We start from the raw sequence: 122,921 nt of genomic DNA on the forward strand, positions 1-122,921 counted from the left end.
ACCAGCCTATCCCATTCCCCCACTCCCCTCCCCTCTGAAGCCCTCAGTTTGTTACTCAGAGTCCATAGTCTCTCATGCTTCATTCCCCCTTCTGATTACCCCCCCTTTCTTTATCATATGGTTTCTCTCATCTATGGAATATAAGAACTAGGAAGATCGGTAGGAGAAGAAAGGGATAAAGAAACAACCTATCCTTCTTAAAAGGATTTTAACTTCCTTTGACATCAAGAGACTGATATCATGGCCTTCTTTTCAAAAATAATGTATTTTCTCTCCTTTTTTCATCCAGTCACTCTTTTAATAAAGAGTTTTTCAGTTCCTACTATGTAAGACGCTATGCTAAGCTTTGGGGGAAATGAAATTTTTTTAAAAATTTTATTTATTTATTTGCTAGAGCTCAGCAGGGAGAGCACCAGACAGAGAGAGAAGTAGGCTCCCCACTGAACAAGGAGCCCGATGCGGGAACTCAATCCCAAGACCCTGGGATCATGATCTGACCTGAAGGCAGGCGCTTACCCAAATGAGGCACGCAGGCATTTCAAATTTGTTTTAAAAAAATAATTCAATCAAGTATTATCAGATCAAATACTTAATTTTTCCCCCTTATCTCTACAATGGTTATGAATACCCCAGTGAATAGCTCAATTAATTTGGAGTCTTCTTATTTTGGATAATGACTAGTTGGAAACCGATTATTTGAATTTAACTGCTTCATTTTCAAAATAATGAATCCTATGCTTTCAATGGGCTGTTTTTAAATCTCTTGAAATGCCAGACACAGCTTTAACAAGTCTGAAAAACATTATCCCATCATAACATACGCTCATGTCTGAGACAACACAAAACTAGTTCCTAAATTTAACGCTGTCAACACAATAAAGCTTTCTGGCCATGTTCTTCTGTTTTATGCAGAACTTTATTAGTCTCAATTCAAATAATGGAATTTTCAAGTGTTCTGATACTGGTTCCAAACACCCTTTAGAGAGTAGGTACATGGTGAGGAATACAAAGAACCACTCTAATATGTTACTACCTAGAGACTGCATATGCAATACTTAAGTGTTTCTACTTGAAGGTGTAACAGTGGGCTTCTGTTTATTTGTTTTGGTAAATGTATCACACCAAATGTACCCTTTATGATAACAACCTTGGGTGCTTCGTTGGAGATACAGCAAAATAGCTCTCTCGATTCAGTATATGTGTTAGTCATGACCCAAGTGAAGGAAATGTGGTAGGTTTTGTGTCAGCTGAGTCAGAGAGAACACCACAGCCTAGGAAAATTATACTTTGTCATAATGATATCTGAACTGAGCTTTCCAGGTGTCCATGCTAAGTGGAGTGAGTCATTGCTTGGGCAGTGCATTCACAAGGTCCTAAATACCCTTTTCCTAACTACAGCATAAAACCTACCTCATTTCCAGAAATGCTCAGGTTTTATGTCATTCTATTATCTTCCATTTCTTTCGATCACATGTCAGGTTAATCTCCTCACAGAAGGTGCTCTCCCTCCTGGAATGATTTCATATATTGTTGTTCCAAGGAGAGCAGGAGAAAGAAAAGCATTTGAATGTAAAATTCTGTGTTGGAAATGATTGCAAGGGGGGAAATGGTTTGTAATAGCAGAAAGGAAGCCTTGGCTCAAGCCCCTGAGAGCAGTAGCTCTTTCTGATTCATTTTTCCTGATTGGCCTTTTCTCAAAATGAAATCAAGGGTAGTGCATATCTAAGCTTAGTGTTCCAAGTTCCAGTGTGCTTTACTATGGGACTTCTGGAACAGCTGGTCTTAGCTAATTGTGATACGGCTTTGGTATGGATTCACCTCCCTTCTCTGAGTTTCCTCACCATCATTTCCTCCTAAAATGTCATTTCCTAAAAGTCTTCAAGAGCCAAAAAGAAATCCATTGGTGGATTTTTTGGAAACCATGACTCTGTAGATTATGGGTCTTCCAAGGAGTAGGTACATCATGTAGAAAATAGTCGTGACTATACAAAGGATGGCTACATTTGGAAGAGCTACACATTTCCACACTGCTTTTTCAACTCCTTCCATATTTTTCCTCAATTTATATTTCCTTTATCAATGAATATTTAAGTTGAATATGGCGATCTGACTTTTCTTAGTGAGTGTCTACTATGTGCCAGACACCATGTTTTCTATATCCATTTAGTCTTCCCAACAACCCCAGAAGGGAGTCATTATCATGCCTGTGTTACAGATGAGGAAATTTAAGTACAGAGAGATTAAGTAAATGACACAAGGAGCTGGCAATGTTGGTCTTGACACAACTCAAACCTTTGTGTCTCCAAAGCTACGTCCTTTCCAATATGTCACTTCACCTCTCATGCAGCTCTGGAGATTACTCAGGACAGACAAGAAGGGGTGGCAAGGCCTTGTGTTACTCTGAGCTCCACAGAATTCAGATCATTTTCTCTTCATATTTACTTAAGATACTTATGTACAGATGTACTATTTCTTATACCACACAACTCATTGTAATCTCATCAATGCCTCTTGTGTCCATAAACTGCCATTCTTTCTTCCTTTCAAACTCACTGATTCAGGCCATGTCTCCTCAGATCTTATTTGATTGTAGAGAAAGAATGTTAATAGTGGAAATCAAACCGAATACCCTAATATCCCATTCTGTGGAAAACTTCCACTAAAGTACTCACTATAGACCATAATAGCAAATGTATCCCCCATTATTATAAAATCCCAAAGAAAGAGACTGTGGTTTACTCTGGGGGGGGGGTGAAAGAATGAATAAATACTTGGCTTTGTGTCATACAGATCTGAGTCTATACCCACATTTGTCACCTTCTGACATGGGACCTTAAGCTGATTACTCAAGCTTTCTAAACCACAGCACTATTCAGTCCTCTTCTTACCTGCAAGGTAAGCTTAGAACCCCCTTCATTTATAAGGAAGGCTAAATGAAATAATATATGTTCGGTGTCTAGCTAGCTCGTTAGATAGGCCTCCGATATGTCCCTTCCTCTTCTACTCTTTCTGCCAATCCCTCTCGCCCCAAATTTGCATTCACCCTGCCTGCCAAAGTCTGTCTTCCAAGTAACAATTTCAAATCCTGATGGATTGAAATGCTTCTCTGCTTCTCGTGTCTTCTCTCAGTGAAGAGGTGAAATAGCATCTGTGATGTATGGGAGCAATGTGGTTGAGTTGTTTGGAAATATTTTGCTCCTAGAAGAGACTATCTCAGATGGACAACAAGTACAATATTGGAGCTGAATTTCACCATAAGTCAGAAACCATTAATCTAACACAATTCCTCTCCTCTCTACCTCACTCCTGCTTTACCTATTGATTAAAAGGAAAAAGAAACAGTCTGTTGTACTTGTACAACAAAACAGAATCATGATAAACACGGCCAAGTTAACAAGTTCCCAGTGGCATCACATCAAGCTGGGCATGAAAAATAAGAAACAGGAGACGACTATCAGTTAAAGTCCTGAACTCAACTTCATCTGGGGCACTTCATTGTTTCTGGTCGCCCTGCTGGGTTTTTTTTTTTTTTGAAGGTCTGCAACATGATAACAAATTTGACAACCCTACCAAATTTACCAATATCCTAGCAAAAGACTGGAATAAAAAATCTATCTACGCTGGTAGGTGTGAGATTGTTTGGCATTCCATTTCAGTGAAATAAGATGTGTCTGGGCTTTGAATCATGATGAAAATAAAGACATTTAACGCCTGTGGGCCCTTCCTGTTTTATGAACTCTAAGTTTTGGGGCCTAAAAACTCAGCAACACAGGAAGATTTTGGTTTAGGAGCACACAAAACTTGGAAATGGTCTTAATTCTTTATTTCATGGACTTGACTCACTTGACAGCATTATCATTTCAATTTTTTTTAAATAACATTTGCCATCTTGGCATCAGGAACTCTAACTTCAACCATCTGACCCTTAGAAGTAGTCTGGGGTACAAATTGGTAAATTTCATATTTATATATGAATATATATATAAGTTATATATAATATATAAACGTACATAATATGTAAAATACCGATTTATATATATTTATATATTTCCAACGTTAATTATCTCATCTCCATCTGGCCAGATGACCCTAAAACTTCTCAGATTAAAGTTTGCTGAGAGGCATGCCCTGCTGCATGATTCCTTCACTGAAGAAACACTGGCTGATGTGATGAGCCCACTGGAAGCTCCCCTTTCCTGCATGTTGCTTTACTGGGGTTCGGCTGCTCAGAACCCGCACCGCCTGGTCCTATCCTCCCCCACTGGTGTGATGGAGTCTGGCAGTGATAACTTAAGGTTTCCTGGGGGAGAAAAGAAGCCACTTCCACTCAATGTTAAGCTCAGTCAGGGCCATCTCAGGCCCTGGAACCAGAGTACCTGCTGTTCTAGCTCCATAACCCCTGCTCCTGCAGAGCCCCATGCGGTCTCCTGGGATTTCCTGAAAGAAATCAATCCCATTCCTTCAGCACTCTTTATGCCCAACCAAGGGTGTTCAAACCTTGGGCTTCCCCAGGTCAAGAACTGAAATTCCATTCACACGTTCCTTATTTTTCATGGAGCGCTGCCTTGGCTCCAGGTTGCTGGAAAAAGTACTATAGCCCAGGTGGCTGATGAACAACAGAAATCTGTTTCTCACAGTCCTGGAGGTGGGAAACCCCAGGTTAGAGAGCCAAGCAGGGCTGGATTCTGGGAGGGCTCTCTCCCAGGTTGTTGAGAGCTACCCTCCTCTTATACTCTCATGTGGCTGAGAGGCCAAGAATGCTCTTTGGACACTAATCTCACTCATGAAGACTGCATCTTCATGACCTAATTCCTTCCCAAAGACCTAATTAACTTTTCTAATACATCACATTGGGAGCTAGGATTTCAATATGTGAATCTGGAGGGTCTCAGAGTCATATAAATATGGGGTCAATTGCGAGCATCAGTCATAAGGAAAATTCAGTTTCAGCTGTTGAGGATCCAGTCATGAACTAGGTACCATCATTCTGCCTTTTTTCTGTTGAAGCACACCATTCATCCCAGAATGTCTGATTTGGGAAGGGCATTAATGCTCAGCTGCTTGCTGAGCCAGAACCAGCACCCCACCCCCATCTCCCCCAACAACCTAAGCCCAGGCACAGATTTAAGGCAAAGTTTCTGCACGACGAGCTTCCCCCTGAGGACTGGATGTCTTTTCCTGACAGCAAAACACCATTAGTGAACAGATTACCTGGATTCAGGTCCTAAGTCCTTGCCTACCAGCACTTTGGCTTTGGACAAGTTACTTAAATTCTCTGTGCCTCCATTTCCTCATCTATAAAATGGAGGCGATAGCAGCACCTACCTCACAGAGTTCTTAGAAAGTGCCTATTCCACATAAAGTGTTGCATGAATGTCAATTAAATAACTAAAAAATGAAGCTTTATGTGTTAATCACTATGTAGTTATTATTCTTTTTAAATAGTTCACACATATTAAGTTACTTAATTTTGAAACACCTATGAGGCAAATTTTTATATTAGAGATGAGGAAACAGGCCAAGAAACTTAAAATAACTTGCAAAGGTCATAGAGTTGTTAGGTTCACAGTTGTTAAGTTGTGACCCCAGGCCTTCTGGATCCAAAACCAGAATTTCTCAAAACATGGATTTTTTAGAGCAATGTGTTCAGGACCTTGACATATTATTTTTCCTAAGTTCACTGGGCTCTTATGTAAATTCTCTAGGCAGCCAAGACACAAACACGATCTCTTCTGATGTAACCCACTGGTGACTTCCAATTGGTAGTCTCCATTATGGAACAAGATTTAGGTTCCCTCTACCCACACATTCCTTGAAAGGAAGAATTCTACAATGGTTCCCAAGATTCCTGCATTCTCATGTACACACCTGTACAATTACCTCCATGTGGTTATAAGCAGGACTTGTGAATGCAATGATTTCCACTCACATGATCATATCATGTTATACAGCAGAAAGGATTTTGCAGATGTAATTAAAATCCCTAGTCAGTTGACTTTGAGCTAACCAAAAAAAGAGATTATACTTGGTGGGCTTCACTTTATCATGTAAGCCCTTAAAAGATGTCAGAGTTTGGGACACCTAGCTGGCTCAGTCAGAAAAGCATGTGACTCTTGATCTCTGGGGTCATGAGTTTGAGCCCCACAGTAAGCATAGATATTACTTTAAAAAATAAAATTGAAGCATATCAACAAAAATTAAAAAAAAAAGATGTAAGAGTTATACAAAGTGAGCAATTCTCCTTGTGGCCTTAGAGGAGCAAACTGTCATGTTGCCGAGGGAGTGATGTGGCAGGAAACACAGGTGGCCTCCAGGACCAGAGAGTAGCCCCAGTTGAGAATCAGCCAGAAAATGGAAACCTCATTCCTACAACCACAAGACGTTAAATTCTGCCAGCAAAAGGTAGTTTAGAAGGCGACTCTCAACCCCAGAAGAGAATCCAGTCTGCCTTCTGAGACATTCAGAAGAGAACCCAATAGATCCCTATTCAGACTTCTGACCTAAGAAAGGGACATTGTTTTTGGCAATGATTTACTGGTTATGACACACAAAGTACAAATAGCAAAAGCAAAAATCAACAAAAATGAGACTACATCAAACTTAAAAGCTTCTGCACAGCAAAAGAAATAACCAAATGCAAAGGCAACCTACAGAATGGAAGGACATTTTTGTAAGCCTTATATCAGATAAGGGATTAATATCTAAAATATATAAAGAACTCTTACAATTCGTAACGACAAAAAAATCCAGTTTAAAAATGAGAAGAACTGACTAGCCATTTTTCCAAAGAAGACATCCAAATGGTCAACAGGTCCATGAAAAGATGGTCAACATCACCCATCATCAGGGAAATGCAGATCAAAACCACAATAAGATATCACCTCACCCTGTTAGAATGATTATCATCAAGAAAACAAGAGGTAACAAATGCTGGGTGTGGAGAAAAGCAAAGTCTTGTTCACTGATGGTGGGAATGTAAATTTGTTCAACCGCTATGGAAAAACAATATGGAGTTTCCAGAAAAAATGAAAACTAGATCTACTCTGATTCAGCAATTCTATTTCTGGTTAAATACTCAAAGGAAATGAAGACAGGATAACAAAGAGATAGCTGCACTCCCGTGTTTACTACAGCATTATTCATAACAGCCCTATATGGAAACAACCTAAGTGCTCAACAGATGAATGGATAAAAATGTGATAAATATATACACGATGGAATATTATTTGGCCGTGAGAAAGAAGGACATCCTGCCATCTGCAACAACATGGATGGAGAGCACATTGTGCTAAATGAAACAAGTCGAAGACAAGTACTGTATGATATCACTTATGTGAGGAATCTAAAAAAGCCAAACTCATAAAAACAGAAAATCAAATGGCGGTTATCAGGGAATAAGATTGTGGGGACAGGGCAGATGTTGTTTAAGGGTACAAACTTACAATGAGTAGTAAATAAGCCCTGGAGATCTAATGCACAGTATAGTGAATATTGACAATAACATTTTATTATAATCATCAAACTTGCTAAGAGACTAGAACTTAATGATGTAACACGATAGAGGTGCTAATTATCACTACAATGGGAACATATTACAATATGTAAATGTATCAAATTAATATGTTGTACATCTAAATTTGCACGGTGTTATATGTGAAATATATTTCAATTAACAAAAAGAAAAGAAGTGGACACTGTTATAATCCACTATTTTTGTGCTAATTTGTTCTGCAGCAATAGGAAATGAAGACACACTGCTTTATACCCTGACATAGAAAAGAGTGACTCAGTTGATAATTCAATTGCATAAGAGGATTTTCCAAGACAGAAGCATCTGATCCAGTCTCTTTACTGTTCAAGTGAAGAAATAAAACTAGAGGGGAAAGAGCTCTTCACAAAGTTAACACTAGAATCTAGGTTACTCGAATCCTGTTTCATGCCTAATGTAGAACATGCCGACTGTAGAACTGAGACTTGGAGCCAGGAACTTGCATGTCTCCTCCATCTAGTGTTCTCTTCCATGCAACGTGAATTATTTTCCTGTTGAATTGCTACCAGTGTTGAGAAACATCAATGTGGCCAAGGAAAGATGTGGAAGAACCCATATGGTTATATTATTGGACTGGATGAGTGACTTTCTGTGTAGAAAGCTTCCATGAGTCCAGTGGTAAAGAAGAAATAATTAATTTCTATATGTGAGTTGGATTTAGATTATGCCCTGGAACATATGCAGCTAACATCCCAAGGCCATTTGTAGGATCAATAGAGTGAGAAATGAAAAGTTAGAGTACATAAAATAAGCCTTCCTGGATTAGTTTTCAACTAAAGACCAATATATACACAACCCCCATTTTATATTAAGAGGCTCATGCTGTGGTTGGTTACAGACAGGGGCTCTTAAGCTGGGGACCTGACTCTTTATCCTGGCTTTGAACTTGTATCTAACTTTGAACCACCATCTGGGTGTATAACCTTAAGTCGTATATCTCAATTTTCTCATCTGCATAATTGAGATAATGAATATAAGTATCTCATAGGGTCTTGTCTACATTAACCAAGTTAGTGCATGTCCAAAAACAATGTCTGAGATATGGTCAGCACTCTTAAATGTTAGCCAGGATTTCTTATGTTTCAGTCCCTAAATACTTGGTTTGAAAAACAAGTATCTAGCACAATTTGTCAGGTGGTCCTGATATTAGGATTATGACTCATAAATTCAATCATGGTATGTATTCCTTTCAGTTATATACCATCTTTTTATTTTATTTTATTTTATTTTATTTTATTTTATTTTATTTGAGAGAGAGAGAGAGTGAGCATGAGCGGGGAGGAGCAGAGGGAGAGGCAGGGCTCAATTCCATGACCCTGAGATCATGACCTGACCAAAATCAAGAGTTGGATGCTTAATGGACTGAGCCATGCAGACACACCACCCCGCCTTCTTTTTATTTGAGAGAGAGAGAGTTACACACCATTTTAAATGTCAGAAGAGGTGTGGTGTTTCACAAGTGCCTATTGCTTAATTTAGAAAAAGGACTGTACTTGAATAAAACAAGTCCGTGATTTCAGATGGCACTCAAAGTGGATTAACAGACAATTTCATACCAACATTTTTAACCAGCATCTTCCTTGTTAAAGAACATTAGCGGATTGCACTATGTTTCATTAAGTATTGAGGGAAGGTGATGCCAAGATGATCAACACAAGAATCACTAATCATTTTCCCCAAAACTGTGTGTTCTAAAAATTCTCTAAAATTGGACTGATACGATTCTTAACTTTTTGGAAACACAAAACTTATCTATATGGACAAAGTGAACATGTGATAATCTGTAGGTCACTGATAGTGTGTTCATAGAGCTGCAAGATTACCTAGGGACCTATTCAAAATATTTAACCCCGAAGATCATACATGTTTTTCTGTAAAGACCTACAGTGCCTACTGGTAAAATAGCAGTCCTATCTGCTAAAGCAAAGAACTCTACTCCAATTTGAACTTAACGATTGTGGCTGGGTTTTTGATGGGGACTTTGCGTTGGTTTTATGCTAAATCATGGAAAATCTATAAACACATGCCCTGGGATGCAAGATGAGGGATCAGCATGCATTTCCCGGAAGAAGGGATTTTGACAAGAAATATCACAAGTGGCCATTAGGAGGAAGTTAATTAAATTCTTAATTTGAAGTCTGAGATGGTGATTTTGAATGTTTCTAAATCCTTCTGCATGTTGGGGAGAGCCTATGTGTGTACTTCCAAATAGACATGAGCATTCTGCACCGAGGATGCTAGGAAATATGCAAATCAGACGAAATGAAGGAAGTAGCTCCATACAGAGAATCACTGGCTCTCTGCTATTACAGTGCGTAATTTCTTGCTATGCATGACAGGTGACACAGAGGAAGTGGTAGTATGCTCCTGCCAAAGGAAACAATGTCTATTTGGGACTCTGCCTGCCAATTATCCAACTGCTTTCTTCGGAAATTGTGATGTGTACAGTCTATACAGAATGAGCTCATCAGTGACTTAGGTTTTGGATAATCTCAAGTTATTTGTGAGTTTATGTTAATTGTTATATGTGTGCTAATAGGCAGAACACAAACACAATGTTTCAATCTTAAATCAACTGTTGCTAAATTTCTGCCTGTAATTCAGTGGAAAAAAACTTCCCTGAGTTGGGGAAGTACAGTAGTTAAAAGTAGGTTACAGTTATTATAAAAATACTATAGGAGAACAAGGAAGACACTTAGATCTGGATTTTCAATAACTAGAGGTTATCTCCTTTCACATCCCTTTGTCACAGAGTGGCTTTGCCAATAATGGACCTTCAGCTATTTTTGGCATGACGCAAATTTTATGATACAAAGATTATGTACTCTAAACTTAAGAAATCAGCTCATCCCCACATATTAAAACTAAACTCAAAACTAGACATTTCTAATCTTTAATCTTTGGCCTTGTAGCAAACACATTTGTTTTCTGACATCCATAAAATGGTTCTTACAAAGAAGTTGCTTATTATGAAATCCTAAGTATCAGTTTGTGGGAAGTCATTCCTGAGGGAAAAAACTAAAGCCTTACCCATGGGCTGAAGGAAATATCATCAGGGTTCTGAAAGATCTGGCAAAACCCAGAGGAACACTGAAAGTGTTTGCTGTTCCATTCTGACCCGGCAGCATCAAAATGTGTCCTCATAGTACATCTCAGAGTTTCAGAATCCTAGCATTAATGATTTGTTCACACTAGAACTTCAGGTCCATAGAGATAGAGACTTTGTCTATCTTGGTCATTGGTAATATCTTGGTGCTTAAAATAGGACCTGGTGTATACTACTCAGTTAACACTGAAACTTACTTCCTAATAGGTACTTTTAAAAGTAACTTACATTTATCAATTCATTTAATCCCCTTGACCACCCAATAAATACATGCTAGTCTCTTCTCATTTTATGGACAGGGAAACTGAGGCACAGACCATTTTCATAATGTCTCCAACATAATGCAAGTAGAAAGTAAAGAGGTGGGTGTAGAAATGATGTAAGGAGAAAGTACCAGGGGGGAGGTGGGTGGAGTGATGGGTGAAATAGGTGATGGGATTAAAGAGTACACTTATCATGATGAAAAATAATAATAAAATAAAATAAAATAAAATAAAATAAAATAAAATAAAATAAAATACAAAGTAAAGAAAGCCAGGTTTCCAATATAGCCATGCTGGCCCCAGAACGTCCACTCTGATCACTGCATGCTGATTGAATCAATCAGAGAGTAAGGGTTCACTGGAAAACATGGGCATTTACAAGAATTCTATCTAGGATCCGAACTCACAAATTATCCCCAGCTGCTTCAACCCTCTCTATCCAGCGGAAGAAGCAGGGCACAGAGCACCAAGGTTGGTCTTCAAGAATCAACAAAGTCACCACGGTGCGGTAGCAGCACTACAGTCCTGACAGCGAGCTAAATACTTAATTCCCTCCATCTTGCCTTGCAGGCTGCCAGAGTAGACAAGATACTGAACCCAGGAACCAGGAGATGGTAATAACTACCATTTATTCAACATGCACTTCAAGCCAGCCCTAGGCTGGATGCTGTTCCTACACAATCTTCTTTCACCTTCCCACAACTCTATGGAATATAGATTTTCACCCAATTCAAAGGTGAATGAGGTAAAGGAATGTCATCACATGGTAGAAAAAGGATTTGGCCCTGTCACAGGCCATGGTCTCTTCATGGGTCATGGTCTCTTCACAGTCATGGTCTCTAAGTGGTTTTTGAGTTCAAGCCCCCCTCTGCTTTTCACCTGCAGTGCAGTAGTGTGATTTTGGTGAAGTCCCTTAGCAGCTCTCTGACCTAAGCTTGGTCATCTATGAACATGGTGATGATAAAGAACAATAATAATGGGGCCCCTGGGTGGCTGCCTTCAGTTCAGGTCATGATCCCAGCGTCCTGGGATGGAGACCTCCATCTGGCTCCCTGCTCAGCGGGAAGTCTGCTCCTCCCTCTGCCCCTCCCCCTGCTTGTGCTCTCTCTCTGTCAAATAAATAAAAATAAAATCTTTAAAAATAATAATATTTTATTATTCAGCCTATCCAGCTATTCTCAAGGTTGTTATAAGAAAAATATATGTAAAGTGACTGTTAGTCACTTTGAAACTTTGTGTCAAAAAAAAACAACACCACCACCTTAGAGTGTCTCTCCCACTCGATTACTTCTCATCCTACATGTTCGACAAAACAAAATCGATACAAACCACAAAACCCAAAAGTTAAATAAAATCTGCAATTAAAATAGACAGCATGTTGATTTTCTTAATTGCAAAATTGTGGGTAAATATGCTAAAGCCGGACGCCATGCCCATTCCATCAGACCCCACCTTTGCTGACGCTCCAAGCACAAGCTGGTGGCCTACCTGATACTCGTGCACTTAGACACGGGTTTAGAAAATGTGAAATGCTCTGGAAAGGTAAGAACTCACCTTTTGGTGTGACTGTTAGTTATCATTTTACACCTCGTTGTCTTCCCACCGAGCTCAAGAGCTCGCTACAATGATCTTGATGATCTTTCTAGCTCCATGTAGAGTCAATGCTCAGACATCCCTGCCCAGAGAAGCTTTCCCTGATTGGGCAAGGCTGAATTAGGTGCCTCTCCTCTGTGTTTCCATAGCGGTCTGTCCTTATCCTTGCCATAGCTCATTCTAAGACTTCGGGCATACGAAATAGAGAGCAATAAAAGGGAAGAATGTCCCCCTGCTAAATCACACTAGAGTTTGACTAAAGAACTGGATCAGAGTCAGTATTCCAGAACCTAGAAAAGGAAAGAAATATATGGCCAAAACCCCTGGACACCTTCCCCCACCTCTATCCCAGTAGCCAGCCGAACTGCCATGATAATGACCTGATAATGACCTTCCTGGGAGTTTGCAGCCCTCCCTCCTGGGAGTGCATTTGAAAGAGGAACTCGGTGAGCAGTGTTTGCTTAACAGCCTGGCTCTCCAGAACTCGTGTAGAAATCGATGACAGCCAAGCGCGCCTTAGCACATCCTAATGGGATGAAACCTCGCTAAAAAGGCCAAATGAGCAAAAGGACAATTCAATTTCCAGGGCAGAGCCGAGGCTGTGATAGAACACAGGCAGGAGAAACTCCCCAGGTGCGCTAAGACGGAGGCCGAGTAGACAGGAGGTCTATAGCTTTCAAACCACTACAAAATGGGCAAGAGGAAAAATCATTAGGGAGACCTACCAGTGACCCCAGCCGCCGTCACCGAGTGCCTGCCAGGGGCTGGCGGTGAATGTCTAGGGAGGGAAAAGGAGGGGATAGAAAAAGCCATGTTTATGGGAACCCTTTTCCCCAGAAGCACTCCTGACACAGAGCAGAAGGAGGGGGAGAGGCACCCCGAGAAAAGGAATGATATCCCCAAGTCAGTGGTGGGAACTTGTGGGGTCTCTGCGGACACCAGCAGTGAGAAGGTAGAACACTTCAGGGTCTCCAGGGTGTGAAGGGGAGGGGTGCATAGGGAGGAGGAAGAGCGGGGTGAGGCATTCTAACGTTTATACAATATGAGTCGTGGGAACTTACTTTTCTTATGAATGCATAATTCTTTTTTCTAATTTAATTTTATGATGTTATGTTAATCACCGTACAGTATATCATTGTTTCTGATGTAGTGAATGCATAATTCTAAGAGTCAAAGAGTATGACTAGATTCTAACCAAACCCCCCCTCTTCAAAAAGACAGTCGCCTTCTCCTGTCCCTTCTTACCCTCAATTCCTAACCTCCGGAGTCACCACCTTCCACTCCTTTGTCGTTTCTTCTGACATGTGCCACCTTGTTTCATCATAAGATACCTGTTTTGCTATCTCTTGACTTTGCAGTTGTGGACATTACCTTCATTTCCTCCTCCTAAGGAAGAAGGGTTTTGTTTGCTCGGTGTCCTCTTTGTGAATCAGCTCCACATTCTCAAACTCTGTCAGAGCTGCAAAACACTTCCCACCAATCTCAAACACGTTGATACCTGACCGACTTTTTTCCTTTGGGACACCTCTCCTGGTATCCAAATGGTCTGGTCCCCCCTTGGCCAGCTGCATAGGAGACATAACAGACCTCCTCTTCCTTTGCACTTCTCTCTACTCTCGGGGACCCTCTGTTTCCCGGATGTCATGCTTTGTGGTTTCTTCTCTTACCTGCCCCTAGGCACTGAGTGAAGGGCCATGGCAATGAATCCACTAACATCTTCTTGCACGGCTGAAAATCTGCAATTCCACCCTCCGACTTGATTTATAGGTTTGGTTGAGGATGCAATTCCAGTTAGAACTCATTTCCTCAGGACTTCAAAGCATTTCTCTGTTGTCTTCTAACTGCCAGTGTTGTTACTGAGATGCTTGACACACTTATAATTCCTGATCATAGGTGACCTGCAAGATTTTCCTGTCTGGAAGCTCTTAGAATTCTCTCTTTAGTGCTAATGTTCTGCATTTCTTGAGGCTTCAGTGTGGGTCTTTTTTCTTCATTGTGCTGGGCATGAAGTAGACCTTATTCATCTGGAAATTTATGGCCACCAATTAAGGGAAATTATTTGTTCATGGGCTATTAAAGGGAAAATGTCAAAAATTCTAGATTCCGATTAAAGTCTTTTGGAATCTAATCTCAGAAGTGATATCCCATCAGTTGGCTGCATTCTATTTGTTAGAGGCTGGTCAGAAAATTCAAGGCGGGGGCGGGGGATCACACAAGCATGTGAGTACCAGGAAGAGGATCATTTGGAGCCATGTTGGAGGCTGCCTACCACACCCTACTTAAAAACAGAGAAAATCATAATCTCTTCACTTCATCTGCTTCTCCTGAGAGTGAAACTATATTCCCTGGTGGCAACATAGGGCCTCAGATCTGATGTAGAAGATTTTCCTGAGATCTTCTACAGGGAGGAGAATTTCGTTGGGGAAAATACTCGATTTTCTTTTCCATATATAAAAGTTGACGACACTTTTTGTGTCAGGAAACACAGAGTCAAATACTACCTGAGTAGATATGGTGAAAATTCATAGTTTCTTTTGCTACAGAAGACTTTTTTTCCTAGAATAGCAACTACAATAATTCTCTGAGATGACCTTATCCTACTAAGAGTATCAACAAGAAAAATTACTAATAGGAAAATTAAGGTGAAGATTCAGGTAATTAATCATTCAATTAATTTGAACAAAATATTCATTTGTCTTAATAATTAAGGTGTATAAGGATAAAAGATTACTTCTCCAAAACTGTACAGATCACTGTATCAAAATTTGTTTTCACTTTGCCAACAGAGACATTCATTACAAAAGTGATTACTCAAACTCGAATACGGTTATCTCATTTCTCAAAGAAAAGCCCCCAAAGCCCAGAGAATTAAAATTGGAGTTTTTGAGGCCATTTCCATAACTCCATCACTTCCAGTAGGGAGAAAAATCAGGCATTGAACACAACCTAGTTGGTTAATTGAGTTTTTCTCACTTCTTGAATTGATTGTTGCGACCGCAGCACCCCTAGCTTTCTTTTCCCTATTTGCTGTATGATAGCCTAATTATTAAAACTTCCCAAAGTCTGGGAAAAATGGATTTTGAGGCTTTGGATCCAAATGTATAATTCAACACCTGTTCTCCCCTCTAACTCTGCGTGTGCACGGGCACGTGTGTGCGCATGTGTGTGTATGTGGTATGTCATAAACGTGCTGAACTTTATATTAGTCCTCTCACACACAAAAAAATATTGTACGTTAGCATTGATTGTTCAGTGCAATATCTGAGCTATTTTGAGCTCAAAGGTGAGCAAATGTGACATTTTATTTAAGTGAGTTAGAAATTAGACGGGCATTGTGTGACACCTTCTCTCTCAGTGCCAACAGCTTACTTCCCATTATCAAACTCCACTCAAACTCACATCTGCTGAAATTAACCAGCCCTGGAAGCAGTTATATGGTACAAGAAATGTTGACCATGCTATTAAATTCAACTTTCCTTATGTGCTTTTGGAGCTTATCATTTATTGGTGTATTTTCAAACCAATGCTGAAATATTATTTCAAAATATGTGTTAGTTAAAATAACAAAATTTGCATGTTTTAAAAAACAGGCATTTTTTTAATCTCCTATTACGTGTCTGCCACCAAACTAGGCATAAGAGAAAAGAGAGAAGTAATACAAGTTATAATCCAACAATTCACTGGTAAACCACAGCACATATAAGAGAATTTCACGGTAGAAATTTGATGCTATTTGATATGGTCCCTTCCAAATAGCTATTTGATGTCTATTCCTCACGCACATATCCCTTTGGACTATAAAATCTTGGAAGCACAATTCATGTTCTATTCGATATACCATTGGTATCTAACTCAGTAACTGGAACAAAAAAGATGCTTAAAAGATGGCTAATGAATGGTGAATAAGTGAATCAATAAGTAAATCTGTATATGAACCAGATGCATGATACAGAGTACTATGGGAGCCAAACAGAGGAATATATTCCTATAGGCTAGTGAGATAAGGAAATGATACATGTAAGACATGGGGTACCATAGGTTGAATGTGTCCACCCTAAAATTCATATGTTGAAACCTAACCTCCAGTATGATGGTATTAAGCACAGGGTCTCTGGGCATTGGTTAGACCTTGAGGGCACAGCCATCATGAATAGGATTGGTGCCCATATAAAAGAGACTCCAGAGAATTCTCTTCTCTCTTCTACCATGTATGGGCACAGGGGAAGGACAGATGTCTATGAACCTGAAGTAGGCATTCACCAGATACCAAGTCAGCCAGCACCTTGATCTTGGACTTCTAAACCTTCAGAACTGTGAGAAAGAAATCTGTGTTGTTTATAAGCCATCCAGGCTGTGATATCTTTATTATGTCAGCCCAGATGGACCAAGACATGGGATTTACTCAGCTATTGGAAAACTAGGGATATTTTGGGAGGATAGAAAGAAGGCAGGAGCAATGTTGGAGTTGCTTTCCTGAGTAAGTATCCTTCACCATCTTCTCCAAACACTCAGACACCAAGAGGCAGTCTCATAAAGGTTACATGGGCTGGGTTGAAATCCTGCCTTCTCATTCCTCCATTCTCATTAAATCAGTGTAAACAAATGATCTAACTTCTCTACTCCAATTGTCATCAATATTCTAGGAAAGCTAACCAAACTTAATGAAATGTGATGATTTAATGGTATATGAAATGAAAGTGCTCAGAGCAGTACTCAGCACATAGTGAGGATTAAATAGATGGTAGCTGTTTTGACAGAGACCAGCCAGCTCTCCACCAAAGTCTGTCACCCCTTTCCAATTACACAGTGTTGTGACTAGAAAGAGACTGTGTCATCAGAGACTTTTCCCAGCCTGTCTACATGTAGGTGTGACCAAGTCACTAGTTCTCAGACATAGAATGTGAGCAGAAATGATACTGTCCCTTTAAGAAAAGGACATTAAAAAAAGCACATCTGGTGCCTGGGTGGCGCAGTCAGTTAAGTGTCCAACTCTTGGTTTTGGCTCAGGTTGTGATCTCAGGGTCATGAGACTGAGTCCCACGTTGCAGGTCTGCACTCAGAGTGGAGTCTGCTTAAGACTCTCTCTCCCTCTCCCTCCCCCACTATGTACATGTGTGTGCCCATGCTCTCTCTCTTTAAAATAAAGAAGTAAATCTTTAAAAAAAAAAAAAAGCACATCTCTTCTCTGGGCTCCCTTTTATTCCTTCTTCTCTCAACTGACTGGGCCCTATAACAATTTATTAAAATATTCATTATGTAATGAGGCCTAGAATAATTTATCACTGATAAGAATTAGTGAAAACATACCTTGCCATTCTAATTAGAGACTTTTTTCCTGAGTTTTCATCATGATTACCTTTACCTTCAGTTGGAAACAGCTAGTAGGACAAAGCCTAGGTATCTTTTGGCTTTGCTTTCTTCCAAAGCAAGGAACACAAAAGCCACATGCGTAAGTCTTCAAGTCAACCCAATTACAGAAACATGTTCAGTGATCATGTCAAGACAGCAGGAATTGTAGATCTTTTTCATGAAAAGAAGCCTTGCTTTGAAAAGTCGAACTTTACCAAAATCTGCATTTGCTTTAATCAAAACACCTAATTTTGAAGCATCCTCCAAGAATGCTTGCCACATTGCCAATCAAAGAAAGCCTCACATGATTGGCAAGATATTATAGAATCCATGTGTATTAGTTTGCTGGGGCTGCCATAATAAAGTGCCCCAGACCAGGTGACTTAAACAACAAAAATTTATTTTCTAACAAGTCTGGTGACTAGAAGTCCGAGACCAAGGTGTCAGCAGGGTTGGTTTCGTACTGAAATCTCTCTCCTTGGCTTGTGGATGGCCATCGTCTCCTTGCCTCCGCATGGTCTTCCCTCTGTAAATGTCTGTGTCCTAACTCATCTTCTTATAAGGACACCAGGCATATTGGATTAGGACTCACCCTAATGACCCCACTTTAATTCAATTATACCTTTTAAACATCCTATCTCCAAAGGCGGTCATATTCTGGGGCACTCGGGGTTAGAATTTCAAGATATGAGTTTTGGCAGCACACAATTCAGTCCATAAAACCATATGATTTAGAAATGGCCAAATTCAAAAAACTGAAGTCCTGCCTCTATCAAAAATATTATCCTCCCCAAAACTGCCAGTATCCCTTCTTATATGTTTCAGGTAGTAATGCGCCTTATTTTTCTCCTTTAGCATTAACTGGATGGAACCACCATGGTCCCTCTCAGTGGTTCCAGTACCTAAACTTATTTTCTACTTACTATATCTATGCAAAAATGACTTTTTAATCCCCTTTGAAAACTGTGGATACAAATGATAACTCAAAAGAGTGAAGAGTTTATTTGCCAAGGACAACTCTGGCACACAAATTCTTGGTGTTTTCTACGGATGCATCACCTGTCACACATGACATTAATATATTTTTCTGCTTTAATGAAGAAGGGAGCTGTACACATCATGGGGTTTCTTTACTGCAACCTGAAATCACAGACAACCTATAGTCCCAGGGGTGTTGTCTGCTGCCCTGAAATCGGGCTCTTTCGTCTAAGCTAGGCCTTGAATCACAGCCTCTTCATGTGGTTTTGGCTCAGAGGAGACAGAATACAAAGATATCTTCTACACAGATGTACCCTGGCTTACAAGAGTCTTGAAGGACTTGATTGAAATTTGGGCAGCAGTTACATGTTTTTATGAGAAAAGTAAGTCATATTCCCAGAACAGTTGGAAGGGGTGGAGTTCATTTATGTCTTGGCGCAGCTGACAGCTGTCTGGGCACTTAAGAAGGAATTAAATCATTTCACTGGAAACACTGGAGTCACCTTTATGGACGCTGCTGCCGGACAACTGTGGATTCCATTGGCCAATTTGCCACATTGGAAGAGGAGATGAGAATCACAAATTTGTGAAAACTTTCCAATACTGGAGGAAGAGTTTCATCAGGCTAAAGTTGAAAATGATAAAATCTAGTCAATTTGTCAGAAGTCTGCAGACACTCAAAAATACTACAAAAGTCTGCTGAAAATTACTTCTGTTGAGATTGAAAAAGGACTCGCGACTCTTTTCTAGCAAACATATATAGCGTCAATGATGAAACTTCAGGAAAGATACCCTCATTGATTTGAGGATGAAGGAAATGAAATCATGAATTCAACCTCAAAAGAAAGGGTCTTGGAAATATCTAGTGTTTCATAAGACAAACCTCCCTCATATAACAAAGACCATAATAAAGCATAATGAAAATGAATACTCAGCTTGCCTCTTATTCCTTTATAATTTAGGGTTTTCAGCACTATTCCTGTGAAAATAAAAGTCAAAATCAGGGGCGCCTGGGTGTCTCAGTCAGTTGAGCGTCTGACTCTCCATTTAGGCTCAGGTCATGATCTCAGGGACATGAGATCGAGCCCTGCATTGGGCTCCACACTGGGGCATGGAGAGTGCTTAAGAGCCTCTCTCTCTCTTTCTCCCTCCACCCTTCCCTACACTGTATGCCCGCACTGCACTCTTCTCTCAAAATAAATAAATCTTAAAAAATAATCAAAATCAAATGGATATCAAAGATACCTACACATTGTTACTTCAATATGCTCTCTACAATCTTACCACCTCATTATAACCAAACCAAACCAAACTGATATTAGTATAATTTTGATCTCTGTCAACCTTTTTTTGGAAAGCAGAGATAATTTTTGCATGAAAAAAGAACAAAAAATCTTAATTCTTAAAAAAGATTATTTCTATTCTTCATCATTAAATAAATTTCCAATCAACTGCTTTCATTGCACTAATAGAAGCTTTGCTTTAGGAAGCAGAACCAGGCCCTAATTAAACTGGAGGCTTGCATCCCTCTGGATTTCAGAGCTACCAGGGACCCATGACTTGCTACGTGTCTCTTACCTCGAAACCAGAGTTTTTTGCACTTGTCCTATCTGTACCAGCAGCACTGTATCATGGGTGTGTCAGGGGCACACGGCTTGCCCTTAGTGCCAAGATTTTTAGCTTAAAAGAACCTACAGCCAAGAAACCAAATCTGTGGAGCCTCATCTACACATACACCTGACTTAAAGGATAATATGCTCCTTAACCTGGAGCCTGAACCTCAGGCCCAGTGGATGGACTCTTGGAGGGGTTTGGGGAGAAGTGAGCATATTTTACAAGTGGAAGGATCAAAATACTTTGTGGCCAAAGGGCAGAATAGGGTGGTTTCCAAACATGCCAACATTTGTTCACCTTTTTCCCATGGGAGGAACCATGCCTGGTTCTCTGGGGACATTCACTCCGAGGGAAGCCAGCTACCATGCTAGAAGTCCAGTATCCTGGGACTGAATGTCAAGGTGAAAGGTAGGCAATCTGGAGGGCAACCTCGCTGGACTCTCTGCCAACAGCCAGCAACAATGACCAGTCACATAAGGAAGTCCTCTTGGAAGTCCAACTCTCTTAGGCATTCCAGTGAATGACTGCAACTACATGAAAGGCTCCGAGTCAAAATGACCCATCTGAGCCACCCTCAAATTCCTGATGCCCCCAAATCAGGAATTAAATAATTATTTTAAGGCACTTAGTTTGGAGTAACTTTGAACAAAGCAGTAGAAACTAGAACAACAAACAGAAAATGGGCTAATTTCAAAGAAAAATAAGTTTATTGAAATAATAAATGTGGCTCATAGAGTCAAATGGGCAGAAGCCAAGGCATATTCTTGGAGGCAGGTATCAGCAACTACTTAACAATCTCATCTGGGTCCTTCAGCCAGAATGAATGTGTTTGGCTCAGGCTGCTATAACAAAATAGCCTAGACTGGGTGGTTCAGACAATACACATTCATTTCTCACAGTTCTGGAGGCTAGAAGTTCAAAGTCAGTGTGCTAACACAGCCAGTCCAATAAGGGACTGCTGCTTTTTTTAAAGATGGCTGTCATTTCATTGCATCCTCACAGGAAGGAGAGCAGAGAGAGAAGCAAGTTCTCTAGTGTCTCTTCTACAAAAGGTACTAATCTCATCATGAAGGCTCCACCCTCACCATTCAATTACCTCCCAGAGGCCCCATTTCCAAATGCCATCATTTTGGGGATTAGAGATTCAATACATGAATTTGGGGAGGGGACAAAAATATGCAGTCTGTAACAGAATGATTACAAAAATAATTTTTCTCCCTATTTTTCGTCACCTGACTCAAGATTTAAAGTCCTCCATTGGCCCAGTTTTTGGCCATTGTCAATATCTTGGACAGAACAAGGACGTAGTATGGTATTTGTAATTCCACTGTGTCAGTTACCTATTGCCATTATAACGCTATATAATAATGACAATAAACACTCATGGGTCTCAGTGGCATATGGCAATGGGTGTTTATTACACAAGCATCTAGGGTTAGCTCAGGGTCAGTTAGGAAGCTCTTCTTATGAACTGAAATTGTTCATATGTCTACCATTAGCCCACTGTTAGGCGAACTCCAGTGGCCTCAGCTTTATATGTCCCTTTTCTATATGTCTCTCATTTTCCATCAGGCTAGCCCAAACATTTCCTCACGTTCACACAGACACAGGAGAAAAGGCAGAAATACTCGAGGTCTCTTTATGAAGGTGGTACGCCTTCACTCCCACCATATTCTGGAGGGAAAACTCATATTGAAGGGATGGGGAACATATACTCCATCTTTTCTGTGACAGGAACTGCTGAGTCACATGTCACATGGCAAACGGCATGGATGGGAGGCGGGGAATACTGGGACCATCAGAGCAACCTCTATCAAGGCTACACATGGTGGGGGAAAAAGAACTCACCAGAAGGAATCCAAACTGCCAAAAGGAGGTTTAGGTTAATTCTGAGAAGCCATTTATAACAATAAATTTCATACAAAATACTGCATGCGTGTGTTTAGATTTCTTTTACTCAGGGTGGCTCAGTCAGTTAAGCATCTGCCTCCAGCTCAGGTCATCCTCCCAAAGTCCTGGGATTGAGCCCTGCATCGGGCTCCCTGCTTAGGGAGCCTGCTTCTCCCTCTCCTGCTCCCCCTGCTTATGTGCACACACTCTCTGTCAAATAAATAAATAAAATATTAAAAAAATAAAAATAGATTTCTTTTATTAAGTGGTCTAAAGTTTTCATCAGACTCTCACATCAGTTTTAGAGTCAAAAGAACAACATACCGGGGTGCCTGGGGGACTCAGTCAGTTAAGCATCCAGCTCTTGGTTTTGGCTCCAGTCATGATCTCAGCGTCCTGAGATGGAGCCCCATCAGGTCCCATGCTCAGGGGGGAGTCTGCCTGAGATTCTCTCTCTCCCTCTCCCCCGCCCCATCATGCTCTAAATAAATAAATAAAATCTTTTAAAAAGAGAGAGAGAACAACACATGCATAATCAGAACACATGGTGGCAGTTCTCCCAATACCTGAGCTGTAAAACTTCCACATAGCTCTGCACCATCGGCCTCCAACTCTTTGTAAGCTGTAGGCATTGCTTCGCTACTTGAGCAGGGTTTCCCATTATTTGTCCATTCTTAGAAGGCCCCGTGGACATATCGTTGACTGAGATATTAGTGTTCAGTCCTCATATATTCAAAAACTCAGAGTAGCCAGATTAAAAGGGCAAACACCAAACCTGAGACCAGGTGATTAAACCCTGCCTTGGCCATTTACTAGTTGTGTGAGTTGGGCAATTCACTTAACCTCTCTGTACTCCAGTTTTCCTTGTCTATAAAATGGGAACACTAATAGCAGTCTGGGCCCCTCCAGTTGTTGAAAGGCAGAAATCACGGCCACTGCTGGAACTTTTCGTCCTAGTAACATATCATGGCTGCCATCCAGAGACAGGTCGCCAGCACCCTAATGCTAGGATCTTGTCATGCCCTTCACCCTCCTCTCGTCACCCCTCCGATGCTGGTGACTCTGTATCAGAACACTGCTGTGTGAAGACCACTATCGTGGCTGCGCTTGATGATGGAACGGAGCAGCTATGGGCAGATGACCTCGGCCACACTTCACCTTCCAAATCTCAGGTGAGTGCATCAGACTGGTGGAAATAAATTATGTTCACAACAGCAGCTGCAAAGGAGCCTATAAAATGCAGAGTTCTTTTTCTGCCTTTACAACCTCTGGGTAGACAAAGGCAGCAACCCCCGGAAGACACCGCGCACATTTGATCAGATTGCCCAAGGAAAGGAGAGGGAGGCAGAAGCTTATTTGGCTAGCGTGCTGATTGGAGAAGCCGTGAAGGCAAGGGGAGGGTGAAATTTCCTCAGAGGAGAGGATGGCTTTCTGAGGCTCCCACACAGAAGCAACCCTACCACCACCACCACCGCTGCCGCCTTGGAAAATAGATGCGTAGACGCCACTCACGTAGACGTCACTCACGTAGACGTCACTCACGTAGACGCCACCTCGTCTCCAAGAGACATTAAGCATATTTAACCTCAGGACAAACCTATTACTAAGATCTTAGTACCATCCTCAAAGACACTGGTGAGAAATTCATGAGATGATGGGTAGGAAGGCAGTTATTGCAATAAATGGCAAAGATACTGAATTCCATGGAGGATTCTTCTAATTGCCAAGGGCAGGGAATGTGCCCTGTTCCCTGTCATTCTCACGCATGGTACCTGACCCAGGATCAGATGTCAACGCTATTTATAGATTGTACCAACCAGAAAGGACAATTTTACTGCGAATGATGATGCCTAGAAGTCTAGGGATTGAGAAAGAGAAGAAAGTAAAGGGGAAAAAAAGGTTCCTTTACCAAAACCAGAGCAGAGAGAACATCTATTCTGCCTCTGTGGAGAACTGGACTTCAATCCTAACTAGAAGGATTTAGCAGTCATTCCAATGAAGAGTGAATTCTAAAGAAACAAGATATTATTGCCTTTTTAGATTCAATCACTATTGAAAACACTTAGGCTTCTTATTCTATGTCTACTTAGGCATTCACTTATTGCATAAATTTCTGAACCCCATCTTCAAAAATGACAACCTTCAGAATTAACAGGACAGGTAAATGGGACTCATTTGCTGCTTTAAAAGCTATTATTTTATCGACTTTGGAAAGATACTAAAGAATATTATTACAGTCAAGGTAATTCCCCTATTTTTATGTGGTTTTTACCCCCCTAGAGTCAGACAATGTGCCAAGTACAGGACAGTAAAGGTAAGAAAGCCAACATTTCCTGAACCTCTACTCCGCTGCTCACTCTGCTGGGCTCTATACACAAGACATCTTTGAAGAGACAGACTCTACATCAATGGACCTGTGTTCATGCCACACTATCACAATGACAGTTGTCACCCATGCTCCTGAACCCTTCCATAGGGCTCTTGTGATAATATATGCAAAAGCAAAATATGAAAAGCATGAAGTGCTTACCACATTGAGAGGTTATTAATACTGAGCAATTTGTAGAGTTTTAATTATTGAAATAGTTGATATTCTAAGACATAAATATTTCTAAAATACAAATTTGAATATCCGAAAATGACTTCCAGTTTGATGAATTTTCAAATATTTAACATGGGAGATATCATTGACACGCCAGAGGACACAAAAGGAAATGAGAATGAAAAAAGTAAAATCAAAAATTAGAAACCTGTCTAGAATTTATACTTGAAGTCCAACAGTCAAGCTACAAATACCTTTTAAAATTAGCAATAGTTTCTAACAGTCTCTTTAAAAGTACAGGATTCTTCACAATAACTTCTATGGAAATTTTCACTTTGCTTAAGCTGATAAAGACTCATATCAGATAGATAAAATATCTCTAGAGAAAGAAAATCAAATTACATGCCTTATAAACTTCAGACTTGCAGACGGCAAATCAAATCTGGCTTGTCTACAACAATTACAAATCGAGGAGTGGAATTTTGAATTACCAAGTTTTGACTTTAGTGTCTCCTGAAAGTATTGCTTAAAAACAAACAAACAAACAAACAAACAAAGAAAAATCCAACAGTTGCTCACAACAAATTATTCTGCCAAGTATAACGTGCCAATCTCTGAATGCCAGACTCCATATTGATTTTATCCAACAAATGTTCCTAGGTTATGATGCTTGCAGAAGAACTAATGTCATTTACATGTCCAGGGTAGGTGTTCTCTTAGACACAAAAGCAATGACTTTATTGTGAAAGAGAAACAGACAAAGAGGTTTGCTTACCATAACTCCAAGAACAACTGGTGATGGAAAAGCAAATGATTATTTTAGTGAGAACTTCTAACCATGGTCTAGAATATCAGAGAGGAAAGCTGAATGTAAGAATTAGTGCCACTGGGGGGTTACTGTTTCACCTCTGTTTTATTTTTATTTTGTCATAATTAATAATTCCACATGACTGCCTAGTTTCTCTCCTCTTAAAATCTTCCTTTATCAGTTCCATCATGTGAGATTTTCCTACCCCAAGAGTGTTGGTGAAACAGAATATAATCTTCCAAGGCCTCCCTTTCTTTCTGTCTCTTTGTTTAAAGCATCTGCCACCGTAAGGGAAATTAAAATACACATGGGGATATGATAAAGCTTTGAAATCCGTGGTCCCAGTTCCCCTTGAGCAGACATGCATGGTTCCCACTTCTTCTGGTGGCCTGGCTCATCCCTCCAACTCTAGGGTTGGCAGCGGCTTCCCACAATTGCAATTTTGAGGTTCCCTTGTCTTCTGGTTGCACTTCCTAATGCTTCCACAAATACATGTAATAGATTCATTTTTTTTTTAATTAGCTAATATTGCTTCTGCTGGGAGGTCAAATCCTCTCTGATAAGGCAGGATATGCTGGTGATTCTTTCTTCATCAAAGGCCTCAAACAAGGTCACTGACCTACATGATAGCAACATTTTTCCATACCTCCGGTTCTGGCGAAAGAACAAATTTCAGAAAAACCCTAAGGATGTCAGTGAGGGGGTTACTTCCAGGAAGACCATTGGAGCTTCAAATTTCCCTCTGCACTGCTGCTATCAAAGAATGGCTTAGTTAACCCAACTCTCCAATAGCCAATTACTCTGTGATGTGTACAGTTTTATTCTCTCAATTTCCTATAGTGTGGTCAGAAAAGTAGTTCCAAGCTTCTCCTCCATCCCTAGAATGGGAGACCATGGTCTCTAAATTCTTCCTGCACAGCAATTCTGGAGAATCCTCCACATTTGGTTGGGGAACGAGGCAACTATGTCACTGTTGGGGGAGCTTTAGAGTTAGCCTTTCCCCAAAACCTGTCTCTTTGGGAGCTTCTCTATTGAAATCCATGGCAATTCAATCCTAGTCTTTCCTCAGTTCTGAATCCCTAGTATCATCCGCAATGCTCTCTTTCTGCCATACCCTACATCTAACCCATCAGCAAATCTTCTTGACAAGATTGCTCACATCCCGCCTGTCCCAGCATAATCCAAACCGCCATCATCTTCTGCCTGGAAGATTGCAATAGACTCCCAAGGGATACTCTGTCCTGTCCAGAATCCTGGTGCTTTATCTCAATCTCTCTAAGTTTCAGCTTCTCCGCTTTCATCCCTCACTCCCACTTAAGTTCGACTCTCTGTCTGAATCTCAACTTGGCCTGTAGACGCTGTCTTTCATAACTCCCTTTGCTCCATAATTTGCTTCCTGAGGGCAGATCACACTGCCACCCTCATGCCCAATTCCAGCCCTATAAATAACAATCTATTTTTTTTAAGATTTGTATTTATTTTTTTGAGAGAGAGTGAGAGTGAGAGAGATCACAGAGGGAGACAGAGAGGGAGAAGCAGACTCGCCGCCGACTGGAGAGCCCAATGCAAGGGCTCGATCCCAGGACCCTGAGATCATGACCCGAGCCGAAGGCAGATGCTTAATCGACTGAGCCACACAGGCACCCCCAATAACAGATTTTAAATAGTAGTCTAAGCCCCCACTTTTTGAACAGAGATGACTAGGCCATTGAAGAGCCAAAAGAAGGAGAACAAAGAAAAATATCAATACAGGCCCATATTGGAAATGATCACAGGATTGTGTTTCCGAATCTCTTCAGCTTGAATTAAGTTCCATGGAGACACAGCATTATATGCCCATGCCCCATGTCTTAAGCACTTTAAAAACTATTTCTGAAGTCATTGGAATGGGGTAACATTTGAGCCCTCTGGGCCAAAAGAAAAAGAAAGCAGGGAAATCATAATGAAATAGACGTATTTATTTCCTGTGTGACACAAGAACTTAATATAAACACAGATAGCATGGAGGTCAATGAAAAAGATGTGTATTTGTGAAATCTGGGTCTCTAGAAAAGAGGCACACAAAAGGCAAGAAGTTCTTTTCACATCCTCCTCTCCTAGCCTGTTAGCAAGGAGGCCAACCTATGAACCGCCGGGATTCCCATCCCCATCGCTCTTGCTCTCCTCCCGACAGAGGCTGTAGTCATGTTAGTTAAATTGGGGAAACAGGATAAAGTCTGGGTTCTTCCCTCTTATTTAACGAGTAAGTACTCCTGAATATAAGGCATGATGTGGTACATTTAACAAAATCTCAGAAAACAGAACTGGGTATAGTCACAAAGGTGGCTCATAGACCAGTTGGGTTCTCCATCCCTCTCAATGATTCGGACTCAAGTAAATAAGCCACAGTGCCCTGTATCTCAGAAGAGAAGGTAAAGAGGGTCAGAAAAGGAAAAACGGAGTCAAGGAGACTTACTTCATTTTTTCTCAGCATAGAAGCCTGGATGGAGTCTCCACATTTAGTATAAGCTGGTAGAGGAGGGAAAAAAACGAAAGGGAGGAAGGAAAATGGAGAGAAAAGAGAAGATGAAAGAAAGAAAAAAGAATAATAACAGAGGGAGAGATGGAGGATGAAACACAGTGAGGAGGTAGGAGACCTATCTTTTTATACCACAGACCCTTTATAAGGCTACAGAGCCTTTCTTAGAAGAATATTTTTAAATGCATGAAATGACATACATAAGGTTGTAAAGCAATCTAATTATATTGTAAATACACTTACCAAATATTAAAGCAACAAATTTATGATACAAAATATATATGCTTCTTTGTTATTCCATTAAATAACAATATACAACAATAGGCATGATAATGATCATAGTTTCAAAGTAGTAAGAGACAGGTCTGCCTGGCTGGCTCAGTTGGCAGAACACGTGACTCTTAATCTCAGGGTTGTGAGTTCAAGCCCCACGCTGGATGTGGAGCCTACTTAAAAAAAAAAAAAAAGCAAAGTAGTGAGAGACAAAGTCTTTCAGAACCTCAACAGCTGTAATGTAACGTGAAAATAGCTGTGATTTCTATTGATGACAAGGTCATATTAATGTTAATATGTGATAATAATGTCATATTAATATTAGATGACAAAGTCAGCTAATATGACTGAAGGATGTTGCCTAAATTTATAATGAAAGACCAGTTTGATTTTAGTCAGAGATCAATGAAATTAAAGGTACAATATTTTCCCCACCCAAGTTCATAGTACCACAGCATTCTGTTCAAGAATCCTTTGGGAGACCATGGACCCCTAATCAGAGCCCCTGTAAGAAATATATAAACCAGGGAACAAAAGAAAATTTCTTTTTTTTTAAAGATTTTATTTATTCATTCGACAGAGAGAGAGACAGCCAGCGAGAGAGGGAACACAAGCAGGGGGAGTGGGAGAGGGATATGCAGGCTTCCCACTGAGCAGGGAGCCTGATGCGGGGTGATCCCAGGACCCTGGGATCACGCCCTGAGCAGAAGGCAGATGCTTAACAACTGAGCCACCCAGGCGCCCCCAAAAGAAAATTTCTTATGTATGTCTCACACTGAAACTAACTGGAAAAAATGTCAGTGAAGCCTTTTGCTTCAGGAGTTTCCTTTATGTTACTAGGCCCAATGTTCAGAAACTCCACTCTTCCCTAGAAAGAAAAGAAACACAGCTGTGCTACTTGATGGACAGCCCAGTTCAGTTACTTTGAGGATCGCCGTTACAAGTCTATGTTCTGGATTTCACTACCCAGCACTTGTCGTTTTGAGTGGTTTGACTTTGGTTCTTATGGGTTTGCTGCAATCTGTGGAATGGGAGCAAGATACCTGCCTCTCAGGGGTGCTTGTTGCTCGTGACACAGAGTAAATGACTACTCACCAAAGCCCCCTTCCCTTCCCTTTTCACACCTTGAACACCAGTGAGATCTCTGGACCAGCCCGGTTTCTAACAAAACTTCTGCACCCTAGTCAGAGGATGAAAATGTGAGAACTGATTGAAAGAGCTCCATCTTCAGTACTTAACAAAAATTAAAGCATGAGGCTCTCGCAATCTCTGATCGCATTGGACATTGAATTCCTAAATTCTGACATTTTATCTTATTGGAGGAGTAAGTTTTTATAGGGTTCATTTTTTTCTGGATAGAAAATTATGTTTGGATTTTTAATATGACTTACTTATATACAAAGAGATCTTTAAAAATGCTGACAAGAGATTCTAGAAACACTTAAATTCCAAGGCTGAACCAGTTCCAGCATGCATTAAAATAATGGTGGAAGGAGATGAACTGAGAGGACCACTTTTTTTCTGTCTGGAATTGTGCACAATCCTTTTAAAGTCAGGAATGGGGGATAAGCTCAGGGGCTTAAGGATAATTCTCAATTTGGCAAGGGAATTTCCTTGAAGCAGGAAACACTAGCCCAAAGTGTATTAATGTATTTATGAAAGTAGTTACATCATCGTGGTTTGGGGAATGATTTTAAAGCTTAGCAAAATGTGGAATTAATTTTTGATGTCTTTGTTCCAGACTCTTCTTCAAATCCCTGCTCTGCTCATTTAACATATATATATTCCTTTTGTTGGAAGCATGTTCTTTTTTCTGAATATTTGTTTGTTGTCCGTATTTAAATTCATTCTTCCAAATATGTATCAAGTCTCTCTCGTGTATCGGACACTGTGCTAGGAACTTGGAATACAAAGTGGAATAAGAGATGGTCATTCCCACCAATGGATTTAATAAGGCAGATGGCTCGCCTCAAAATGAATCGCAATAGCTCCCTAGATGTATCAGAGAGATAACTGTACTCCCATGTTTATTGAAGCATTATTCATAACAGCCAAGACATGGAAACAACCTATGTGTCCGTCAAGAGATAAATGGATAATGATGTGGCATACACACACACACACACACACACACACACAATGGAATGTTAGTCGGTCATGAGAAAGAAAATCCTGTCATTTGCAACATCATAGATGGGCCTTGAGGCCATTATGCTAAGTGAGAAAAGCCAGAGAAAGACAAGCACTGTATTATATCACTTCAAATGTGGAATCTAAAAAAGGGAATTTTATAAAATCAGGGAGTAGAATGGTGGTACCAGAGATTGGGGTTTGGGGGATTGGAGAGTGGTTAGAAATTTGCAAGGGTATCAACTTGCAACTGGTAGATAAGTAAGTCCTGGGGTTAAATTCAAAGAATAGTGATTGTAGTTAACAAGACTGCATTATAAACTTCAAAGCTATGAAGAGACTGGATCTTAATAGTTCTCATCACAGAAAAAGAATAATTATGTGACAGAGGTGTTAGCTAATGCTACAGTGGTAACAAATTGCAATATATAAATGTATCAAACCCACCTACTATACTCCTTAAACTTACATGTTACACATATACCTAAATGTTGTATGTCAATTATATCTCCATAAATGAATGTTAATTATTAACAAAAGTGTTTACCTAAAAAAAATAGATCCATGGACTGGTGAGTGGATAAAGAAAATGTGATATATACATGCAATGAAATATTAAATATTAAATTAATTATTAATATTATAAATTAAATATTAATATTAAAAAGAAGACAATCCTGTCATATGTTACAACATGGGTGACCCTTGAGGACATTATGCTAAGTGAAATAAGCCAGCCACAAAGTGACAAATACTCAAATATTGCATGATACCACTTACACGAAGCATCCAAACCAGGCAAACTCATAGAAACAGAAAAGGGAATGGTGGCTGCAGGGGCTGTGGGAAGGGGAGGTGGGGAGTTGTCGGTCAATGGGTGGAGAGTTTCACTTATACAGGACGGGAGGGTCTGTGTGTCTGTTGCACAACAACGTGCATGGGATTGATCTTGTACTGCACACTTGGGTAGTGTTGGGTGATTTTGTGTCGTGTTTTTTTCCTGCTACAATAAAAAATAAGAAGCCCTTGCAATAGAGCAGGTAGCACCACCAGAGAAATCTTGAAGATGTAGACTGAAGTGTCAGCCCAGTGGAGGGAGCAGGAGGGGCCACCCGGAAGTCAATCAGGGACAGCTCCCCGGAGGATGAAAACTTAGGATGACTGATTAGTAGGTGACTGATTAGGATGACTGATTAGTAGAAGCTTGCCAGGCACGCAGATGGGAGGGGAAAGGGCCCAGGGAAAGTCAAAGAAGCATGAGGCAGTGAGGACCTTGAGGACCCTACAAGGAGCTCTAGGGGGCTGGTGTGGGGTACGGTGCTGCTAAAGAGGGGGTCTGCTGTGTTGGAGAGGAGGCGGGTGTGGGGCCAGGTGTACTGAGCGTAGACATTCTCACTGGAAACATTATGCATGAGAGAGCTCAAACCTTGGTGTCTTAGCTCAGGCTGCTGTCACAAAATACCACAGACCAGGAGACTGACACAATAGACATTTGTTGTTCGTAGTTCTGGAGGCTAGGAAGTCTAAGATCAAGATGTCTGCAGAGTGAGGGCCCCCTTCCTGGCTTGTTGGGGGAAGGCCCCCTTCTCCCTGTGTGCTCACATGGCAGAGAGAACAGGATTCTGTTTCTCTCCTCCTCTTCTTCTAAGGACACTCATCCCATCATGGGGGCCCCATCCTCATAACCTCTTCGGAAGCTAACTAACTCCCAAAGGCCGCACCTCCAAATGCATCACATTGAGGGTTAGGCCTTCAACATATGAATTTGTGGGGCAGAGGGACACAAACATTCAGTCTGTGATCCTTGGCTTCATAGACAGCAAGCAGCCGATGCAGTAAATCTACAAGAAAGGCCACAAACCACACACTTCAGAAGAGCAGCAGAACGTTACTCCCAGATCTGTGTGACACAGAGTGCAGGACTAGAAGGCTACCTGAGATACTAGTTAGGAGTTTGGGCTCTAGATTCTGACTGAGGCAGGGTCAACTCCTGGCTCTCTGACTCCTGGCAGTTGTGTGGCCTTAAGCACTTCACGTCATGCCTCTGACCCTCGGGATCCTCATCAGCGAAATGGGGATGAAAGTCACAGTACCTACCTCATAAAAATTTTGGAAGACCTAAATAAGGAATGCTCAGCCCAGCACCTGGTGGAACATAAACACTCAATAATCATCACTATGGTTGTTTTTATTATTATCTGACCCAGGAATTGCAAGCCACTCACGGAAAACCACCAAAGAAGGTTAGGTCCCAAACTGACCTTGTAAGTAGGATAGATACTTGGTACCAATCACGTTTCTGAAGCTATCGATGAAGAAAACCCAGACAAGGCATCTGAACACACCCAAACACCCCAAAACAAACTTCTGAGTAGAAAAATGAAGTAAATCCACCCTAGGGTGAACTGCCTTAATAAAGTGCTTATTTGCATAGATTTTCACAGTTATGCTAACAGCTGTACTGAAGAAGATACCCAACAAAATGTTAAGACAACACACAAAATAAGTGTCATCATTGTTTAGACCTTTTAAATATTTAGTAGTTCATCAAGTTCATTTTGGTTTGTTTTTTAACTGGCACAGTTTTATTTCCCCCTTGTTACATAAAACCTATCCAAGAAATGCATTACCCAAAGTAATTTCATTACTGGAAGAATAGTCATTAAAATGTTTGTGAAGTCCCATGGTTTTATATAATTTGCAGTTGGTTCAAAACCTTTCAGGACTAAAGCATCTCCAATTTGAGAGTGGTAAACACCCTAAAACCCGTCCCCATCTGCGCTTCTTTCGGATGAGGAATGCTTCTCGATGGGCAAGAAGTCTATCATCCCAGCCCGGTTTTAGATCCAGTCAAGCTGGGCTCCCCCAAACTGATCAAAAGCCGACCCCATGCTTCAGAGCCAAAGTATAACGTGAAGACGGAGTTTGGGATAAAGAGGAGCAAGAGCTTTATTGCTTTGCTGGGCAAGAAGGCTCAGAAGGCTCTGGCCTTTGAAAACTGCAAAAGCCCTCCCCTCCCCCCCCCCCTCCCGCCACCACCCTCCCCCAGGAAGGGACGGGGCTGTTACAGGGACATACAGGATCCAGCTGGTTTTGACAGGGATTCTGTACATGCTGCCGGCTTCCTTGTCTTGTCTTCAGGGTAGTACTAAGCTCCTGGTAAAAACGCTAAGAAGGGAGGACGGGAGGCTTGCAGAAGAGAGAAAAGAGTTACTTTAAAATCTAACTTCACTGATGCATTAGTGCAGCCATTTTGATTTTTGTTTAACTCTGTTTTAAGTGGTTTCAGTCTCCCCGCTTTCATGCCTGCACATCTATGAAAAGGAGGGTGTTGTACTCTTCTGGCTGCTTCCTGCTGGTGGGGGGCGAAGTCAAGGGATTGTTACTATGGAAGGCTTATTCTTGATTTTCCCAGATGATGCTTTCTGGCTCTTAAGGTGGATAGAGTGTGTTTCCAGACATAATGTACACAACAAAAGATGACCTTTAGCAGTACATACACTACCGGGACCAGTAACAAAAGGGCTGGAAGAAAACAACAAAATGCCCAAGAAGATGGGTTTAAGTCCATCTGGGATCCATGAGAAGAGCTGAGAACCTGTCCCTGAGACCTGTGTGCATTCCCTCCAAAATAGAAGTTTGATGACATAGAGATTGTTGCAACCGGGTACCCTGTGGTCTAATTTTTTTCCACACTAGTCTCAAATTGGCAAGAAATATTTATATATGCACAGTAGGATGTATTTGCAATGGCACAGACAGCCCCTTGCTGGGCCAATATATAATCTAAGGCCATGCAATTCCGAATCCCTTTATGAGGATAATGGATTATTCTGACCCTACACCTCACCACTTGGGATTGGGGAAACCTCAGTAGCAGCATCCATTAGGGACTTGGGAAAAATTCTTTACTGGATGTATGACTGGGTCACGGTGATCTAGCATAGACTTTGCTCTTGGAAGGCAAACCCAACACTCAACGGCCTGTGTGGATGAGGCCAAGGTCTGAGCAATGTGAACTAGGAAATTATCTCTCCATCCTACAGAGAAGGCAGGTAGAAGGCAAAGTGTAAATAATACTGCACACTCATTTTTCTTTTTTCTTAAATAAGTATCTCAAATCTCCCAACGGTTGACTTTCCCACTGGGACTGGTTATCTGACTTAATATTTGGTGTAGGACACTGTCAATTTGAGGGACAGTGTGGGTCATCAGAAGAACATTGTAGGGTCCTTTCTACCTCTTTTTTAGCTGGTAACAAATCATTTGACACTGTTTCTATCAACAGGTGGAGTCTATGTTCCCTCCCTTGGAGGCTGGGAAGGCTGAGGTCTGCTTCCATCACTAGAGTCCCATGGAAGGGACACCATATGTTTTTCCAGACCATTTCATAAAAGGCTATATAGTTTCTACCTCCTTCCCTGATCACTGAGTGCCATATGAGAAGGCATCATGTGGGAGAGGCTTTGTAGAAACACTCTGGATGACAGCCTTAGCTGTGCCAAACCTTCAAGCCAACCATCCATCCCTGTCAAGAAGCCAAATATATGAATGAAGAGACCATCTTAAAAACAGATCTCCAGTTTCAGCCCTTTCAGCCCCCAGATATTTGAGTCTTAGCTGATGCTCCAGACATTGCAGGTGGAGAAAAGTCATGCGCACTGTGACGTGTCTGAGTTCTTGACTCCCACAACCTATGAGCATAATAAAACGGTTGTTAGTTTACACCACTAAAATTGGGGAAGGTTTGTTAGGTAACATTAGTAAGAGGGACAAATAGCACCTACTATTATCAGTGGATTAAAGGTGTTAAAATTGGTGAAACACTCAGAATAGTGCCTGGAATATCGCAACCCCTCAATAACATAAAATTATAGTAAGATTGATACTTCGTCTTTTTCTCTCAGCTCTCCTTTTTTGCCTTTTCCTCCTTGCCCTGGGTCTCATGGTTCCTTGCCTCCGATTTAACATTGCTACCACCAGCATCTGTTGGGTTTCTTTTCCCTCAAAATTGGCTGTAGAGTTGGATATAATCCCTTTACTTTGCTGTCACCCCAATTTCCTTCTCAAAGCAAGGACATGTGTCTTTATGATTATTTTTATTGCTAATCACTATGAGGAATATACAAAGGAAAAACAAAACAACAAATATGTAGAAAGGTACAATGTTTTCTGAATTTCACAAAGATTTGAAAGCTATTGTCTCATCAAGAGACTTGGACCTCTTTCTGAGATCATCGGTGGGAGTTTGGTCTACTTTGTGCTCTCTGTCCTTATTCCTAAAGTAAATTCATCACATCCTCATCCGCATCTGCAGTTGTCAGGAGGAGAACATGGTGACCCACTCCTCCTTGAAGGTCGTTGAGTCAGAACTACACCTGAAGGATATTTGGTGGAATTGGAAGAAAGATGGACAATCAAATCAGCCTCTGAGAATTTTTAGAGAAGTATGCTGGTAACCTCAAAGGGTTTCTAGATTGGAATGGTCACATTCCAGCATTTCCGTAAGCAAACATTAATTCTTCACTTAATTTCCTTTACTCACTATTTCTCCTTTAAGCAGTGTAATTCCTCCTCAGACTTCCGTCTTCTCTCCCTCTTTTTCTCCTTAGCATGAGCTCAGTCCGACCTCTCCTGCTCTGGGGGTGAATCACTTAATCTCATTTCCTCCATCAAAAGCCAACTCTGAACACAAGCAAAATCAAAGGCCTTGGTTTGCCTTTTTTTAGCCAGGGGTCTTATCCAGACAGAATGGAGTAGGTGGAAGTCTGCTGAAGGTCAGATGGCCTCTGGTCATATGAAAGCATTTCTGAGAAAGAGAAGTACCCAACCAAGTTAAGGAAAGAGAAGAGAAGAACCCAACCCAGGCCAGAGGAGAGTAGGAGTCACCTCAGGCCAGTTGCTGGGAAGCATTTTTGTTCCACTTTGTCAAGTGTTTGTACATGAAGGTAAGGAAAGGAAGTGGAACTCTCTGCTGCATTTGACAACATAGATGATTCCACCCTTGAAACTCCATTTCTCATCTTCCAGGGTCTTCTCTCCCTGTTCTTCCCCTGCCCCACACCCTCCCTTCTCTTCCTGATTTGCAGTTCTCCTTCTATCCACCCTCAAAATATTGAGGCTTTGGAGTTTTACTCTCGCCCTGCTCTTCGTATCACATATCCCCTCTGGTTGATACCATTCATTCCATGGTTTTAAATTCCTATTCCAGAAGACTGCCAAATGTCTGTACCATGTCCACATCTGGCACAACTGACCTGTGGTGGATGGTTTATTGCCAAGCAATAAGCTACCTCTATCCTTGTATTTACACAACAGCATGCGTACCTATAGAAAATGGTCTTTAAATAATGAACCTCCACCAAAAAACTATTAGGAGAAATGAAGTCAATAAAATTTCAGGTTACAAAACCAACATACAGAAATCTGTTCTGTTTCTATACACTAATAATGAACTATCAGAATTATAAAATGAATTGTAGAAAATACACACACACACACACACACACACACACACACATATATATATATATATATGACAATACATACTTACAAAGCATACTACTAAGAACACAGGGACGCCTGGGTGGCACAGTCAGTTAAGCCTCTGATTCTTAGTTTCCACTCAGGTCATGATCTCAGGGCTGTGAGATCAAGCCCCACACTGGGCTCTGTGCTCAGTGCAGAGTCTGCTTGAGATTTTCTCTCCCTCTCCCTCTGACCCTCTCACTCATGCATGCTCTCTTTCTCTCTCTCTCGAAAATAAATAAATACATCTTAAAAAAAAAAACCCAAAAACACAAACTCTAGAGCCAGAGCGCTGGTGTCTGCCCAGCTCTTCTACTGACCTTGAGGCCACAAACACATCTGTGAAACTCTCCACATCCAGTTTTCTCATAAAATGGCATTGCAAATTATAGTTTTCTCACAGAACTTTTGTGAGTATTAAATGAGTGAATATATACAAAGTTCTGAGAAGAGTCTCTTAAGCATTTACTAGCTTACTTAAGCATTGTTACTATTATCATTATTATTTTTACAATAATTATTCTTTACAATTTATAATTTTACAATAATTATTCCTCATTTTTTGCTTTTGCTTCCCCCAACTACTATAAATATCTTTTATTCTCCAGCAACTAGGACAGAAATAGGCTTTATCATAGATACTCTGTGATATTTAATGAGTGAAAGAGCAAATGGATGTAAAAAACAAAATAAAAGAACTGGAAGGTTAAGGTGGATGACTGAAAAGAGGAGGAAGGGGAGAGGAAGAAAGAACAAGATTTGGATTAAGAAAAATGAGTTTTATAGGCCAGCAAATTCTGACAGGAAGATAATCTGAATGAAAAATTACTAGAAGGGAATCATTCTTCAGAATTATTGTGTCCTCTGGCATTGCATTTGATGAGAAATTCCGTTTTGCACTTTCATCCCCAAAGAAATTTCATCTGGCCCTCATGAATCAGTTTCAAAGATGGGCTGAAGCATGGGTTTGGCTGTTGCCAAAGAGCAGAGCCTGTCTCTCTCCCACCAACTGGAGAACACATGGCATTTTTCTCATAAGGTTGTCCTCTTGGCCTCTAAGAACCAAGAACGCCTCAGCATCCTGCTTGTCAGAGAAGCCCTTGGGATCCCTGCCTGAGGGTAGAATGAGCAACAGCAAGAGATGAAGCTTTTGACACATGATAACTTCACCCTCTCAACCGGAAAGCAGGGAGTGATCTCAGGGCAAAGGCAACAATTCCTGTGAAAATGTGCGGAGATCTTCTTAAAGAGGGAGCTCTCTCTTTGTGAAATCTTGTTTTTTGTTTCTTGTTAAGGAGTCTCCTTTCCAAAGTTCTTTTCTGCTTCTTTAGGATTAAAATTAGCATGGACTAATGAGAAAGAACATAAAATAAACCCTTCCTCAAAAGAATATGAAAGAAACTAAAAACTAAATTGAAAAACTTGTGTCTAAAAAGGACCCATTTATATCTCCTCTCTTCAAGTTATGGTTTTCTTTACCCAACCCCCATTTCATCAACTGTATGTTAGAGCCAGAGCATTGTGCTTTTTCTGAAATTGGAAACCTGAGCATGTCACTTCTGTATTTCAAACTCTTCACCCACTGTCTCTTGGACTTGATCCTGACAGTACAAAGCAATCTTGGCCCAACCTACGTGGTCTAAACTACCTCTCTCTCAACACTCTCGTGTCCAACTCTGGACTCCATGCTTACCCAAACTTGCAATTCCCCTACAGAGCATCCTCCACGTTTGCTAGATTTAGGATGTAAAAAACATCGGATACCCAGTTAGATCTGAGTTAGATCTTGTTTATATAAGATTTAAATTTAACTGGGCATCCTGTATTTTATCTGGCAGACTTGGCTCCATTCTACCCTACAGCCCACCCCTTAGTGAACACACCTTCCTCTTCCCCATCCACCTAAGGCTGAGCTGTATGGCTTCCCTGACGGGCTTTAGCATCCCCCCCCCCGCCCCCACTGACCCAGGTTCACCCTTTTTGTAGAACTTACTACACTATTTACAATTGCTTGTTTACTTCTAAAGCTCAGTTATTAGATTATAAATTCTATAAGGATAGGGCTTATGTCACATTGATCACTGCATCCCCAAAGCCTAAAAAGGTAGCCACAGTATAACAGTTGTTCGATATTTACTTATTAAATGAATAGAAATTCACTGTTTACAAAGCACCTTCACAACTCAGCAAATTATCTATTTCTATAGTTTATGAATGGAAATTTGCTTTCTGTCCCAGAGTAATCCAGGAGGACCATTTTAAGCATTGGCCATCAGAGCACTTTTTGCTCTTGATGAAATCTTCCAATGGCTTGCCACCATCCTTAGGAAAAAAAAAAAAAAACCCAAGTCCTCTATGGCTCACAAGTCCCTGCACCATCCAACACCTGGCTGTTACCTCCAGCTCATCTGGTATCAGTCTTATCCTTGCTCGTTTTTCACCAAGCACGTGCATCCTTTATATCCTTGTCTTTGATGCTTCCACCCAAGGCTCAACCACAGGGCCTTTGTACTTGCACTTCCCTCTGCCTGAAATCATTTCCGCAGGTATATGTAGGGTTCCCTGCCTCACTTCCTTCAGGCCAGACAGTCTACTCATAGGAAAAGCTTCCCCGACCACCCTTTCTAAAATAGGCCCCTTGCCACTCTCCAGGCCTTCACTCCACCTAAGTCTTCTTCAAAGCACTCATCACTATATGATACCTTATTGTGTATTTTTTTATTGGTTTGCAAGCTGGTTTTCCCACTACAGTGTAAGTTCTGATGGCAGGGACATCATCTGTCCTCTCCCTTGTATTCTTATACTTCGAACAAAGCCTGGAATGTAGAGATGCTTAATAACTATCTGTGGAGGGGAGGAAGGGAGGGAAGGAAGAACAAAAGAAAAAAGACTTCTACATGTTCTTTGGAGCCTATTCCCATCTAAGATGAAGGTTTATTTTTTTTAAGATTTTATTTATTTATTCATGAGAGGAAGAGAGAGACAGAGACAGAGGGAGAAGCAGGCTCCCCACGGAACAGGGACCCCGAAGCGGTACTCAATCCCAGGACCCTGGGATCATGACCTAAGCTGAAGCAGATGCTCAACTGACTGAGCCACCCAGGTGCCCTAAGATGAATATTTAAATATATATGTTCCATGGAAAAGTATATACTGCCTTAAACTTACTGTAAGGTACACATGAGTAAAATTAGAGCCATTTCAGAAGTAAAATATTTAAGGATGATGGAAGAGGTGCTTTTTACCCAAGGGCTAGGTTAGGGAGAAATACAGGAATAAGAGCCATGAATGGAAGAGAATGTTGAAGAAGTAGGTGACCACAAATGTTGGAGAGGATGTGGAGAATGGAGAACCCTCTTATACTGCTGTGGGAATGCAAGCTGGTACAGCCACTCTGGAAAGCAGTATGGAGAATTCTCAAGACATTAAAAATAGAGCTATCCTATGATCCAGCAATTGCATTACTGGGTATTTACCCCAAAGATACAGATGTAGTGATCCGAAGGGGCACATGCACCCCAATGTTTATAGCAGCAATGTCCACAATAGCCAAACAGTGGGAAGAGCTGTGATGTCTATTGACAGATGAATCGATAAAGAAGATGTAGTTCATATATACAATAGAATATTACTTAGCCATCAGAAAAGATGAATACTTGTCATTTACATCGATGTGGATAGAACTGGAGGGTATTATGCTGAGCAAAATAAGTCAATCAGAGAAAGACAATTATCATATGGTTTCACTCATATGTGGAATGTAAGAAACAGCACAGAGGATCATAAGGGAAGGGACAGAAAATTGAATGGGAAGAAATCAGAGAGGGAGACAAACCATGAGAGACTTTAAACCAAAGAAAACAAACTGAGGGCTGCTGGAGGGGGCAGGGAGGATAGGGTAACTGGGTGATGGATATTAAGGAGGGCATTTGATGTAACGAGCACTAGGTGCTATAAGCAACTGATGAACTGCTGAACCCTACGTCTGAAACTAACAATACACTATGTGTTGGCTAATTGAATTTAAAAAAATGAAAGAAAAAAAAAGAAGTAGGTGATGATTAAGAGAGATACCATGCTTCTGCAAAGTTTAGTTCACTTTCAACCTTGTCGTCTTTTTTTTTTAAAGATTTTATTTATTTATTTGACAGAGAGAGAGAGAGCACAAGCAGGAGAACAGCAGAGGGAGAGGGAGAGGGAGGAGCAGGCTCCCTGCTCAGCCTGACACAGGGCTCCATCCCAGGATGCTGGGATCATGACTTGAGCCAAAGGCAGACACTTAACCAACTGAGCCACCCAGGTGCCTCTCAACCTGTCGTCTTTATCCCTGCATCACCTCCAACCTCCATCACCAACATTGTGACAGTCATTTTTAATTTCCTATCCAACATCCATTCCCGCTTTCTCTCTTGCCAACAAAACCCATTTTTGTTTGCAACAATAATGATTCCATGGGGTGCCTGCGTGGCTCAGCCATTGGGCTTCTGCCTTCGGCTCGGGTCATGATCCCAGGGTTGGGATTGAGCCCCGCATGGGGCTCCCTGCTCCATGGGAAGCCTGCTTTTCCCTCTCACACTCCCCTTGCTTGTGTTCCCTCTCTCTCTGTCTCTCTCTGTCAAATAAATAGATAAAATCTTTAAAAAAAAAAAAAAACAGAAAAACAAAACAAAAAAAGCCCAATGATTCCAGCCTTAGTCTATGAATCATTATTCGATCTAAACCAGGGATTGGTAAACTTTTTTTCTGAAGGACCCGATGATAAATATATTAGGATTTGCAGATCGTAGGGTTGCCATCACAACTACTCAGCTCTGCTGCTATAGTGTGAATGCAGCCATAGAAAATAGGTTAGTGCATGGTTGTAGTTCTGTTCAACAAAACTTTGCTTACAAAAACAGGCAATGGGCAGATCAGCCTAGGAACCATAGTTTGCCAATCCCTGATCTAAGCTATCCTGATCCCCATATTCACCATTTCACACACGACTAAAATCAGGTGACTCTATACCAAAAATGAGACTGTGAATCTAACGGCTAGTTGTGGGGGAGAGACACAGGATCGTTGCATGAATAGCTTTTGCTTTTATAACAAAGAGAAGGGACAACACCTCTCTATCTTTTTTCACCATTAATATGGCTAGAGCTCCAGTGCCATTGCAGAACCATAATGGAAAGGACAAGAGAATTGCTGAGTCTTAGTCCTGGCACCACTGGATCCTTGAACCAACAACAGCCTACCCAGAGTCCCTGAAATGTGAGAAAAGTGAACACTGACTTACTAAACTCTACCCTAGCTTGGTTTTCTTTTACTAACAGCCAGACGTATTCGCAATTGACACAAAATACACACGCACGTGCATACACATACACAGAGACACACACCGGAACACAACAGGTACAGGAGTGTGCTCGCCCAAGCGATAACACTAATAACTTCTTGCCCCAGTATCTGGAGGACTTCTCTTTTACTTTTCTGTTCTGCATTATTGTTATAATCATAAAAAACTATGAGCATTTTTTTCATCTTAGGAAAAACAAATTTTTTTTTTTTTAAGATTTTATTTATTTGTCAGAGAGAGAAAGAGCATGCACACAAGCACGGGGGGTGGAAGACAGGGAGAAGCAGGCTCCCTGCTTGGGAAGCTGCTCACTCGGACCTTGGAAGAGCAACAGTCAGAACCCCCCTACACTTCGTCCATCTCCATCCCTATTCCTTCTCCAGAAGACATTTGGGGCTTGTTTCAAGGGCCGATTTTTGCATATTAGCATCTGTTATGGTTTGACTTGTGCTTCCCACTTTCCCACTGTGTCCACAAAAGATATGTTGAAGTACTGCTCTCCAGCACCTCACAATGTAAACTTCTTTGGAAATAAGGTTATTGCAGATTATTTAAGTTGAGATCAGAGTAGAGCAACTAGGCCTCCAATCCAATAGGTCTGGTATCCGTATAAGAAGACAGCCGTAGGAAGACACAGAGACACACGAGGAAATGCCACGTTACCAATGTAGGCAGAGATTGCAGAGTGATGTCAGAGGAGGCCCTGCATTGCCCATAAAGCACCAGAAGCTAAGAGAAGCCAAGAAGAAGGATTCCCCTATGGGTTTCAAAGGGAGCATGGCCTTGCCGATGCCTTGATTTCAGAGTTCTGGCCTCCAGAACCATGAGACAAGAATTTTCTGTCTTTTAAAGCCACCCAGGCTGTGGTACTTGCTCGAAGAAACTAATAGAGCATCTTTGTTTTTGTTTCTTTCCTCAAAGATAAAAACAATTGCTAAGGAACTTTTGAAAACACTCATGAACTTACTTCATTTTCCAAACAACCTGTGGAATACGCGAAACGGGGTGTGTGGGTGTGTGTGTCTGCATATATTGTTTTAATGAGAAAATTAAAGACAAAAGGGTTCTCGACAACCTCAGCCCCTTCTATGTCACAACACTCCTGGGACGTGTCTTTATCGGTTTACAAAATTCTGTCTCATGAGGAAAAGGGTGTATTGGTCTAGTTACTGCTGATCTTTACTTCCTGCTACTGGGCCTACCGCACGGTTCCCAACACACATTTATTCAGTGAACAACTGAAATGATTTGTCCAAGAAAGAAGGGAAGAAAGCAAGCTCACATCTACTGAACATATTCTCTGCATCAAGTCTTTACCTTTTGAACGTCTTACATTTTACCCCCCTCCTGTCTGAGAAAGGAACTCATAATTTACATGTAGAGAATCAGCGCCCAAAGGGTATCCCTGGTTTGGCAAGAATTACACAGCCAGGAAATGGCAAAGCAAAACAAAACAGAAAACAAGTCAGTCCTCATCAAGAGCTGGTGTGCTCTCAAAAATTGCTCATGGAATTGCAAGATGTACAACCTTCACAGAGAAGAATTTGGAAAAATCTACCAAAATTACTTGTACATTTACCTTTGACCCAGCAGCCTCATATCCTAAATGTACACAAGCAAGTAAGAGGAAGGCACAGGACCCACTGCATTTATAATATATTCGTAATAACAAAAGATTGGAAATTACCCCAGCATCCAACAAAAGGGGACAGGTTGAATAAATCTAGTATAAATAAATTACGGAATATCATGTAGCTATAAAAAGGGATGAGAGGATCTCTATATACTGCCATGGGATGATCTCCAGGGCAATTTAAGCTAAAAAAGGGAGGATGAATGGTGTGCTAAATGGCTAATTTTTATTTAGGTAAGGAAAACTATAAATATATGTATATATATTTATATATATACGTGAGTGTATATATATATATATGTATGTATACACACACACATTTGTATTTTCTGAATTAAAAATTGAATAACCTGGGGACACCTGGGTGGTTCAGTCAGTTAAGGGTCCAACTCTTGATTTTGGCTCAGGTCATGGTCTCAGGGTCATGAGACCGAGTTGGCTCCCTGCTCTGTGGGGACTCTGTTTGAGATTCTCTTTCCCTCCCTCCCTCGCTCCCTCACATACTCTCTCTTTCTTAAAAAAAAAAAAAAATAGAAGGACCTGGAACTAAGAAGTAATAAAAAGGTTACCTATGGAGGAAAGGCAGTGAAGATCAGGAAAGTAAATAGGAAGGTAGAACTCTCAGAATGCCCCTTGTTTTATTTATACTTTTTACTCTGAAATTATACAAATATTTACACATTTAAAAACAAAATTTTAAAACAACAAAAAACCCTCCAAAAGTAAAAAGAAAACAACAATAAAAATAAATGCATTTAACTATAAGAAATCAGTGATATAACCCCTTAGTGAAGAATACTTTGACACTTCGAAATACAATATGTTTACTGTACTTCCCTAAAGGAATAAATTCTAAGAACAACAACTACTACAAACAGCAAAGACCTCTTAAAGCAAATTCAGCAATCTTAAAGCAAATTCAGCAATCTTAAACCAAAGTCAGTAATATTTGCATTGTTAGATAATAGAGAAAACAATAAATTACATTAGTACCATTAGAAAACAAGATGTTTAACAGAGATTCAAGTACAAAAATCAACGCATGAATCATGTACTGCAATCTTTGAATTAGAAATTTAATATAAACTCGTGATTTTTTTTTTTATTTCTAAGAAACAAATACTACATCCTAGCTCTGTCTACTGAGTTGGCCTTAGAGCAATGACAAGAACACCCCAAGCACCCAGATTGCGGTCCTTAAAAGTTCCACCCCCAAAACACAAAGGATTCTTGGGGAAATGTACAATGCAATGCCTGGGGCATAAAATATACGAGATGAACACCAGGTAATTTGTAATGCCAGAAAGAATGCCATCATAAATAATGAGGCCTTAACAAAAAGACAGGAGGATTGAACTTGAAAGGCTTTCCAAGGGCCACAAATGGGACTGTTCAAGCACCAAAAAGAAATTAATGACAGCAATGTGGTCAAAACACACAGATAAATAACACTTCATGAATTCATAGTAATACCAACAACAACAACCAAGAAAAGCCTAATGGGTCACCTTCAATTGTAGCAAAACCGCCCTCTTCTTATTCTGAAACCTAATGACGAGAGAAGACTCTGGCATTTATCCTGCTTTTCATATACCAAATTTCTTCAGCGAAACGAAATTATTGATGAAGTTCTTCCTTAGAGAAGAATTCCAGCTAATGAATGCAGAAGGAATGCTAGAAAAATCAGCGTTTTGTAACCACGAATGACAACAGATCAGAACAACAATCGTCAACAGCTGCTGAGGCCGCTGGGCGAGAGTCCCCGAGAAGGTTCTGGGTCCCACTCACAACACCTGCAACCACTTGTATTAGTTTTCTATTGCTGTCCTAACAAACACCGTCTAGCAGCTTAAAACAACACACATTGTGTACCTCACCGTTCTGCAGGGAAAAGTGGGCTCGGCTGGTCCCGCGGCTGCAGATCTTAGAAGGCCAGAGGCGAGGTGTCAGCCAGCCTGGGCTCTAATCGGAAGGCTCTGGGAAGACTTGGTTTCCTGGTTCCTTCAAGCTGTTGGCCAAATAAGCTTTGGATCTGGTGCTGCTCTTGGCTCCAGAGGCCTTGCTCAGGACCCCATGTGCCACGGCCAGCGAGGGCACACACGCCTCTCCTGCCGGCTGTCTCTGCCGCTTCCCTCCTACCTCCTTCTGCATCTTCCTCTTGCTTCTTCTGACTTCTGCTGGGAAGAGTTCCTGCCTTTAAGGCTCATGTGACGCAACTGAACCCACCTGGGCAATCCCCCTCCTTCTATTGGAAGGCCTGTTACCTTAATTACATCTACAAAGTCCCCTTTGCTGGGGAGCATAGCCGATTGCCACGTTCCAGGATCAGGGCGCGGACGTGTTTGGAAAGTGGGGGTATATTTGGCCTACGACACCACTGACCAAGTTTAACCTCACTAGAGTGAGAACTGTTCAACCTCCCTCAAGTGGCCATCATATATTCGCCCATGCTGTGAGAGGCTTTCATTCAAAAATGGAACTGGAGGATAGGAAATGGAGGATTTCTTGCACGCGCCCTCAGGAAAATGAAATTTAACAGACTGACAGACTGGTTTCCCCCTCATTCCTGATTTGTAGAAAATGGAAACATTCCTCAGCCAATGATTGCTACCAGGAACTTTCCCTCTCCCCAAGCCAATGAACTTGCTGCTTGAGCTCTAGCTAAACTCCCCTCTCTTTGCACTCCTGCCCATAAAAATAGCTTACCCCAAACCCTCCGAGACTCCCCTGTAGCTTGCCACAGTTTGTGTGACCTGAAATGCAATTCTTCTGCTATCCCTGAATAAATTCAACTTCTGGTCATTCGAACCTGCCTCAGTTTACCTCTTTATTTAGGTTGGCAATGCAATGATAGAGACAGTACATGGCATCATCTATGACTTATTCTGGTGTCTAGATCTAGCTAACAGTTTTACATAAATTGGGAGGATAAAGAAACATTTTTCAAATGCCACGTGGTTCAGTCAGCCAAACAGAGTATAGGGGAAATTCTACAGAGCAAATGACTCAGGATTCTCCACAACAACAAAATGGCAGAGAAAAATAAAAGGATGGCTAAATTCAGAACGCTGACAACACCAAATACCCACGAGAATGTGAACAACAGGAATTCTTATTTCTTGCTAGCGGGAATTCAAAATGGTACAGCCACTTTGGAAGATGGTTTGGCAATTTCTCAAAAGTAGATATACTCTTACCATATGGTGAGCAATCATACTCTTTGGTATTCACCCAAAGGAGTTGCAAACTTCTGTCCATAAAAAACCCCTAAATATGGGCATTTATAGCTGCTTTATTCATAAATGCCAAAACTTGGAAGCAACCAGGATGTCCTTCAGTAGGTGAATGAACTAAATAAACTGTGGCACATCCACGATTTAGTTAACAGAATATTTTTCAGCCCTAAAAAGATACGATCTATCAAGCCATGAAACGGCATGGACGAACCTTGTGAACACATTGCTAAATGAAAGAAGCCAATTTGAAAAGGCTTCCTACTATATGACTCTGACTATATGACATTCTGGAAAAGGCCAAACTATGGAGATGGTAAAAAAGATCTGTGGTTGCCAGAGATTGGGGTAGTGGAGAAGGTTGAATATACAGAACAAAGATGATTTTTAAGGCAGTGAAAATACTCTCTATGAAACCATAATGATGGATACATGCCATTATACATTTGACCAAGCTAACAGACAGTACAACACCAAGAGTGAACCCTAAGGTAAACATGTTCTTTGAGTGACTACGATGTGTCAACGTAGGTTCATTCACTATGACAAATGTACCATCTTACTAGGGGTGGAGATAATGGGGGAGGCCATGCCTGTGTGGGGCCCAGGGGGTATATGAGAAATCTCTGTACCACCTTCTCAGTTTTCCTATAAAACTGCCCCCCCAAAAATTCAGTCTCAGTCTTATCATAAAAGCATAAAATAAAATAAAACCAAAAAAATTCTAAACATAAATAAATAAAAGGGTGGGAGGAGGTAGGTGGTTATAGATTAAGGAGATTTATGTGACAAATTAACCAAATGCAATGGGTGGACCTTCTCTGGATCCTGATTTGATCAAACTAACTGTAAAATTACATTTTTGAAAAATATTAAACTTGAAGGCACATTGATTTGAGATGGTAATAAACAATATTTTTTACTTTGGTTAATATTGTGGGGTTTTTGTGTGTGTGATATTGTGGGTTTTGGTGAGGTTTTTGTTTTGTTTTGTTTTGTTGTTTAAGTTCTGGTTTGTTGAAGACACATACAAAAGTATTGATGGGTGAAATGATGTGATGTCTAGGGTTTGTCTGAATGCCCAGAACGAGAAAAAAAGAGTTGTAGGAAGACATAAGCAAAACACAATTGGTGAAATCTTTTTTATTATTAATATTGAGGTATAATTAACATATAAAATTAATTTCAGGTATACAACTTAATGATTTGATATTTATACACTGTGAAATGATCACCACTGAAAGTCTAGGTACCAAATGTCACCATACAAAGTTACAAAAAAAATTTTTTTTTCTTGTGATGAGAACTTTCAGGATATACTCTCTTGGCAACTTCCAAGTATGCACTACAGTATTATTGACTATAGTCACCATTACATCCGCTGACTTATTTATTTTATAATTTTTACCTTTTGTCCTCCTTCACCCATCGCATCCACAACAAAATCTTCATACTTGTTCAATCTGAGTGGTGGGTACACAGTTCACTTTACTATTCACTTTACCTTTATGTATGTTTGCAGATCTTCTAAATAAATTGTCCACTATATTTTGTCATTCCCAAAGGCACACATATGACTCGAGTTCTACAGCAGAAAAGCCATATCAAATTCTTTGGTTCTACTTAATACGACATCTCAAAGAAAACCATTTCTCACCACAACCATGTACTTCCTAAATTACTGTAATACTCACCTGCTAATATTTCCTTTACTCTTCACTGTTTCCATAGAACAGCTGGAATGATCTTTCTTTTTTTTTTTTTTTAAGATTTTATTTATTTGAGAGAGAGAGAGAGCATGAATGGGGGGAGGAGCAGAAGGAGAGGGACAAGCAGACTCCATGCTGAGTGTGGAGCCCAATGGGGGGCTCAATCCCATGACCCTGAGATCATGGCCTGAGCCAAAATCAAGAGTCAAACACTTAACCAACTGAGCCATCCAAGCAGCCCTGGAGTGATCTTTCTAAGACATAAATCACATCATGTCATTCCTCTGCTCAAGCTCTCCAATGGCTTTCTACTACACATCAATAAAAGGGAAAGTCTTACCATGGCCTATAAGGCCCCATGTAATGTAGCCCTCTAGCTTTCTCCGAAATTTATTTATCTATCATCCCTGCTTTCTTGGCTTAATCCTCTTTAGCTACCTGCCCTCCTTATTTGTTCCTCAAATAAATCAAGTTCACTCCTGCCTCAGGATCCTTGCACATACTATTCTCTCTTCCAGGAGCATTCTTCCCCCAAATTCATGTCTTGTTCTCTCACTTCTTTCAAGACTTATTTCAAATATTAACCCCTCAGGGAGTTCTTCTTTGACCACTCTCTCTCTCTCTTTTTTTTTTTTTTTAAGATTTTATTTGTTTTTTTGACAGAGAGAGAGACAGCCAGCGAGAGAGGGAACACAGGCAGGGGGAGTGGGAGAGGAAGAAGCAGACTCCCAGCGGAGGAGCCCGATGTGGGGCTCAATCCCAGGACTCCGGGATCATGCCCTGAGCCGAAGGCAGACACTTAACAACTGAGCCACCCAGGTGCCCCTGACCACTCTCTCTAAAAGAAAACTCAACACCCTTTTTAATTCCCCTGCCTTACTTGATTTTTCATCATAGCAATCACTATGTGATGCTATTTTTTTTATGAGTCTCCCTTACATGATAAATATAAGCTTCCTGAAGGCAAGAACAATATTTGGTTCAAAATTCTGTCCCTGGAACCTAGGATGGAGCCCAATGCTCAAATATTAACTCTTTGAATGAATATTGACCGAATGAGAATTAGAATATAGGTCCTTTTATTCACAGCTACAGTGCCCAGTCATTTTTCTTCTTCCTGTCTTTAGTCTTTCATTTACTAATATTCAAGGAACCTAGCAAATTCTCAGTGCCTAAAAGCAATGACTACAATGTTAAGACACATACAACTTCCTAAATGAACTTAATATCTTTCTAGAGTTATAGAACCAGAGAGGAAATAACTCATTGCCTGGAAAATTCTCAAAAGATGGTTTTCTTGTAGATATGACTTCAAATTCTTTGGCAAGAGCATGAAGCTGCAGAAAGTCAAGCTTTCCTTCTTATTGTGAGCCCAAGCACCCAAGGTTTACTTAACTGGACTATTATAGTCCAATGCAATATTAAGGCTTAATTGCTCGGAGAAGGAAGCACCTCTTTCTCCCCTTGGCTCACAACCTTAGGCCGAGTCCCAATTTACCTTAAAATGAACAAACAGCCCATGGTTCACTTTTCACCTACCTGTCCCTGAGCTTTGTGTTCTCACTTTGTACTTTCCCTTTGTAAAAACCCTCTGCTTATTTTTATCCACAGGCTTGTTACCGGCTTTTAGCTTTTAGCAGAGACATTTTAAGGTAAACCTGAAATTAAGCTGTACATTGGCATTGAATTTGGCAGACTTGAGATCTAAAGAATTGTATTCCAGATTCGTTAATGCCTTCATTTTTACTGCTCTGCAAGCTACCCAGTGTGAGCATACAAATTCTAATGCAAATGCATGTATTTTCATTAGTTTAGTATTCTCCATGACTTGTGATCGCTGAATGTCAAGGAAGCACCTACAGTAAGTCCTATGCTAAAGCAAAGGTTGCTAGAGAAACTGCAGGTTTTCAGAGATACTACTCTGGAGTAGGGTTGCCACCTGTAAAGTTTACAAAATATTTTCCTTCTAGTCTATTATTTCTTTTGTCCCTCACCTCCACCTTCCAAGGAAAATTATTACACAGATGAAGACCAAGTTCAGAGAGGAATGACCTAATTAATATTAGAGGGGGTCATTGAGAAAATGTGGCCACTGGTTGACCCACAAGCTGGACCTGGGCAATGGGAGGCACCTCACCCCCTCTCCTGTCCTTGGAATTACCTTCTGCCCACAGTTCCCACAGTAGTAGCTGTTTTCAAGGATGCAGCCTTGAGAGAGTAAGATGTTCTTGAGAACATCTGGACTGTGTACATGCAGTTAAGGTCTCTATAAACTTTAGAGATTTAGGTGGGTGGGTGTGGCGATCTATACATCTTGCAGCCATCCAAGACAAGACTTTTATGTAAGTTCTCTTGCTTATTAAGCCTACCGCCTACAATGTTCCGTTCCCAGGTATTTTCAATGGGATTTACCCTACCCTCCTTTTTACCCAATCCCAAGGGTTAGAGGAACATGACGTTGGCCAAGCCACTGACAACTTTCCATTCTCCTGACCAAAGTGATTACTTTGGGGACCCAAATTTGGTGGATCTTATGGAAACATGGTCTCTTTCTCCGAGATCAAAAGCTTTAGGGAAAACAATGCCAAAGTTTTCTTTGGTGAATCTCCTGGGTCAAATTTGGATGAGATCTTTCAACATGAGAAAGCCGCCAACAGAACCAGAGTCAGAGGGAGAATGAGATTGCATTTATTTGCTGATGCAAACTTGAGCTGAATTTCTGGCCAAAGTTTCTGGCCAGAGTATCATTAGACTAGACTCAAATCCAGGTCCTCCAAGAACCAATTCTCCCCTGTTACTCCAGCCAAGCAATCCTAGCCTTGTTGGATCATAAGAGTCCATGTTTCAGGCTTTTTTGTCACTCAGAGGTTTTACCTCTAGACTTTGGTGTCACAAACAGCTGGTTTCAAGGGCTGCTGCATCACTGACCAGGCCTATGCTCTGGGACAATTTACTTGACCCAAGACTCAAAAGCATCATCACTGTAATGAGAATATACATAATGGGAGAACCTATCTCATAAAGTTGTTACTGTCTGTCCAACATTTAATTGGCACATGGTAAACACCCAGGAAATTGTAGCTTCCATAATTATTATTCACTATGGAATGAGAGCCCTTTAATGAGATAAGGCAGAGAAACATGAACTTTTCAGACACTAATCTACCAATATATAAAAATAATTCAGTAGAATGCACAAATGACCTTTAGCAGTGTATGTCGCATGGATTTGCAGGAAAGGGGATGGAGAGGGGAAGGAGAAGACCAGGAATTCTGGGTTTTATTGGAAAACCTATTCAGTGCTTCTGATACTAACAACTTGTACTGAAGAAAAGTGATGTAATGAGGGATAATGAAAGAAAATTAATATTTACTGAGCATTAGCCAGATGTCAAGCTTGTCCTAAGCACTATCATAAACAATACATCATTTAATCCCTACAGATAGGCTACAAGGAAGTAGGCATTATTATACCAATTTTATGGACCCAAAAACTAAAGTTCTGAATGTAATGAATGGAAACATACTGCTAGTAAGTAGAACTAGGATTTACAAGCAGTAATATCCCGTCTCAGATCTGTGTTCTTTTTCCATAGTGTCCCACTCACAATGGACCAATATAGCGACCCCTATGTATTTGGAAAACACTTAAGTTCTCCTATAGATGTGGAGAGGTAAACATTCTTCCCAGATCGCAAACTCCTAAAGGTATGCCTAGTGTTTCACCTCTAAGAGAAGGGGACCCAGCACCTTAAGTCATGGAACCAAGAGAAATCTTATGCCTATTGTATCCCCCATTCCAGATGCCCCACCCTCTCCCCTTCAATTCCTACTTGACTCTTCACTCTGAACCCCCAGTGAATTGAATCATTGTCTACTAGAGCCAGAATAGAGTCACCATCAAAATGTCTGGACTGTTTCCAAATTTTTCACTTATCAGCTGTGTGATTATGAATTTTCTCCACCTCTCTATGAAATAGGAATAATAATACTTGCATATTCACATTTATCGAGGTAGTGTTTGTAAAAAAGCCCCAGAGAGAACCAACCATACAACAAAATAAAAACTGTATACATGGTTACTTGCGTTGCTCCATTGTGTTCATTGCCTTTTCCTTCATCCTCTCAACATAAATTCCTAGGGAAGCAAGCTGTATCTCTCCTTTTTCAATTCCACTCCCTGGCCCCCTGCTGTATGCACGATCGGAATCTATTGATTTATGAACCTTTCACTAAATCCTAGAATACCACTTCTTTCCAGCTCCTTGGGCTCCAACACCAACCTCTTAAGATTGGGGAAGCAGTTATAAATGAGGCTTTGTAACAACCTAAAAATAACTTCACAGCATCCACAGAGACTCTTCATTGGTTACCACATTTTCTGCCACCCTTTCACTGTGCAGAAATGACCATATCAAAAATCTCTATCGTGAAAGGCTGTGGGTGTGATGAAGCTCACAGTATTTTCAGCACACGCCCTGTTCCAACTGCAAAATATCTTCGAATGTTCGTGGAATTCGTAGCTGTCTTGGACTGGACTGCATCAAGTAGAGTTCACTGTCATTCTTACTATAGTCCCCCTCCAAACCTTCAGCTTCTTCACCATGCAAGGGAGTCTTGGCCTTAGCTATTCGCAAACACTGTAAAATAAAAACAGCTGCTTTCTCTGTTTATTAAATTCTCCGGGGCATTGTTTTCTGGGGCTATGTCCCAAGAAATAAAAATAAAAGCAAAATCGAAAACACGTTTGGTGGTCAAATAAATTTTGGAAATGTTGCACTTTTAAGAACCTTCTTGGAAAGTCACTATGTGTTCATTTGCATATTTAAAATTCATAATAGACCTGCTCTAAAAGGAGACTTTTAATTTAACTTAACATAATTCTTCCCTTGATGGACCTTGTGCAGGTAATACTAGATAACAGTAAAGAATTACTGTTCATTTTGTGAAGCATAACAATGTCTGTAGTGGGTGCTACGATGAGCCACCCTGATTCCCCCTTCAGAAGTTCAAGATTATTCCCTATGCCGCCCAGGTTATACCCACTTCTTGCGAATAACCTGGTCAATATGCAAGCGTGACAGGAGCATGAACGCCCAACTTTCTCCCCAAGACTCCGGACAACTGAGAAACGCTCAGCTCTGTAGCTTTCCATGGGGGCCATGGGATCCTTTACAGAGCCTGTCTATCAGCTCGTTCGGCTCCCTTTCTGTTCCTCCTACAGATGCTAATCCTGAAAAACTAGTAAGCTTTCTGCTGGCTACTCCTCATCTCAGTTTGCTTTCCAGGGAACCCAACCCGCAACAATGGCACGGGCGAAATTTTGTACCCATCGGAGATAAACCCGGAGGAATTTAAGAAGGAGATGATATGATGCCTCACAATGGCAAAGGGAAAAAAATGTGTGGAAATCGATGGCAAAAGATTGGCAAAATGTTAATAATTGTTGAGACTGAGAGCAACGAGCACATACAGGTTCTTTGTAACAACTGTTTTTTGTATGTGTTTGAAATTCTCTATTATACTGTGTTTCTACGATATTATTACTGAAGCTTCCAGCGAATCCTCTTTTCAAATAACACTGCTATCATCTTGAGACAGATATGATGCTCTTTGGTCTTAACTAGGACCTACGTAAGCCCGGGAAGTTTCTCGATTACTTCCTACGGCATGGAATAATTCCACTGGCTCCGGGTCTGAGTTCTTCGGAACGGCCTCATTAATGCTCATGGAAAGGTCACAGATGCTAATGAACTGCCAGCTCCCTGCAACCAACTGCAGTAGCCAGAGAGAAATCAATTGTTCCTGATGATAGACCCACCCTTCAAGGTTACCTAAACGTGCAGAGCGGGCTGGACTCGAAATGCCCTCAGAGGTAGGAAGGGAGTGGAATGATGTAGAAAGCCTCAGGACACCAGCCCAAGATAGCAGAACCAATTAAGCATCTGAGCTGCCACTTGGACAGTTGGAAACCCAGAGTGTAATTACTTCTCATCTGGAACATTAGCCTTTCCTTGAAATCCTGGGAAATGATCTGGGGGCAGCTCCAGGGGACTTTGTACATAAGAAGTAGAACGCGGAGCTTTGCCTCTCGGACCTGAATAACCCAGGACGGATGTGCTAGCATCTCGTAAACGGAAGAATAATACTATTAATGATGGAAGGCAAACCAGGCGGCTATTAGGGTTTTTTTTCATCTCCTTAATTAAGACTCCCTTTCTTGGAGTAGCCTAAAGTGTTCAGCTCCTGTTCACCAAGCCATCTGCTCTGCCTGCAGTTTCTCTCCCCTCGTTTCCTCCCAGAGGAATCTTTGGAGCTTCAAGACGCGAGGAGACCTGCCCGGAGCTGGATTTGCATCTCTAACTGAATCTATTTTAAGGTTTCTTTTGTGAACCTAATGGCTACCTCCTGTCATTTCCTACTTTCAGGGACTGACTGTGTCTCCTCTGAAGACGGAGGAGGGCCCAATTCTCCCCCAGGGTTTCTGTTTGACGTCCACAGACACTCGCCACCATAGAAACCGCCTGGCACGGCAACGTGTGATAAAACCTTCACCTTCATCCTTCAGGGTCAGGAGGAAACACGTTGCTCCAGAGCCTTCTCTGCAACCGTTTCACAGACAAGTCCTTCATTCAAGAGCACCCTTGGGCCAAGAGCTGCGTAGTCCCTGCCTCGTCCACACTGCGCCTCTGCTTTATCAGACCCTCTGTGACCCAGCGCCTCCCTCCTTCCTAAGCCAGCTCCTAAACATGCCAGTCACATCGCCTCCCTTCTCTGCACTTTGCACTTCTGCTCCCTTTCCCTGAAACGTTCTTCTCCGGGTCACTGTTGCATGGTCGGCTCCTTCTTGTCATTTACATCTAGACGGGATGTCACCTCCTCAGAGAAACCTTCCCTGACTGCTCAGACCGAAGTGGCTACCTCATCACTGTCTAGCACATCACCCCATTTTTTAATATATATATATTTTTAAAGATTTTATTTATTTATTTATTTATTTATTTGAGAGAAGAGAGCACAAGCAGGGGGGAGGGGCAGAGGGAGAGGGAGAAGCAGGCTCCCCATGGAGCAGGGAACCCCAGGTGGGGCTCTATCTCAGGACCCCGGGATCATGACCTGAGCCAAAGGCAGACACTTAACTGACTAAGCCACCCAGGCGCCCCACAACACCCCATCTTAATGGTCTACACAGCACTGATATTTTCATTTGTTTCTTTGCTGTCTCCCTCCCTCTCAACCAGTATGGCAGCTTCACAGGACAAGAGACTTTATTCTGCTGGCTGGCTGCTTGTCCACAGTGCCTGCAACTGGGTCTGGCATGTCGTGGGAGCGTCATAAATAATTGCTGGATTAATTAATTATTAATTGATCCTGTTTTTTATTTCATCTTCCTAACAACATTAAAGATGCCCCTGATTATTCCCTTTAACAAAGGAGTAAAGGGAGGTTTAAAAATTAAGTAGAACGGACAAGGTCACTTAGATCTCGGGAGGAACGGGTTCAGGATTCCAGTCCACGGCTGATTCTACCTTCCAGAGCAGTCAGGTCTGTGAGGCCTCCGGTGAGATGTGAGAACAGGTCAAACGTGTGTCTGCCACATCTACGGATATCATTTTGCTTTGCTCCTGGGATGTGTGACCTACAGCGATTGTTAGGGACCAGTTCGTTTTGTGCCACTCATCGTGCTAGGGAATACGCCAACCGACGAAGGGAGAGTGACTGGCCCAAGGCAAACCCACAGCAGCCAGAAGCGAACCCCAAACTGGGTCCCCCTGACTCCTCACTCAATGCCACAAGCCGCCATATATGGCTGCACAGGTCAGACCCGCCCGGAGATGATGAAGGACAGCTGGGCGGAGGCCGGACTCCAGGGGCACTCAGGGTGCCCTGCCAAGAGCCCACATGGGCCTCTATGCACCTTCCCAGAGGGGACGCCATTTTCCATTTTATACACTATTCAACTGCCCACCATCTCTTTGTTTACTCGCCTCCTCAGAGAATTCGGATGTCTAGAAGTCAACTCTTTCCAGCCTCTTGGACACTAGAAGTTCTTGGAAAAGTAGCTGAAGGCCCTGAAGTTATTCATCTCAGAGGGATGAGCCGTTAGTGCTCAATCAGTTGCTGACTCATCACTTCCCTCCCTGATGAATAGATGAATCTAAAGGTGCAGTATTGGAACTAAGCAGCACTCTGGGAGTTCACAACGACGAAACGCTATTATAGAGAGTGTGCCCAGGTTTATGTTTCTTCTGTGTCCAACGTTTTTCTCTCTTTCTCTCTCTTCCCCTTAGGACAGTCTTACCAAACAATAAAATCCCACTTGGGAAGCCACAATATTTGATGAGTAAGGTATAATGAGACTAGGCCAGGAATCTTCCAAGTCTAAAACATGCTTAAAAAAAAAAAAAGAAGTCTACAAGGAGATGTAGCAATATATGTACAATGTTTGTCTTTAGGGGTGGGGCTAGGAAAGAATTCTTTTTCCCTTTGCATCTTTCTATAGCAATTTCCTATAGGAAGCACGTGTAACGTTTATAGTGAAGAAGAAAACACTGTATCTATGAAAAGACCATGAAATAGGAAAGTTAGGCTGTAGCTAACAGCTCCAGGCTAGGATTTGGAGCCACAGGCAGAGCTGGTTTCAGCCAAATGAGCAGCACAAGGTACTACAATGTAACGTTTTTGCCATTTACAGCAGGAATAAAACCATGTGTCCTTCCCTGGTGACAGCAGAAAGGTAGCAAAACCTGGAGCTGGGAGGGGGTAAAAAACCAGACCCCAAAGAGGGAATTATTTTTAAAAGCACCTTTGATTTGGATGGCAGGCACAGCGCTCTGTCTTTAAGGCAGTGTCACTGGGCCCAGCCTCACTACCTTCAGGCAGGTGGCCAAAGCCAGCAGGCTTCTCACAGGCCATTTGGTGCTGTTTGTTTCCTTTGTGCTGACTTCCCCTGCCTCCTATAAAATAGTTAGCAGGGAAGGAGGCCCAGGAAGGGTTCAGAAATGAATCCCGAAGAAAAGAGTGTGACATCAGAAAGCCTAGAAAAAACCAGGCAAGAGAGGAGAGAAAATGTTCTCTGCACTCTTAAAGAAGTGGGAAAAGCAATAGTTGAAAGAAAAGCACTGCAACCCTTTTGCATTTCTATTTGTAAATATTTTCTTCCCCTATGCCCTCCTCCCACCACCCTCCAAGAAAGTCTGGAAACAAAACTTTTATCGAACTGTGTTCCCAAGACCTGCTCCGACTTCTCCTAAGCCTGCACACTGGCTGGGAGTGGATGTAAGAAGCTGTCAGCTAACTTGGGTTTCACGGCCCCCGTAATGAGGTCTTAGACCTGGGGACTTTCCTGGGGCATCCAGCAACAGAGAAAGCACATAGGTTTGTTGATGAAGGCATGCTAAGGGTGTTGGAGAGAAGGAAGCTGGGGGACAGAATTCTAAATAAAAAACACAAGCCCCCAGCCGGAAGTGAGAAGCCAAAGGAAAGAAAGTAGGAAAATCCAGGACTTTTCCTCAGAACAGGATGCAGTTACATGGTTCTGCCTCTACTTGGGTGGTGGCGCTGTGATGTGTGGTTGGCTCTGCCAGGGCTAAAAATTGGTCCAGGGACTAATTCAGGCTCAGCAACTTTGCAGGAGGCTCATGTGTCTTACAGACCTCAGCAAAAGGACCCTATGAGAGGGGAAGACAGCCAGGCCAAAGAGAAGGTAGGCTTTCTGAGACTCATTTATTCATTTCCTTTGACTAATTTGTATTTGTGACTTTGGGACCTTGGGCCAGGTGCTGGGAATACAAGAGGGATCAGAAGCACAGGTGTGCTCACCCCTTAACTCCCCGTGGAACTTCCTAACTAATTGAGAAGACAGATATTAATCATATACACATCATATACAAGAAGACAGAATTAAAACTACAGTTAAGCGATATGAAGCACTGTGGCTTTGGAAGGCAAATCCATTAAAGCTCGATCCTCACTACCTGAATCCTGAACTGTTGAAAAATACAGAGGATTCAGGCAGGTAGAGACTGACAAAAAGCTGGCCTGCAGTGTGGGGTCCGGCGTGAGGCAATATGACTGCCTGGCTACAGCGTGCCTGAGGTTTGAGCTACGGGAAAGACACACTTACCTAGCAGGACTGCACTGAACAGATGTGGAAACGGCCTAGAAAGGCTGCACCGGTTATTATGAGACACCAGCAGGACCACTCACCCCACTGCCTGAGGGGATCAGGGTAAGGCTAGAGGCCAGGACTGTTTAAGGAAAATTCCCCCTCTTGGGTTGCAGGAGTGGGAATAAGTATCCCTCCCCTACATTGCCTGTATTTTGTTCTCTTAAACCATGGTCAGACAGGGTTGTGTGGCCATGGACCTTGGGAGGGCTCAGAAAACTGTACCATCCTGCTCTGACCTTCAGAAGTCTAGAACCCAACACCATCTCTGCTTATTTGAGTATCTTCCTGGGTGCCTTGAGGACACTTTGCCCTCAGAAGATCTTTAGATGGCTTTGAAGAATATAGTAATAAAACTGTACCCATTTACTATTCTATTTTCCATCCAAATTGTATCAGCTATTAACAAATATATGGCCTCTTGAGGGTGATGCCACCGTGTGAGTGTTATTACAGTACAAGACCTTGGCCACAGCTAATGCAGTTGACATAGCCAGAGCCAAACTCAGATCACGTGTTGGGGAGTGACCTCTAAGATCTTGTGGATAAGGCTCATTGTCCATACAGATTATCACAAATCCAACAGTAGTGGTTTCCTAACTTGTTCCTCAATGTTATTCTAAATAACAGCCTCACCTAGGCCATACTCAAATGATTTACAACTAGAAGCTCTCACACCCAAACTCTCTGGAGCATACACGGTGCTTAGTTGTATTTTGAACACCTGACTTACAGATTTGGCAGAAAAACCACATAAATGCTAAAATAACTGCTCTATCCACTAGATTCTTAGACGTATGAACTTAGATGGTGTTGGGAAAACTGGACAGCAACATGCAAAAGAATGAAACTGGACCACTTTCTTACACCAAACACAAAAATAAATTCAAAATGGATTAAAGGCTTAAATGTGATACAGGAAACCATTAAAGTCCTAGAGGAGAACACAGGGAGTAACCTCTTTGATGTTGGCTGTAGCAACTTCTTACTGGATATGTCTCCAGAGGCAAGGGAAACAAAAGCAAAAATAAACCTTTGGGACTTCATCAAAATAGGAAACTTCTGCACAGCAAAGGAAACAATCAACAAAACTAAGAGGCAACCTACTGAATAGGAGAAGATATGTGATAATAGAAGAAGACATATGTGATAAAGTGTTAGTATCCACATATATAAAGAACTTACAAAACTCAACACCCAGAAAATAAATAATACAGTTAAGAAATGGGCAGGAGACACGAATAGACACTTTTCCAGAGAAGGCATACAGATGGCCAACAAACCCATGAAAAGATGTTCAACATCACTCAACATCAGGGAAATACAAATCAAAATCACAATGAGATATCACCTCACACCAGTCAGAATGGCTAAAATTAACAACACAGGAAACAACAGATGTTGTTGGGGATGAGGAGAAAAGGGAGCCCTCTCACACTGTTGGTGGAAATGCAAACTAGGGCAGCCACTCTGGAAAACAGTAAGGAGGATCCTTAATAAAGTTAAAAATAGAACTACCCTATGATCCAATACATTGCACTACTAGGTATTTACTCAAAGGATACAAAAATACTAATTTGAAAGGATATATGCACTCCGATGTTCTAGCAGCATTGTCTACAACAGCCAAATTATGGAAACAGCCCAAGTGCCCATCAACTGATAAATGGGTAAAGAAGATGTGGCATATATATATATATATATATATATATATATATATATATATATACATACACACACAATGAAATAATACACAGCCTTAAGAAAGAATGAATTTGCAACGACATGGATGGAGCTAAAGAGTATTATGCTAAGTGAAATAAGTCAGTCTGAAAAAGACCAATACCATATGATTCACTCATATGTGGAATTTAAGAAACAAAACAAACAAACATGGGTAATGGGGGAAGAGGAAAACCAAGAAACAGACTCTTAACTATAGAGAACAAACTGATGATCACCAGAGGGGAGGTGGGCAGGGGAATGAGTGAAATAGGTGAGGGGGATTAAGGAGGGCACTTGTGATGAGCACTAGATAATGTATGGAAGTGTTGAGTAACTTAATTCAACTAACATACATTGTAGGTTAACTCCCTGAAATTTAAATAAAAACTTGGAGGAAAAAAGAAAGTGTGAACTTGGAAAGATTCTATCTTCTTATTATCAATTTTTTAAAAGAGCTGTGCCCTCCCTTGAGACCTGCACATATAAAAATGCTAAACCCAGCCTCACTAAACTATGTCCCGTGCGGATCACCACACAATGTAATAGTGTAAATTGCACTCGGTGTGAGCTAACACCCAGTGTAGAATTGTGAACCACCTGCAGTGTGAGCTAATATCCAGTAGTGTAATGTGAGGTATACACAGAACTAACACACAACAGAGCAGTGCAAACTGCTAAAGAGTGTGAAGTGATTCAGTGTATAGTGTGAATTAGCACATGGTATATTATAGTCTAGTGTGAACTAGCACACGGTATATTATAGTACAGGGTGAACTATAGTTCACACAGTGTCTAGTGTGAACGAGCACACAGTATATTATGGTATAGGGTGAACTATAGTTCACACAGTGTATAGTGTGAACCAGCACACAGTATATTATAGTATAGGGTGAACTATAGTTCACACAGTGTATAGTGTGAACCAGCACACAGTTAATATTTGACCCTTGAGCAACATGGTGATGAGGGGCACCAACAGCCTGCACAATCAAAAATCCACGTGTAATGTCTGACTCCTCCAAAACTTAACCATTAATAGACCACTGTTGATCAGAATCCTTATTGATAACATAGGCAATTCACACATATTTTGTATATGTATTATTTACTGTATTGATAGAATACAGTAAGCTAGGGAAAATATTATTAAGAAAATCATAAGAAAAAATACATTTAGTAAAAAAAAAAAAGACACATTTACTTAAAAGAAATACATTCACTGTACTGTATTTCACACCAAAAAATCCATGTGTAAGTGGACCCACACAGTTCAAACCTATGTTATTCAAAGGCCAACTATATAGGTGTAAACTGTTAGACAGTGTGCACTAATACACAGAGTAGTAGTAGGAATGGATAAACCCTGTGGACAATGACACAGTGTAATTGTGTGTACCCTACAGTGGGAATGACCATACCAAGTAGTAATAGGAACCATCACACACACACACTAATATTCAGTACCATGGTGTTAACTACCACACAGTATCTTTCTGTGCAGGTGACACGATCTTTGAAACTTTTCCAGAAATCTAGGATGACTCCAAAATAACAGTTTATGCTCAAGAAAGCTTTCACTAAGTTCTACTGTCCTCATAGTTTTCAGACGTCCTCCTCTTCCAGCAGCCTATTACAATAACACGACCTAAAGATTCCAAAGTAATTATTGTAGTTTCACTGGAAATTTAATTGGGAGCATTCTTATGAACAGTAGGATGAAGCAACCTAAATAGTGACAGTAATTCTTTGGAATACATCATGGATAAAAGGAGTGTGCTAGGCTGAGGATATCTCCAACAAGCACATTAAAGAACAATACATAGAGCATGATTCTGGTTACTGAAAGAAACAAACCTGGGAAAAATAAAACAAGATGAAACCAGAGAGGGACACAAATCATAAGAGACTCTTAATCATAGGAAACCAAACTGAGAGCTGCTGGAGGGGAGGGGGATGGGGGAATGGGGCAAGTGGGTGATGAGCATCAAGGAGGGCACGTGATGGAATGAGCACTGGGTGTTATATAAGACTGATGAGTCACTGACCTCTACCTCTGAAACTAATCATACACTATATGTTAATTAATTGACTTTAAATTTTAAAAATGAAACCAAAAAAAAAAAATCGTGAGACAAGCAATTACAAAATTCTTAATATTGGAAGGAATGCAACTTACCAGTTCCTTAGCACAAGCATGAGCTTTTCCCAGAAAAAATCATCTCAAGTGAGACTTTATTAATGGGACACCCAAGTGCTATGGAAGGCAATGTTCTCAGAGGCAAATGCAATGAGAAGTTTCAAAGGGTCTTTGAAGTGACTTTCTATAGATGTTGAAGGTAAAGCTGCACAAGAATTCTAGGAAGGCAATTCCCAAAAGGCTAAATGAGCTAATGCTACGTGTGTGACATTCTGGAGGCACGGCCGACTGATGACAGAATGCAGATTGCCTGGGAGGGAGACAGGATGCATATTCCATACCCCATACCCTACAAGTTCGCCCTCCTTGGGGAAGGCTTCTGTTTAGGGCTGGGAAGCAGAGAGCTCAAGGTTGGCTCTGATGCAGCCTAGGATACAAAGATTCTGAGTAGCTGGCTGGAGACATCTCACTTGAGGTAATGCATAGTGATTAAATGAAGAGACAGGGTTACAGGATTGTATTTAAGAGGGAAATACTTCTTGAGTTTCAAAGTAATTGATAAGACAATGGACAAGTTACTTAGTCTCTTTAAATGGGAACAACAGTAACTGCCTTGCTGTTACTACCACCCAGAAATTCACCTGGCCAATAATAATAACGGATGATAACACTAACAGATAACAACAACAATAGTAACAACCGCTGTCATTTAGAGTCCTTGCATTATGCTTACACATACATACTAAGCCCTATAGACATATCATCTTCCTTAGCCCCTGTAATAACCCAATATTGTCAATATTTCTTCAGAAGAAGAAACAGATCCAGAAAGTTCAAACAACTTACTGAGGGCACAAAGCTGGTACTTGTCACAGCCAAGTCTGAATTCAAATGCCAGCTCCAACACCAACTACCTATGTGACCTTGGGTAGGTTACTCAAATTCCACATGCCTCAGTTTCTATATCTGTGTAATGGGATAATAACAATCCTTCCTTCATGGGGTTGTTGTAGGATTACATGAAATAAAAGACATAACATGTTTAACACACAGTAAATCCTCAATGAATGACAGGTTTTCATATTATGTAAACATCACATGGAAAGCAGTTAAGGCTGACACTCTGTAAAAATGGGAGCAAGCACTTGACCAGAATCTTCACTTGGATCAAAGGCTACCTGAGCTTTCGCTCAGAAGCAAATTTCAGTGAAACTAGACTTTTCCTCAGAAAGCAATATGAAGAAAGAAAGAAAGAAAGAAAGAAAGAAAGAAAGAAAGAAAGAAGCAATATATCTGATGTAACGTATTTAATGCACTTTCTAACGTTTTATGAATCATAATCGCCATTACCAATGTAATTTTTTGGGCCCTAATTGAATAGTACAGCATTCATCAAGGCACATTAGGCCATAGAAGGAAGTCTTATACCAAGGGTCCTCCATTTGCAAGGTTAATGTAAGTGATGAAGGTCCCATTTCTCTCTAAATATTACAAGAATGCTCATGTACCATTTCCATTATCTGCCATATAAGCAGGTAACATGTTTTAATGTTATAAATTTTCTCCAAGTTGAAACACTTTTTTACTAATTCAGGTTCTACTGAACTACTAAAAAGGAGTACCATCCATAATGAATATCCGTCTCTGTGGACCATGACCTTAAGAAAATCAAGATGATACTAAAATGGGGAGTTAAAGAAAAACCAAGCAGCAGGCTTACATTTTAAAGACACCGTTGAACGTTGAACGAGGCATTGAAATGGATTTGGATTCCAAACACTGTTGGAAACCCTTCTATACTTTCCTTCAAGTGATCAGCTTTAACCACTACTGGGACCGAAAAGCCATGACCTCCCAGAGCCAAACATTTTATCTTTGTACTGAAATTCACTATGAGGCCGATAGTGTGTCCGCTCAGTGTAATAGCCTTGTTGTGTCTAACTCAGCGCAATTTTCTTGCCTCATACTTACAAAATCTAAGCTGTTATTATATACACTTATTTCTGAAATGCGACAAAAGTCAGGAAAACATAAATTAAAACCACAATGCAAAATTACTATACACCTAACAGAATGGCTAAATTTTAAGAAGACGGACAATATCAAATGTTGGTAAAATACAGAAAACTATATTGTCGTAACTGCCATAGCAACTAAGTTTGTACATGTGCCCTGTATAGAATATCTGGCAGTATCTATCAAGCTAAACCCATGTCTGTCGTATGACCCAGCAATTCCATTCCTAGTTAAACACCCAACACAACCGGGTTTCTATGCTCACAAAAATGAAAACAACCTAAGTATTCATCAATGGTAGATAACACATGTAATGCATAATTAAACTGTAGTATATTCACCCTGGGAAAGCTACACAACTATGAGAGTGACCGGTCTACATATACTCATAACAGGATACATGCATCTCACAGACATAATATTGGGAGAGAGTGGCCAACACAAGTGGGTTTTACTCTTTTATTCCACTTGTCTAAATTCAATAACAAATTCTATAGATACAAAGAATATCTCTGTTTCTGACATTGCATATTTACCACCTTATTTCAGAAGGTTCTGACCCTAATGATTTTCTATAAATATATTATTTCATTTGCTCATATTGACACACATTGAATCATAATTTAAGTGAATTTAAAGTATGGTATACTGGTTGAAATTGGTAAATAAAACAAACCTTTCTCTAAGTTATATATATATACTTTTTGTTATTGGTATCTCCAGTCTCTCTTTGTTTTTTGTTTTGTTTTGTTTTGTTTTAGAAAGAAGAGAATGGTAGTTGATTTTTTTTTAAGATTTTATTTATTTATTTGACAGAGAGAGAGAGCCAGCGAGAGAGGGAACACAAGCAGAGGGAGTGGGAGAGGAAGAAGCAGGCTCCCAGCAGAAGAGCCTCGTGCGGGGCTCGATCCCAGAACACCAGGATCACACCCTGAGCCGAAGGCAGACGCTTAATACTGAGCCACCCAGGCGCCCCTCCAGTCTCTCTTTGGACAAAATTCCACTGTTCTCAAATCTAAACTATGTTCTGTTATTTAAAAAAAAATAGCTTTACCTGAAATATTTAAGTCTCTATTTTTAAAAAAATAATAATTTAGTGCAGGGATGGCAAATATGTAACACACAGTCCCCACACCCTCCACTGTAATGCTCACAGCTAACACCACAAACCAGCCACAAATTCTACTCCATTGTGTTGTGCTTGACCTCTGTCTTCTCATCAAACAGCACTTCAGGAAGGCACGAGGTATAGAGTAAAGTTAACAGAATAAATGGGAATACCTTCATTTTCCATCCCCCTTTTTAGGACCCAAACCCGTCTTTATGCTACCCATTTGCCCTCCGGTTCTGCTGCCCGTCTGCTCTCGTCCAGTCTGTCAGGGCGGGGTGAGCAATCCAAGCTGCCAAGGGGGCCGATGCACCTTTTCGAGTTCAAGGTCCTTTCCCAGCAGCATTGCCAGAGTGGACCATGCGATCGAACACGGATGTGCCGCTACATGATTTATTTCCTACCCTGGCTTCGATCAGGGTCAGCGAGAGAAGGAAAAGGCCAGCTGCACATGGGGGCTTTCTCCAGAGCTCCGCACCAAAAAGTCCTTTCATACCAACTCAAATTCTTCCCCTTTCTCTGGTTGGGACCAAACTCTTTTCAACTCCTCTCCAGAGCTTCCCTGCAGGACGACTAACAAGACCACATGTGGACCGACCTCTAATGACTCCTCACTTCTCTTGCGGATGTCCTTTCTCGTTATAATGCTCTGATAGTCAGCTGATATCTCTTAAAACCAGGGCCACAGGGGGGCTGTGGCCAAGCCCTTTGACCCACTTTAGTTACAGGCTTTCTGTGCTCTCAGCTACTCTCAACCACACGCTTATAACATGCAAACTATTCCATAGGTCTAACCTGAACGTTTGCTAGTAAACTTTCCAAATTAATCTTGATGCTTTCCCCCCTCTCTACGTGTCAGCATTCCTCCAAGCAAGGCCTCGCATGCACCACAAAGAGCCGGCATGGGAAGAGGCTGCTGGCCTCTTACCCCAGCTTATTGCCCACATTCAACAGCCTTTCACCTTGCGACCCCCTCACTTCCTGCTGCTTCATCTCTTCACTCCTGTGCACCTGCGGGGTTCAGATTCACCCCTCCGATGAGCCAACCTGATTTTGCTCCTGTGGTACCAGTCATGCTGCTCTTCCACGACAACAGCACGCGTTTGCCCACAGGACTGTGCAGACGGGTGGTTCGTCGGCATAATAATTGCAGAAGGAATAATATAGAAAAGGAAATGCTGCGAGCATGAGGCAAAGACGCCTGGCTTTTAAGCAAGAGCCGGCAGACCTCTCCAGCCATCTGGGCCTTCCAATCCCTAAAAGTCCTGCTCATCTAGTAGTTTCGTCCTGGCTCACTCAGCTCCAGCTACAGGAGCCTCTTCATAGCTTCCAGAACATGTCAGCCCCTCTGGGAGTTTGCACTTACAACTTCTTCTACCTCAGGCATCGGCGTGGCTTCCTCCTTCATGTCTTTATTCAAACATCCCCTTCTCAGTAAGGTGGTCTCTGATGACCCCATCTGAGATATGTGATTCCATTCCCCCTGCTTCCCATCCCCTTTTCCTGCTTTACTTGCCTCCCTAGTATTTATTGCTATTTGTAATGATATATATTTTAGTAAGATCTATTGATCTTACTTATCCAACTGTCTCTGCTTTTGGAATGTAAGCCCTATGAGCAGAAGAATTTTGCCCCCTTTCTTCATTGCCATGAAGAGCAGAGCCTGACATGATGGGCACTCAGTACATATTTGTTGGCTGAATGAATAAATGACCTGATAATCAAATGCCAGAACAGGAAGGAAAAACCTATGAGAATGGATCCTGGTCAGCTTGGGCTGCTGTGACAAAATACCTTGAACTGGCTGGCTTCAATAGCAGACCCTTATTTCTCCCAGCTCTGGATGTCTGGAAATCCAAGCTCAAGGTGCTAGCACATTCAGTTCCCCATGAGGGTCTACTTCCTGACGAGTCGGCAGCTCTTCTCTTGCTGTTGCTCCCATTGCCTTTCCTCTGTGAGTATAAGCGAAGAGATCGCTCTCTTTTCTTCTTCTTATAGTGTCGTAACCCCATCATGGGGATGCCACCCTCATGACCTCATCTAATCCTAATTACATCCCAGGGACCCCACCTCAAATACCATTACACTGAGGGGTCTAGGGCTTCAACATAGGAATGGGGGAGGGGGATGCAAACATTCAGTCAGTAACAGAATACAAGCTTGACAGCAGGGATTTTTGAGAAATTGTAATGGAACTGCTGAGCTAAAATACAATGGCCCTCACCAAATCACAGGCGGGACGTTCATATGAAGGATCAGATTTTTATTCTCCAAGCATCATAGGGAGTCTATCAGGACTATCAGTTAGGCTGTTGGGTTTTATGCCGTTAACAGAGGCCCAAGTAAACTGTGGTCTAAACTAGAGGGCCAAACATCACGAAGTAGATAGATGTGTGTTTCTCTCTTGCACAATAATCCAACTTGTAGAGCAGTTCCATTCTGCCAAGTCCTCAGAGGTCAGGACAGTTGCTATTTTGTTGCTCTCTCATCTTTAAGGTGTGGCCTGTGCCTCTCGTCTGAGATGCCTTCCTTTCCTGGTCTGCAACATGGACAAGGGGAAGGGGAAAGGGAAGGAGCTGCTGCTTCCGTCACAGGGCACCCCTGCAAGTTATACCTAGTTATACCCATCGAGGGCACACCTAGAAGTTTTGCTGGTATCCCATTGACTAGAAATGAATCATACACATCTAGCTATAACTTAGGACGGGAAATGTAGTCTCTCTTTTGAGCTATAAATCTGGGCTTTTATTATGATAGAAGTAGAGGTGAATAGATCTGGGGGAGAACTAGCAGTCTATGCCACAGCATACAGTTTAAAATGACTATGTAGAATTAAGATATACTTTGTAGAATTAATTATTAAAGCTAGATCACGCATACAGTTTCACTGCACTATTTTCTCTACCAATGTTTATGTTTGAAAATTTCATAGTCAAGATTTCTAAAAATTAATTGCATCAGCATATATTATGGGATTTGGTTGGAGTTTGAGTTAAGAAGGAGGAATTGTCAAGGTTCAGTAAGAAAACAGTAAGCGAACAGGCTTAAAAGTGCTTGCTTTGGGCGGGGAGGGGCTCAGTTGGTTAAGTATCTGCCTTCGGCTCAGGTCATGATCCCTGGGGTCCTGGGATCGGGCCCCACTTCAGGATCCCTGCTCCTTCTCCCTCTCCCTGCCCCCCACTTGTGCTCTCTCTCTCAAATAAATAAAGAAAATCTTAAAAAAAAAAAAAGTGCTTGCTCATAGGGGCTTTCCCTATCTTGCTGCACTTGCTGTATTTGAACCCCCGGGGGTGTACCTGAGCTAGGCCCCTGCAGGGTGAGAGTCTATACTGCTAACCTTCAAAATAAAACTGTCCGTTATTTTACCAACAAAAATGGGTTTATTCAGGAACAGCAGAGAATTGCAATTCAAGACAAGCAAGCTATGGCAAAACTATAGGCAAGTTCAACGAAAAATGGAGAGGCTGCTTGGCGGGAAGGCTGCTTCTTCCTCTCCTACTCCCCTTGCTTGTGTTCCCTCTCTCGCTGTCTCTCTCTGTCGAATAAATAAAATCTTTAAAAAAAAAATGGAGAGGAACAGTATTTTATGGAGAAGAAGGAGGAAATTGGGAAGGGTATTTGAACAAAAGTCCACTGGAGAAAAGCAAGAGGTTAAGATGATAGTAGTTTCTCATTGGCTGTGTTGCATAGGTAGTCAATTTCCTGTAGAAGGTGCAATGTGCATCTTTTCCCTTTTGGGACCTGTACTTGACAACTCTTCCTTCAGTTGACATCAAGTGGCATGGCTCCCCTTCTAGGCTCCCAACTCCACATCAGTGAGGTTTCCTTCTATTAATTTTCACAGTAAGGAGGCGAATGGAGGTCCCTCAGCTGACAGCTTGTCACCCATCTGATGTGTGAGGGAAGCCATTCTAGATCACCCAGCTGAATCCACAATACTAGCCAATCAGAGACCCATGACAGACATCATCAGAGAGAAGCTGAACTGGCCTGGATGTCATCCAAGGATAGAGAGGGGTTAGGATAGGTTAGGGGTTTTGCAAGATTCCTGAGGAGTTGGAAAACCTGTGTGATACCGACTAAGCTTCATCTGAGCCAGCCGCCAACAAAAAGCAGAAACAAACAAAAAACTGACCTGACCTGATAATTCCTTGAGATATCTTCATCTCTATGTTTTCTGGTGGCTCCCCAGAGGACCAAGTACCTGGAGCGAGGATTCTCTTTCTAAAAGATAGTTTTTGACTCAGGCTCTTGCAAGCAATGTCCATCCCATCCCAATCATGCTCTAGCAGCCTGCCAGGGGCCACCACGCATGCCTGCTGCTCCCACTGGTTCTGCTCCAACCTCCAGAAAAGAAAAGTGGGTGTTTCTGGGCATTTTTTTTCAAGAACATCGTATACAACTTAATAAATCTGGAATTTCATTTTGTAATTATCCCTTTGCTCTTGCAAGTTTTAAACTCATTCCTAACCTGAAGTCTAAAAATGGTATACCTGCCCTCATGCAAATGAGATTTTTGCATTTGGGATCCTACAGGGGGCATGACTTCTCAGAGAACAACTCAGTAGCTCTGAGGGCTAATGCCAACTCTCCCACTCAGAAGCTTTGAAACCTTAGCAACTTGAGGAAACTGAGGCCCATTTCCTTCGTGTAAGCAGTGAAGATAATAACAACACCTCTAAAAGCAGTCCTAGTGAAAAATGCATCAAAACATAAGTGAAAGTGATCTTTAACTCTACGCATAAGTTTTTTTTTCAAGTTCTTATTTCTCCTTAAGCTTAATGTTTGTAGGGATTGAGGGACAATTTTCCTTAAGTTCTAGAAAATTCTTCCTGGCCTCAACATGCTGGTGATAAAATGAGGGTTGCATTTAGAGTTTTACACTGTCTTCTCCTGACTCTGCATCCACCCACGAATGCAAGGCTGCCAGTTCCCCTTATTGAATATTGTATTCTTTTTTTTTTTAAAGATTTTATTTATTTATTTGACAGAGATAGAGACAGCCAGCGAGAGAGGGAACACAAGCAGGGGGAGTGGGAGAGGAAGAAGCAGGTTCATAGCGGAGGAGCCTGATGTGGGGCTCGATCCCACAACACCGGGATCACGCCCTGAGCCGAAGGCAGACGCCCAACCGCTGTGCCACCCAGGCGCCCCTGAATATTGTATTCTTATAAACTCTTGGGAGTTCTCCGAGGTTCTCCCTGAGTGCTTACCATTTTAGTCTTTTCACATACAAGGTGGCTTTTGCCATGGTTATTACAGCTCCTTCCCTAATAATCTACAAGGACTCAGAGGCTCACCAAGCCATCATCACAAGTAGGGACACGTCTCTAAGAGAACAACAATGGCCCAAAACAACATGGAAGATGTTGCTGACTCACAATTTCTGCTCCTGCCCTTTGGTCCTGCTTCCCAATTTTTTTTTCCTCTTAACCTAGTATATATTATTGTCTCAAGACACCCATCTTCGCTGAGAGTGTTGTCAGCTGTCATCTCCATAATGAAGGGCAGACAGGCTCTCACCGCCTCCGCGTTACACGCAACTCTGTCGGTCTTGGCACCAGGCCCCTGGAGCTACCACTTCTTAGTGAGGATTTGATGAGCTTGCCCTTCTGACTCCTTTGTAGCCCTTTCTTCAGAACACTCAAATACGAGTCCCTGACCCTGGGCTGGGAGATAACTTGCGAGAAAGACATTGTACCCCAAATCTCCTTCCTCTCTGATTCTGAGGCATTGTTCTTGAATCAGGCTAGTGTTTCTCACTTCTTCCTCCCCTCATCAAAATTCTGCATAGGGATGTGCTTCTGCCCTTCATGCCCGTGGATTCACTCCATCTCTCCCTGTGCCCAGGCGCTTATGAATTCTAGCAACGACACAGCCCTGGCCGAATCTAAAGCAGCCACCACACTTTTTGGGGTGGCTCCGTCTCACTTGTAGAAAGGGGCTATTCCTTCTCACAACCTTACATGAAAGATGAAATTCCATGGGTTTGTGAACTAGTGAAACCATTTAAGTTAGTCGAGTTTGTCATTTGCCAATACCTACGGATTATTACTAGGTACACAGTGAGCACAATTGGGATTTGGTACAGGTACCATGTAAACTCTGAACTTGAAAAATGTCACCATGTAATCATCTTTCATGGGAGAGAAAATAAGAATATTGTGATTAGCTCTATGTTCTCCTTTCTCATAATATTTCTTGCTTGTTTTCTTCCTGATTCTCTGTCTTATTTCTGGATCTTAATAAACTCAAAATAGACTGTTTACTGCTTAAAATTTCTTTGTTTTATGCCTTGAGCTATACCAAGGAAAAAAACATTGCCAGTCAATCAAACATACCAAGTCTTTGCTATAAAAAGGAGAGGAAAATATTCAGGATGTTCCAGACATAAAACTATTCCATTTTTTAATCCTGTTTTATAGAAATTGGAGACTTGGCTCTAAATTTAGCTGGATCTGACCTGCTTCACCTAGACTCACTTACCATTAACAACGAGAAAGAATTTTAAAACTCCCCAATTCCTGTCAGTTCCTGTTATTAATTTAAAAAGCATTTCCTTAATCCTTCATCCAAGAGCAGTTTCATTATAGTTTCAAAGTTCATGGGGAGAATTCTGCTCAAAATGTTATCATTTTTAAAGAAAATTTGATTTTAAAAGAAGTGGAAATTAAGCAGCTTGATAACACTGTGTTTATGAACTATTCACTTTTTAAAAAGAAAATTCAAAGAAATGGGATGCTCATCTCATGAATTTCTCCTAAAAATTGTAACTGTTTCTTTAAAGTCTTGTGGAGTAATTAAAAAAAAAAAGTCTTGTGGAGTAGCAGGTGGTCAGAAAGTCATCTTTACTAAACTTAAAAGCTTTTGACCTTGAGTCACCAGCCTTTCAATTTTCCTTTGGAGAAGGAAAGAGTTAATTTATATTATTTCCATTTTTTTTTTCCCATGAAGGAGAGACTCTAGGCTCTGAATCTCTGAGCTCAATGCCAAGGCTGCACAAAATAATGAGAACCATATTATAGATCATTTCATCAAAATCTCAAAGGGCTTCATAGCTGTTAAAATACCACTGTATACTTCCTCTGTAGATAAGTATGCGGTTTGGTGTGAGAGCAAGAAATTAAATCTGTCTGCAAATGCCTTTTGCTATTTGTTTAACTCTGTCTTAATTTCTTAGCAAACATTTCAGTACCACAAATTAAGAGGCTGGACCCTCAGGCACTTAGCTGCTCTGGCCATGCCACTCCAAGTAGAGAGAGCTTCCTGACACATTAGCTAAAGAAAGGTATAGCAGAGCCCCCATGAGCAACTTAGGGGACTGTCTCCCATGGGCCTCTTTTGACCAAGAATTTGGTCCTCAGGCAGTATGCACGGCACTCATATCACTTTGATAATAAATCTTCATCCTTTGAGGAGAGGGACTGAGCACAGGGAATGTGGCAAATTCATTGTGAACCAAGAGTTCAGCGTAACCTGATGCAGGGTACTTTTGGTAATGGGACCACATTGGCAAGAGCTGGTTCCCAAGGAGAGATCTGTGTTGGGGAAATATTATTGGAAATAAGTCTAATTCTTACAGTGATCGTAAAAAAGGATAACAGATATTTGGAGATATAAGTTATAATACTTTTTTACATCTTTCTGTTTTATAATCATAACTCCATGTTTGAAACCAGAGTTTTTCAGAGGTCTGTACCTAAGCATCTTAAGGCCAACTTTCATTCTAAACCTGATAATTGTATGAGATCATATGCAGTATGGCTCTTAGCCCTAAATGTATTTCCCTATCTCTGAGTCCACTCATATATTCATTTCAACCTTTACTATTATATTCTTATTTGCCTTGAATTATCTTAGCATGAGAGAAGTTGGCATGTACCTAAAGAAGGAGAACACAGCTGAATAAATAAGCGGAGTCAGATACTACAAAAGGAGTAGGGGCCACAAAGAGCAATGAGACACTGTCCTTGCTCTTGAAGAACTTACAGACTAATGAAAGAAAAACAGTAACAGAGAAACATCGTTTCACTACAATACGGCAAGTGCTATAGAAAGATATGCCCCAGATGCACTGAGGGCTCAACATTGGAGCATTTAGTCCATCCTAGAAGTTCAAGATCGACCTCTTGGAAGAGATAATGTTTAAGCTAAGTCTTAAAATCTCAAGTTGGGGAGAAACACTTTCACTGCAGAGTAAGGACCTCCCAAACTCCATGCTTCTACAAAGGCAATAAGAAAACTGACAAACTATTTTCAAAAGCAAATTTTGTATTTATTTTTATTTTTTTAAAAGATTTTATTTAGTTATTTGGAGAGAGAGAGAGAGAGCACAAGCAGGGGAGTCGCAGACAGGGGAGAAGCAGGCTCCCTGCTGAGCAAGGAGCCCACTGTGGGACTCAACCCCAGGGCCTTAAGATCATGACCTGAGCTGAAGACAGACGCTTAACCGACTGAGCCACCCAGGCGTCCCCAAAAGCAACTTTTTTCAGAATGCTGGAGGTTAACTAAAGGCTTTTAACAACATGAGGAGTGTTTATTAAGTAAAAACAGTTGAATCACAAAAAGAAAAGTGAGATTTCCTGTCCCATACCTCTCTTACAAGCTCTGCAGTTGCCTTGAAAACTGCCATTGTCACATCATGATAGCCGTGACAAACAGCAGTCTAGCAGACACTGGAGGTGACAGAATGGATTTGAAGCAAAATGTCCCACCCCCAGAGAATTGTCACTATTTCACCTCCCTGGTGGTCCCTGTAAATGCCCCAGTCACAGGACTTGTCCTCAGATGACCTGACCCAGCTCTGACTCCATGGGAAAATTCCAATCCCAGGGCATTTGTCGAAAGTAATCAGCAGCAATTGTTTAATATCATAGTTGCCTGAGCTAAGGATACAAAATGGGACGTAAGAGGCTTCCCAAAAAACTTAAACGAAAAGCCTAGGGAATGAAATGTCTATGGAGGGTTTTGAAAATCTCTGGCATATTCCTGGGGATCCAGAAGGCCATGTGCATGCCAACAAAGATCTGAGAAGACCTTAAGCTTCACCCCTGGCTAAGCTTGAGGCCCTTTGCAAGTAGTAAGAGAAAGATAAAGTGGAGTTGTAAATTGCCAAAGCATCGAAGGCATGCCACCACAAAGTATACGGAGTCCCTTGGCAAAGAGTGACAACTTATTGCTCAAGGCATTTAAGGGAATTTCTTTCCAATCATTAGTTGACCAGTAAGCTAATTGAGCAGAGACTTCAGTGACCACACACAACACAGGATACAGACACTACAAAATTAGTTCAGAAAATCATTAAACAAACAACAAACAGCAAAACAACAAACTCTAGGTGGGGGAGAGGATCTGATTTCCAAGGTTGTTGTTAAGATAACTCAAAAAATATATAATAGAAAAATCACAAGGAAATTAAAAGTGGAACACTAGAAAATACCTAACACAACAGAAGACAGTAGTGGAGAAATAGAGAAACAAAACACAAATCATATAGAAAAGTAATAGCAAAATGAGAGATGTAAATTCTATCTTATCAGGAACTACATTAAATGTAAGTAGAATAAACACTCCAATCAAAAAGCAGTTTGGCAGAATGGATACAAAGACATGATCCAGCTCTTGACTGCCTAGAAGAGACACACGTCAGATTCAAAAACACAAATAGGTTGAAAGTAAAAGAACAGCATGTAAACAATAACCAAAAGAGAGTCAAATGACAATACTAGTATCAGACAAAAAAGACTTTAAGATAAAAATTATTTCAGGGCGCCTGGGTGACTCAGTTGGTTAAACACCCGACTTCAGTTCAGGTCGTAATCTCAGGGTCCTGGAATCGAGCCCCACATCAGGCTCTGTGTTCAGCAGGGCGTCTGCTTCTCCCTCTCCTTCTGCCCCTCTCCCTGCTTGTGTGTTCTCTCTCTCAAATACATATATAAAATCTTTTAAAATTTGTTTCCAGAGACAAAGAATAGGTTGTAGTGATAAAAGGATCAGTCCTTCTGGAAGCTAAAATAATTAAAACATAAACCTTTTGTCCCTTTTCATTCAGTTCCACAACAGAAAAAAAAAAAGGTATATAAAGGAAAAAAATATACACATACATCCCAAATGTATACTCAGTGTGGAATAAAATAAAAATATTCACCTAAGGAAAAAATCTAATATAAAGTGTTATTGGTGGGGAGTAGAAGGACTGGCTTACTATACGAGCTTGACTCTCTATACTCTGAAATTCTAAGAGCATAGTCATGCCTTTGGCTAGAGATTTAGTTTATTCACCCTTGAGGGGAGGAGAAAATACACACAAACACGCACACATACAACATATACACACACAGACATGACTAGCTCAGAATTCCAATTTTTACTTTATGCCTATCAAGCGTCCAAAGAGTTAAACGAAACTTCCAACCTTCGGGCAAGCTCAGGCTCTTAACTCCCTGCAGAGGCTGCTCAGCGATGTTGTGCTGACCTTCAGAAGAAAAGCCTAGAAGGAGGTCCACGGAAGGCAACATCAGAAAACCATGTCATTTCACAAATGCTTTTATGTCTGTCTCGAGAAATCCTCACTCATTCAGAAATTCTAGTTAATTCAGTGCATAAATATAATTTTACATGATTTTACAATGAACACAAAGGTGATTTCTTTGTAATTTTGTTTTTCAATAAAATTTGATGCTGTGAAAAAAAGAAAACCGGATGGAATGAAATACTGTCAGGAAAATTGCTGATATGTCTTGTTTTTGCTGTTAATTTTAATTATCCTAATTAATCTGGGCTCTCCTGGACCCGTCTTCTGGTTCTGTCATTAATCAGTGATTTAACCTTATGCAAGTCATTCTTTCTCTTTTCCTCATGATGAAGTTGAACTAGAAAACCTTCAAAGTTTCCTTTCAGCTCCAGTAATATTTGTGTTTCTGAAATATGGATTAAAGTTAAGTTATAATCTACTTACTTGTTAAATTTCCCTTGCTCCACCATAGTAGCCACAGTAACAAAACCACTGATAAGCTCAACATTAGAGAAAATGTTTCAGTTAAGTTCAGGAAGGGAGGTTAGTGGGGAGTTAATATCTTCGTTGATTAAGTATGGGTTTCACCATTGCCTATTTTTCTATTATTGCCAAAAAGTCCAAGGTATAGTGTCTAGTTATAGCCACATTGCCTTCAAGACCACTTTTGGAACTGTAGGAGGTTTAACAAGTACTTAATTCTTCCATTTTTAAACTGCTTGCTTCAGAAAATTTTATAGAATAACTAATAGAAATGGGTTTTCAAAGAAAAGTAGGTGTATTTCTCTAAATCTAAAATGGCTCTGCATATATTTCTTAGGCCTGTGGAAACATGGAGATGTATGCCATGTTGTACAAGGGACTCCTAGATTATATAACCCTGTTTCTGAGCACACCCTCCATACCATAACTATTCTGCAATAGATGTGTGACAAATATTATTATTATCTCCATTAAGTTATTCAGTTGGAGGTTATACTTTCATTGCTATGCAACTATGTTTAAACAATGACCTATTTGCAAATATGTATGTCTATACCTACAAGAGTAGATAATACCAATATTACATTTCCTCTGACTTCAGCCAAGCATAAATGCAACAAATGGGTTTATTGCTCCACTGTGTTCAGCTCAAATCAGATATTTAAATTTGAATAGTCCTAAATAGCTCCCTACCTGGGTAGCACTCCCTTGACCATCTGCCAATATGCACGTTTCCTAATACAGAACACTGTTCCCACGGGCAAATTCATTTCCTCAATTTTCTAGAAGCTACAGAAAAGCTCAGCATAGGCACAGGCTCAGGCTTTCCCTTAAAAATGGTAAATACCTCAAACAATGAAAATCATCCATTTCCTTGAAAAATTAAAAGACAATTTGGCATGCATACTTTCTCTGGGCACAACCTTCCCTTAGTAACACGCTTGGTGGTTGACTAGTTATTTATTTGAATCATTTAGGAGTTACTTGAAGACAGATGAGCTTAAATCACATCTTTAAACAAAGCAAAATAGATTTAGACTTCCACAAACATCTGTTAATTTTTCATACGCACTGAATCCATTAAGATAATTCACCTTATGGAATAACTCACAACAAGGAGCTCCTTCCACAACACTGAAGAAAGGAACATTCAGTTATGCAAATGATTTCCATTTAAACTCAGTGCTCAGTGAACAACAGAAAGGGTGAGTGATTCAAACTGTCTGTTAATCACCTTCACATCTACAGAGCTCTAGGAAAGCCAAGGCCAACAAGATCAAAATTTCAGCAAGAATCTAGAATTACAATATCCAGAGGGTAGAAGACTTCTCAGATCTTCCATGATGGAGAACCAATCCGGGCTACTAGGAGTTTCCTCCACTTGAATCTACTCCATGAATGACTTTTTCCTTTGCTGATATATTAGAATGATTTGGGGTAATGAAATAATACCTGGTGATCTTCCTCAAACTTTTCAACTTGGACCAAATTAAAAAGTGGTTGTAATTACCTTGCAACTGTGGCTAAAGCCACCATTAGTCCTTGGTAACTGAGGGGGAGATACTGGCTGCCACTATTTGTCAGTAGCCCAAAAAAGCTCTGAGTTGAGAGAAATCACTCCTAACTTCTCATGAGATTTGAGAGTCCATTGAGCATGACCAAGAAGAAGATTCTGCAGCTGAAAACTTTGGCCAGGGGTCATACTGTATTTGGGACATCTGCAAGGGTCTGGTGTGCTTAGAGTAGCAAATTCTGGCACAGAAGTCTGTGTCCTTCAGATATCTCAAGGACTGGTTTTAATGCATTACCAAAAAAAAAAAGGTATTTCTACCATTCCTTCTCATTCCCACGGGCTTTCTATTTAGAGTAATTTTTAAGTATTGAAAACTTACTTCTGGGCTAGACACTGTACTAAACAGTGTGTAATTCCACCTAATCCTAAGGACAATATTATAAGATAGGAAATGTTATATTCATTCTACATTTGAGGAATCTTTGGGTCAGGGAGTTTAAGCTATTTATACCAAAAGCAAGGACAGAGCTAGGATTTGGACCCTGGTCTGAATGACTTCCAAAGGCCATGCTGATAACAATATGCTACTCTATGCCTGCATAGCATGAGTTATGATCACCCTGACCTCCAAGGCCAGAGGGTTCCTTCCTCCACTCCTAGGTGTGATTTGAAGTGTCAATCTAGAGTTCAAAACTCACTTGCCCAAATCTTTCCTCAAAAGATTCTAATTCCAAGGGTCTGGGAGCCAGGCAGGTACAGTTTTTAGAAGTTCCCCAGTTGATTCTGAAGCACACTTTCCATCAAGAACCACTGGTCATATGACTTAGTGATTCTATAACATACGAATCCATCTATGCATTCTCAGACATTCTTGGAGATAGACAAGAAAATTTTTAAATTATTCTCAAAATTAATTCTGGATCTGGATAACCAAGCCCTGCCAGCACAATTTATTCCTCTCTGTTTGTTTCAGTTTTGCATTGTAGTCCCTCATTTATTCACTCAACAAATACATATAGGTTCCTAATATGTATTATTCAGTACACTGGTAAATAAGATGATAAACACATTTCCTCATTTACAAAATGGTGTTAAAATAGTGACAACCTCACTGGGTTGCTGTGAAATCCAATGCAATAATATATAAAGTGCTTCAAAGGGGGTCTAGCATTTAGTAAACACTCAGTGAATGCTATGTATGGATGTTGTCACTGCTCTTTTTCATTTTTTCTAGTAAACAAAAAATTTTAATTTCATATAGTACTACATGCTATAAACAAAACTAAAGCAGGGTAAAGTGATAAATAGCAGCAAGTGATGGGTGTAAGATGAAGGTGCTGATCGGTGATCTGGGAGATGTTCTTCATTTCAGTGATATTTCATAAGTGGCCTGAGGGAAGTGATGGAGCCAGCCACATGGCCATGTAGGGAAGAACATTCTAGTCAAGGAAAGGGTCAGTGCAAACATTCTTAGACAGAAATTAACTCAGGTGTTCATATTCATGCACTCATTTAGCTACAGGTGGTCATGTAAGAGACAGAATGTAACTACCAATGGAATGTTTCTCAAAAGGCTAAAGATCTTGTTATGGGATGAATTATAGCCCACACCCTATTCATATGTTGAAGTCCTAACCCCCAGGACCTCAGAATGTGACTGTGTTTAAAGACAGGGTCTTTACATACGTAATTAAGTTATAATGAGATCATTAGGATGGGTCTTAAGGCAATATGACTGGAGATTTGGACACAGATGTGTACAGAAGGAAGACAACATGAAGACACAGGGAGAAGATGGCCATCTATAAGCCAAAGAGAGTGGCCTAGAACGGACTTTCCCCAGGGACCTCAAAAGAAACCAACCCTGCCAACACTTTGATCTTAGACTTTCAGCCTTCAGAACTGTAAGTAAATTAATTTCTGCTGTTTAAGCCACCCGGTCTGTGGTATTTTGGTAGGGTGGTCCTAGCAAATGAATACAGACCTCATTCTCAAGAATAAAAAGGAATTTTTCCCTTCAGATGGGTCTATTTATTATTCAAATTTGAAAGTTCATTCTGAAAAGATTTTGACCTATTCAAAAGGATAATAAGTGTTAATTCAGATTAGGTCTCCCAGGACTTTTGCCAAGTGGGTTGGTCAAACAGGAAGCAGTCCAAAAGCAAACTAGTTCTCTAGGAGGTATCTGGACTGGTTGAAGCTCAGTTGACATCTCCCACAGCATCCTTACCAACATAGGATTGTTAACTTTTCTTATGGATGGATATAATGGCAGGAATTAAGATTCTGGGGAAAGAGTACACAACAGTCATCTGGTAAACTACCAAGCACTTGAATTCCCTTTACCATCATGGGGTCCCAAGCCTTCTGGTTGGGGGCAACATGCTAAAAGTCAGACAATGTCCGAGTCTAACCTCCAGACTGTGTGCTCAGTAGGAATTATCCAGGTATTGTATCCAAGAATAAGAAGTAACAGGGTTGTAAAGGAGAGGAGCTTGGTGACTAGACTGTTCTTTTACCCTTAGAAGTTCCTGGCCAGCCAGAGAGAGCTGGGGCTGAGAAAACTGAGCCATGTTGTGTTCATCAGGATTGGAGGAACATAAGTAGGAAAAGGAGTCAGAGATGAGAATGATTGAGGGGTAGGGATCAGCGGAAGGAAGTGAGGACTGAAGCCAGACCTAAAACCTCCATCACAGAGGTCTGCATGGGTATCCCTTTAAAGGAAGAGAAAGTGCACTCTATTGCATGGAAGATGAGTGCTTAAAGGGGGTGAACTACCCCTGAAAATAGACACATTGGAGGGCAAAGACTTCACTGCAATTGAACGAAAGTGGTGCCAAGCAACTAGGAAGAAAGAAAACACTTTAATCAAGAATAAGATGCGCCAGCAGGCAATGTTGCCATGACATTTCGAAGTGCTGGTTGCACCAGAATCTTGGCTGTAAATTGAAATGGAGCCATAATCAGGTGGCATTCAAACTCAGACATGTTATAATTAAGTAATTTTTTGAACCAATGGTTTTATTAATTTCTCTCCACAAAAGGAAGCACTTCTCTTCAATTTCTGCCGCATTCATGATATTTAGCTCCTACTTGAGATTTCCTAATAGAAAGGCTAAATATCCAGCTTCCTATACTTGTTTACAAATGATAATACAACGATTTAAGCTAAGATATTGGAAGTGTATCCCTTACTAAAATATACTCCAATCTCTTAAAGTGAATTGGTCACATATAAGGAAAAATTATAATTTCAGCACCACATACATGCTATGAAGACAACACAACTGGTTGAAGGGATGGAAAATAACTCAGGGATTATCTACTTGCTTCTCTGAGACAAGAACATTTGAGCAGAGACTAGAATGATAAGAAGAAAGCAGCCATGATAAGATCTGAAAGGAAATCATTCCAACCAGGAGTTGGACGTGCAAAAGCCCTAAGGTAGGAATGAACCTGACATAATTGAGTGACGATAACAAGAGCAGTAAGACTAAAATGTAGTGTGTGAGGGGGCAAATGGGGGAGATGAGATTGGAGAGTCAGGCAGGGGAAAGATTATGTAAGACCCCGTGGGGTAAAGTAAGGAATCTGGATTTTATTCTAGTTGCAATCAGACACTCTTAAAGACCTTTAGCAGAAGAGTGATATTATCTGATTTATCTTTCCCAAAGATCCTAGGGGCTTCTCTGAGGAGGACTGCAAAGGAAACAACAAGATCACCTAAGAGACAATTTCAAACCAAATGATGAAGGTGGCTTATTTATAGTTTGGTTAGTGGTGATGGTAAGGTAAATTGTTGACTGATTAAGGGGTAGGAGAAAAAGAAATTATAGAAGAGTCAAAAAGGGATCCTAGGTGTATGGCCTGAGGACAGTGATGCCATTTATAACGATGGGAAACCTTGGGGAATAATAAATATGATAGGAGGGACTATCAATATTTCTGCTTTGTTTGTGTTAAGTTTGGGATACCAAATGGGCCTTCACATAGAGATATTAAGTAGCAGCTAAATATATAAAACTTGGGCTCAGGTTTGAGTGTTGAAATAAACCTATAGATTTGGGTTCCACTGTCATAAAAATGGCACACTTTAGAGGCATAATGTAGACGAGATCAAGTAGGGTGTGATTTAGGGAGCTGCGAGAAGAAGCTCGGAGTCACTCTTACATGTGGAAATCTGGTGAAGGGTTGAAGTCAGCAAGGACGGCGGAGAAAAAAAATGACCAATATGGTAGGAAGAAAACCAAAGAAAAGGGCATGGTCAACCATTACAAATGCTGCTAGGAATTCAAATTAAATAAGAACAAAGAATTGACCACTGGGTTTGGAATTAACTCCCTCAAATGGAATTAATGGAATTAATGGAATTAAGGAGGTGGAGACTTTGAATGAAGAAGACGACTCATGAAGTTGTTCTTTGAATAGAGAACAACAAGATGGGCTTGAAGAGACTCTGAGGCCAAGAGACAGATTATTTTCTAGTAGGATGATATTTATGAGTATATGGTAAGCCAAATGAGAATAATCCAATGGAGAGAAGTTGATTGATTGTATTAATTATATTAAGCTAAGTTGTTCTGCAATAAGAAATGAAAAACAAAATCTCATTTGAACAGAATAAAATTGAATTGCTCATTTTCAACCATTGTTACTGGTGGAAGGAGTACTGGGGTGGGGGTGCATTTCTCTGTCCTGGTTTCTGTGGTCATTCAAAGGGGCTCCTTCCACCTCAATACGAACCCCCTAAGTTCCTTTAAAAGAGAGAGAGGTTTATGCAGGGGGTGCGGGGATATGGAAAGGTCTAGAAGTGGCATAGTATATGTCACTTTTCACCCACATTTTATTGGCCAGAACTCAGTCATACAGCTCCATTAATACAATGGGAGAATGAGCAATATGATCTTCCAATGTAGTCAGCAAAATATGAATTGGGTTTGATAAATACCTATCATTGTCACTGCAAATGTCCCTACTTAATAGTTTCTAAATATGCATTTCATTCTTTCTCACACACATAGAACATCCTAACCCCTTCTCCAGGGAGGCAACCCAGAGATCCGATCTGCACTGAAACTAGCTCCAAGTCCAGAATTTCTGAGTGATCTCTCCATTTCTGGATGTGGTTTTCATTGTACAATAGTCTATAAGCTAAAAAAAAAAAAGTTACCTTCTTCCGCCTCCACATAAAATTTGCAGTGGTGGGACAGGGACAGAATAACCAGGTAGACACCTCCAGTCAGAAAAAGGAAAATTGGGAGATGCTTAGTAGCCACTGGTCTGTAGCAATTCTAAAATACCACTGGACAGACTTTGTGAAGGCCTACCATGATAGAGGTGAGAACTCCTTGAATAGACCCCAATTCTTCTCTCTGAAAAAGAAACTCATTTGCCCTTTGTTCTTTATAATTCTGGATTTCACTCGAGGATATCCTTTCTGATTTTTTAACCCATGTTGGCCACATCTAATGTGGGTGTTGGAGAGTGTGCCCTTGTCGAGAACTAAACAGTTCACATGGCCCACGTCCTGCACAAGGGCTGTTGTAAAACTCTCTGAACAATTAGGTTTTCTTTTAGGTAAGGCTCAAGAACCCTTTGGCAGCAAACTCCCTCAAATAATCATTATGCTTCTGATTTCCTTGCTTCTAGTAAGATCCATGAGCTGTTAACTATATTCAAGGTTACTTTGTAGATTTAGATCACAGATTTCTCTATTTCTTTACTTCCTTACCTCAGGCCTGCCTCTCTCTCTACCTTGAGGCTGTAAAGCTTGAGTAGACAGGCCATTTCTTTGACTCAAAGCTGATCTCTGACTTAAAGCTTAGTCACTCCATTCAACTAAGAAGTCTCACTGCGTCTTCATCTCTCAAAGCCTTTTAAAATCGCGTCTCTTCCTTTGAGTCTACAGGCAGTTGACTTTTCCAATTCGGTAGGACCCTGACTTTGTAGACCTTATTCCCTTTCATTTTTGCATGTAACTGCCCAATTCTTTCCTGAGCTCATCTTTTTTTTGCACCATATTTTATTGATTATAAGATGCCCGTTCATTTCTCATGTTAATCTCTTTGAGACTGGCTACCTTTCATAACTGATGCAATAAAAAGTCATTACAGGAGAGCTTAATTAAGTTTATTTTTCCCTTTCTGAGTAGTACATAAAATAAAGGTGTAATCTATAACATAACCTACTCTATGAACTAAAGAAATAACTTACAAAATGTAGTTAATAACAACCAACATAAACCTATTAACATTACCTTTCAATCCCGTCCTTAAGAACTGTACACTTAGCATGTAGGTAGCTCTCCGAGGGACCAGAGGTATCAGTTTTACCAGAGTTTTGCCACCACATATATAGATCTCCCCCCATCTGGATTTCTATTCTTGTTTTCTCAACACTTGCCACTCAACTGCTAAGCAAATATCCTGGTATCACTCCCTGGGCGGGCACAGTAGTTTTCTCTGCCACCTCTGTGAAGAAGCTATACACATGCTTGCACAGTTTGTTCTGGCCTTTTGCTCCTCCCTTCCCATGAGAACAGCATGTCTCAAGTAAATCTGACCCTTCAGTCTAAGTCTCAAGATATACAGGGCAGAGATGAGCAGATGAGAAATACCATGAAATCCAAAAGATAATAAGTTTAGGTGATTTTTAGAGATGATTTCTATTAACCATTCAAGGAACAAATAATCCTTGTTTTATACAAACTGCATCGCAGAATATTAAAAAAAAAAGAAAGCTACAGACTCATTTTATGAGGTTAATGTAACATTGATATCAAAACTAGAGAAGAACAGCACAAGAAAAAATATTTAAGCCAATCTCACTTTAAAATATAGAGGCAAAATTTGAAGAGACTGTCTTTTTTCCATTGGATATTTTTTCCTGATTTGTCAAAGATTAGTTGACCATAGAGTCATCAGTCTATGTGTCTGTTTTTGTGCCAATTGGACAGCTACATATAGAAGAATGAAACTGGACCATTCCCTTACATCATACACAAAGATAAACTCAAAATGGATGAAAGACCTCAATGTGAGACAGGAATCCATCAAAATCCTAGAGGAGAAGGTAGACATCATCCACAGTAACTTCTTTCAAGACATGTCTCCAAAGGCAAGGGAAACAAAAGCAAAAATGAACTTTTAGGACTTGATAATGATAAAAAAGCTTCTGCACAGCAAAGGAAACAATCAACAAAACTAAGAGGCAGCCCATGGAATAGGAGAAAATATTTGCAAATGACATTACAGATAAAGGGCTGATATCCAAGACCTATAAAGAACTTCTCAAACTCAACACTCAAAAAACAAATACCCCAGTCAAAAAATGGGCAGAAGACATGAACAGACACTTCTCCAAAGAAGACATGCAAATGGCAAACAGACACATGAAAAAATGCTCAACATCATTAGCCATCAGGGAAATAAAAACCAAAACCACAATGAGATACCACCTTACACCAATTAGAATGGCAAAAATTAACAAAACAGGAAAAAAACAAATGTTGGCAAGGATGTGGAGAAAGGGGAACCCTCTTACACTGTCGGTGGGAATGCAGGCTGGTACAGCCACTCTGGAAAACAGTATGGAGGTTGCTTAAGATGTTAAGAATAGCACTACCCTATGACCCAGCATTATACTAGGTATTTACCCCAAAGATACAGGTGTAGTGAAAAGAAGGGGCACGTGCACCCCAATGTTCATAGCAGCAATGTCCACAATAGAAAAACTGTGGAAGGAGCCAAGATGCCCTTCAAAAGATGAACGGATAAAGAAGATGTGGTACATATATACAATGGAATATTATTCAGCCATCAGAAAGGATGAATACGCACCATTTGTATCAACATGGATGGAACTGGAGGGGATTACACTAGGTGAAGTAAGTCAAGCAGAGAAAGACAATTATCATATGGTTTCACTCATATGTGGACCATAAGCAATAGCACGGAGGACCATAGGGGAAGGGAGGGAAATCTGAAGGGGGAGAACCATGAGAGACTATGGACCCCGGGAAACAAACTGAGGGTTTCAGAGGGGAGGGAGGGGGTAACAGGGTGATGGGTATTAAGGAGGGCACATGTTGTGATGTGCACTGCGTGTTATACATAACTAATGAATCATTGAACACTACATCAAAAACTAATGATGTGCTATACAGTGGCTAACTGAACATAATTATATATACGTATGTATATATAGGCAAAATTTGAAACACAAGTATAATAAATTTAGTAGTCTGTTAAAAGTATAATAATTAAAATGGGTTAATCCCAGGAAAGCAAAAATAATCCTACATTAAAAAATTTATTACTATAATCACCAGAATAACATATTAAGGGAAAAAACATATAATTATCTCAATCAATGAAGAAATCACTAAATCCTACTTCTGAAACCAATATTACCCTATATGTTAACTAGAATGTAAATAAAAACTTGAAAAAAAGGAAAATCACCTGACAAAAACAATTTCATGAAGAAAACCTCTAAACAAAGAAATAAGGAAAATATTTTTCTTAATAAAAATTATATATGAAAAGAACCACACTAAGTCTTTCCTTACAACCAAACATTAAAGGAATTTCTTAGAACAAAGTGCAAAACAAGTATACAACTAAGATCATCTACATTCAGCAATGTACCAAGCCCTAGTCAAAATCAAGAAAAAAGATATAAGAATTGAGAATAGGTCCAGGGGCACCTGGGTGGCTCAGCTGTTAAGCGTCTGCCTTCCACTCAGGTCATGATCCCAGGGTCCTGGGATCCAGCCCTGCATCTGGCTCCCTGCTCTGCAGGGAGTCTGCTTCTCCCTCTCACACTCCCCTTGCTTGTGTTCCCTCTCTCGCTGTCTCTCTCTGTCAAATAAATAAATCAAAACCTTAAAAAAAAAGAAAGAGGGGTGCCTGGGTGGCATAGCGGTTAGGCGTCTGCCTTCGGCTCAGGGCGTGATCCCGGTGTTATGGGATCGAGCCCCACATCAGGCTCCTCCGCTATGAGCCTGCTTCTTCCTCTCCCACTACCCCTGCTTGTGTTCCCTCTCTTGCTAGCTGTCTCTATCTGTCAAATAAATAAATAAAATCTTTAAAAATAAATAAATAAATAAAATGGTAAATTTAAAAAAAAAAAAGAAAGAAATTATGTCCAGATTTGCAAACAACATAATTATAAGAATTCCTGGATGATCTGCCAACAAATTATCAAAACAACTAAGACAATCCAGCAAAGTTTCTAGATGAACTTCACCAAGAAAAATGAGCAGCCTTCCTTCCATGGTTAATAATCAATTAGAAAATGTAATAGAAAAATATATGAAATATTTTGAAATATTTGAAATATATTTGAAACATATGAAATACTACCAACAGAAAATTTAAGGTATGAGGAATAAATTTAACAAAAGATTTTCAAGACCTTGATGAAAAGAATTATAAGCCATTACTAAAAGGAGAAAAATTCAAAGAAGCAGCCGCCCCAAATAAGTGAAGATATATACCATGTCCATGAATAGGAAGAATCGATATCTTAAAATGTTAAGTAACCCCCAAATCATTTATTGACTACAATGTCATTTCAATCAAAATTTAACAGGGCTTTGATTTGTTGCTTTGCAACATTATGCTTTTGTGGAATATGGCCAGCCAACTATAAATTTTGTATGGAAGATAAAAGACTTTGTAAGAAGATAAGAGAGTTGCTCTAACTGATATCAGGAATCATTACTAAGCTATAGTAACTGACACAGTCTGCTATCCACACAGGAATAGATGGAGAGGCCACTAGACAGGACTAAAAAGACAGAAACAAACATTTGTCTATATGACAACCAGACAGGGTATTAGTTTTCTCTCAATACCATACCACCAACTTGATGGCTTAAACAACACAAATGTATTTATGTTACATCTCAATAGTTTAGAAATCCAACCTGGGTCCCATTGGACCAACAGAAATGCATCAGCAGGACTATGTTTCCAGCATCTCTCATCAGCTCCTTTGTCTTTTCCCACTTCTAGAAGCCGCCTACATTCCTTGGCGTGTTGCCCCCACCTTCATCTTCAAAAGCCAGCAATGTTGCATCTCTGACCATTCTCTGGAGTCATACTTCTTCTGCCTTCCTCTTCCTCTTTTGAGGAATATGGAGATTACACTGGGTCTACCTGGGTCATCTAGGATAATCTCCATATCTTAAAGTCAGCTGGTTAGCAACCTTAACTCCATCTGCAACCCAATTCCCTTTGGCCATGTTACCTCACATGTGTACTTGTCCTGCTGATTAGGATGTGGACCTCTTTGTAGGGCTGTTATTCTGCCTACCACAGACAGCATTAAAAAAAAAAAAATCAATGGGCACCCGATGAACTCACGTTTGGTGAAGCCTGAAACTTATTTAGAACAGGTGCTCTCTTTAAGAAAAAGAATACACAAATATTTTTGGAAGATTTATAGAAATATATGACTATGTGACCACAGTGCTAAAACTCTTTCTGGGGTCTTAGAAGGGTCTGGTAAAAGTGAAGATGCCTCAAGCTTATGTTGCATTAGCTTTGTAGCAGTTCTGTCCCCGAGCAAAAGATGACTATTTAATATAAGTAAGCTGGAATCCTTTGTTAGCTCTATGGACGAAGATAAAAATAAATTCCTTACGTTACCTCTACCAAAACCAAAAAAAATCCCAGTAGAATAAAAAGTTAAATACAAAACAAAACTTCAAAACATTTAGATGAAAATATAGAAAAATATTTTTATAACTTCGGGATAGAGAGGGATTTTTTTAAGTACATATCCTAAAGAAAAAATGGGGATTTTAACTACGTGAATATTTAAATCTTATGTTAAAACTTCAAACTCTCTGGTTTCCCTTTGACACCCACTCAGCTGAATCTGCATTCAGGCCTTGCCTCCCCCAGCCCCGACCCTGACTTCTCTGTTGCTGCAGAAGTGGGAGGGTTACATGGCATGCTGTCCTGTTAGAAGTAATAACTTCAGGGTTGGCTGTATCGTAGAGACAGATGGCCCCTTGCACAGGAGATGGACAGCCTGCAGTTCGGTGTAACACTGTCCAACATCCTCTCGGATGGAAGGAGCTCGAAATCTCACTGCGTAATCATTGAATGCTGGAGCATGCTGGGCCGTGTCTGCTCCACGTAGCATATTCTCCATGAAAGAACTGCCTTGCCTGATCTTGTGAAAATCTTCCTAACTATGACATTTTTTTCCTTAGGGAAGAAAGGGGTTTGGATGAGGATTGGAAAGCAGGGATATTCGGAATTAGAGGGAAAAACGGTGTGGGAAGGAAAGATGCCCATTGTCATCGACCTTTTCCATCAGGCTGCTCTGCACTAAACGAAGTTTTCCATAACCACTTTATGTTCAGATTGAAGCCCCTGTTTATAAACAGAAATGAAGCTAAAATACAAAAACTAGGACCCAAAGATTCATACATTTGAAATCTTGTGAGAAATGCAGAAGCCAGATTTCAAGCCTGTGGAGGCACCTGAGTGCTTATGTTGAACCAAGTCCTACTTCCTCGTCTCTGGCTCCTCTTCTGCTCCAGGGAGAAAAGATTTAACTAAGACACCTGCAGTCACCTTTCCAGCCCTGCCTGTGCTGCTCTGAATCCTGAGACAGCCCAGAGAAAAAGCAATGAAGACCGGTCCCCAATGCTCCTTTGACTGCCATTGCTTCCAAGTGCCAAAGGGAGCCAGGGAGCTCGAAGGCTGTCACAGACACTCTCTTGAAAAGAAATAGCATGTCAAGTGCCTCCAAGATCTCCTGCTTTCAGCCAATTCCTTTGGCAGCCAGCACAAGTGCTACTGTCATTTGAATTTCTCTGACGGAAGCAAGGAAAGGGCCAACTAGGTTTTCTTGAAACCATGTCCTTGCACAAACACTGCCACGTCTCCATGCTTCTGCCATTGGATCTGATAGCTGTTCAAGCCACAACAGCCAGCCCCAATTTTTGTTAGGTTGTTTTTGTCATTCCTTTAGTTCTCACAACATGGGGAGGAAGTCGCAGTTAAGGACGAAAGGACATGCATCTGATTTATTCTGCTACTTATTCTTTTCTCCAGGACTTTCTGTCTCTCTCTTTCTTTGTTTAAGAAACCAGTGCTAAAACCAGCAGGAAGTGGGTCAACATCTCCACAGAAGCATTTCCTGCCATGTTCTTTTCACGACAATTACTATGTGCTGAGAACAGTTATCTCATTTCCCCTTGTTTTCCTTTTCTTTCTTAAGATTTTATTTATTTATTTGAGAGAGAGAGAGTGCACGAGCAGAACAGAGGGAGAGGGAGAAGCAGACTCCCTGCTGAGCAGGAAGCCCGATGTGGGGACTCGATTCCAGGACCCTGAGATCATGACCTGAGCCAAAGGCAGAGGCTTAACCGACTGAACCACTCAAGTGCTCCTCGTTTTCCCTTTCTTACAGCATATAAACCCCACAGCACCACTTCATTCATCCAACAAATATATCTTAAGCAACCTGCCAGGGCTTTGCACTAGTGACTAGAGATACAAAGGTGGGTAGACTATGGTTTCCTGCCAAGTGGGAGCCTCTGATTCATGAACGGGATAGTGCAGAAACACTAATGATAGAATGCTAGGCAGTGTGTGGGAGCACAGAGGTGGGGCACCCAGCCCATCTTGGAGGGATCAGAAAGAGCTTCCTCGAGGAGATGACCCCTCAGCTGGGTCTTCTGTGAGTCAGAGACACCCAGCTAAGAGGAGAAGAAGGACAGGAACAGACCAGGCAGAGAGAATGATAAGCACTAAGGCAGGGCTTCTCAGTCTCAGAACTACCGGCATGTGGGGGCAGATAATTCTTTCCTGCAGGGGAGGAGGGCTGCATTACACAATGTTTAACAGCAATCTGTTCCTTAGATGACAATAGCAGCCCCTTCCTCAGTTGTGGCCATCCTCAATATCTCTGGACATCGTCAAATTTTACCCTTCGGGGACAAAACTGCCCCTCTTTGAGAACCACTGTGCTAAGCACGGAAGAACCAGAAGCAGGTTGGCATAGCTACGGTGTAAACCATGAGACAGAGAGCAACTAGTGTTGGAGGTGGAGAAGGAAGCAAACGCCGGATCTCCCAAGGCTTGTCAACTTCAGGAAAGAGTGCCCCCTCTTTTGAAAAATGGGGATAGTGATACTTTCCCCAGAGGAAGGTGATGAGGGCTAAATCAGATCACATATGTAAAGAATGTAGCACAGATCTTGCTACACATAAAAAGAGATTTGTTCCCTCCTTCCTGCTCTGTCCCACCATCTAGTTTGGGAGTTAGGGGGCTGCAAGGGAGGGCAGTCCAAGGGCAGAGTGAGCGGTGGGCAAGGCCCCTGAGGGAGGATCAATGAAGCCACAGGCAGAGCTGATGAATGCAGAGCTGGACCTGCTCCTGCCTGGCGAATGGAAGCTTGAAATCCTCTGCGACTTTGCCTTTACCCACTTCTGAGCTTATCTTTCCAGAACACCTGGCTCACATGTGTTAGACACACTTCTTTGTCTCATGCTAATCTCAACCCAGCAAACAGCTACCCTGTTCCTTATATAGACATACGAGGTCATGGAAAAGGGGGAGTAGACACAATAATAAATAGAAAATCTGGGCTTCAGGACCTCCGTATAAAGGGTGAGGAAAATAGCACCCCTGCTCCTTCTATCAGAAAAGCCTCCCTCTCTCTAAGCCAAGAAGTTCAGGTCCCGGCTCAGGCATCAGTGCCTCTCAGAAGCCAGTGCTGGTGGCCTCCCTGTCCCCATCAGGGCTCGAGCTTTACTTCTCCAAGCGACTCACAGCATGTATATCTCCCCTGTCTCGCGGCCATCTGCATGCTACATTATAACTGATTTGTTGGTTGGCTTGATCACTAACCAATGACTTAAGCAACTTGAAGCAAGCATCCCCTATTTCTCAGACACTGATTGAATTAATGTGCCTAGACACACAGCTCCAGGACAGACAGCATTTTAACTGCCTGAATACGAGCGAGCAAGCAGAGACACTTGCCTCTCCCCGTGCCAATGCTGGCGTGTGAATTACACCGTACCTGGCGTGTGAATTACACCGTAGCTAGCATGCACCTTGTTTTCAGTTCTGTGTCTCAGATGTTCTGCCCTCCCATCTTAGTTCCTAGGGCTGCTGTTAACATGCCATAAATTAAAACAACCCTGGTGGCTTAGATCAACAGAAATGGATCCTCTCACAACTCCAGAGGCCAGAAGTCTGAGATCAGTATCACAGGCCCCAGATCAAATTGTTGGCAGGGCCATGATGCACTCAGAGGCTCCAGAGAACATTCTTCCAGATTCTGACGGCTGTGGGCATTTCTGGGCATTTTACAGTGGCCCGACTTCAATCTCCTCTTCTGTGGTCACACTGTGTCCTCCTCTTCTGTGTCTGTCCTCTGTGTATCTAAGGACACTTGTCATTAGACTTAGGACCTGGATAATCTAGGATAGTCCCTTTTTCTCAAGATCCTTAATTTAATTACATCTACAATGACCCCTTTTCCAAAAAGTTTCACACTTGTGTATTCTGGGGATTAGTCAAGGACATATCTTTTTGGAGGACACCTGTCAAGCCACTATTCCATCCTTCATCCAAGATGCATTGTTTAGAAACCCAACTGGGTATGGTTACTTCCTCCAAGATTTTAGCCTGTTGGAATTCAGGTTTATAAAGTCAGAATTAAACGGAGCATGTGGGCACTTTTGAGCTCTACCTAGCTATATTAGGTAACATGTGTTCTTTAGAAGTATTTTCCTTTCCTCTAGCAGAAAGACCTCTGTGCTCAGCATTAAGCATAGAAGGATAGAGTCCCAGGTTTGCACCTTGAAAACAAGTTAGCTTCAGTTTCCTTATTTGCAATCGAGGGCCTTGGACAAGTTCATGGGTTTCTTTCCCTCATGACCCATACTGGCTTTCATTTACTCTTCATAAAAAGCCTTCAAGGTGGGAACTATTGCAATACTGATTCTTAAAAATCAGGAAACTATGTTTAATACGATAAGCAATTGCCCATTATCACAACGTGTGTCAGTCTGAGGCCTGGTCTGACTCCAAAATCTCTCCTTCCCCCAAAACCATGCTACCCGTCTCTTCCACCATAGCTGGGACAGGATGCTCTCCATTTTATCCTAAATTACTCAACTGTAGGATTTCATCAGAGATCCAGATTCAAAATAACACACACACACACACACACACACACACACACACACGTTCTCCATTCACAAAAGATTCTATAAATAATTGAAAATCAGTTTTCATCTGCTTGACACTCAGTGCTGACAGGGCCCTGAACACGGCCCCCAGTGCTGACAGGGCCCTGAACACGGCCCTATGTTAGCATTCTTCAGAGGCTTTGCCGGTGTTTGAAAACCGCTTGCAGTGAAACAAACTCACTGTCAAACAGGCTAGGTTTGCTATAAGAGTTTCTGCAAAGCAAAAATCTCTTCTTTTGGATTGTCAACCCAACCTCGAGGTAGTGACCCTATTATGACGATTTTCTTGTCGGCGCTGGCTTTTAGCCTGACTTTGTGGTTTGGTGGACAAATAGCCAACTTAGTTGAAGGCCAAACCTGTAGCAGGAGAAGAAAGAGGAGGCAATAAAAGCTGTAGACTGAAAAGGAAGCTTCCTCATATGGTAAACAGACCTTTCCTCCAAGGAACATATATTTTGAAATATTTGGTCCTCCATATTGCATTTGCAAAGTAATAATCCATCCTATGTTTTTGTTAATTGCAGGCCCAGGTAAATGCCAATCAGAGATTCTTTTTTTTTTTTTTTTTAAGATTTTGTTTACTTATTTGAGAGAGAGAGGTAAGATCGAGAGATTGAGAGAATGAGTCGGGGGAGGGGCAGAGGGAGAAGCAGACTCCCTGTGGAGCAGGGAGCCTGATGTGGGACTCGATCTCAGGACCCCGGGAGCATGACCTGAGCCGAAGGCAGACACTTAACCGACTGAGCCACCCAGCTGCCCAATCAGAGATTCTGATTAGAAGTTTATTAGCATTTTCATTCTGAGTTACTGTAATTATATGAAAAGCTACAACTCCTAGCAGCAAGACTTAATACTGTCCTAGGTCTTAACATCTGATGTTAAGGATGAGAAAATCAGAACACTGGGGAATGGAAAGGGGTTGATGAGGTGAGGAAGGGGTAGGAAGAGGACATCTTTCATTCTCTCTAGAGGCTGGAGTGGTGAGCCCCCACATCTGGGGCTCACAGACAGAAAACCGCCATATTAGGCAGAGCGGACGTCATCCTGGAGCAGGGCCCATACTAATGGCTCATGCTGACTGCAGGATTTATGAGCTCTCAGGAGGAAGCTTGTGACCACCCAAAGGCAAAGCTACTGTCACAAAGCTACTCTGAGAAATGACAGGTTACACCTTCAGTTTTCTCAAGAGTCTGATGAGGCCAAGGTTATGGCACCAACCTACAGATAGATCATTTAGCTTTGACTTCACCCATGACAACAGGTTCACCCTTAGTGTCCTAGACCAGGCACCTGGGATCACCCAGCTTCCTCTTCACAATGACCATCATTGCACCTATACACACATGGCTCAATCCCTCCCTCCTTCAAGTCTTTGCTTAACTAGAACCTTCTCAAGAACACGTGTGCCAATCACTCTATTTTAAATGACCATCCCCCACCAAGGCACATCTGATGTCTCTTATTAGCCTTTTCCTTTATCTATAGTAATGCCCACTTTCTAATAAACCCTATAGTTTACTTATATGTTCTATCTCTTTTCTATTTCCTATCTCCCCTGGTAGAATACAAGCTCCATAAGATCCATGAGGACAGAGATCTTTGTCAGTTTCATTCATGATGGAATCCAAGCACTTACAACAGTGTCTGGGACACTGTGAGCTCTCAGTAAAATACTTAATGAAAATGAATGCAAACATCAGCACAAAATGGCAACTATAAAAGATCTTGATATAGAGAGATGGTGAATGGTAGAATTGTGATCTTTTTGTTTGTTCAGGGTAAAATATCTTTCATTTGTCTCTTTATTGTCTTAGAAATGACCACCAGTAGCTCTGGGGAGCCAGATACATGGGTTGCAAAACATCAGGAAATGCTCCCCGGCAATGCCAACGCATACCTCACTTCTGGAGACATCTGATTTACAGCCCAAACCTTGGAGTCAGCTTCCAAAGGCTCAAGCTCTGAGTCTACCACTTTCTTTACTGTACATGATAACTAAACTCTTTAGGCCTCAGTAAACTATAAAACGAAGGTTGTAGTTTTATAACTTAAACAAGGTTTAAGTAAGATAATCCACGGAAAAACCTAGAACACTGCCCAGTAATTTCCATTATCATTATATACTTACATTTCCATTATCATTATATACTTAAATATAAATTAAATTATACACTTAAATTTCCATTATCATTATACACTTAAATTCAATCCTAAAACACTTTTAGTTTATCTCGACTTGATAAACTTTCAGCCAATAGAACATAACCATGTTTCTCTCAATAAATAAAACCAACCCCAACCATCCACACATACTCGTAGCGATTTCTTAGAATCTCCCTAAATTATAGCCAACCAGTTTCCGAAAATCCGTCCCACCAGGGTCCCAGTTCACAAATCTAATTTCTTTTTTTCTTTTCTTTTTTCCTTTTTTGGAGAGATGGCAACAGAGAGAGCATGAGCAGAGGGGAAAAGGAGAAGCAGGCTCTCCTCTGAGCAGGGAGCCCAATGCAGGGCTCGATTCCAGGACCCTGGGATCATGACTTGAGCTGAAGGCAGATACTTAACTGACTGAGCCACCAGGCGCCCCCACAAATCTTCAATTTCTTATTGATGATCTCATTCTCTCACTTTGGTTTTCCTAGCTTCTCATGCTGCCTCAGGAAATCTACCACAGATGAACTTCATCAACTCTTCCAACTTAGATCAAGAAAGTGGGATATGTAGCCAAAACAGTACATCAAGATCTGATCTGCAAGCTGCTCAGCTTACCCCTGGTCTGACCAACTGATTCTCCTTGACCAAAGGACTTAAACGTCCTCAAGCATAAAACTTGACTGTTGAATCCATCAATTATTTTCTTTGATGTTCTACAAGATATTTACTCATTCATTCATACATTCAGTGTTCACTGAGCATTGGTCAATGTTTATGTACTGACATTAATGCCAGGATAAAATAATTTAATCTACAAAACCAAAATATACTGTGTAAATTATCCCTAAGATTTACAATATATTCCATGACATGTAATACATTTTCTCGCATAGTCAATAGAAACTGGGTGACGATACATCTTGCTACCTGTGAATCATTGTAATAAACTATCAAGGCAAAAGGCAGATATACCAATTCAGATCAATAGAGCTTAATGTCGCTGCAAACTTATTAAATGCCATGCCACCACTGCCTTTCTCGTGAAGGATGAATTGCCTAAGGAATATTAATAAATTTCCAAAATGAAAAATCTTATATAAGGCCATACCTAACTGAGACATACATCATTCCTTTTACAATTCAGATTTTCAAATACATAAATGGGACAATAAATTTTGAGGGAAGCTATTCAACAGGCAGTGGCTTGGGTTCTTGCTCCTAGCATTCTCTGTTAGTGACAGTACCATCCATGTTAGTCCCAAGAATGGAGCTCTGTTTTGATCTTCGGGAAAATCCAAATCTAATACCGCAAAAATGAATTACTCTTTCCCTTTACCATTACCGTTACCATCCGGTCATGGTAAATGCTCTATCTTTGGTTTGATGTGATTACATTATAATCCCTTGTTTTGTTATTACTCTCACTCTCCTCAGATTTTGCTAAAGGACTTATTCTTTGTGTTGCGCCAGCCACGGGCATGTTGCTTGGTGCATAGACAGCCTTACGAGAGGTGCTCCTTTCAGCACTCAGATGACATACGGTGGCATGGACAAGACTCCAGAGGCGAATGACAGAGTCTGCAGGCTTGGAGGGAAAGACATTTAATTATAGTTTGAGTTCTGAGCCTGAATTTCTTGGGGCACATCCAAGGCTTCTACCTCAGTGTGGACATCTATAAAACAGGTAAGGCACGGCTCATCGTCTATCTTCTCACAAGAAAATTAACACCCGCGTCAATTTCCTATTCAGAACTCTGGCTCTGGCAAGGCCAGTGAGATTGGGACAATGATCTTTAAAACACAGTGTGAGAGCTGCTGTGAAACTGGCCAAATGAAACCATCATGGTGATTAACTACAGAGAAAAGGCAATAGAAGGAAGACAAGAATAGTACCGTGCACCATTTACTGGGCACGTGGCAGATGCCAGGCTGTCTGCAGGTGACTTCACATCCCTCATTGCAGATCGTCCCTGCCACCTTGGCAAGTAAGTATTCTTATTCCCATCTTTTCGCACAGAAGAACCCACGGAGATTTATAGACGTCAGATAGTTTGGCCAAGTGCCCGCATATAACAAGTAGCAGAGCCTGCAATTAAATTAATTCCAGCTTCACCTGTGATGCCCAGAAACAAGCTGTAGCTATGCGATTGTCATGGGATGCAGAAGCATTTAGGGGGGAGGGGTGGGCTTTCATACACTTTCCAGGTATCTCAACATCTCCAGGGATGGGGAGTGTGGGTCCCTCTGTCTATTTGCAAAACGCCGACTCCCATGCTTCCTTCTTCTCCTTTTTTTGCCATTTCCTAAATCACAGCAAATCTTTAGCCATCTTCGGGATTTTCTGCAAAACAGTGTGACTTAGTCCACTGGCCTCGTTGTGTCACTGCTGGTAACAGCTCACGTTGTATAGGCAACAGGGATTATCACTACTCTTCTGTGTCACTGTTCCAGAGTCCCTGGTAGCCCCAACTCTCCAAAAGCAATGGAAATAGCCATGTTTGAAGCCCTCGTGTCCATATCTGATTTTTTTTAACTTCTAGTGAGAATTTACTATTGGAGAATGAACAATCTGACAGCTAAGCAACCTGTCCACTCAACACACTGCACTCCTTGCTATCTCTAGGACTTGGTCCATGCTGTTTTCTCTACCTTAAATGTCTTTCCCTTCTATCTCTGGTGCAATTGTATCGATGGTGTTCATTCTTCATGGCCCAGGTCGAATATCGCAGCTTCTAGAAAGCTTTCTCTAAAACTGCCAGACAAAATTAATCTCTTTTCTGTGTTTCTATTCATATTTTATACTTTACTATGAACATTTAGCATCTATTTGAATAGAATCAGTTGTGTTTATCTCCCCTATTGTACCTCATCCCTATATTCCCTGCATCTAATACGGGGCTTGGAACATAACAGCAGCTCAAAAACCATTCACTGGGTTGCGTTGACAAATGAGCTCCTCTTTGCAAATTTTTAGAAACTAGAGAGATGGCATGTCAAGGATCATCCTGGATACACCAAAAATGTACTACCTTGGGAAGTAAATACTGAATTATATTTAACTTTCAACTTCTGTGTAAGGATTTTCTGAGATAAAATTCATTCTGAAAATACTGAAGAAAGAAACAGAAGACTGAGCCGGGTGGGGGCACGAGCACAGGGAAAGCAGTGAGGCAAAGACGGACGTCCCAAGGAAGCATGTTTGCTTGGGATCGTAGCTCCTATTTGTAGCCTTGACTCCACATCTGTGAAATGCTGGGCAGTTCACAGAATGTTTCTTAAAAAGAGTTATCTGATGCAAGAAGCATGATCCCTCTTTGATGGCAAGGAACTGAGCCTCAGAAAATTGCTCAAAGGTCACACTGAAGATCATAAAATTCGTTGGAGGCTGAGACGAAACTAGGACCTAGGTGGGGTTCTGGGGGGTTTTGTTTTGTTTTGCTTTATTCCACTCCGTGCTCTTCACCTTACAGCACACACTGCGTCAATCAACAACTTTCAATTGGCAGTTGTCCTCAGCTCAGTCTTCTCCTTCATTATCCCTTTTTATCCCTTTTTTTTTCCAATTCCCTTCACTTTTCTCCCCGAAACCTCTGCACAGACTTTTAGATTGTCACTGTGAAGAAAGAGCCCTGTAAACAATGCCAGGTGCTCTGGCTCGCCTTAAATCATTAAACCCCGAGTCTGCAGCAGGAAAGTGACTATTGGCAGCAAATTGGTCTTTTCAGATACACCTGTTCATACAGAGAACTGTCACTCCTGGGAGAACCATCCTAAAATATTGACTGTTCTACTTTCAGAGTTCTCCAAGGTACTGCCATTTAATGCACTTGGAAAAAAAAAAAAGGTGCTGTTTGGTAATAGTATTTCATGTCTATTGCTCTATAGCTGCCCAAATTTCAAGTCAACAAAAGTATATTGAGCATTTAATACAGGTCATGCCCTGTTCTGGACACTGCAGATTCTCTGAGTTAAATGAAACATGGTCCCTGCCACCACTATGGTCTCAAGAATAGTGAGTTATAACACAGTAACCGGGTAGAATACAATAGGGTGAAGTTATGCATCACGAACTGAGTAGAATGGTCCCACTACCAGTCTATGTCTTCCTTCGGCCCTTTCAAAGCTACTAACCTGTCCAGGCACCTCTCTGCCTCTTTCTAGGCAACATTCCTTCCTTCCTATTGTCCACAACGGTTCATACCTTCACCACCCCTCACCACTCTCTTACCTAACACCTGGATCCTTGCACTTAGCCAAAACACTGTCGGTCATCTCTTAGAGAAAGTCTGAGAAGTTCTTTCATCTTCTGAGCACTGTTGTCCCATCTACTGTGGCAGCACGGGCTTCTCTGCACCCTCTTCCCTCTCTGTGCCTTGATCTCCCATCTCCATGGAAGTGATGTTTCTACTCCCACTGGCACCCCATATCCTTTTGCTTCTCCAAGACCTCACAACACCAAACAGCCTCTACCTGTCCTGTCTGGCCAATATTTTGCACCATCCCTGTTCAGACAGATACACAAGTCTCTCTCATCCTCCTGGTGCCCAAGTCTGAAATCTAATAGTCATCCTTAACTCTTCTCCCTTACTTTGCATCTAATCAGTCACCATATGCAGAGGGTCAAACTCCTAAAGACCTCTTCCGTCCACCCCAGTCTGTGCTCATTGCCACTGCCTCAGTTAGAGCCAGAATCCTTTCTTACAATGGTCATTCCAGTAGCCTCCTGATTAATTCTCTCTTGTTCTCATCTTCATTCTCTCCAATCTAATGAATGCCATGCTTCCAGAGAGCTTTCTAATACCTGCAACTAACCATGCTCCTACTCTGCTTAGCATCTTTTCATGGCTCCCTCTTGCCGGTGGAGTAAAATTAGACTCGCTTACATAATGCACAATGCTTTCCCGGATCTGCCTCCTACCTGCCTGGCCAGCCATTCTGCTCTCCCACCGGCATTCCAGCCTTGTTTCCTCCCACGTCTTTATCCTCTTGTTCATCTTCCCCCTCTGCCTAAAACACAGCGCCCGTTCCATAGTCTAGCCTTGACAAGTCCTTGTCCTTCACAGATCCTTCAGGAAGATTTCCCTGACTTCTGAGAGGTCCCTCCTGTGGGCTCACACACACATTGACGGTGTGGTCAGTAATGTCAAACGTTTAGAGAAACCAGAAAAGGAGAGTCATTTTGCCTGTTAAAATACTGTTTGTCTTAGGGACTTTATCTAATCCGATTTATCTAAACAGCCCATGTATTATTTGGGGCTCTGCTTCTTTGAAAATCGAGTGCTAAATTATTACGACCTCACTCATTTTCCTTTTTCGATTCGAAACTTGTTTTTATAGAACATAATTTTCATGTCAGAAGGAATCGCTTCGGAAATTCCAGTTGCAAAGCACAGCAGACACAGACGGCTCTGGGAGAACAGTCAGAGGCAGTTAATCACGAGTGCCTGCTTTTCGGTAAGCAAAGCCAGATGCTACCGTCATAGGTCAGTGACAGGTAAACTGCAAATAAAGTAAATTATCACATAGGCCACAACACGTATCAAAGCTTTTATTGAGGTTGAGGTTCTTGATTCTTCAGGAGAAAACATGCACTTGTTTTCCACCAGGAGTGAATAAGACATCACTCCGCCATCTGGATCATCAAAAAGATCACCCAATTATATATAATCAGCCCATTGGTAGCCCCTGTCCTGAGGACAGGTTCCGACTATTACAGAGATGAGCCAACCATGGTGCCCTGTGCAGCTTCTGGCCTCGGGAATCCTTTTGCCTGGGTTTAAGCCCTGGCTTGGCCATTTAGTGGCTGCGAGGCTTGAGCCTGTTCCTTGACCCCTCAGTGCTCCAGTCTGCTCCTCTACAAGAGAGGATTAATAAAGATAATAAAATGTACCTCACAGAACTGCTGCAAAGATTAAGTAACATATGCAAAATTCCCGACACCTGTTCAATGTCCAATAAGTGGCATTAACATATCTCAGTGTTAAATGACAAAGTCTAACAGAATCCATTAAAAGGAAAATGCTCTTCTTCCACGAGTTTTGCTCATGTTTCACTCCGCCTCCTAAACTTTACCTTTAACCATCGTTCTTTTGATAGCACAGTGCAGCTGCACTTGGGGACTGTGGTTGAATAACGATTTGGACTGATGTAGACAATTTTACCATCGAGACCTTAATTCCAATATTTTTGCAATGATTTTCATTTCAAGAGAGAAATCTCGAGTCCCTGACTCTATATTTCAGGAAAAGATCCCTGCCCAAGATTTGGTTTGCTCTCTCAGTCTTCCTCTTACCAGGTGGCTGGTCAAGAGCACACTGACGTATCATGCCATCATACTGGGTACTTAGGTCACAGAGGAATCCCTCTACAGAAATTCATGTTGCCCAGCCTGTGACTAAAGAAAAATGCCCCACGCTTGCCAGATATAGAGGTCAGCAGAACTTCCCTTGGTGCTTTCTTTAAAAACTTCATTGTGGCCCTTAGTAACTAAAGCAAAATTTTAAGTTCATCAAAACTTCAGAAGATATTCCAAAGTAACAGGAAAAAACTACTCTGGTATTTATTTTGATCATTTCAAGGTCATTTCAAGATGAAAGAAAGAAAGAAAGAAAGAAAGAAAGAAAGAAAGAAAGAAAGAAAGGAGGAAGGGAGGAAAGAAGGGAGGGAGGGAGGAAAGGAACAGAGAGAGGGACAGAGGGAGAAAGGAAGAAGGAGGAGGAAATTATTTCAACTTTTTGTTTTATAAAACCTCACTTTTTCCTTATTTACATATCAATGCAAAAAATATATCATTAATTAAAATATACGGACAAATATGGACAGATGCAGTCTGAGCTAGGAATGAGAGATAGACGTAGATATATACTGCATATACACACATGCAAATACAGTATTTAAAATAGGACAAAAGTGGAGGATTTTCTCATTCCTTTTTGCAAGAATTTGAGTGGTTTTCAAGCATGTACAATCCATTTTGTTACACTGTGTTTTGTATCTCCTGCTCTTTTGTTTTTCTCAAATTTGTTTCATGATAGTCCCTTGAGAAAGAGTAGCCTATGAGTTCACGAATTAAAGGAAAATTGTCAAAAGGGGGAGCAATTTCTTGTGTTGGAACCGGGGACCGGGTTCCATGCCTCCCGACTGATGCTCGCATAAGGGGCCTTGCCGTTCTCCCCCCCCCCCCCGTTTCACAGATACCAATGAAGAGACAGCGGGCAGACGCACCTTTCCCTTCACAGAACTGCCTCACCCTGTAACATTCTTCTCTCTAAATTTTGCAGTATCAACTCTTACTCTTTTTTTCTTGGCACTTATTTTCCATTGTTTCCTTAATGAGTTGGAATGTTTTCCTGAGACCTTCCGAGAGCCTTCAGCTCTATCCTGCAGGTCTCTCTGTCTCTTATATGCAAGAGTGCGCACACACACACACACACACACACACACACACACGTTTGACAATAGACTTAGATTTCCTCATTCATTCAACAATTATATATTGGACACACCTGGTCTGCTTCAGGCTCCAGTCCGGACATGCAGGACACAAGAAGCCTATTGGAAGCTTGCGTTCTGCAGGGTAACAGATATTAAGAAATGCATCAAACAAAAAAATCACTGATTATGGTCATAATGAATGCTAGAGTAGAACATAGAGTATGAAATGACAGCTCCTAACATGGGGATCTAACCCAAATGGAAAAAAAAACCACACTAAAGTATCATTTTTATTAAGAGCATAGGGCACTGGTCTCTCTGTGGGCAGATCCACTGGCTTCCTGAGGGTGTGAACTAGCTCCCCTCCCCCCGGCTTTCTCACTGCCTGAAGCAACTGGACATTTTTGCGCCATGATACCTTGTCCCCATACCAGACCAAAGGTTACAAAACTCTCAAGCAGAGAAAGACAATGATCATATGGTTTCACTCATATGTAGGACATAAGGAATAGCATGGAGGACATTAGGAGAAGGAAGGGAAAAACGAAGGCAGGGGGACATGGGGGGGGGGGGACGAACCATGAGAGGCTATGGAATCTGGGAAGTAAACTGAGGGTTTCAGAGGGGAGGGGGGTGGGGGTATGGGCTAGCCCAGTGAAGGGTATTAAGGGGGGTATGCATTGCATGGAGCACTGGGTGTTATACGCAAACACTGAATCATGGAACACTGCATCAAAAACTAATGATGTACTGTATGGTGACTAACATAATAAAAAAATTTTTTTTAATAAATAAATAAATAAATAAATAAATAAATAAATAAACAAAATCTCAGAGCTTCTCAGGGGTCAACAGGTGCCTGGATTCTGATTGTTGTAATGCATTCTCCCACGCTAATTTTTTAACCTATGTATGCCGTGGCTTCAATTTTCAACCTATGGATATGTGTCTTTGGATTTGACATTTTATCTCAGGTATCATTCTGTCCCTTGGTGACTCTGACTTGTTGAAGACACACTAAAAAAATTGACCTAGGAGGGTTTTTACTGGTACTTTGCTTAGCTCTTCTGGATTCATTCTTTCAATCAGAAAATGTATATTGGACACCGACCCCATGCCAGGCATTGTGTTACCTACTGAACGCACAGTTGGGAACAGAGCAGGCATGACCCCAGCCCTCACGGAGCTTACCAAGTAGGCTGATTCTCTGTGGCTATACGATTCCTCAAATACTTCCTAAAATGTTTAAAAAGGCTTAGCGCTGTCGGAAGATGCACTTGCTGCAGAAAACAATATCTTCTGGCCCTGCAGAATTTAAGTTCTTATGAGGGAGACAAGACCTAGCACACAAAACAATACATGAGACTATATTGTTGTTAAAGGAAATGGAGATAGATTCGAGTGTCCAGGGAAGACTTGCTTGAGGAGATGAGGTTTGAAAAGTGCCTTGAAGAAAAAACGATCTTGGATAAGTAATGAGAAAAGAGAGGAGGTCATCCAGGGTGGAAATGACAGAGGACTAGCTAAAAAGGTTGGAGCAAAGACAGCAAAGAGACAGGGTTATCTAGAATGCAAGCTTACAAAAAAAAAAAAAAAAAAAAAAAAAAGGAAGGTGGGGTGTTAAGTGCTAAGATAAGTTACTGAGAATTGTTTTGACAGATAACATGAAGCTTTTCTTTTCCTGGTAAGTGAGGAGCTCTTGGATCCCCTTCTGGTCATGTTAATGCTGCAAATATTATTTTTGAAAATGTATCTGGATATCAAGGACAAAGAACTAAGAGGCAGGGAGGCAGATGAGAACATTGTTGATTTGATTTAGGTGTGATGACATCTATACAATTGTGTATCCAATGGAACTGGAAGAAATGAATCCAAGAGATAATGTATAAGCCTGTGCTGTAGTCTGAATGGAAGGGATGAGCGAATGATGGAGGGGAATACAGGCCAGGGAATGTGGGAGGTGAAGGAGTGAAAGACAGACATGAAAGGAGAGCAGAAGAATCTTGGTGAAGTTGGGGTTTGTTGAATTTTATTTGGTGGTGGAAATTTGCATGAAATGTCCTGTGTTTGTTTAAAGCCATGGGCCTGGTGCCTGGGTCAGAAGTCCAGCCTAGAAATCAGGAGATCATTGGAACAGGAGGGATGTACAATTCTGAAAACAGATGAGCTCTATGGATGGAGGGTAAACAGAGACAAACCCAAACTTTCAGAAGCCAAAAAAAAGTTAGCAGTAACTATCTACTAGAAATAAGAAAACAGAATAATTAGCCTTCAGATGATAAGAATGTCTATGCCATTGACATCAGACATTTATTATGCTTACAAATTTCTTGGGAAAATGTAAATGCTAATTTAGAAAAAAAAAAAAAAAACCTCCTCTTCATTAAGTTGCCCACATTCTAATTTTTTGGTTTCTAAGAAGTGTGGTCAACACAGTTGGCTTGGAAGAGGCCAGCTTCCATAATTATCTGACAAATACTAATGATTTGTGGGAAAATGGTAAACTCCCCGTAAAGACAATGAGAAGATGGAAGCTGATTTATCCAGGAGCTGCATAAATCATAAGAAAACTTGAAAAATTTAATTAAGGACAGAAATGGCCCCCAGACAATTTAGTAAAGGTAGGGTATTTTTCCCCCCAGATTCTTGTCACTGTTAGCTCAAGGCCCCCTATGTTAAAAGCTTTAGTGACGATAACAAGCTTTTATTTCCGAGACTCTTGCAAACGATTTGTGATCTTGTCATTGCATATGTTCCACATATACCACCGTATTTGCCAGTGAACTCTCATGACCCCTCTTCCCAATCACACAGAGGAAACCCACAAAAGTATTTAAATTTTAAATTGCAATTTCACTTTTAAAAATACCAGACAGTGAAGGTATAATTGGAAAGACATAATCCATGTGATAATTTCTGAATGTAGACACCGGTTCTGATATTCAAAAGTTTTAAAAAATCAAAACATGTTCCAAGTGTTAGTATTCAGTCTTAGCCTGGCTGCCTTGAGTGAAGCATATTTCAGTCCATACTATGCCCGCTTTCAGGAAGTTATTCCCAACTGGAATATTAACCATGGTATTGCTAGGTCCTTATTTTTAAGTGTCTATCTCACTAGGCAATTTAGGAAGAAATAATACCTTACAGTTTTAAAGTCTCACTCCATCATCTTGGTCTGATAAGCTCTCACTTAGTTCCAAAGTCCTTTTCCTTCTGAAATCATTCATTCATTTACTAAGAAGAAGAAGGAGGAGGAGGAGGAGGAGGAAGAAGGGGAGGAGGAAAAAAAGAAATGGCGCCTGGCTGGCTCAGTTGGTAGAGCATGGAACTCGTGATCTTGACCTTGAGCCCCAAGTTGGGCATAGAGATTACTTAAGAAAAAATAAAATCATTCATTCATCCATTCAACAACCATCTAACGATAAGTGCTGGGTTAGATAGGTATGACAAGACAGAAGAGGTCCTTGATCTTACAAAGCCTACACCTGTGTGTGTGTGTGTGTGTGTGTGTGTGTGTGTGTGTGTGTGTCTATGTGTGTGTGTGGAGCACCAGGGTGAAGGGCGACTGGGAGGAAAAGACAAACAAAAGAGAGGCCAGGACAATTTCGGATATTGGCAAGTGCTGTGAAGAAGGAAATAAGGAGTGAGTTGCTAGAGGGTGAGGAGAGGACTCCTGAGCTCAGGTTTGCAAGAAAATAAGGAGCCATCCCCTGGCATACCTGGGGAGAGGGAGTTCAATGCAGCAAGTCTGAGGTGAGAACAAGCTAGACAAATGTAGAAACAGAAGAAAGGTTGAGATACACAGGGCTGTGTTAGTGTAACTTACAGCCCCTAGGATGGTGCACTGTCGTACATTTCACAGCTCTGTGTGGAGCCCAGAGGAAAGGGGAAGAGATGCGGAAGGCGTGCGACAGATCATGTTGGGTCTTGTAGGTCTTAGTCGGGGGGCTGGGTTTCATTTGAAGCACAACAGGAAGCTCCTGAAGGGCTTCAGACAGAACATGATTTGCTCTGTATTTTTTAAAACCCCACTTACAGCTGTGCAGAGAATGCACTGCAGCGTAGTAAGAACGGAAGTGGGGAGACCAGTGCAACCAGTGGCTGAAGAGGACCTGGGGAAAGTGGATGGCGGTCTGAATTTGGGAGGAAAGAGTGGGGATGGAGGTGAACTGGAGGCTTAAGATGAAATTTAGGCGAAGGGTTTCGTCGGACCAGCGGATGGACTGAATGTGGGAGGTCAAGGAAAGGGCCAATTCATGGCCGTTGCCTACATTTTTGGCTTCATCAGCTGAGAACGCTAAGAGGAACGGAGTTGTTTGGGGGAGCTGGAGCAGGAAACCAAGAGATCACCCCCCAACACTTTTCTTATCGGTTTTCTTACCTTAAATACACCTTGTTGCTGTGTGTGCCATGTTTTATTGTGACTTGTATTTTAATAGATTTCGAGTACCTGGAAAGGCTCCTGTTTTATTCATAACCCAGATACTACTGAAGTGTCCAGCACATAGTAGGTGCTCAATAATCCATGAATTGAAGTAAAATTCAATTGCTTGTCTCTCTGGAAAAGCAGTGTTTGCATAATTGAATATTTCCTTTTACTTTGACTTATGAACTATTTTATTCATACTGGAAAATGCATGCCACATAATAAAAAAGAGCTATGACTGTGATTTAGATGTGCCGTAATTAAAAGAAGCCCCTATTTATATGTAAAGCAGGTCATACTTTATGTAGAGAGGAAATCACATAAGTTGTTGGTAAGCAAGAAATCTTTGCAGTCCCTACAGGACTTGGGTTAGTCCTTCCAAATTTAGTAGGGTTTCAATACATATTTATTTAATAAATGGAATTGAAAGTAACAGAGTATTTTACCTAAAAGCCTTCATTGGTCTATAAAAATTATATATGAGCAGAGTCCTTCAGAATAAACTATGAAAATCTTGGGAGGGTTTAAATTTGCTATCTTGGAAAAGAGAGCCATTGATATTTAAAGGCCCAGTCAGGAATCAAACAGGCACTTTTCATGGGAATTGACCCCTGGAGATTATACTTTGTGAGGGCTGCACAGCATGCTGGCTCAGTACCGTGTTCATTGCGTGTAACTTACTGTTTTTGTTGTGGCTGCTTCCCTATATCTCATACTTATAGGAAAATGAAATGTTTAAACCACAAACAGAATCCCAGGTGGTTCAGCCGGCAGGTATAAAAAGCAATGCGATACAGAAATAAAACATTGTCAGTTTTTGATTAATGGGAGGGGAAGTTTTGATATAGCACGCGGGCTTGAGTTTTTTCTCCTTTCCTAAGCCGAGTGTTCTCTAAAATCTCCACCTACACAACCACCATCAAAAAGCACAGAGAAAAATCATTGTCTGGGTGCAATAAGGAACACATTGGGAAGAAATGCTGGTCTTCCTTCAGTGTAGCTAATATATAAGAAATTACAGGGACACAAGAATTCAGATGGAGAAATGGGGGTCACGAGGACTCCATGGTGCATAACTGGAAACTGAAGCCACGGCAAGGCATATATTCTCCAGGATGTCACCAATCTGTCATGGGGTGGGGGGGGAGGGGGGAACACAGAAAATAAACAAAAGTATTACTTATTAGGTCTTCTAGTAAGCAATCTCTGTGGCTCACACATTGCCACAGGTTTGTATTTATTGGCCCTAAGTCCACGGTCATCGCATGAGGCAGACTTGTTACCCCACTTCTAGCAGAAGAGATGGCAATTCAGAAATGATAGAGAAACGTACTCAAAACAATATTTCAGTAAGAAACAGGTCAGAATCCAAACCCAGCGACACTGGATCTAAAACCTCACCCCGAACTAGGGAGTGATGCAGAAACAGGTGACATCAGAGGGCCAAGGCACGAAGTAGCATAGAACAACTCCCTTAGCCACATCTGCGACCAGGTGCTAGGGAGAAAGCCTTGCTCTAACCCAGAAAGTATACCGTACTGACACTCAGTCCCTCAACTTTGATGGAGTACGCACTGTCTTTCATGAATTTATTTAGTAACTACAGCTTCGAAGTATAGTTTCAGTTGTTCTCAACTAATCCTTGCTATCTTCAAAACATACCAAGTAACCCCCCCCCCCGTGGGGTATTATTGAGGAAATGGACCTCAAATAACCTAACCCACCTGATCACGGCGGTCAGGGTTTTCATTCGCAGAGGGGAAAACCCGGTAAGCAGAACGGCCCAAGAAGGTATTACCTGAATGGACCATTGCTACCTGAGTGTGCCACGTGACACAACAGGTGGAAACGTTCTTCAGTCTCCCCCCAAAACCCTTAAATGTCTGCAGCATTTAGCAGGTGTGTGTACACGATTGCGCCAAAATAGTTTCGGTGGGATTGCATTTAGTAAATATATCGCTGGCCCATGTTCCAGGTGCTCTGTGATTGTAAGCTACTGGACATCATGAAGGTCAGCACTGATTGTGGTTCAATTGCCATACTTTCTGAAGCCCTTTTAGCTCTTACAGTTTATGATCATCAATAACCAATTCTGTGTCCAGTAACTTTGTAGGTATGCTGGGGTTGATGGTAAGCTTTTCTTAGGGGCACAATGCTGTTAGTCAATTTCAAAGATAAGAGAAAGGAGGAAGAAAAACTCAATTCTTCAACAACAAGAATGAAATTCAAGAGTTCACAGAAGGGAAGGAAGGAGCTGGAATTAGCCAGAAAGAAAGGATTTGTAAAGCAGTAAAGATGCATTTGTCTGTGGCAGATGTGTAGGGATTGGTGATGTCACCAGGATATCAATGCTACTGTGTACGCAGCAACATTCTGGACACCTCATGCAATTTCCCATGGGCAAATTTCTTCCATTTTACAGACGATGACGTGGAAGTTGCAAGAGAATATATTACCTTGGCCAATGGTCATATAACAAATGAAAGGCACTCCAATATTCAAACTCAGATCTGAATATGTCAAGATTCTGGGCCACTCCATTCCCCGTCTCCAGAAGAGGGACCATTATTTCATGGCCGGGGTTATAACCTGAGTAAACCTGGAGGTCCTCCCTGTTCTCAGGTATGCCAGACTTTGCAATGTGTCCTTTGCTAGGAAAGTCTTCTTCCTACTTCTCCCTTGGTTAATGCCTAACTTGGCCTTCAAGTTTCTGTTAAAAATCAGCTCATCAAGAAGTGAAGCATGGAAAAAGGGGGGAGAGTCAGAAGATCCCCTGAACCTCCAAAGTGGAGGGATGCCCCAGTCTCACAGCTACCTGTACCTTCACACCTGTATTAGGATTAGGCTTAGCGACAAGTCCTGAGCTTTGATTCCCTGGTCTTAGAGACCTGCCTCTTCTCTCACCCCTCAGCTTTCCAGGTGAAGACGCAAAGTCCATGTGAAAAATGAGGCATGATAGAGAAGATGGCATCCCAGATCCGAGTTCTGCAACAGACCAGGGATTTCAACAGGAGGTCTGTGGGAAACGTTTGGTGCCGCGGTCTTGCTAAGTAGCTTCTTTAGAACCACCTGCCCATTTGGGGTGCAGAATGCTACTGTACCTCCAATAACCTACCTCTCTGGCATTCAGTTGAAGCTGCAGGAAGGAGCCTCCTTCTCCGCTTACCCTCGGCTAGCCTCCGTCCATCCTCCTCACAGGACTTTGCTGAAACAAGCAGTGAGCACACATACCCACATTCTGAACATGTTCATTGCCCCCCAAGTTACAGGCTTAGTTCGCATGTGGTTGCTTTGCAGAGGTGTCTCGGGTTGAAAGTCACACTGCCTCTTTGGCCACAGCGTACAAGTGTCACCCTCTTTCCAGCCTGTGCACCTGTGTCTTTGCCACTTACCACCTAACAGGGAAGCTCGTATCACGTTTTTAGGTTAAGTCCAGGAACATAGTTGAAAAGGTGAAATTTTAAATGAGAAGTATCTTGGGGGGGAAAGTATAGTGGAAATCAATTAAACCAAGTTTCTTACCTCCAATCTGTTATAAATTATTGAGAATCACTTCAATTTAAAGCACTTTGTGAGGGACACTGGGGTGGCTCAGTCAGTTAAGCGTCTGCCTTCAGCTCAGGTCATGATCCCAGGGTCCTGGGATGGAGCCCCACATCGGGCTCCCTGCTCAGTGGCGAGCCTGCTTCTCTCTCTCCCTCTGGGCTCTCTCGTTCTCTCTCTGTCAAATAAATAAAATCTTAAAAAAAAAATGAAGTGCTTTGTGCAATATAGTCCTCGAGAATGATGAAAACTGCAATTCAGCACATTTTTTCATGATCTTTCAACATCATATCTTATTATTGAAAGTCTCCATACACTACCTATATTTTCCCCAAACGGCCTTAGATTGTGAACACCTAGCTCTTTCCCTGCTTAACAACTCACAGCAACCCCTGGCAGATGAGGCTGTGAAAAGTCTCCATTCCGGAATGCTGCCCTAACTCCCGGGGTTCACAGCTCCAATCCGAGCTCTTCTGCATTGCCCCCCAAGCCCTCCACTTAACCTGTATTTGAAGCCTTGAGTTTAAAGCCAAATTAGTTAAAACTCTTAACTTTCCACTGGCTCTCGGAAGTGGCCTCAGGTCTTAGTGAACGTGTGTGTGTGTGTGTGTGTGTGTGTGTGTCTGCTAGTCTAACGGAAAGTGACAATATCCTTGTATGTGTGTGTCTGTGTACTTGTTGACAAAAACGAATGAATCTCTTATCTCTTAGTTACAGTCTGGAGGACAAAGGGACAGACTTCAAGATTCCGCCTACTTCTTCTCCTTCCAGACAAGGCGGGTTGACTTTTCCTTTTCGTGGGTAGGTAAGGAGATAGATGGGTAATTGACAGATGGAACTGATAGATATATGGATGGATGAGAGAGAGAGAGAGAGAGAGAGAGAGAGAGAGGCATGTGCATGTGGCTGATCCAACAGACTCTAAATCTAGGTTTGGGTCATACTGAATGAAAACCTATTTTGGGGCTCCCGAGGCTCCTGAGAATGTTTCTTCTCTCACCTCTCACTCTCTTTGAGCTGTGCACTCTTGTCTGCTTTCTTTCTTTCACTTCAAAGCCGTGGGCCGCAGTAGCAGCTCCTCTGGAAATCTTGGCCTGCTGTTTCGTGGACTCATTTTTCCTGTCTTCTGCTTTTGACCCCAGCTGCTTCCCCCACCCCGTGCGTCTGACTCACTGGCCGTAACAGCAAAGGCCCAGGGCATTCTGTGAAGTTTTCTTTCAGAAGGCCATGCCGGGCTCCTGAGTTCACGGAGGGGGTGTCTTCAGCTTTGGCGAGCCCTGGAGATAGCAAACCGCCAATGCCAGCTGACAAATGAGGGTTCTGTGCAAAGCCTGCCCTATTCAGCCCTTCCCGCCACCAACTGTGTTCCATCACCGCAAAAAACAAAAACAAAAAACCACCAGAGGTCCTGAAGCTCCCGAACCTCTGGATTCTAGAGTCAGCAAAGGGAAAATGTGGTGAACAACAAGCTAAGGACCCTGACCCCAGAGCCAAGGCTCAGGGGAAGGCAACAGTTCCAGAACTCCATTCCTTCCAGGACTTGATGCCACATCAATTAAAGATTTATTCCTATTGACAAGCACCTTAGTGAGAACTAAATTAGATTGGTTTCATCTTAACACATAGCCATTCCCATCATCATGGAAGCAAGAAATATTATCTAAGAAGGAGAGAGAGGAAAAAAAAAAAAAACGACTGAGGGATATAGGATACTTGAGGAAGAAAGCTGGAGAAGTCCTGGGTACGACTAATACGGTGCCTGATCAGGGGATGTGGGAAATATGAACCTAGACCATCTGAGTCTTGGTGCAAAGGCTCTAACCCTTGGAGAGGGTGACGAGAGGGGGGAGCTGTGGTGTCCTTTCACTACCCATAGTGTGTGGGAGGGGCAGTTCGAAATCAAATAAACCTCATTTCTCATTTCTCGTTATTTCACTTCAGGTTGTCCTTCACACACTCCACTCAGGCCCCTGTGGCCCCTCCTGACATTCCTCCACCATCCCAGACATGTCACCTCTGTGTGAACAGAGCAGACCTTCTTCATGTCATCCCACCTCAGAAAGTTCCCTAAGCCCCTTTCCTGACTGCCTTCTCTCTTTATGACTTACTGCCAGCTAGCAGGTTTTACACACTTTGCTGATGTAGGAACACACTTCCATCTGTTTTGTTTCCCCGCTGTAGCTCCCCTGTAGTTAGAGAAGGGCCTGGAGGGCCAGAGCCGACGCCCATTCAGTATTTTTGCCACTTCGCATGAATGAATGAACAAATGAGAGCCTGGATGCTCATGGAGCCCGTTTCAGGATCTGACTTGCTCTCTCCTTTCAGACACTGTGGTTTGACTTCCTCTTTTATGTTCATCAGAGCAAAAGTCCACAGCCTGACCATCTACTCGGGAGAATCTCAAATTATACAAGCCACACCAAGTGAAGGGAAGGTTGGATCTACAGTTTTTGTTTTTTGTTTTGACCTTAGTAGTCTCCAATGGAGGGCTTGAACTCATAACCCTGAGATCAAGACCTGGGCTGAAGAGTCAGCTGCTTAACCGACTGAGCCACCCAGGGGCCCCCTCCCCAATATTTCTTTAGCTTAAAGAAGAGCCTATTTTCCCGTGTGCTGCGTGTGTTAAGAAAACCTGTAACTGTAGCAGAAACGCTGCTAAGAAGAAATGTCAAGCTTTCCAACATTTGGCTATGAACTCAGTGCCCAGGAAAGTGGGTTAGACCACATATACCATTCTTTTCCCAGGAAAAGACATCCTCATTTCCAAACAATAAGGTCACGAAATACATTTTGAAGTGAAATTGGCTTATAATTTGGGACTTACCTAGAATACTAGAGATTTAAAATTTGTAACCCAAGGCCAACAAATCACAGATCATACTGGCAAAGACGTGTTCTGACAAGTATACTGGGCAATTGGTGAACAGTTTACACTGGTTGTACTGAAATCTGGGCAGAAGATAGGGCTAAGAGCTTGTGTTACCCAATGCGTAGTAAGAGCGTGAGCAATAGCACTGTATTTCAAGAATGACAAAGGCCAAAGGCTGTGGTTAATGTCTGATGTGGAAAAACCAACACACCGCAGTCATGGTTTTAGAAACCGCTCTTCATAAAGATTTCAGATTGTTGCCCCTTTCAGTTATGTAGGTGTAAGTAGGTATTTTTCTTCTATGCTTTCAGCGTCCTTTTTGGCCCTAAACACGATCTCCTGCAAATCTGTGTGCATTTCTGAAGGAACTCCATGCCAAGGGACTCTGGGGGTGCCCTATCCCTCTTTCCAGGTGTGTCAGTTACATTAAAGGACAAGTGTCTTCTCCACAGTCTCGGAGCCCTCGGCCATCATCAACTCATCAGATCTTGCCCTTGCAGCCCAGCCCTGGAGGCTGAGGCACCCACATTGGAAATGAGCAGGCGCAGAACAAGAATTAGTAGTTTGACTATGAGCTGACCTCCTTTCTCACTCCTGCTTCCTGAAAATACAGTTTTACTTGACATAAATCATATTGACCCATAAATCGGGTTCTCTCTCTTTATTATTTTCCACTCAATAATACCACTTTCAAGATGTACATAGTTGCTGTAGGCAGCACCCTGATTATTGCTTCTTAATGCTAAATAATAGGTCCTTGTGTGCACCTGTCTTATTTTACTTACTCTTTCTCCAGCAAAGGTTTCCTCCAGTTTCTCACTACCACCAGGAGTGATGCAAACAGGGATCCTTAGACATGCTGAAGACGAGTCTATGAGCAAGAACAGGGTTGTGGGAGTGTTAGGGGATACACATATATAATGCCGTTCGTACTGCCAGATTTCTCTCCTCCATGTTTCTGCCAGTTTATACTTTCTCCAGCAGAAAATGAGAATTCCCATTCCATTCCCATCACAAGTGTTTGCTATTTTCCTAATTATCAATCTCAGAAGTATAAAGGATTATATCAGTCTTGTATTACCAATCTGAAGAGTATAAAGGATTATATCATTACTGTTTTAATTTACATTTCTCTGATTATTAGCAAGCATAAGAATCTCTGATACTTAAAAGCAATTAGGTTCCCCTGTTTGCGAATTGCCAATTCACGTCTGTTCATTATTTTCTACTTCGTGTTGTTTTAACTGCAGATCAACAGACATTTCTATTATGTCCGAGATAATAATCCCTCGGCTTTTAATGTCGCAAATACAGTTCCCGGTTCCAAATTTGTAAGTTGTTTTGTTACCTTCACTGTCCTTTACAGCCAAAAATCTTTAATTTTGTTGTAGCCATTATCCAATTTTCCAACCCACTCTTTTTTTGAGATCTTAAAAACATTTATTTATTTATTTATTTATTTATTTATTTATTTTAGAGAAAGAGAGAGAGTGTGAGTGGCAAGGGGCCGAGGGAGAGGGAGAGAGAGAGAGAGAATCTTAAGCAGGCACCATGTCCAGCATAGAGGCCAATGTGTGGCTTGATCCCACAACCCTGAGGTCATGACCTGAGTTGAAATCAAGAGTTGGATGCTTAACTGAGCCACCCAGGTGCCCCCCAATTTTTTTTTTTTTTTACATTTATACATTTACTTCATGGAAACATGTCTGCAACATATTGTTAAAGGAAAAACAATGAGTTCTAAATTAGCTGGTATACTACGATCCTACTTATATACAATGATTCACAAGATTAGTAACAAGTATGTCCCCCTCATTGGTTTGAATACAAAGTAAAGCCGTATTTCTTTTACTGTTCAAATTATAATAACCCAGGTTCTATTTTGCTCAGTTTAATAGAAAATATCACTTCCTTTCTTGGCTCCCCTGTCCCAAGGTTCCTCAATGTCAGTTTTCTTTTCGTAGAAACAACTCTTGATTTTGTTGATTTTTTTTCCTACTGTTTTCCTATTCTCTATTTCATTTATATCTGCTTTAAGGTTTATTATTTTCTTCGTTCTGCTAACTTTACTCAACCCCCATTTGTCTTTTAGGACATGTACATTAGTGTTCTGTCTAAAAAGTCACATTTTTAAAGTTCAGCTTTCTAATTGGTGTAGATTTAAATTTTTCTCACAAAAAAAGTAAATTTCTTCAACAATATCAACTAAAGAATCCTTCCTTTCCCCATGATTTGTGGTGTAATTTGTATCATTTAATAGGGAGCAGATTCTGAGTTCCTCTTTATAGTTCATTGTCTCTTTTGAAATCATGTATTCTAGTACCCATTAATTAAAACAAATACTTATTGAGCACCTGCTATAACCGAGACATTATTTTACGTGCTGGGAAAACAGACTAAAGTTCCTGACTACCAAAGAGCTCATCTGAGGGTAGGTAGGTCATGTAGAGCCTTCAAGGTCACCGGAAGAACTTCAGCATTTACTAAAACAACAGCTGGTGCCTATATTGCACTACTGTGCACCAGGCACTGTTCCAAGGGCATTACACATATTAATTTACCTAATCCTCTCAACAACCCTGTGATACACTTACTACTATGATTCCCCACCTTACCGATAAAGAAACCACAGCACAAATAGCTTAAGTAACTTGCCTATGGTCATACAACTAGAGAGTGACAAATCCAATCAGTCTGATTCTGGAGCCTGGGCTCTAACACGCGGCCTTGTACTGTCTCTGACTGCGATGGGAACCCACTGTGCGAATACCATGAATGATCCAGATATTAGGCTTACTTAGGATACTGTGTTGAAAGTAGGCTGCAGGTGGGCAAGAGTAGAAAAAGAAGTCCCATCAGGGACAATTTCAGGAGGCTCAGCAAGAGATGATGGTGATCAGGACTAATTAGCAGCAATGGAGGAGATAAGAGGAGTCACATTCTTGATTTGTAGACAACTGGGCAGTGGAGTATTGAAGAGAGAGAAGAGTCAGTGATGATTTCAAGGTTTTTGTTTTGAAGGACTTGAAGGATGGAGTTGTCATCTACTAAATGGGGAAGACTGCCTGAAGAACAAATTAAGGGAAGAAAACTCCCTTAACCATTTAGATGCCATTATATAAAGGGATCAAAAAGGTCCCATTTAGATGTCATCGGACACAGAGATTTGAATAGGCAGTTGTATATGTGAATCTGGACTTTAGAGGCAAGATCCAAGACATATAAATGAGTAACATTACCATACCGACTTAAAAGACCAGAAGAAATCACCAAGGAAGAGACAGTAGGAGGAGAAAAAGGTCCAAAGACTGATGTTGGCATATTACAACATTAAGAAGGCACGAAGATGCAGAGGAAATGAAAAAAGGTTAAGATGAGCAGCCAGTGAAGGTGGTATAAATCTAAGGGGCTACAATTTTAGAGAAGCCAAGTGAATCGAGTGTTTGGAAGAGAAAGTATCTACCTTATCAGATACCCATGATAGGTGATTCAGTACCTCTGTTTGTTTTTGTAAACTCATGTCTCAGCAACCCAGCTACAAGATCTTATTAGTTATAATAATTTGTTTATTTCTTGTTGACTTATGAAAAAACTCATAAATCCACAAAGAAGGGCAGTTTTGTGTCTTGTCTCCTTTTCCTATTAATATGGTTCTGTGGTAGTCCTTAGAAATGTCCACCAACATTTCCATAGCTTCCTCTTTCGGGGTCCATATTAGGATTTCACTTCCTGCCTCTCCTGTCCGCGGGTGGGGCCATGCGGCTCTTTCTGGCCACTTGAGTTTTGAGCCAAGTGCCACGTACCGCTTTGGAACCACAGTATTTAACTGTGGATGCCAGGCCTGCCCAAGCTGTCATTTTCCCTTAGACCTAATGACTGGCAGTGTTCGAGATGATGGCTCTTCCCTCAGCCTGCCTCTCTGAGCGCTAATGAGCCCAACCTCTCTGCCAAGCCAGAAGGAACATTGAGTAAGAGCAAGCAAGAAAGTCTTGTTGGGGGCGGGTTAGTGGTGGCTGCAGGCGGCGGCAAAGGCCACGCATCCCAGGCGGACCGCGTCCCCTGCCTGCCGCCCAGCGCTCGCCAGGCCTGCGTCACAGTGTGAGGGAGGGCACGACGCATTGGCCGGGAGGATGCCCAGGCCGTCCTGCCCTCACCCTTCCCGTCCCAGAGCGACCACAGGCAAGCTCTCAGCCCCCTCCCGTCTGGAGATGAGGTCTAAGGGAAATCGCCGCCCGTGCTCTTGCCAAATCGGCGGTAGGCCCCCCGGACCGACCCCAAATCCGCCTTCTAGTGTCTTCAAAGAGATCTGCCAAGAAGGCCTTCGGGCTCCCCTACTTCACCTACCGCCACGAGGGCTTCCTCAGCCTGGGGCGCGGGGGCTCGGGGTGCCCTACACCGCCCCCCAGCGGAGCGCGCACGGGGAGCCCGCCTCCTCGCCGGCGCCCCGGCTGCAGACACTGCGGCTTCACGGATCTACCCGCCGCCGACCGTCAGAGCCGGGATGGCCGTGACCCCAAAGGAAATGTACAGCAGCACCTTTCCCGTCTTCAGCCGCATCTCCCGAGAAGGGGGCCGGAAGACCCTCTACCACGGATTCCCGCCCACCCACCGTGCTGGGGGTCAGCGCCGACGCCGGGCTGAGCTTCCTCCCGCTGGAGACGCTCAAGAGCCTGCCCCCAGCCCGGCCCTCTGCGCGCAGGGTCGGCGCGATCTGCGCGGGTCTCAGCCGGCGCTCGGCCTAGTACCGGCCCGGGTGGTGCGGCGGCCCCGCAGACAGCCGGGGTCACCCGCCTCCGTCGCCTGCCAGCGAGCGGGAGGAGGGCGCCGCGCACCGCTCAGGAACTGCTTCAAGGGCCAGATCGCCGTGGCCATCAGCTTCACCATCTTCATCCTCACGCGGGGCCCTCTGCCGCACCTGCAGAGCCAGGGGCCCCGCGGGCCAGCCGCTATTGAGACAGAGAGCCGAGCTTCGACGCGCGGGGAACTACTGACCCCTTTTGTTTCTGAGCCGGTGGAGTGAGGGTGGGCTTGGCTCCACTCTGGGAGTCACGTCGCAGCACCTTGTAGAACAAGCTGGGGGGCCTGTACTTGGTCCCAGAGGTCCAAAAGTAAAGTCAGCAGCCCTTGAAATGCAATGGAGCTGGTGGGCCGGGCGTGGGCGCACTATCTCTCACACGCATAAATAAATAAAATCTTTAAAAAAAGGGGGGGGGTCTGAGGACATGTTTGCCCCCCCCACATTCCCAGTCATGGCTTTCATTTGTCCCCTTTGTTCTGTCCCGTCTCTGTTCTTGCCTTGGCCCTACAGTTGTGAAGACCCCTCTCTGTCCCTCCTTGCATGTGTCCGCCGGCCGGCTCCAGCCTCCTCCCCAGGGTCCCAGGCAGCCTGTGATGGCTGTCCTGTTGGGTGGACTTCCCACATCCTCTCCCGGCCTTGCCCAGAGCCCAGGCTGGGCAGGAGAGGCAGGGACCACTAACAGGGAGATGGGGTGGGGACCCAAGCGCCTCCAGGTGAGAGAAAGTAGCAGGGGCTGGGGGTCCACTCCAGGCAGGTGAGACCAAATGAATGGTGGGGTCGCACTCCACACTGAGCTGCAGGCTGGGCATCAGAGGGGAGGGCCCCCGGGTCCTGCTGGCCCTGTTTGCCTCCCCAAGGTGGCTCTCAGCAGACTGGACTGGGCAGCACCCCCCACCCCCAGCCCTACACACTGCTGGAATGGGGTGGTGCCCTCCCACGGGTGTCGTCCTGATCTGGAGTTACCTCTTGATGTCATGAAGACACTTTTGTTTATATATTTTAAAGATCTGTGCCTAAAGTATACTTAATTTAAAAATGACCAAAAAAAAAAAAACCTCTTGCGGTTTTTTAAGATTTTATTTGTCAGAGAAAGAGACAGGGAGAGCGAGCACAGAACAGAGGGGAGGAGCAGAGGGAGAGGGAGAAGCAGGCTCCCCACTAAGCAAGAAGCCTGATGCTTCAAGGACTTGATCCCAGGACCTCCCACCACCCGCCCTCCGTCATGACCTGCACTGAAGGCAGAGGCTTAACTGACTGAGCCACTCAGGCGTCCTCTCTTGTGGTTTTTAAGCAATTAAAACGTTTAGGTTTTATGAAGTGTAGCATAATCTCAACCAGCCTGATTTGATATGTCTCATTTTTTTTTATCTTGTTGCTTTGGTCAGGACCTCTAATACCATGATGAAGAGTAATGGTGGGAGTGGTGACCCTCATTAAATGGCATTACATAATGTTTGTAGTGGATTTTAATCAAGTTAAGTAATTTTCCTTTTATTTCTAGTTGTCCAGATGTTTTTTTTCAATCACAAATAGGAGCTAGATACTATCAAATGCACTTTCTGCATCTATTCCGTTAACATGTGATTTTTCTCCTTTAATCTATTTGGTGTAGTAAATCTGTTATAAACCATACTTGGATTCCTGAGATAAACCCTACTTAATCATGATACATTGTTACATTGTAGGATTTAATTAATATCTCATTTGCATTTAGTCACTTATATTTGCAAGTGAAAAGGGTCTATAATTTTCTTTCTCATATCTTTGTGTTTGGAAGAATGGGTTTTCTAGTCTCATAAAACGAATTGGGTTTAAACAAAACCATCATGCTCTACACTTTAAACCTATACAGTGATGTTTGTCAACTATTTAACAGAACTGAGGAAAAAATGAATTGGGCATGTCTTTCTGTTTTCTGGAAATAATTCAGTATGGTGGGAATTATCTGTTCCTTGGTAATTTGATGAAACTCAATGCAAAAATTGATCTTATTTGTTTTAATATTTTAAGTAATTTAATTATTTTAATTTTTGATTTAATATTCTGTATTACTTTTACTCAATTTCATTGATCCCTGCATTTATCTTTATTACTGTGGATCAAGCGAATTAAGCATCAATAACAATGCCTGGGGCAATAAATGCTATAAATGTTAACTTACTGTCATAATTTGAGTTTTATTTCTTATTTGGGTTTAACATTGTACGTTGTTAATTCTTTTTTTTTTGTTGTTAAACAACCAGATCATTCGACTTCAGTTTTTGCTGTGGTAAATGTTTTTAAAGCTATACACTTTCCACTGAATACTGCCTTAGCCACATTACATAAATTCTGTCATGATAATTTTGTAAATCCATTCCAATTGTTTCATCAGTTTATCATTATTTGTCCTTTTTCCCAAGGGTTGTTTAATATTATGATTTTAGTTTCCAAAACTGCACCCGTTTTCTAGCTTTCCTTTTGTTACTGATTTCTAATTTGATCGAATTTTCCTGTTACGTTGATTCTTTTATTGGTTAAAACTTTACTGGGGCGCCTGGGTGGCTCAGTTGGTTGGGTGTCCAGCTCTTGATTGCAGCTCCGGTCATGATCTCAGAGTCCTGGGATCCAGCCCCATGTCGGGCTCCATGTTCAGTGGGGAGTCGCTGGGGATTCTCTCTCCCTTTCCTTCTGCCCCTCCCCCCACTTGTGCAGGCTCGCATGTGCGCTCTGATTCTCTCTCAAATAAATAAATCTTTAAGGGAGGTGGGTGATGGGAATGGGGTAATTGGGTGATGGGCATGAAGGAGGGCACTTGTTGTAATGAGCACTGGGCATTACATGCCACTGATGAATCACTAAATTCTACCTCTGAAACTAATAAAAAATAAAAATAAAAAAATAAATCTTTAAAAAGAAAGCAACAAAAAAACCCTTTATTGTCACATTGCATCTTTACAGTTTCTGAGTGTTTCATGAGCATTCAGCCATGCCAAAAATTTTCTATGCATATTTTGTATTTGTATTTCCGTATAAGTCTATTATCCTGAGCATATTAGTCATGTTACCCTAATTTTCTACATTTAATTTTTGTCTGTTTGCTAAGTTTCCAAGAAACATGTGCTAAAACACCACCCCACTGTCTTCGTATGAGCAGTGTAGCTGGACTCAGCCCCTCTGCCTGGTTCTAACGTTGGATGCTCCTTAATATAGGCTAAATGGCAGCACCATTGGTGTGGCCAAGGCTGAGCTGGATCTGTGGGTTTGGGGCCTCACTGCAGCTCAGGCATAAACAACAAACCACCAAGGAAAAAAAGAGTACACATTTAAAAGATTCCGCAACCTCTTCCCTGTGCGTGTTACTCTGTACTCTTATATCTCCCAGCAGAGACTTACAGTGTGACGTGAGCTTCTCAGTTCCCAGTACAATGTATGTTCCACAAAACTTACCGTTCAGTGGGTCACAGTTAAATCCCAATAAGCATAGGAAGGCCTGAAAGGTGATTAACCAACATACTGAAGACATTTCTCCAGTACCTACTCACCTCTGCAGCATCCCCAGATCTGGGATCAGGGTAGGAAGCCGTGGTGCGGGCAGGTTTACCATTTTGCCAGCTAAGACACTCAGGAAGTCTTTGCTCCTTTTCACCCACTTGACTGTAGCAGGTGTCTCTGTCCCAGTCCCATGATGCTTCTCTGCCCCGTGCCCTTGCTGCAACACTTAGCCCCCTGTGCTCTTTGCATCATAATTCTCTCTACTGGCTTCATCTCT

At 41.6% G+C, this 122,921-nt stretch overlaps 1 pseudogene; it reads left to right on the forward strand.

Annotated features, from left to right (window-relative positions):
- Window positions 1–23,217: 23,217 nt before the first annotated feature.
- LOC113266734 (mitochondrial coenzyme A transporter SLC25A42-like) lies at window positions 23,218–119,114 on the forward strand (annotated as a pseudogene).
- The last annotated feature ends 3,807 nt before the right edge of the window (window positions 119,115–122,921 follow it).

The sequence above is a fragment of the Ursus arctos genome, unplaced genomic scaffold, assembly GCF_023065955.2.
Source record: "Ursus arctos isolate Adak ecotype North America unplaced genomic scaffold, UrsArc2.0 scaffold_9, whole genome shotgun sequence".
Taxonomy (NCBI): Eukaryota; Metazoa; Chordata; class Mammalia; order Carnivora; family Ursidae; genus Ursus; species Ursus arctos.